Genomic DNA, 144179 nt, shown 5'->3' on the forward strand with positions numbered 1-144179 from the left:
CTGACCTACAAAGCCATCCACAACCTGTCTCCTCCATATATCTCTGAACTAATCTCCCGATATCTTCCCTCACGTGACCTCTGGTCCTCCCAAGACCTCCTTCTCTCCTCCACACTTATCCGCTCCTCATCCAATCGCCTCCAAGACTTCTCCAGAATATCCCCCATCCTCTGGAATTCTTTGCCCCAACATGTCTAGTTATCCACCACTTTCGGATCCTTCAGACAGAACCTGAAAACCCACATCTTCAGGAAAGCCTACAGCCTGCACTGACCCCGCTGCCTCCATCACTACCGGAGCTACTGCAACCCCCGACCTACTGTCTCCTTCCCCACGATCCTTAGGACTGTAAGCCTGCATGGGCCGGCTCCTCTTCCCTCTGTACAAGTCTACCATTGTTAGATTGTACCTTATATCTGTATTTTGTTTGTTTCCCCTTCTCATGTACAGACCATGGAATCAATGGTGCTATATAATAGTAATAGTAATGTGCAATTCTGATCCGTAAACAGATTATCAGACTTTCTGGGTAGTCATATGCCGGATTAATGGACTTTCACTGAATTAGGATACCATGATGGTTTGGGGTCTTTTCTGACCGTTGTTTCCACTGCACAATGTTCCCCAGATCATTGTGTCACTGTGCAGAGCGGGGGGCTCGGGGTATGTCTATGTCGATTGTTGGATCCATAGAACAAGTTTGCAAAATTTGTGCAGATATTGAACTAAACTTTATTTCTTTCCAGGCCAAGAGACATCAGAAGATTCCGGGCAGTTTGTCAGACCTTTAATCTGTGCTGTGATCCCCCTCCGCTATCAGGCGGCGGATTCCGTCTTTGGATAAACCTGAAATGCTGCAATAACTTTACATAAATTCACAGTAACGAAGTCTGTCATCCCCAGCTGGCCCTCGAAATGTTCCCGCCAAAGAGACGTTCCTCGGATTGTCTACTATCGGCACCTTGTGTGCCCTCTACTCTGCGCTGGTGCGGAGCCCGATTCTACCATGTCATTATTATCGTGTGCACGAGGCGAACCATCTGCTGGAACTCGCTCACGATGACTGATTCTATTCCGCCACGTCCTGCACCTTTAATTAGAAGCTTCGCGGGATCTACGGTATTAATTACAAGGCGCTGCCAAGTTTCTGCAAATATTAGGTGAGGAGTGGAAAGTTTATCGTAAAGACGGATTCCTGGAACCTCGGCCGCCTGCACCTCGGAGGCGAAAGGATGAAGAATGGATTTATTATTAATAATTGGGTGTATCGTTGGCTGCCCTATAATAAGACCCTCGTACGTCCTCCTCCCTGCATTGGCTGCACTTCTCAGGACCACCAATGAGCACTAGTCTCCATGGCCATAAATGCAGCGGCGCCCCCTATGTGAGCTGGCAGGTATGACGTTTCAGCTGTTCCTCTGTACGGACGCCTACGACTGAACGTCCGGGGTCTGCCGGCTCCGCCGGGGAATCATCTCCACCGCACTGACTCTTACAAATAACTAACAATCCTAAACTACAGGGCGAGGTCCGGGATATTATCCCCAGTATGCAACCTCCACCCTCAAAACCTGGACGCCCCCCCAGAGTAGCAGCAGGAGAACCCCCATTTACAACCCAGAATACCCCATTAACAGGGTCCGACATAGTGGCCTCACAAGCAGTGCCATAAGTGGCCGGACGGCAGCCTCAAGACCCCCGAGGACGTCAACGGAAAGAACCTCCTAGAAATATGGGACGACGACAGGGGTTTGGGTGTTAACTCTTTCAATACCCTAGACCACCAGGGATGTTCTTGTAATACCCAGACCACCAGGAATGTTCATGTAATACCCCAGACCACCAGGGATGTTCATGTTCATGTTCTGACCTCACCTCCTTGCTTACCAAAATCCCGCACTGTCTGTCTGCCATTTCAGCCTTCTTTTCTGCTCGCTTTCTACAACTGAACATGGACAAAACAGAATTCATCATCTTTCCCCCATCTCACTCTACCCTTCCACCAGACCTATCCATCAATGTCAATGGCTGCTCACTATCCCCAGTCCCACACGCCCGGTGCCTCGGGGTGATCCTCGACTCTGCCCTCTCTTTCAAGCCACATATCCAAGCCCTTGCCTCCTCCTGTCGTCTCAAACTCAAAAATATTTCCCGGATCCGTGCTTTCCTTGACCGCAACACTGCAAAAACGCTAGTGCATACCCTTATCATCTCCCGCCTCGACTACTGCAACCTCCTACTCTCTGGACTCCCCTCTAGCACTCTGGCACCACTCCAATCCATCCTACACTCTGCTGCCCGACTAATCCACCTGTCCCCCCGCTATTCCCCGGCCTCTCCCCTGTGTCAAGCCCTTCACTGGCTTCCTATCGCCCAGAGACTCCAGTTCAAAACCCTCTCACTGACATACAAAGCCATCCACAACCTGTCTCCTCCATACATCTGTGACATGGTCTCCCGGTACCTACCTACACGCGACCTCCGATCCTCCCAAGATCTCCTTCTCTACTCCCCTCTCATCTCTTCTTCCTACAACCGCATCCAAGACTTCTCCCGTGCTTCCCCCATACTCTGGAACTCTCTACCCCAACACATCAGACTTGCGCCTACCATAGAAACCTTCAAAAAGAACCTGAAGACTCATCTCTTCCGACAAGCCTACAACCTGCAGTGATCCTCAACCTACTGAACAGCCGCACAGCCAGCTCTTCCCTCTCCTAGTGTATCCTCACCCACCCCCTGCAGACTGTGAGCCCTCGCGGGCAGGGTCCTCCCTCCTTATGTACTCGTGTGCCTTGTTATCTGCTCATGTTTAATGTATTTGTCTATATTTGCCTCGTATTCACATGTAAAGCGCCATGGAATAAATGGCGCTATAAAAATGTATAATAATAATAATGTAATACCCCAGACCACCAGGGCTGTTCATGTAATACCCCAGACCACCAGGGCTGTTCATGTAATACCCCAGACCACCAGGGCTGTTCATGTAATACCACAGACCCCTACGGCTGTTTTTGTATTACTCTATACTCAATACTACCAGGGCTGTTCTTGTAATACCCTAGACCACCAGGGCTGTTCTTGTAATACCCTAGACCACCAGGGCTGTTCTTGTAATACCCCTAGATCACAAAGGCTGTTCTTGAAATACCTTAGACCACCAGGGCTGTTCTTGTAATACCCTAGACCACCAGGGCTGTTCTTGTAACACCCCTAGATCACAAAGGCTGTTCTTATAGTACTATAGACCACCAGGGCTGTTCTTGTAATACGCTAGACCACCAGGGATGTTCTTATAGTACCCTAGACCACCAGGGCTGTTCTTGTAATACCCCTGACCACCAGGGCTGTTCTTGTAATACACTAGACTATCAGGGATGTTCTTGTAACACCCTAGACCACCAGGGCTGTTCTTATAGTACTATAGACCACCAGGGCTGTTCTTGAAATACCCTAGACAACCAGGGCTGTTCTTGTAATACACTAGACTATCAGGGATGTTCTTGTAACACCCTAGACAACCAGGGCTGTTCTTGTAATACCCTAGACCACCAGGGCTGTTCTTGTAATACCCTAGACCACCAGAACTGTTCTTGTAACGCTCTAGATCACCAGGGATGTTCTTATAGTACTATAGACCACCAGGGCTGTTCTTGAAATACCCTAGACCACCAGGGCTGTTCTTGTAACACCCTAGACAACCAGGGCTGTCCTTATAGTACTATAGACCACCAGGGCTGTTCTTATAGTACTATAGACCACCAGGGCTGTTCTTGTAATACACTAGACTATCAGGGATGTTCTTGTAACACCCTAGACAACCAGGGCTGTTCTTATAGTACTATAGACCACCAGGGCTGTTCTTGTAATACCCTAGACCACCAGGGCTGTTCTTGTAACACCCTAGACCACCAGGGCTGTTCTTGTAATACCCTAGACCACCAGGGCTGTTCTTGTAATACCCTAGACCACCAGGGATGTTCTTATAGTACCCTAGACCACCAGGGCTGTTCTTGTAATACACTAGACTATCAGGGATGTTCTTGTAACACCCTAGACCACCAGGGCTGTTCTTATAGTACTATAGACCATCAGGGCTGTTCTTGAAATACCCTAGACAACCAGGGCTGTCCTTGTAATACCCTAGACCACCAGGGCTGTTCTTGTAATACCCTAGACCACCAGGGCTGTTCTTGTAATACCTCTGACCACCAGAGCTGTCCTTGTAATACGCTAGACCACCAGGTATGTTCTTATAGTACTATAGACCACCAGAGCTGTCCTTGTAATACGCTAGACCACCAGGGCTGTTCTTGTAATACCCCAGACCACCAGGGCTGTTCTTGTAATACCCTAGACCACCAGGGCTGTTCTTGTAATACCCTAGACCACCAGAACTGTTCTTGTAACCCACTAGATCACCAGGGCTGTTCTTGTAATACCCCAGACCACCAGGGGTGTTCCTGTAATACGCTAGACCACCAGGGATGTTCTTATAGTACCCTAGACCACCAGGGCTGTTCTTGTAATACCCCTGACCACCAGAACTGTTCTTGTAACCCACTAGATCACCAGAGCTGTTCTTGTAATACCCCAGACCACCAGGGGTGTTCCTGTAATACGCTAGACCACCAGGGATGTTCTTATAGTACCCTAGACCACCAGGGCTGTTCTTGTAATACCCCTGACCACCAGGGCTGTTCTTGTAATACACTAGACCACCAGGGCTGTTCTTGTAACCCACTAGATCACCAGGGCTGTTCTTGTAATACCCCAGACCACCAGGGGTGTTCCTGTAATACGCTAGACCACCAGGGATGTTCTTATAGTACTATAGACCACCAGGGCTGTTGATGTTAACTCTTTAAAAACCATAGTACAACAAGGATGATGTTCAGGATCCTAGGCCACCAGGGATATTGTTATTCGTTCTTTCAGCCCCCTAGCCCTCCAGTGTTAATGTTGATGCTACTGTACAGCACCAGTGATGAAGGCCATCGGTACCAATCAGAATGCGCTTTTCATTCACCATCAAAAAAATTTTTTAGGCAGCTCGGAGTGACATTCGTGCCCTGCCCTCGCTGTTTGTAGTTACTCTATGGATCCCGCAGAATACAAGGTGGTACATGTGGCTGGGGGCTGTAATAGTGACTGTGCGGCACCTCTGCGCGGGGTCTCAGCGCTTACTAATAAATGCCTCCACACACGCCGTCACGCGCGGAGCCTCGTCTGCCCGGGATTGCTGCCAATATTCATTAAATGCCCCGGAGACCGAGGAATACGTCTCCTGATGCATCGAGAGCGTCCCAGGAATCCGTCCAGGAGGTGTCTACATCCACGGATCGCCATCGGAGCACATGGTGGCGGAGATAAGGAGATAACTAATCCCCGCAAGACGTTGACTTGTCACAGACCTGTTGGCGAACGATATCCGCAGCTGTGAAGCCCGAATGTAGCAACCAAACATCAGCTCCGCACCCTCTGATCTGATGGTGTAATGTACAGAGAGAAATATGCACATGTATATAGCACCATCATATTCCACAGCGCTGTACAGACGTCACTGTCCCCAGCGGGGCTCACAATCTACATTCACTATCACGGGGAGAAGCCACCAACTCCGGGCAGACGGCGTCCTTGGTGGGATCTGAACGCAGGACCCCGCGCTGCCAAGCTTTATATAAAGAAAGATACACAGAATTATGTCCAAGTCCCGGCGACAGATCCAATCTTCCACCACTTCCACCCTCAGCTTATACCTGTCTCTAGCTGAAAGGCACCTGTGATTGTGAGTGCCGTTGGATTGCCATCTGCAGAAGACCCAGTGACTGTCATTAAAGCAGTCCTGTGAACGTCGGCTTGTGGCCGGCGTTCATACATAGTAACATAGTTAGTAAGGCCGAAAAAAGACATTTGTCCATCCAGTTCAGCCTATATTCCATCATAATAAATCCCCAGATCTACGTCCTTCTACAGAACCTAATAATTGTATGATACAATATTGTTCTGCTCCAGGAAGACATCCAGGCCTCTCTTGAACCCCTCGACTGAGTTCGCCATCACCACCTCCTCAGGCAAGCAATTCCAGATTCTCACTGCCCTAACAGTAAAGAATCCTCTTCTATGTTGGTGGAAAAACCTTCTCTCCTCCAGACGCAAAGAATGCCCCCTTGTGCCCGTCACCTTCCTTGGTATAAACAGATCCTCAGCGAGATATTTGTATTGTCCCCTTATATACTTATACATGGTTATTAGATCGCCCCTCAGTCGTCTTTTTTCTAGACTAAATAATCCTAATTTCGCTAATCTATCTGGGTATTGTAGTTCTCCCATCCCCTTTATTAATTTTGTTGCCCTCCTTTGTACTCTCTCTAGTTCCATTATATCCTTCCTGAGCACCGGTGCCCAAAACTGGACACAGTACTCCATGTGCGGTCTAACTAGGGATTTGTACAGAGGCAGTATAATGCTCTCATCATGTGTATCCAGACCTCTTTTAATGCACCCCATGATCCTGTTTGCCTTGGCAGCTGCTGCCTGGCACTGGCTGCTCCAGGTAAGTTTATCATTAACTAGGATCCCCAAGTCCTTCTCCCTGTCAGATTTACCCAGTGGTTTCCCGTTCAGTGTGTAATGGTGATATTGATTCCCTCTTCCCATGTGTATAACCTTACATTTATCATTGTTAAACCTCATCTGCCACCTTTCAGCCCAAGTTTCCAACTTATCCAGATCCATCTGTAGCAGAATACTATCTTCTCTTGTATTAACTGCTTTACATAGTTTTGTATCATCTGCAAATATCGATATTTTACTGTGTAAACCTTCTACCAGATCATTAATGAATATGTTGAAGAGAACAGGTCCCAATACTGACCCCTGCGGTACCCCACTGGTCACAGCGACCCAGTTAGAGACTATACCATTTATAACCACCCTCTGCTTTCTATCACTAAGCCAGTTACTAACCCATTTACACACATTTTCCCCCAGACCAAGCATTCTCATTTTGTGTACCAACCTCTTGTGCGGCACGGTATCAAACGCTTTGGAAAAATCGAGATATACCACGTCCAATGACTCACCGTGGTCCAGTCTATAGCTTACCTCTTCATAAAAACTGATTAGATTGGTTTGACAGGAGCGATTTCTCATAAACCCATGCTGATATGGAGTTAAACAGTTATTCTCATTGAGATAATCCAGAATAACATCCCTCAGAAACCCTTCAAATATTTTACCAACAATAGAGGTTAGACTTACTGGCCTATAATTTCCAGGTTCACTTTTAGAGCCCTTTTTGAATATTGGCACCACATTTGCTATGCGCCAATCCTGCGGAACAGACCCTGTCGCTATAGAGTCCCTAAAAATAAGAAATAATGGTTTATCTATTACATTACTTAGTTCTCTTAGTACTCGTGGGTGTATGCCATCCGGACCCGGAGATTTATCTATTTTAATCTTATTTAGCTAGTTTCGCACCTCTTCTTGGGTTAGATTGGTGACCCTTAATATAGGGTTTTCATTGTTTCTTGGGATTTCACCTAGCATTTCATTTTCCACCGTGAATACCGTGGAGAAGAAGGTGTTTAATATGTTAGCTTTTTCCTTGTCATCTACAACCATTCTTTCCTCACTATTTTTTAAGGGGCCTACATTTTCAGTTTTTATTCTTTTACTATTGATATAGTTGAAGAACAGTTTGGGATTAGTTTTACTCTCCTTAGCAATGTGCTTCTCTGTTTCCTTTTTGGCAGCTTTAATTAGTTTTTTAGATAAAGTATTTTTCTCCCTATAGTTTTTTAGAGCTTCAATGGTGCCATCCTGCTTTAGTAGTGCAAATGCTTTCTTTTTACTGTTAATTGCCTGTCTTACTTCTTTGTTTAGCCACATTGGGTTTTTCCTATTTCTAGTCCTTTTATTCCCACAAGGTATAAACCGCTTACACTGCCTATTTAGGATGTTCTTAAACATTTCCCATTTATTATCTGTATTCTCATTTCTGAGGATATTGTCCCAGTCTACCAGATTAAGGGCATCTCTAAGCTGTTCAAACTTTGCTTTCCTAAAGTTCAGTGTTTTTGTGACTCCCTGACAAGTCCCCCTAGTGAAAGACAGGTGAAACTGCACAATATTGTGGTCGCTATTTCCTAGATGCCCGACCACCTGCAGATTTGTTATTCTGTCAGGTCTATTAGATAGTATTAGGTCTAAAAGTGCTGCTCCTCTGGTTGGATTCTGCACCAATTGTGAAAGATAATTTTTCTTGGTTATTAGCAGAAACCTGTTGCCTTTATGGGTTTCACAGGTTTCTGTTTCCCAGTTAATATCCGGGTAGTTAAAGTCCCCCATAACCAGGACCTCATTATGGGTTGCAGCTTCATCTATCTGCTTTAGAAGTAGACTTTCCATGCTTTCTGTTATATTTGGGGGTTTGTAACAGACCCCAATGAGAATTTTGTTACCATTTTTCCCTCCATGAATTTCGACCCATATGGACTCGACATCCTCATTCCCTTCGCTAATATCCTCCCTTAAAGTGGACTTTAGACAAGACTTTACATAGAGACAAACCCCTCCTCCTCTCCGATTTTTACGATCCTTTCTAAACAGACTGTAACCCTGTAAGTTAACTGCCCAGTCATAGCTTTCATCTAACCATGTCTCGGTTATTCCCACTATGTCAAAGTTACCTGTAGATATTTCTGCTTCTAGTTCTTCCATCTTGTTTGTCAGGCTTCTGGCGTTTGCGAGCATGCAGTTTAGAGGATTTTGTTTTGTTCCAATCTCCTCACTGTGGATTGTTTTAGAAATGTTCTTACCTCCCTTCTGAGTATGTTTTCCTGGGTCGTCTTTGTTCGAGTCTAATGTTTTTCTTCCCGTCCCCTCTTCTTCTAGTTTAACGCCCTCCTGATGAGTGTAGCGAGTCTTCTGGCGAATGTGTGTTTCCCAGGTTTGTTGAGGTGTAGTCCGTCTCTGGCGAGGAGTCCATCATACCAGTAATTCACACCGTGGTCCAGGAATCCGAATCCTTGTTGTCTGCACCATCGTCTTAGCCAGTTGTTTGCATCAAGGATCCTGTTCCATCTCCTGGTGCCATGCCCGTCTACTGGAAGGATAGAAGAAAAAACTACCTGTGCATCCAGTTCCTTTACTTTCTTCCCCAACTCTTCAAAGTCTTTGCAGATTGTCGGTAGGTCCTTCCTTGCCGTGTCATTGGTGCCAACATGTATCAGAAGAAATGGGTGGACGTCCTTGGAGCTGAAGAGCTTTGGTATCCTATCGGTCACATCCTTGATCATCGCACCTGGAAGGCAGCATACTTCTCTTGCAGTTATGTCCGGTCTGCAGATGGCTGCTTCGGTGCCTCTCAGTAGTGAGTCTCCCACCACCACCACTCTTCGTTGCTTCTTGGCTGTACTTTTTGCTGTCACTTGTTGCTGTGTGCCCTTTTCTTTTTTGCTTGCTGGTATTGCTTCATTCTTAGGTGTGCCATCTTCATCCTCTACAAAGATTTGATATCGGTTCTTCAGTTGTGTGGTTGGTGATTTCTCCATGGTCTTCTTGCTTCTTTTGGTCACATGCTTCCACTCATCTGCTTTTGGAGGTTCTCTGACACTTTTTGCACCTTCTGTGACCAGTAGAGATGCTTCTGTTCTGTCTAGAAAGTCTTCATTCTCTTTGATGAGTTTCAAAGTTGCTATTCTTTCTTCCAGACCCCGCACCTTTTCTTCTAAAAGGGCCACTAGTCTACACTTCTGACAGGTGAAATTGGATTCTTCTTCTGGTCGATCTGTGAACATGTAGCACATGCTGCAGCTCACCATGTAGGTTGTCACATCTGCCATGTTGCTCCTAGATCCTGCTGACTTGCTGTGTGTTTTCCTTCTTGTGTAATCTACTCAGCCAAGCTCTCATGCAATAATGTCCTACAGGCAAAAATTCGCGCGCCGTAAGGCGCACGGTTTGGTGATGCTTTCGAAGCAGCTGGTCCCGGCTGTACCCAACGATCTTCTAGCTTAGGGAGACTTCGCTTCTCCCAGAAGGCACCTGGAATATGCAAATTAGCCTCCTGAAGCTTGAATCCCTGGTTTGGTGATGCTTTCGAAGCAGCTGGTCCCGGCTGTACCCAACGATCTTCTAGCTTAGGGAGACTTCGCTTCTCCCAGAAGGCACCTGGAATATGCAAATTAGCCTCCTGAAGCTTGAATCCCTGGTTTGGTGATGCTTTCGAAGCAGCTGGTCCCGGCTGTACCCAACGATCTTCTAGCTTAGGGAGACTTCGCTTCTCCCAGAAGGCACCTGGAATATGCAAATTAGCCTCCTGAAGCTTGAATCCCTGGTTTGGTGATGCTTTCGAAGCAGCTGGTCCCGGCTGTACCCAACGATCTTCTAGCTTAGGGAGACTTCGCTTCTCCCAGAAGGCACCTGGAATATGCAAATTAGCCTCCTGAAGCTTGAATCCCTGGTTTGGTGATGCTTTCGAAGCAGCTGGTCCCGGCTGTACCCAACGATCTTCTAGCTTAGGGAGACTTCGCTTCTCCCAGAAGGCACCTGGAATATGCAAATTAGCCTCCTGAAGCTTGAATCCCTGGTTTGGTGATGCTTTCGAAGCAGCTGGTCCCGGCTGTACCCAACGATCTTCTAGCTTAGGGAGACTTCGCTTCTCCCAGAAGGCACCTGGAATATGCAAATTAGCCTCCTGAAGCTTGAATCCCTGGTTTGGTGATGCTTTCGAAGCAGCTGGTCCCGGCTGTACCCAACGATCTTCTAGCTTAGGGAGACTTCGCTTCTCCCAGAAGGCACCTGGAATATGCAAATTAGCCTCCTGAAGCTTGAATCCCTGGTTTGGTGATGCTTTCGAAGCAGCTGGTCCCGGCTGTACCCAACGATCTTCTAGCTTAGGGAGACTTCGCTTCTCCCAGAAGGCACCTGGAATATGCAAATTAGCCTCCTGAAGCTTGAATCCCTGGTTTGGTGATGCTTTCGAAGCAGCTGGTCCCGGCTGTACCCAACGATCTTCTAGCTTAGGGAGACTTCGCTTCTCCCAGAAGGCACCTGGAATATGCAAATTAGCCTCCTGAAGCTTGAATCCCTGGTTTGGTGATGCTTTCGAAGCAGCTGGTCCCGGCTGTACCCAACGATCTTCTAGCTTAGGGAGACTTCGCTTCTCCCAGAAGGCACCTGGAATATGCAAATTAGCCTCCTGAAGCTTGAATCCCTGGTTTGGTGATGCTTTCGAAGCAGCTGGTCCCGGCTGTACCCAACGATCTTCTAGCTTAGGGAGACTTCGCTTCTCCCAGAAGGCACCTGGAATATGCAAATTAGCCTCCTGAAGCTTGAATCCCTGGTTTGGTGATGCTTTCGAAGCAGCTGGTCCCGGCTGTACCCAACGATCTTCTAGCTTAGGGAGACTTCGCTTCTCCCAGAAGGCACCTGGAATATGCAAATTAGCCTCCTGAAGCTTGAATCCCTGGTTTGGTGATGCTTTCGAAGCAGCTGGTCCCGGCTGTACCCAACGATCTTCTAGCTTAGGGAGACTTCGCTTCTCCCAGAAGGCACCTGGAATATGCAAATTAGCCTCCTGAAGCTTGAATCCCTGGTTTGGTGATGCTTTCGAAGCAGCTGGTCCCGGCTGTACCCAACGATCTTCTAGCTTAGGGAGACTTCGCTTCTCCCAGAAGGCACCTGGAATATGCAAATTAGCCTCCTGAAGCTTGAATCCCTGGTTTGGTGATGCTTTCGAAGCAGCTGGTCCCGGCTGTACCCAACGATCTTCTAGCTTAGGGAGACTTCGCTTCTCCCAGAAGGCACCTGGAATATGCAAATTAGCCTCCTGAAGCTTGAATCCCTGGTTTGGTGATGCTTTCGAAGCAGCTGGTCCCGGCTGTACCCAACGATCTTCTAGCTTAGGGAGACTTCGCTTCTCCCAGAAGGCACCTGGAATATGCAAATTAGCCTCCTGAAGCTTGAATCCCTGGTTTGGTGATGCTTTCGAAGCAGCTGGTCCCGGCTGTACCCAACGATCTTCTAGCTTAGGGAGACTTCGCTTCTCCCAGAAGGCACCTGGAATATGCAAATTAGCCTCCTGAAGCTTGAATCCCTGGTTTGGTGATGCTTTCGAAGCAGCTGGTCCCGGCTGTACCCAACGATCTTCTAGCTTAGGGAGACTTCGCTTCTCCCAGAAGGCACCTGGAATATGCAAATTAGCCTCCTGAAGCTTGAATCCCTGGTTTGGTGATGCTTTCGAAGCAGCTGGTCCCGGCTGTACCCAACGATCTTCTAGCTTAGGGAGACTTCGCTTCTCCCAGAAGGCACCTGGAATATGCAAATTAGCCTCCTGAAGCTTGAATCCCTGGTTTATCATAGATCATGATTTCTGCTACACATAGCAGTGCTGACGCCCTGCTGTATATAGAGCAGGTGGTCAGATGATCGCAGTTTCAAGCCTCCAAGGGGACTATTGAAGTCAGTAAAAAGTGTGAAAAAAAGTTTATAAAAATCTAGAAAACAGAATAAAACACAAGTTCAAATCACCCCCCTTTTGCCTCACTGAAAATAAAACAATAAAACATACACATATTTGGAATCGACCAATCTGTCAAAATATAAAACTAATAAATCCGCTCGATAAACGACGTAACGGGGAAAAAAAAATCAAAACTCCAGAATTAATTTTTTTTTATTGCCGCAACATTGTAATAAAATACAACAAGAGGCGATCAAAACATCATATCTACCCCAAAATGGTATCAGTAAAGACGTCAGGTCAAATAAGTCATCGCCCGGCCCCAGATCCCGAAAAATGGAGACGCTACGGGTCTCGGAAAATGGAGACACAAGTAAAGTTTTTATTTGACAAATTTTGACCTTCACTTACGGTGAATAGAAAAGAAGTTCTACGTGTTTGGTGTCTGCGCATCGGACTCACCTGGAGAATCAATTACCATTTAGTGAAGATGGTTATTAAAAAAAACTCAAAAAAACTATTGTGGAATTGCACTTCTTTTGTAATTTCACTGCATTTGGATTTTTTTCCTCGTTTTCCAGTACACTATGTGGTAAAATCAATGGTGTCGTCCATCTTGTTTCACAAAAAACAAGTCCTGACATGGGCATTGTGGAGACACAGCATTGTGTCTTAATTAACTCTATTTGTAGCAAACCAAGAAGAATAGACTGTTATCTGGATGTTGGCATTTCTTTCTGGCTGCTCTGGAAAACAGACTTTTGATTGTGTAAGCCTGGAATATTGATATCACATAGTGCGCTCTTATCTTTGATGATGCTAATTGTGCATTGCTCCTTACAAACTAATATATGCGCAGGGGTGAAAATATAACAGCTTACCAAAAGAGAAGCCCCTCTTATAAAATATAACCTTTATTATTAAATCTATGATAAAATAGAGAAAATCCCCCTCAGTGAAAAATGCCTATATATACTGGGCTGAGAGATAATAGGGAAGAAAAATCAGCACTTCACTATAAAAAAGAATCCCACCTTCTCAATTTTCAGGGATTAAATAGGTGCTGACACATAATGACTCTAATAGATATTCCAGCAACAATACTGCATGGCACTGATAAACCAAATGAATCCTTAAAGTGTGTGCAGACCAGCTGTGTACTGTCTTTACACGCCTATTTAATGGAAGTCTACAAACACAGAGGGTACCAGTGTTATGGAAAACTTCCTGTCTGGTGCCGGTACCCAAGACTTCTTCTCCTGCAACCCTAAATGACTATCGTCCTGTAGCCTTAACATCTCATGCTATGAAGGCCTTGGAAAGATTAGTGCTTGCTCACTTAAGACTGAGGGTCAATGCTTTTATCGATCCCCTTCAGTTTGCCTACCGACATAGATTGGGGGTGGACGATGCTATCCTTTCTCTGCTACATAGGGTACATTCATTTCTGGAGAATGACGGTACCACGGTGCGAGCGATGTTCTTCGATTTCTCGAGTGCATTTAACTCCCTGCAGCCACTTTTACTACACAAAAAGATGACTGATATGAAGGTTGAGGAGGGGATGAGAAATTGGATAACTGACTACCTATCAGATCGGCCACAGTTTGTACAGATAGGAGCAGTGGTGTCAGGCAGATTATTGAGCAGTGTAGGTGCCCCCCAGGGAACAGTGCTTGCGCCCTTTCTATTCACACTGTATACTTCAGACTTTCAGTATAAATCTGAACTTTGCCACCTTCAGAAATTTTCGGATGACTCTGTGGTTGTGGGATGCATTAGGGGAGATCAGGGGGATGAGGAATATAGAAGGGTGGTGTCGAATTTCGTGGATTGGTGCAATGGTAACTATCTACAACTAAATGTTAAGAAAACTAAGGAGTTGGTGGCCAACTATAGCAGGATAAAGATGGAATGCTTACCGATCACTATTGCTGGTCAGGAGGTCGAGCAGGTGGAGAGTTACAAATATTTGGGGGTCCATTTGGATAGCAAACTGGACTGGAGATGCCACTCAGAGTTTGTCTACAAGAAGGGGATGAGCAGACTGTATTTCCTAAGGAAACTGAGGTCTTTTAATGTGTGCAGCAAAATGTTAGAAATGTTCTACCAATCTGTGGTGACAAGTGCCATCTTTTTTGCAATCACGTGCTGGGGTAGTAGTGTGCGGCCTCTGATGCTAATAAGCTGAATAAGATTATTAAGAAGGCAAGTTCTGCTGGGGGCTGTAATCTGGACTCTTTTGGGGAGGTAGTGGAGAGAAGAACTCTGAAAAAGTGTATGGCGATTATGAACAATAATGCACATCCATTATATGAGCTATTCATGAGACAGAAGAGCACCTTCAGCAACCGGCTAATACTTCTGAGGTGTAAGAAGGAAAAATATAGGAAATCGTTTGTGCCAACTGCCATGGGGATGTACAACAATAACATTAGGGTTAAACCACCAAGGTGAATGTCTACTTATTTCTCTACATTTCAGTTCACTCGTTGTGTATGTCCTATTCTAATGTATAATGTTCTTCTGTCAACAAACTGTCATGTCAACTATGTAATTCCTTTATGATTTTTATGATTTAAGTTGTGCTGCTGTGATACCATAATTTCCCACGGGATCAATAAAGTGTATCGTATCGTATCATAGCCACAAATGGCGTTGCATAACACACAACTGCAATGTGTTAGATAATACACTGAGAGCCGAAAGGGAACAGTTCCCCAAACAAACTGTACTTACCTGCTCCAGTGCGGCATCGCATGCAAACAGCTGGAAACTACAATAATATGGCTCCTCAGATGAAGAAGACACACGCTCGACACGTTTCCCCCAACTGGGTTCATCAGCAGAGATTTGTGATGTCTTGGCAGTAGGGAGTCATGATAAGATTGAGGCTTTTCTTTTGGTAAGTAATTATGCATTGCGTAGCCCAATAGATAGTTTGTTGATTTTTAAAACAGAGGAGGAAAAACTATGCAAATAGATTACATAATCAAACAAGGCGACTTGGTCGTCACCATTCTTCCCCTTATCTGTGATGCTGGACTGAAAAGGACACTGGTTAAACATAAAAAGAGGTTACATGCCTCTGTAGAGACAGAGACAGCCAGAGATTCTGCCAAGACATCAAAACATCCAGAGGACCCTGGCTCCATTACAAGGGACCTGGATCTATCATTCTACAGTTAACAACCTAGGGGTTCTCGGCCCTGATACTGTTCTGCTCCATTGACCATCGCTGAACCATTGTTACATATGGAGAAAGCCAGGATTGGGCTCTGCCTGTCGCCTGGCTCCATGGATATGTTTGGAGAAACCAGGTTGTGACCCTCGGGTCAACAGGCCTGGTACTTGAATGGGTTTGTCATCTTCCTACGCTTATCGTTACCTCCCCGCTGTGTATCATAGGTGGGGTAGCCGACCCTGGGAGCTCTGACTTAACAGCTGCCATTATCTCAGCGAGTCAGAGGAAGGGTGAGACCAATGTGCACCATCTTGGGGTATTTTGCTAGGACTGTTGTATGTGTTATCTGCCTGTTTTATGATTCAATAAAGCATTGCCACACTGTTTTACCCCCACCCTGTGTTGTCTGAGTAGCATTATGCCCTCGTTAGAAGGCGAGCGGGCATTCAGCAGGATAATCTCTGGTCCAAGCGGTTTCGGCTAGTGGAACAGGGCACCCGCCAACCCCCCGTGTCTCCACAGCCATATCTAAGGAACAATAAAAAAGTTATGGCTCTTGGAAGAAGGGGAGGAAAAAAGGAAAGTACAAAAATGGAAAACTGCAAGGTATTGAAGGGGTGGCATTTTACTACAAGCTAATTGTTGGGGCACAACTAATCAACCTCCCCCCAAAAAAGGAGACAGCAGCGTTGTACAGACACAATATAAAGCCTATCCTGTGTGTGCTCACGCAGCAACTGCCTCCTGAGATACGTTCTTTGTGGAGACATTGGGGTTGGAGGCGCCCCGGGTCTGCCAGACAAAACTGCACGGACCAGGGTTCATCCCACCAAGCGCCTGCTGTCCTTTTACTGTGGTCATAATACTACCCAGACAATACAGAGTGAGGGTAAAACAGTGTGGCAATACTTTACTGACTCACAAGACAGGCAGATAACATGAACAGTCCCAGCAAAATACCCCAAGATGGTGCACATTACAGAGTCTCACCCTTCCGCTGACTTGCCAGGATATGACTTGGATGTCCTGTTACAGAGACAAATGCCCTTTTTATTAGTTCACAAATTTTGTCCGTCAAGCCATTATCCACAGGTCAAGGGGTGATGAGGTTAAACCGCATTGTTTGATAATTTATAGTTTATCCTTCAATGTTTGCAAGTCAACAAACTGCATGGCCTGGAATAATGTGTAATCGCGTATCAGCAAACATCATTGTTCAGTGACCCTGCATCCCTGTTTTGCAAAGATAACAGTACAATAAATTGTAATAGCTGATATCAGAGGTAAATAACAACCATTCATCAATTTACAAATATCAATTTAACCAACAAGAAAAGTCAACATAAAGGTAACAGTCTGTGCCTCCTGGCTTACTGAATATAGACTTCCAGTTAAGATAAAATGCTGTGTTGGGGAGGTTTCTGAGCGATCTGTGGGAGTCTCAAAACCTGACTGCCCACCGGTCTGCTTAAAAGGGCAACATAAATATTAAAAAAGGTATTACAGGTTTAACTTTTCCAGCACTATGCCTGCGGTCAATGAGTGACCTTCCAACCTTGACCTGTTCACATAGTTGTTGTTGATGAGCCCAGCAGCCGTGTAAGTAGGACAGGTCGGGTGGGATTTCATCGTCAGATGTCTACAAGAATAGTCCATTCACAGACAACAAGCAGACGTTAGAATGCTGGGAAACGTGAACACAACGTGGCCAATACTCGGAGATTGCCGATCTGTACGTCAGCCTTCATGAAGGAGTAAAATGCGCCAAATTCATTAACAGGCGCACATGGCGTCTCACGTCACTGCAGGAAACGTTCCCTGTCCGCACTGCCTGACATTACACTCATTACTTATTAAGATGAATTTGTCGGGCCACGTCCCTCACACTGAGCTCTGCCTAATATCAAAAGGTTAAATACTTACGGGAAATCCAGTACGAGTTGTACAAGAGTTTTGTGATGTTTCAAATAGTTTTACTCCAGAATTCTGACAAAACTGATTGATGAATGTAAATAGTAAAGGCACTAAAATGTCAGTGTAATAAAATAAGGATTTATTTACTGTGTATTACATGGTAATTAGCAGAAGGTCCTCTGTGTGCCCCTCCACAAATACTGCATCGCCCCTTCATCCAAACATTTGTGGGGTCAAACCCAGATGTTGGGGGGAGGCTGGGCACACAATCTCCATTATAGGATGAAGACCAAGTTCTGTGCTCATGTTCTCCCCCCTCAATGTTTGCATGGAGCTTGTGAACTGGGCAGTCATGGGGGGCAGATAATTGCCTTCCCCACACTGTTTGCAAAAAGCAAAAGCTACGACTGTTCACAAAGTCTTGTGCTGGAGCTGTGAGATAGCTACCAGGACCTGCTCCGGTGACGTCTGCTCCGGTGGCATCTGCTCCGGTGACGTCTGCTCCGGTGGCGTCTGCTCCGGTGACATCTGCTCCGGTGGCATCTGCTCCGGTGGCATCTGCTTCGGTGGCATCTGCTCCGGTGGCGTCTGCTCCGGTGGCATCTGCTCCGGTGGCATCTGCTCCGGTGGCGTCTGCTCCGGTGGCATCTGCTCCGGTGACGTCTGCTGTTATGAACTGGTGATTCAGAAACACAATGGACCTGGTGGTTAAGAGCACACAAAGTGACCTGATAGTTACTAACAACATAGGACGAGCTCTGAGACGTGGGAACTCTGCTGACTGCAATCCCTAATCCTATCACACCACACTAGAGGCAGCCGTGGAGCGCTCCTGACCAGACCTAGGCGCCTCGGGCACAGCCTGAGAAACTAGCTAGCCCTGAAGATAGAAAAATAAGCCTACCTTGCCTCAGAGAAATTCCCCAAAGGAAAAGGCAGCCCCCCACATATAATGACTGTGAGTAAAGATGAAAATACAAACACAGAGATGAAATAGATTTTAGCAAAGTGAGGCCCGACTTACTGAATAGACCGAGGATAGTAAAGATAGCTTTGCGGTCAGCACAAAAACTACAAAAAGACCACGCAGAGGGCGCAAAAAGACCCTCCGCACCGACTAACGGTATGGAGGTGCTTCCTCTGCGTCCCAGAGCTTCCAGCAAGCAAGAAAAACTAATATAGCAAGCTGGACAGAAAAAATAGCAAACAAAAGTAACACAAGCAGAACTTAGCTTATGCAGAGCAGACAGGCCACAAGACGATCCAGGAGAGAGCAAGACCAATACTGGAACATTGACTGGAGGCCAGGAACAAAGAACTAGGTGGAGTTAAATAGAGCAGCACCTAACGACCTCACCTCATCACCTGAGGAAGGAAACTCAGAAGCCGCAGCCCCACTCACATCCACCAGAGGAAGCTCATGGACGGAACCAGCCAAAGTACCACTCATGACCACAGGAGGGAGCTTGACCACAGAATTCACAACAGTCTGCTCCGGTGGCATCTGCTCAGGTGACATCTGCTCTGGTGGCGTCTGCTCCAGTGACATCTGCTCCGGTGGCGTCTGCTCCGGTTGCGTCTGCTCTGGTGACATCTTCTCCGGTGACATCTGCTCCGGTGACGTCTGCTCCGGTGGCGTCTGCTCCGGTGACGTCTGCTCCGGTGGCGTCTGCTCCGGTGGCGTCTGCTCCGGTGACGTCTGCTCCGGTGACGTCTGCTCCGGTGACGTCTGCTCCGGTGGCGTCTGCTCCGGTGGCGTCTGCTCCGGTGGCGTCTGCTCCGGTGACGTCTGCTCCGGTGACGTCTGCTCCGGTGACGTCTGCTCCGGTGACATCTGCTCCGGTGGCATCTGCTTCGGTGGCATCTGCTCCGGTGGCGTCTGCTCCGGTGGCATCTGCTCCAGTGGCATCTGCTCTGGTGGCGTCTGCTGTTATGAACTGGTGATTCAGAAACACAATGGACCTGGTGGTTAAGAGCACACAAAGTGACCTGATAGTTACTAACAACATAGGACGAGCTCTGAGACGTGGGAACTCTGCTGACCGCAATCCCTAATCCTATCACACCACACTAGAGGTAGCCGTGGAGCGCTCCTGACCAGACCTAGGCGCCTCGGGCACAGCCTGAGAAACTAGCTAGACCTGAAGATAGAAAAATAAGCCTACCTTGCCTCAGAGAAATTCCCCAAAGGAAAAGGCAGCCCCCCACATATAATGACTGTGAGTAAAGATGAAAATACAAACACAGAGATGAAATAGATTTTAGCAAAGTGAGGCCCGACTTACTGAATAGACTGAGGATAGTAAAGATAGCTTTGCGGTCAGCACAAAAACTACAAAAAGACCACGCAGAGGGCGCAAAAAGACCCTCCGCACCGACTAACGGTATGGAGGTGCTTCCTCTGCGTCCCAGAGCTTCCAGCAAGCAAGAAAAACCAATATAGCAAGCTGGACAGAAAAAATAGCAAACAAAAGTAACACAAGCAGAACTTAGCTTATGCAGAGCAGACAGGCCACAAGAACGATCCAGGAGAGAGCAAGACCAATACTGGAACATTGACTGGAGGCAAGGAACAAAGAACTAGGTGGAGTTAAATAGAGCAGCACCTAACGACCTCACCTCATCACCTGAGGAAGGAAACTCAGAAGCCGCAGCCCCACTCACATCCACCAGATGAAGCTCATGGACGGAACCAGCCAAAGTACCACTCATGACCACAGGAGGGAGCTTGACCACAGAATTCACAACAGTCTGCTCCAGTGGCATCTGCTCAGGTGACATCTGCTCTGGTGGCGTCTGCTCCAGTGACATCTGCTCCGGTGGCGTCTGCTCCGGTTGCGTCTGCTCTGGTGACATCTTCTCCGGTGACATCTGCTCCGGTGACGTCTGCTCCGGTGGCGTCTGCTCCGGTGGCGTCTGCTCCGGTGGCGTCTGCTCCGGTGGCGTCTGCTCCGGTGACGTATGCTCCAGTGGCATCTGCTCCAGTGACGTCTGCTCTGGTAGTGTCTGCTCTGGTGACATCTGCTCCGGTGGCGTCTGCTCCGGTAGCGTCTGCTCCGGTGGTGTCTGCTCTGGTGGCGTCTGCTCCAGTGGCATCTGCTCCAGTGACGTCTGCTCTGGTAGTGTCTGCTCTGGTGACATCTGCTCCGGTGGCGTCTGCTCCGGTGGTGTCTGCTCTGGTGGCGTCTGCTCCAGTGGCATCTGCTCCGGTGACGTCTGCTCTGGTGGCGTCTGCTCTGGTGACATCTGCTCCGGTGGTGTCTGCTCTGGTGACATCTTCTCCGGTGGCGTCTGCTCCGGTGGCGTCTGCTCTGGTGACATCTGCTCCGGTGACGTATGCTCCAGTGGCATCTGCTCTGGTGACGTTTGCTCCGGTGAAATCTGCTCCGGTGACATCTGCTCCGGTGGCGTCTGCTCCGGTGGCATCTGCTCCGGTGGCATCTGCTCCGGTAGCATCTGCTTCGGTGACATCTGCTCCGGTGGCGTCTGCTCCGGTGACATCTGCTCTGGTGGCATCTGCTCCAATCATCAAGCACCCAGTATCTGCAGGCAGCGCTGGAACAGACATCATAGTGAATAAATCCGGGTGACGCAGGCAATGTGCGGCCAGGGACACTGGAATGGCTTTTTGTGCCACCCTGCCAGACAGCTTGTGTGCGTGCTGTCAGCGGGTGCAGGCAGCTCTCTCGGCAATGTGGCTGCACCACACCCTACACTGCGGGGTGTCGACAGCTATTGTACTCAGCTACTCCCTCTATGTTGCTATTTCCTGGCCTGTGACCCGGACCCATCACCTCCCTGTACTTTGCTATTTTCTGACCTGTGACCCCGGACCCATCACCTCCCTGTACTTTGCTACTTCCTGGCCTGTGACCCGGACCCATCACCTCCATGTACTTCGCTATTTTCTGGCCTGTGACCCGGACCCATCACCTCCCTGTACTTTGCTACTTCCTGGCCTGTGACCCGGACCCATCACCTCCCTGTACTTCGCTATTTTCTGACCTGTGACCCCGGACCCATCACCTCCCTGTACTTTGCTACTTCCTGGCCTGTGACCCGGACCCATCACCTCCCTGTACTTTGCTATTTTCTGACCTGTGACCCCGGACCCATCACCTCCCTGTACTTTGCTACTTCCTGGCCTGTGACCCGGACCCATCACCTCCCTGTACTTCGCTATTTTCTGGCCTGTGACCCGGACCCGTCACCTCCATGTACTTTGCTTATTTTGACCTCCTGGTACACGATCCCGGCCATTGCTCTGATTTTCTCTTATTTTGTGCTTCCATTTTTGGCCTCACTGGTCAAACTCTTGTTTCTTTAGGCCCTTCCATTATAGGTGCAGACCCTGTAGAGAGGTCACAGGGTGAGGGCCAGGGCTGATGTGACCTGCTGGACAGTATGGCTAGTGGCCTTTCTAAGCTGATGGCCTTTTGCAGACTTAACAGATGCAGTAAGATTCCCCATCACTGGAGCTGAGGGTCCGAGGCCGCCCCCTGATAACAGCACATAGCATTATCCTCCTCCATCATCTGTACAGGGGCACAATGGAGTCCGGAGGTAACATCTTCCTGGCGTCACCAAACCCAGCCCCCTCCATCAGCCGCAGATAGAGAAGTGCGATCCGTCACTACACAGAACATGTCTCCTCCAGAGTCCAGCTGTGGCGGCATTACACCACTGCATCCGATGCTCGGGATTGTGCTTGGTGATGTACGGCTGCAGCAGCTGCTCGGCACGTCTCCTCCAGAGGTGGCGGCTTTACACCACTGCATCCGACGCTCGGGATTGTGCTTGGTGATGTACGGCTGCACAAGCTGCTGGGCACGTCTCCTCCAGAGGTGGCGGCTTTACACCACTGCATCCGACGCTCGGCGTTGTGCTTGGTGATGTACAGCTGCAGCAGCCACTCGGCACGTCTCCTCCAGAGGTGGCAGCTTTACACCACTGCATCCGACGCTCGGCGTTGTGCTTGGTGATGTACGGCTACAACAGCTGCTCGGCACGTCTCCTCCAGAGGTGGCGCTTTACACCGCTCCATCCGACGCTCAGCATTGTGCTTGGTGATGTACGGCTGCAGCAGCTGCTCAGCACGTCTCCTCCAGAGGTGGCGGCTTTACACCACTGCATCCGACGCTCGGGATTGTGCTTGGTGATGTACGGCTGCAGCAGCTGCTCGGCACGTCTCCTCCAGAGGTGGTGGCTTTACACCACTGCATCCGACGCTCTGCGTTGTGCTTGGTGATGTACGGCTACAGCAGCTGCTCGGCACGTCTCCTCCAGAGGTGGCGCTTTACACCGCTCCATCCGACGCTCGGCATTGTGCTTGGTGATGTATGGCTGCAGCAGCTGCTTGGCACGTCTCCTCCAGAGGTGGCGCTTTACACCGCTCCATCCAACGCTCGGCATTGTGCTTGGTGATGTTCTGCAGCAGCTGCTCGGCATGTCTCCTCCAGAGGTGGTGGCTTTACACCGCTCCATCCGACGCTCGGGATTGTGCTTGGTGATGTACGGCTGCAGAAGATGCTCGGCACGTCTCCTCCAGAGGTGGCGGCTTTACACCGCTCCATCCGACGCTCGGCATTGTGCTTGGTGATGTACGGCTGCATGCAGCTGCTCGGCACGTCTTCTCTAGAGGTGGCAGCTTTACACCACTGCATCCGAAGCTCGGCCTTGTGCTTGGTGATGTACGGCTGCAGCAACTGCTCGGCACGTCTCCTCCAGAGGTGGCGGCTTTACACAGCTCCATCCGACGCTCGGCATTGTGCTTGGTGATGTACGGCTGCATGCAGCTGCTCGGCACGTCTCCACCAGAGGTGGCGGCTTTACACCACTGCATCCGACACTCGGCGTTGTGCTTGGTGATGTACGGCTGCATGCAGCTGCTCGGCACGTCTCCTCCAGAGGTGGCGGCTTTACACCGCTCCATCCGACGCTCGGTGTTGTGCTTGGTGATGTACGGCTGCAGCAGCCACTCGGCACGTCTCCTCCAGAGGTGGCAGCTTTACACCACTGCATCCAACGCTCGGCATTGTGCTTGGTGATGTACAGCTGCATGCAGCTGCTCGGCACGTCTCCTCCAGAGGTGGCGGCTTTACACCGCTCCATCCGATGCTCGGTGTTGTGCTTGGTGATGTACGGCTGCAGCAGCCACTCGGCACGTCTCCTCCAGAGGTGGCGGCTTTACACCGCTCCATCCGACGCTCGGCGTTGTGCTTGGTGATGTTCTGCAGCAGCTGCTCGGCACGTCTCCTCCCGAGGTGGCGGCTTTACACCGCTCCATCCGACGCTCGGTGTTGTGCTTGGTGATGTACGGCTGCAGCAGCCACTCGGCACGTCTCCTCCAGAGGTGGCGGCTTTACACCACTGCATCCGACGCTCGGCGTTGTGCTTGGTGATGTACGGCTGCAGCAGCTGCTCGGCACGTCTCCTCCAGAGGTGGCGGCTTTACACCGCTCCATCCGACGCTCGGCATTGTGCTTGGTGATGTTCTGCAGCAGCTGCTCGGCACGTCTCCTCCAGAGGTGGCGGCTTTACACCGCTCCATCCGACGCTCGGCATTGTGCTTGGTGATGTACGGCTGCAGCAGCTGCTCGGCACGTCTCCTCCAGAGGTGGCGGCTTTACACCACTGCATCAGACGCTCGGCGTTGTGCTTGGTGATGTACGGCTGCAGCAGCTGCTCGGCACGTCTCCTCCAGAGGTGGCGGCTTTACACCGCTCCATCCGACGCTCGGCATTGTGCTTGGTGATGTTCTGCAGCAGCTGCTCGGCACGTCTCCTCCAGAGGTGGCAGCTTTACACCACTGCATCCAACGCTCGGCATTGTGCTTGGTGATGTACAGCTGCATGCAGCTGCTCGGCACGTCTCCTCCAGAGGTGGCGGCTTTACACCGCTCCATCCGATGCTCGGTGTTGTGCTTGGTGATGTACGGCTGCAGCAGCTACTCGGCACGTCTCCTCCAGAGGTGGCGGCTTTACACCGCTCCATCCGACGCTCGGCGTTGTGCTTGGTGATGTTCTGCAGCAGCTGCTCGGCACGTCTCCTCCCGAGGTGGCGGCTTTACACCGCTCCATCCGACGCTCGGTGTTGTGCTTGGTGATGTACGGCTGCAGCAGCCACTCGGCACGTCTCCTCCAGAGGTGGCGGCTTTACACCACTGCATCCGACGCTCGGCGTTGTGCTTGGTGATGTACGGCTGCAGCAGCTGCTCGGCACGTCTCCTCCAGAGGTGGCGGCTTTACACCGCTCCATCCGACGCTCGGCATTGTGCTTGGTGATGTTCTGCAGCAGCTGCTCGGCACGTCTCCTCCAGAGGTGGCGGCTTTACACCGCTCCATCCGACGCTCGGCATTGTGCTTGGTGATGTACGGCTGCAGCAGCTGCTCGGCACGTCTCCTCCCGAGGTGGTGGCTTTACACCGCTCCATCCGACGCTCGGTGTTGTGCTTGGTGATGTACGGCTGCATGCAGCTGCTCGGCACGTCTCCTCCCGAGGTGGCGGCTTTACACCGCTCCATCCGACGCTCGGTGTTGTGCTTGGTGATGTACGGCTGCATGCAGCTGCTCGGCACGTCTCCTCCAGAGGTGGCGGCTTTACACTGCTCCATCCGACGCTCGGCGTTGTGCTTGGTGATGTACGGCTGCAGCAGCCGCTCGGCACGTCTCCTCCAGAGGTGGCGGCTTTACACCGCTCCATCCGACGCTCGGTGTTGTGCTTGGTGATGTACGGCTGCATGCAGTTGCTCGGCACGTCTCCTCCCGAGGTGGCGGCTTTACACCGCTCCATCCGACGCTCGGTGTTGTGCTTGGTGATGTACGGCTGCATGCAGTTGCTCGGTACGTCTCCTCCCGAGGTGGCGGCTTTACACCGCTCCATCCGACGCTCGGTGTTGTGCTTGGTGATGTACGGCTGCATGCAGTTGCTCGGCACGTCTCCTCCCGAGGTGGCGGCTTTACACCGCTCCATCCGACGCTCGGTGTTGTGCTTGGTGATGTACGGCTGCATGCAGTTGCTCGGCACGTCTCCTCCCGAGGTGGCGGCTTTACACCGCTCCATCCGACGCTCGGTGTTGTGCTTGGTGATGTACGGCTGCAGCAGCTGCTCGGCACGTCTCCTCCCGAGGTGGTGGCTTTACACCGCTCCATCCGACGCTCGGCGTTGTGCTTGGTGATGTACGGCTGCAGCAGCTGCTCGGCACGTCTCCTCCAGAGGTGGCGGCTTTACACCGCTCCATCCGACGCTCGGTGTTGTGCTTGGTGATGTACGGCTGCAGCAGCCACTCGGCACGTCTCCTCAAGAGGTGGTGGCTTTACACAGCTCCATCCGACGCTCGGCATTGTGCTTGGTGATGTACGGCTGCAGCAGCTGCTCGGCACATCTCCTCCAGAGGTGGCGGCTTTACACCGCTCCATTCGACGCTTGGTGTTGTGCTTGGTGATGTACGGCTGCATGCAGCTGCTCGGCACGTCTCCTCCAGAGGTGGCGGCTTTACACTGCTCCATCCGACGCTCGGCGTTGTGCTTGGTGATGTACGGCTGCAGCAGCCACTCGGCACGTCTCCTCCAGAGGTGGCGGCTTTACACCGCTCCATCCGACGCTCGGTGTTGTGCTTGGTGATGTACGGCTGCATGCAGCTGCTCGGCACGTCTCCTCCAGAGGTGGTGGCTTTACACCGCTCCATCCGACGCTCGGTGTTGTGCTTGGTGATGTACGGCTGCAGCAGCTGCTCGGCACGTCTCCTCCAGAGGTGGTGGCTTTACACAGCTCCATCCGACGCTCGGTGTTGTGCTTGGTGATGTACGGCTGCAGCAGCCACTCGGCACGTCTCCTCCAGAGGTGGCGGATTTACACCGCTCCATCCGACGCTCGGCATTGTGCTTGGTGATGTACGGCTGCATGCAGCTGCTCGGCACGTCTCCTCCAGAGGTGGCGGCTTTACACCGCTCCGTCCGACGCTCGGCGTTGTGCTTGGTGATGTACGGCTGCAGCAGCCACTCGGCACGTCTCCTCCAGAGGTGGCGGCTTTACACCGCTCCATCCGACGCTCGGCATTGTGCTTGGTGATGTACGGCTGCAGCAGCCACTCGGCACGTCTCCTCCAGAGGTGGCGGCTTTACACCGCTCCATCCGACGCTCGGCGTTGTGCTTGGTGATGTACGGCTGCAGCAGCCACTCGGCACGTCTCCTCCAGAGGTGGCGGCTTTACACAGCTCCATCCGACGCTCGGCATTGTGCTTGGTGATGTACGGCTGCAGCAGCTGCTCGGCCATGAAGCTCCGGGGGGCGCAGTGTTTATACCGGAGGAGGTCTGGACGTTGCAGTTAGCGGTGGGGAGCTTTCTGCTCTCCTTACCGGGTCTCCACTTCATGGCTGAGCTGCTGCCGTTTCTTCCCGGTCAGTGCCTCCATCACAATGTGCATGGACCGGAGGGAACAGATACAGGACGGGGAACGGACCCGGGGCGGGGAGCAGGAGCCGCTGCTTATCATTGTCTGTGATCAGTGCGGTGATGGCGTCACCGTCCCGCGCTCGGAGCTGACGGACTATACTAGGAATTGCCGCCGCCGCCGCCGCGTTACCGGAGAAAGAGGTCACGTGATACAGGGAGGCCGGAGATCACGTGACAGTGACGTCAGATAACAGTGCAGTGAGCTTCTTCTACCACAAGGTGGCGGCAGCGTCATCAGACACACGTAATGACGTCAATAGAGGAGGCGGGGCTGTCAGACCAGGAGCGCAGGCCTGACGGGAGGAGATCGGAGACATGGAGCGGCCGCGGCCCGGGGGAGACCCGGTATCCTTCATATGGGGGGGAGAAGGGCCTGGAGGGGGGAGCCGCCGTGTGTGAGCTGTGCTGTGTGTACATTGTGTAATGTAATGTGTGCAAAGTATGTGCAGTGTACACTGACTGAGCTGTGCTGTGTGTATATAGTGTGTGATGTAATGTGTACATTGTGTGAAGTCTGTAAAGTATGTACAGTATACACTGAGCTGTGCTGTTGTGTGTACTGTATATAGTGTAAGTGCAACACTGAACTGTGCTGTGTACAGTATAGTGTACTATGTCGTGTATTTACAGCCTGTGCCGTGTGTGTATGTACAGCGCGTAGTGCGTGTGCCGTGTGTGTGTACAGCGCGTAGTGCGTGTGCCGTGTGTGTGTACAGCGCGTAGTGCCGGTGCCGTGTGTGTGTACAGCGCGTAGTGCCGGTGCCGTGTGTGTGTACAGCGCGTAGTGCCGGTGCCGTGTGTGTGTACAGCGCGTAGTGCGTGTGCCGTGTGTGTGTGTACAGCGCGTAGTGCCGGTGCCGTGTGTATGTACAGCGCGTAGTGCCTGTGCCGTGTGTGTGTGTACAGCGCGTAGTGCCTGTGCCGTGTGTGTGTGTACAGCGCGTAGTGCGTGTGCCGTGTGTGTGTACAGCGCGTAGTGCCTGTGCCGTGTGTATGTACAGCGCGTAGTGCCTGTGCCGTGTGTGTGTGTACAGCGCGTAGTGCCTGTGCCGTGTGTGTGTGTACAGCGCGTAGTGCCGGTGCCGTGTGTGTGTACAGCGCGTAGTGCGTGTGCCGTGTGTGTGTACAGCGCGTAGTGCCTGTGCCGTGTGTATGTACAGCGCGTAGTGCCTGTGCCGTGTGTGTGTGTACAGCGCGTAGTGCCGTGTGTGTGTACAGCGCGTAGTGCGTGTGCCGTGTGTGTGTACAGCGCGTAGTGCCTGTGCCGTGTGTATGTACAGCGCGTAGTGCGTGTGCCGTGTGTGTACAGCGCGTAGTGCGTGTGCCGTGTGTGTGTGTACAGCGCGTAGTGCGTGTGCCGTGTGTGTGTACAGCGCGTGGTGCCGTGTGTGTGTACAGCGCGTAGTGCGTGTGCCGTGTGTATGTACAGCGCGTAGTCCCTGTGCCGTGTGTATGTACAGCGCTTGGTGCGTGTGCCGTGTGTGTGTGTACAGCGCTTGGTGCGTGTGCCGTGTGTGTGTACAGCGCGTAGTGCGTGTGCCGTGTATATTTACAGCGCTTGGTGCGTGTGCCGTGTGTGTGTGTACAGCGCGTAGTGCGTGTGCTGTGTGTGTGTACAGCGCGTGGTGCCTGTGCCGTGTGTGTGTACAGCGCGTGGTGCGTGTGCCGTGTGTGTGTACAGCGCGTAGTGCGTGTGCCGTGTGTGTGTACAGCGCGTAGTGCCTGTGCCGTGTGTGTGTACAGCGCGTGGTGCGTGTGCCGTGTGTGTGTACAGCGCGTAGTGCGTGTGCCGTGTGTATGTACAGCGCTTGGTGCGTGTGCCGTGTGTGTGTGTACAGCGCGTAGTGCGTGTGCCGTGTGTGTGTACAGCGCGTGGTGCCGTGTGTATGTACAGCGCGTGGTGCCGTGTGTGTGTACAGCGCGTAGTGCGTGTGCCGTGTGTATGTACAGCGCGTGGTGCGGGTGCCGTGTGTGTGTACAGCGCGTAGTGCGTGTGCCGTGTGTGTACAGCGCGTAGTGCGTGTGCCGTGTGTGTACAGCGCGTAGTGCGTGTGCCGTGTGTGTGTGTACAGCGCGTAGTGCGTGTGCCGTGTGTGTGTACAGCGCGTGGTGCCTGTGCCGTGTGTGTGTACAGCGCGTGGTGCGTGTGCCGTGTGTGTGTGTACAGCGCGTAGTGCGTGTGCCGTGTGTGTGTGTACAGCGCGTGGTGCCTGTGCCGTGTGTGTGTACAGCGCGTGGTGCGTGTGCCGTGTGTGTGTACAGCGCGTAGTGCGTGTGCCGTGTGTGTGTACAGCGCTTGGTGCGTGTGCCGTGTGTGTGTGTACAGCGCTTGGTGCGTGTGCCGTGTGTGTGTGTACAGCGCGTAGTGCGTGTGCCGTGTATATTTACAGCGCGTAGTGCGTGTGCCGTGTGTATGTACAGCGCGTGGTGCGTGTGCCGTGTGTATGTACAGCGCGTGCTGTGTGTGTGTGCACAGCGCGTAGTGCGTGTGCTGTGTGTGTGTACAGCGCGTGCTATTTGTTCTCAGTGTTGCAGCTCTGATCCTATTCACTTCATATGAGCTGAGCTGCAGTACCGGCGGTGGCCACTGCAGTGTGTGGCGCTGTGGTATTCTGGCTTCATCCGGGGGGAGCAGGTAATGGGTCAGTGGGTGACGGGTGTCGGACCTCCAATGATCTCATACTGAAGACCCTTCTAATCTCCATGGATATAGAGACGACCCCTCTGACTATTGGTGGTTAGAGTCATTGAAGGACAGTTATTTACCCCTTTGGTGCTTCCACCGACTGGACCTTGTGACTGATTGCACAGGTGTTTTTCCCTGCGCTGCCCGGGGCGGCCTCTTTCCTGCGCTGCCCGGGGCCATACAGAGCTCAGTAGTTAGCCGTGTGGGCGGGGTCACTCAGCGGTGTGGGTGGGGTCATACAGATCTCAGGAGTTAGCTGTGTGGGCGGAGTCACACACTGCTCCGCAGTCAGCGGTGTGGGCGGAGTTATACAGAGCTCAGCATTCTGAGCTCTGCTAGATCTACAGAAAAGAAAGCAGGGATTTTATCAAACCTGCAGCAAAGTAAGTGACATATTGCTGGAATCAGGGTCTCTGCACTGACATCATGCTGCTCTCACATAGAAGAGCAAAATCCTGCTGACAGATTCCCTTTAATGAGCTGCTGTGATATGTGGAGATTTCCTTGACTCGCTGCACATGTGGTGGAAGGCACTGAGGTCACACAAGGGAGGAAGCTGCCGTGTCTGCTGATCCTGAGCCGGCGCGACGGCCACTACGTGTAAGTGCAAAGTGGGGCCCACGTCACACCGCAAACCAAACTCTGCTACATCTGTAATATAGCAACATGGCTATGGGGTGATAATTCTCCGCTCAGTACTTGTGTCAGTAATTTGTATTTCCTTTTCATTTCTGAGCTTGTGTGTCAGTGACTGCACCAGCAGAATAGTGAGTGCAGCTCTGGGGTATAATACAGGATGTAACTCAGGATCAGTAATGTAATGTATGTACACAGTGACTGCACCAGCAGAATAGTGAGTGCAGCTCTGGAGTATAATACAGGATGTAACTCAGGATCAGTAATGTATGTACACAGTGACTGCACTAGCAGAATAGTGAGTGCAGCTCTGGAGTATAATACAGGATGTAACTCAGGATCAGTAATGTATGTACACAGTGACTGCACCAGCAGAATAGTGAGTGCAGCTCTGGAGTATAATACAGGATGTAACTCAGGATCAGTAATGTAATGTATGTACACAGTGACTGCACCAGCAGAATAGTGAGTGCAGCTCTGGGGTATAATACAGGATGTAACTCAGGATCAGTAATGTAATGTATGTACACAGTGACTGCACCAGCAGAATAGTGAGTGCAGCTCTGGAGTATAATACAGGATGTAACTCAGGATCAGTAATGTATGTACACAGTGACTGCACCAGCAGAATAGTGAGTGCAGCTCTGGAGTATAATACAGGAGGTAACTCAGGATCAGTAATGTAATGTATGTATACAGTGACTGCACCAGCAGAATAGTGAGTGCAGCTCTGGGGTATAATACAGGATGTAACTCAGGATCAGTAATGTAATGTATGTACACAGTGACTGCACCAGCAGAATAGTGAGTGCAGCTCTGGGGTATAATACAGGAGGTAACTCAGGATCAGTAATGTAATGTATGTATACAGTGACTGCACCAGCAGAATAGTGAGTGCAGCTCTGGGGTATAATACAGGATGTAACTCAGGATCAGTAATGTAATGTATGTGCACAGTGACTGCACCAGCAGAATAGTGAGTGCAGCTCTGGGGTATAATACAGGATGTAACTCAGGATCAGTAATGTATGTACACAGTGACTGCACCAGCAGAATAGTGATTGCAGCTCTGGAGTATAATACAGGATGTAACTCAGGATCAGTAATGTAATGTATGTACACAGTGACTGCACCAGCAGAATAGTGAGTGCAGCTCTGGAGTATAATACAGGATGTAACTCAGGATCAGTAATGTAATGTATGTGCACAGTGACTGCACCAGCAGAATAGTGAGTGCAGCTCTGGGGTATAATACAGGAGGTAACTCAGGATCAGTAATGTAATGTATGTGCACAGTGACTGCACCAGCAGAATAGTGAGTGCAGCTCTGGAGTATAATACAGGATGTAACTCAGGATCAGTAATGTATGTGCACAGTGACTGCACCAGCAGAATAGTGAGTGCAGCTCTGGGGTATAATACAGGATGTAACTCGGGATCAGTAATGTAATGTATGTACATAGTGACTGCACCAGCAGAATAGTGAGTGCAGCTCTGGGGTATAATACAGGAGGTAACTCAGGATCAGTAATGTATGTGCACAGTGACTGCACCAGCAGAATAGTGAGTGCAGCTCTGGGGTATAATACAGGATGTAACTCGGGATCAGTAATGTAATGTATGTGCACAGTGACTGCACCAGCAGAATAGTGAGTGCAGCTCTGGGGTATAATACAGGATGTAACTCAGGATCAGTATTGTAATGTATGTATACAGTGACTGCACCAGCAGAATAGTGAGTGCAGCTCTGGGGTATAATACAGGATGTAACTCAGGATCAGTAATGTAATGTATGTACACAGTGACTGCACCAGCAGAATAGTGATTGCAGCTCTGGAGTATAATACAGGATGTAACTCAGGATCAGTAATGTAATGTATGTACACAGTGACTGCACCAGCAGAATAGTGATTGCAGCTCTGGGGTATAATACAGGATGTAACTCAGGATCAGTAATGTAATGTATGTACACAGTGACTGCACCAGCAGAATAGTGATTGCAGCTCTGGAGTATAATACAGGATGTAACTCAGGATCAGTAATGTAATGTATGTACACAGTGACTGCACCAGCAGAATAGTGATTGCAGCTCTGGAGTATAATACAGGATGTAACTCAGGATCAGTAATGTAATGTATGTACACAGTGACTGCACCAGCAGAATAGTGATTGCAGCTCTGGGGTATAATACAGGATGTAACTCAGGATCAGTAATGTAATGTATGTACACAGTGACTGCACCAGCAGAATAGTGAGTGCAGCTCTGGGGTATAATACAGGATGTAACTCAGGATCAGTAATGTAATGTATGTACACAGTGACTGCACCAGCAGAATAGTGAGCGCAGCTCTGGAGTATAATACAGGAGGTAACTCAGGATCAGTAATGTAATGTATGTACACAGTGACTGCACCAGCAGAATAGTGAGTGCAGCTCTGGGGTATAATGGAAGAACTTGGGTGTAGCATATGGTTGCAGGAGCAGACTACAGATGTTTTGGCTGTAGTCTGTATCCATGGAAACACATTGCTCTCTCCAGGAGCTGTAGACACGGACAGTAGGGTTTTTGCTGTACACGCTGGTTATTGGTTGTTGTCGGTGGATCCTTTTATCCTTCGTGTTGTCTCTTCCCCATCGTCGGTGCTGGACTCCGGTCTTTACTCCTTTCTTTTCTCAGGTTGATGATCCGGACGGCCGGTAAAGCTGCAGCTAATGAAGAAATCTTCCCCATAACGAGTGGCTTCAAGTGTGTACAAGGTGAAGGCTCCATGGTCTGTCTGATGATGGGATTGGGGTCCCGGCCGTCATCATTGCGCTCAGATTGTCCCCCCGCCGCCCCACTCTGTGTCTGTGGGAATGATGAGGAGTGCAGCGCTCTGTTCATTTTTCCAAATTAAATCTCCCGTTATTTAATTTGCTTCCCCCAACACCGCGGATGACCGAAATTACCGAGAATCTAGAAATCTGACATCAGGGCTCTGCAGCTTCCTGCCCCCTCCTCCCGCCTGCCCCTTTCCTCCCGCCTGCCCCCCTCCTCCCGCCTGCCCCCCTCCTCCCGCCTGCCCCCCTCCTCCCGCCTGCCCCCCTCCTCCCGCCTGCCCCCTCCTCCCGCCTGCCCCCTCCTCCCGCCTGCCCCCTCCTCCCCCCTGCCCCCCTCCTCCCGCCTGCCCCCCTCCTCCCGCCTGCCCCCCTCCTCCCGCCTGCCCCCCTCCTCCCGCCTGCCCCCTCCTCCCGCCTGCCCCCCTCCTCCCGCCTGCCCCCTCCTCCCGCCTGCCCCCTCCTCCCCCCTGCCCCCCTCCTCCCGCCTGCCCCCCTCCTCCCGCCTGCCCCCCTCCTCCCGCCTGCCCCCCTCCTCCCGCCTGCCCCCTCCTCCCGCCTGCCCCCCTCCTCCCCCCTGCCCCCCTCCTCCCGCCTGCCCCCCTCCTCCCGCCTGCCCCCGTCCTCCCGCCTGCCCCCGTCCTCCCGCCTGCCCCCGTCCTCCCGCCTGCCCCCCTCCTCCCGCCTGCCCCCTCCTCCCCCCTGCCCCCCTCCTCCCGCCTGCCCCCTCCTCCCGCCTGCCCCCTCCTCCCGCCTGCCCCCTCCTCCCGCGTGCCCTCTCCTCCCGCCTGCCCCCTCCTCCCCCCTGCCCCCCTCCTCCCGCCTGCCCCCCTCCTCCCGCCTGCCCCCCTCCTCCCGCCTGCCCCCCTCCTCCCGCCTGCCCCCTCCTCCCCCCTGCCCCCCTCCTCCCGCTTGCTCCCTCCTCCCGCCTGCCCCCTCCTCCCCCCTGCCCCCCTCCTCCCGCCTGCCCCCTCCTCCCCCCTGCCCCCCTCCTCCCGCGTGCCCTCTCCTCCCGCCTGCCCCCTCCTCCCGCGTGCCCTCTCCTCCCGCCTGCCCTCTCCTCCTCGCTCTTCCATTATATTGTAACCTGCTCTTCTTTCTTGTATCTTCCAGAAGCGGAGGAGACTCTTCTCATCGACATTCCTACTAACAGTAGGTATCGGGGCACTACACCTGCTGGAGGGTGGTCCTCAGTAGAACCACGGCGTCTGTGCTCCCCGAAAGTATTGGGGCATATGGGGTGTGTTTGTGTGGTCCCCCGAAGTATTGAGGTGTGTATGTGAGGTCCCGAGAAGTATTGGGGCATGTTTGTGGGGTCCCCAGAAGTTTTGGGGCATGTTTGTGGGGTCCCCAGATGTATTGTGGCTTGTTTGTGGGGTCCCCGGAAGTATTTGCTTGCATGTGTGCGTGCTTTTGCATGTGTGTGTATGTATGGGGTCCCCGGAAGTATTGGGGTGTGTGTGGGGTCTCTGGAAGTATCTGGGCTAATATGGGAGGTCTCCAGGAGTCCATCAGCATATATGTTTGGGGATCCCTTGGGAGTCTGGTGGCTTGTACTTTTGGGGGTCCCCAGGTGTCTGGCAGATTGCTAGTGTATGTGGGGGTCCATGAGAGTCCGGTTTATTGTGTGCATTTGTTGGGGGTCCCTGTGAGTCTGGCAGGTTACGTGTGTGTTTGGGGGTCTCTGGGGCTATTGCTGTGTGTGGGGTGGTTCCTGTGAGCCCGGCAGGTTACATGTGTGTTTGGGGGTCCCTGGGGCTATTGCTGTGTGTGGGGTGGTCCCTGTGAGTCCGGCAGGTTATGTGTGCGTTTGGGGGTCCCTGGGGCTATTGCTGTGTGTGGGGTGGTCCCTGTGAGTCCGGCAGGTTACGTGTGTGTTTGGGGGTCCCTGGGGCTATTGCTGTGTGTGGGGTGGTCCCTGTGAGTCCAGCAGGTTACGTGTGTGTTTGGGGGTCCCTGGGGCTATTGCTGTGTGTGGGGTTGTCCCTGTGAGTCCAGCAGGTTACGTGTGTGTGGGGGTCCCCGGGGCTATGGTTGTGTGTGGGGTTGTCCCTGTGAGTCCAGCAGGTTACGCGTGTGTTTGGGGGTCCCTGGGGCTACTGCTTGTGAGGTGGTCCCTGTGAGTCCGGCAGGTTACGTGTGTGTGTGGGGGGTCCCCGGGGCTATGGCTGTGTGTGAGGTGGTCCCTGTGAGTCCGGCAGGTTACGTGTGTGGGGGGGGTCCCCGGGGCTATGGCTGTGTGGGGTGGTCCCTGTGAGTCCGGCAGGTTACGTGTGTGTAGGGGGGTCCCCGGGGCTATGGTTGTGTGTGAGGTGGTCCCTGTGAGTCCGGGCAGGTTACGTGTGTGTGGGGGTCCCCGGGGCTATGGTTGTGTGTGGGGTGGTCCCTGTGAGTCCGGCAGGTTACGTGAGTGTGTGGGGGTCCCCGGGGCTATTGCTGTGTGGGGTGGTCCCTGTGAGTCCGGCAGGTTACGTGTCTGTGGGGGTCCCCGGGGCTATGGCTGTGTGGGGTGGTCCCTCTGAGTCCGGCAGATTACGTGTGTGTGTTTGGTGGCCCCCGGGGCTATGGCTGTATGTGGGGTGGTCCCTGTGAGTCCGGCAGGTTACGTGTGTGTGGGGGTCCCCGGGGCTATGGCTGTATGTGGGGTTGTCCCTGTGAGTCCGGCAGGTTACGTGTGTGTGGGGGTCCCCGGGGCTATGGCTGTGTGGGGTGGTCCCTGTGAGTCCGGCATGTTATGTGTACGTTTGGGGGTCCCTGGGGCTATTGCTGTGTGTGGGGTTGTCCCTGTGAGTCCAGCAGGTTACGTGTGTGTTTGGGGGTCCCTGGGGCTACTGCTGTGTGAGGTGGTCCCTGTGAGTTCGGCAGGTTACGTGTGTGTGTAGGGGGGTCCCCGGGGCTATGGCTGTGTGTGTGGTGGTCCTTGTGAGTCCGGCAGGTTTTGTATGTTTGGGGGTCCCCGGGGCTATGGCTGTGTGGGGTTGTCCCTGTGAGTCCGGCAGGTTACGTGTGTGTAGGGGGGTCCCCAGGGCTATGGTTGTGTGTGAGGTGGTCCCTGTGAGTCCGGCAGGTTACGTGTGTGTGGGGGTCCCCAGGACTATGGCTGTGTGGGGTGGTCCCTGTGAGTCCGGCAGGTTACGTGTGTGTGGGGGTCCCAGGGGCTATGGTTGTGTGTGAGGTGGTCCCTGTGAGTCCGGCAGGTTACGTGTGTGTGGGGGTCCCCGGGGCTATTGCTGTGTGCGGGGTGGTCCCTCTGAGTCCGGCAGATTACGTGTGTGTGTAGGGGGGTCCCTGGGGCTATGGCTGTGTGGGGTGGTCCCTGTGAGTCCGGCAGGTTACGTGTGTGTGGGGGTCCCTGGGGCTATGGCTGGGTGTGAGGTGGTCCCTGTGAGTCCGGCAGGTTACGTGTGTGTGGGGGTCCCTGGGGCTATGGCTGGGTGTGAGGTGGTCCCTGTGAGTCCGGCAGGTTACGTGCGTGTGTGCGGGGGTCCCTGGGGCTATTGCTGTATGTGGGGTGGTCCCTGTGAGTCCGGCAGGTTACGTGAGTGTGTGTAGGGGGGTCCCCGGGGCTATGGTTGTGTGTGAGGTGGTCCCTGTGAGTCCGGCAGGTTACGTGTGTGTGGGGGTCCCCGGGGCTATTGCTGTGTGCGGGGTGGTCCCTCTGAGTCCGGCAGGTTACGTGAGTGTGTGTAGGGGGGTCCCCGGGGCTATGGCTGTGTGGGGTGGTCCCTGTGAGTCCAGCAGGTTACATGCCTGTGTAGGGGGGTCCCCGGGGCTATGGCTGTGTGTGAGGTGGTCCCGGTGAGCACTGCTAGTGGTGATGAATGGAATTACAGGGCCGCTGTACATCCCGTGTGTGGACGGCACTTGGCGCTGTAGATTTGGCTGCGCTTCTCCGGTTGATCGTTGCTGCTTTCCTCTTTCTCCATGATCCAGTGGATTTTCCGCTCTTTCTTCGCTCCCTCTTCTCCCCCTCGCGGTGCAGGTGACGGATCCTCTTACCTCCCTTCTCTGTTTGCTTTGTTCTCTTCGTTGTTGGGGCTGCGGAGTTCGTAGTAATCTGTAGTAATCCATCCTGCACCTGCGGCCGGATCAGGTATCAGGTTTCGGGAAGGATTTTTTTTTTTCCTCCTGTCGACCTGCGATTCTCATTCCTGCTATTTTGGGCTGCGTCCAACTTCTTGATCTCTTTATTCCCATTTTATGTGAGTCGCGATGCACAGATCCATTGTCGCCTCATATTTACAGGGGTCCGATCACCTGGATCCAGTGCAGGAGGCTCCGCCGTCCGTGTTTACACCGAGAGGAAGTTGTCGCTGTTCAAAGTGATGTCCCCCGTGATCGGTGACGTTGGCGATGACTTGCAGCTGACGACACCTGACCACGGCAGCCACCACAAGTCCCAGCAGGCCTGCTGCTGCTTTACACTCCCTCTTGGTGTAGATGGGGACCACGGAGCGGCTGCGCTGGATCCCGGTGAGTGTCGCTTTGCCTGTCATGTTTATAAGTGACCGAGCATCGGCTAAAATGGTCGTTTTCCCTGACAATCCCTTTAACAGTCGTCCTCTATCTTCAGGCGGCATCGCTCCTCTGCCTCAGGGCCGTGTGCTCTGGTGAATGAACGCGGGGGCCGGCGTCATGGCTGAGCCACAGGCTCGGTTCCTGCTCCGTGGGAGGCACGCAGGGGCCACATCCAGCTGCGCAGCCGTGCTCATTGCCTAGGAAACCGGCCACCTCAGCAATGAGCTGTAAACTATGGAATGAAGCCGTGGGGGGTCCCTGCGGCCATCGGACCACCCATCAGATAACGCCACAATACACCGCCTCCTGTATCTGGAGACATCCCCTCTGATTGCGCTCCTATGGGGCCGCACAGCTCTCAGGCGGTCCCTCACTCGATCGGCCGACAGCCTCCGGACCCCCGAGTCTGCACCTGCTCGCTGTGATGTATGTGTGCTCAGTGGAGGGACGATGAGCAGCTGCCATAAGTGTAGAATGGACGGTGTGTGCCCAGCGTCTACCCCACATTATTATTATTATTTATTGTTATAGCACCATTTATTCCATGGCGCTTTACATGTGAGGAGGGGTGTACATAATAAAAACAAGTACAATAATCTTAAACAATACAAGTCATAACTGGTACAGGAGGAGAGAGGACCCTGCCCGAGGGCTCACAATCTACAAGGGATGGGTGAGGGTACAGGAGGAGAGAGGACCCTGCCCGCGAAGGCTCACAATCTACAAGGGATGGGTGAGAATACAGGAGGAGAGAGGACCCTGCCCGCGAGGGCTCACAATCTACAAGGGATGGGTGAGAATACAGGAGGAGAGAGGACCCTGCCCGCGAGGGCTCACAATCTACAAGGGATGGGTGAGAATACAGGAGGAGAGAGGACCCTGCCCGCGAGGGCTCACAATCTACAAGGGATGGGTGAGAATACAGGAGGAGTGAGGACCCTGCCCGCGAGGGCTCACAATCTACAAGGGATGGGTGAGAATACAGGAGGAGAGAGGACCCTGCCCGCGAGGGCTCACAATCTACAAGGGATGGGTGAGGATACAGGAGGAGAGAGGACACTGCCCGCGAGGGCTCACAATCTACAAGGGATGGGTGAGGGTACAGGAGGAGAGAGGACCCTGCCCGCGAGGGCTCACAATCTACAAGGGATGGGTGAGGATACAGGAGGAGAGAGGACCCTGCCCGCGAGGGCTCACAATCTACAAGGGATGGGTGAGGATACAGGAGGAGAGAGGACCCTGTCCGCAAGGGCTCACAATCTACAAGGGATGGGTGAGGATACAGGAGGAGAGAGGACCCTGCCCGCGAGGGCTCACAATCTACAAGAGATGGGTGAGGATACAGTAGGCGAGGATAGAGCTGGTCGTGCAGTGGTTTGGTTGATCGGTGGTTACTGCAGGTTGTAGGCTTGTTGGAAGAGGTGGGTCTTCAGGTTCTTTTTGAAGGTTTCGATGGTAGGCGAGAGTCTGATGTGTTGTGGTAGAGGGTTCCAGAGTAGGGGGGATACGCGAGAGAAATCTTGTATGCGATTGTGAGAAGAGGAGATGAGAGGGGAGTAGAGAAGGAGATCTTGTGAGGATCGGAGGTTGCGAGCAGGAAAGTACCGGGAGACAAGGTCACAGATGTATGGAGGAGACAGGTTGTGGATGGCTTTGTACGTCATGGTTAGGGTTTTGTAGTGGAGTCTCTGGGTAATGGGGAGCCAGTGAAGGGATTGACAGAGGGGAGAGGCCGGGGAATAGCGGGGGGACAGGTGGATTAATCGGCAGCAGAGTTTAGAATAGATTGGAGGGGTGCGAGAGTGTTAGAGGGGAGGCCACAGAGCAGGAGGTTACAGTAGTCGAGGCGGGAGATGATGAGGGCATGGACTAGGGTCTTTGCAGATTCTTGGTTTAGGAATGTACGGATCCGTGAAATATTTTTGAGTTGAAGGCGGCAGGAAGTGGAAAGGGCTTGGATATGTGGTTTGAAGGAGAGATCAGCGTCAAGGATTACCCCGAGGCAGCGAGCTTGTGGCACTGGGGAGAGTGGGCAGCCGTTTACTGTAATGGATAGGTTCGTTGGGGGATCGTGTGAGATGGGGGAAAGATGATGAATTCTGTTTTGTCCATGTTAAGTTTTAGAAATCTAACGGAGAAGAAGGATGAAATAGTGGACAGACATTGAGGGATTCTGGTTAGTAGGGAGGTGATATCTGGTCCACAGATGTAGATCTGTGTGTCATCAGCATAGAGGTGAGACTGAAAACCATGAGATTCTATGAGCTGTCCCAGGCCAAAGGTGTAAATGGAGAAGAGCAGGGGCCCAAGGACTGAACCTTGTGGGACTCCGACAGATAGGGGGCGAGGTGAGGAGGTGGTGTGTGAGTGGGAGACGCTGAATGTCCGGTCTGTTAGGTATGATGAGATCCAGGATAGGGCCAAGTCTGCGATGCCAAGAGATGAAAGGGTCTGTAGTAATAGGGAATGGTCCACTGTGTCAAAGGCAGAGGACAGGTCCAGGAGAAGGAGGACAGAGTAATATAGAAGGCAGAGGACAGGTCCAGGAGGAGGAGGACAGAGTAATATAGAAGGCAGAGGACAGGTCCAGGAGGAGGAGGACAGAGTAATATAGAAGGCAGAGGATAGGTCCAGGAGGAGGAGGACAGAGTAATATAGAAGGCAGAGGACAGGTCCAGGAGGAGGAGGACAGAGTAGTGTTTCTTGCTCTTGGCGGTTAATAGGTCATTGGTGACTTTAGTTAGTGCAGTAGGGCACATCTGCTGTTGTCTCGGGGAGCAGTGTCAGAGACCACCCGACGCTCTCCGCATTATTGCAGGACCCATCGGAGGATCTGTAGTGAAATATGAGAGGAAGTGGCCGGTGATGCGTGGTTTCCAGTTTTATCGGCTCCTATCACAGTTTCCATCTATAGCTTGTGCAATCTGAAGTGACGGTTTAACCCCTGACATGCTGCACAGACAGCGGTGGGATTTATGTCTTGGGTGGTCCCGGATCGGGTTCTGGAGCGCGCACAGCCATATGACATGTATAGGGGGCAGTGTTGTGCTCAGGGGCGAGGTGGTGGAGCTCTGCCGCCCCAAACTCGTGCTTCTCTTCATTATGGGATGTGGGCGGGAGGTGTGCTGTATCCGGTTATATGTGGTTGTGCTGTATCCGGTTATATGGGGGTGTGCTGTATCCGGTTATATGGGGGTGTGCTGTATCCGGTTATACGGGGGTGTGCTGTATCCGGTTATATGTGGTTGTGCTGTATCCGGTTATATGGGGGTGTGCTGTATCCGGTTATATGGGGGTGTGCTGTATCCGGTTATATGGGGGTGTGCTGTATCCGCGTATATGGGGGTGTGCTGTATCCGGTTATATGTGGTTGTGCTGTATCCGGTTATATGGGGGTGTGCTGTATCCGGTTATACGGGGGTGTGCTGTATCCGATTTATAATGGGGTGTGCTGTATCCGATTTATAATGGGGTGTGCTGTATCCAGTTATATGGGGGTGTGCTGTATCCGGTTATACGGGGGTGTGCTGTATCCGATTTATATGGGGGTGTGCTGTATCCAGTTATATGGGGGTGTGCTGTATTCGATTTATAATGGGGTGTGCTGTATCCAGTTATATGGGGGGTGCTGTATCCGATTTATAATGGGGTGTGCTATATCCTGTTATATGGGGGGTGCTGTATCCTGTTATATGGGGGGTGCTGTATCCGGTTATATGGGGGTGTGCTGTATCCGGTTATATGGGGGTGTGCTGTATCCGGTTATATGGGAGTGTGCTGTATCCGGTTATATGGGGGTGTGCTGTATCCGGTTATATGGGGGTGTGCTGTATCCGGTTATATGGGGGTGTGCTGTATCCGCGTATATGGGGGTGTGCTGTATCCGGTTATATGTGGTTGTGCTGTATCCGGTTATATGGGGGTGTGCTGTATCCGGTTATACGGGGGTGTGCTGTATCCGATTTATAATGGGGTGTGCTGTATCCGATTTATAATGGGGTGTGCTGTATCCAGTTATATGGGGGTGTGCTGTATCCGGTTATACGGGGGTGTGCTGTATCCGATTTATATGGGGGTGTGCTGTATCCAGTTATATGGGGGTGTGCTGTATTCGATTTATAATGGGGTGTGCTGTATCCAGTTATATGGGGGGTGCTGTATCCGATTTATAATGGGGTGTGCTATATCCTGTTATATGGGGGGTGCTGTATCCTGTTATATGGGGGGTGCTGTATCCGGTTATATGGGGGTGTGCTGTATCCGGTTATATGGGGGTGTGCTATATCCGGTTATATGGGGGTGTGCTGTATCCGGTTATATGGGGGTGTGCTGTATCCGGTTATATGGGGGTGTGCTGTATCCGGTTATATGGGAGTGTGCTGTATCCGGTTATATGGGGGTGTGCTGTATCCGGTTATACGGGGGTGTGCTGTATCCGGTTATACGGGGGTGTGCTGTATCCGATTTATAATGGGGTGTGCTGTATCCAGTTATATGGGGGTGTGCTGTATCCAGTTATATGGGGGGTGCTGTATCCGGTTATATGGGGGTGTGCTGTATCCGGTTATATTGGGGTGTGCTGTATCCGGTTATATGTGGGTGTGCTGTATCCAGTTATATGGGGGGTGCTGTATCCGGTTATATGGGGGTGTGCTGTATCCAGTTATATTGGGTTGTGCTGTATCCGGTTATATGGGGGTGTGCTGTGTCCGGTTATATGGGGGTGTGCTGTATCCGGTTATATGGGGGTGTGCTGTATCCGGGTATATGTGGGTGTGCTGTATCCGGTTATATGGGGGTGTGCTGTATCCGGTTATATGGGGGTGTGCTGTATCCGGTTATATGGGAGTGTGCTGTATCCGGTTATATGGGGGTGTGCTGTATCCGGTTATACGGGGGTGTGCTGTATCCGGTTATACGGGGGTGTGCTGTATCCGATTTATAATGGGGTGTGCTGTATCCAGTTATATGGGGGTGTGCTGTATCCAGTTATATGGGGGGTGCTGTATCCTGTTATATGGGGGGTGCTGTATCCGGTTATATGGGGGTGTGCTGTATCCGGTTATATTGGGGTGTGCTGTATCCGGTTATATGGGGGGTGCTGTATCCGGTTATATGGGGGTGTGCTGTATCCGGTTATATGGGGGTGTGCTGTATCCGGTTATATGGGGGTGTGCTGTATCCGGTTATATGGGGGTGTGCTGTATCCGGTTATATGGGGGTGTGCTGTATCCGGTTATATGGGGGTGTGCTGTATCCGGTTATATGGGGGTGTGCTGTATCCGGTTATATGGGGGGTGCTGTATCCAGTTATATGGGGGTGTGCTGTATCCAGTTATATGGGGGTGTGCTGTATCCGGTTATATAGGGGTGTGCTGTATCCGATTTATAATGGGGTGTGCTGTATCCAGTTATATGGGGGTGTGCTGTATCCTGTTATATGGGGGTGTGCTGTATCCGGTTATATGGGGGTGTGCTGTATCCGGTTATATGGGGGTGTGCTGTATCCGGTTATACGGGGGTGTGCTACATCCGGTTATACGGGGGTGTGCTGTATCCGGTTATATGGGGGTGTGCTGTATCCGATTTATAATGGGGTGTGCTGTATCCAGTTATATGGGGGGTGCTGTATCCGGTTATATGGGGGTGTGCTGTATCCTGTTATATGGGGGTGTGCTGTATCCGGTTATATGGGGGTGTGCTGTATCCTGTTATATGGGGGTGTGCTGTATCCGGTTATATGGGGGTGTGCTGTATCCGGTTATATGGGGGTGTGCTGTATCCGGTTATATGGGGGGTGCTGTATCCGGTTATATTGGGGTGTGCTGTATCCTGTTATATGGGGGGTGCTGTATCCTGTTATATGGGGGTGTGCTGTATCCGGTTATATGGGGGTGTGCTGTATCCGGTTATATGGGGGTGTGCTGTATCCGGTTATATTGGGGTGTGCTGTATCCGGTTATATGGGGGGTGCTGTATCCGGTTATATGGGGGTGTGCTATATCCGGTTATATGGGGGTGTGCTGTGTCCGGTAATATGGGGGTGTGCTGTATCCGGTTATATGGGGGTGTGCTGTATCCGGTTATATGGGGGTGTGCTGTATCTGAATATATGTGGGATACCATATTTTCATGGTCTTTTCCACGTGTCCGGTCCATGGTTGCTCCGCCCCCTTGGACATTAGTGCTGGATGAATGGCCTCTTATCTCTGGGACTGTATGTTGGATTTAAAAAAAAAAGAAGCAGCCACACGTTGAGGAGAGCAGCGGGAATACTGCGAGCAGACGCCGCCTCTTCTGCCCTGGTGACAGCTGCCATAACAGCGATGCTATCTATACTGTGTATGTGCTCCCCACCGCCGCATCGCTCCCCCGCCGGCTCCTGCCCGTCGAATCACAGCTTTCACTGCCCTTCTTGTCCCCACCATGCTGTCACTTTCCTACCCACTGCCTCCGATCTTGTTGCTGCCATCCCTCCCCTGCCTTATCCCGCTGATCCTGTTGTTTCCTTCCCTGCCCGCGCCATCTCTCTCCTGCTTGGCCCTGCCGTCGCTCCTGTGCCCTCGCCGTCGCTCCTGTGCCCTCGCCGTCGCTCCTGTGCCCTCGCCGTCGCTCCTGTGCCCTCGCCGTCGCTCCTGTGCCCTCGCCGTCGCTCCTGTGCCCTCGCCGTCGCTCCTGTGCCCTCGCCGTCGCTCCTGTGCCCTCGCCGTCGCTCCTGTGCCCTCGCCGTCGCTCCTGTGCCCTCGCCGTCGCTCCTGTGCCCCCGCCGTCGCTTCTGTGCCCCCGCCGTCGCTCCTGTGCCCGCGCCGTCGCTCCTCCGCCTGCGCAGTCTCTCACCTGCCCATTTCTGCTGACCCCCGTCACTTCCTTCTCTGCTCCCGCAGTTCTCCCCACTCCTACCATTGTCGTCGCTCCCGTCCCTTCGGAGAGCTTTGTTATCGCTGCGGGGCGTGGAGCGGATTGTTTAAGCAGTTGGTGATCAGGTTACTGAAGGTAAAGTGCTCCGTGTGATGAACCTGCCCGATCACTGCCCGCTCCTGTAATCTCACACCTGTAACGCAGAACCTGGATTTTATGAGATTTCCTGGTTCAATGGGAGGAAAAATCCCTGCAGGAAAAATACAATGTAAACTCTGCAGCTCGGCACAGAGCTCAGCCATGTGTGCAGCTGATCTTGGGAGGGACCCCTGCCGGGACCCCCACCCTGGGGTCGGCCTCTCTGCACCCACCTCCCTCTAGCACCATCTCCTGAGCGCTGAGCTAACCTCCCTGCAGCCCCTCATGTTCTGTCCGTCTAGTAGCATGCTGTGCTGGCCTGGGGATTGTGTAATGCAGTGTCGTCCCAGAGGCGCCGTGTCGTCCCAGAGGCGCCGTGTCGTCCCAGAGGCGCCGTGTCGTCCCAGAGGCGCCGTGTCGTCCCAGAGGCGCCGTGTCGTCCCAGAGGCGCCGTGTCGCCCCAGAGGCGCCGTGTCGCCCCAGAGGCGCCGTGTCGCCCCAGAGGCGCCGTGTCGCCCCAGAGGCGCCGTGTCGCCCCAGAGGCGCCGTGTCGCCCCAGAGGCGCCGTGTCGCCCCAGAGGCGCCGTGTCGCCCCATATCCGCAGCGTCGCCCCAGAGCCACAGTGTCGCCCCGGAGATTTGTGAATAATAGCGCTGGCTGTGCCCTAGAGTAAATGATGGTGAAGCTCAGGGGCAGCATGCATGTGGCCATGTTGTGTTGCGTCTTTGCTGCGTTAAGATGACCGAGGCGTGCACGCGCCTCCGTCTGATCTGTGGACACTAGACCCCTTTGTCTGGTTGCAGACCCCACTGTGGACACTAATCCCCCCCATGTTGTCCCCCAGGTGGCTGTAAGGTGCGGATCCAGGCCGATCCTTGGTCCCCGGAGCGGTTATTTGAGGTCCCGGATGAGGAGCGGTGTATAGAGCTCCTGAGGGAGATGCGCGTGATACAGGAAGGTAAGGCATCCTCGCCCGGTGGGTCAGCGCCGCTGCTTCTCCTGGCCTCCTTTACCCGCAAAGGGGGGAATCTTTATACCGCTACAGCCAGTCAGCAGCCCGTGATTGGCTGCAGAGGTCACATTCTGTCTGAGGCAGTAGAAAGATCTATGAGGCTCTTCTGGCTCAGACGGGATGTGACTGCTGCTGCCGATCATGAGGAGACGTGGGAGTCTAGCAGGTGGAAGGGTTTTTTTTTTTAAAAGGAGCACTTTAACATCCGGCTGGTTTACTGTCTTTAGGTAGTATGGGCTGCTTCTGAGATGATGGGAGTTCTTCTATCACTTTTTCACCTAAATGAAGCTGAGCTGCAGTACCAGACTTGGCCACACGGCTATGGTTGGCGCCGTGACTGCAGTGACGCGATTTGTTGCATTTGGCTCCATATTCTTTCCCAGAATCCCCCTTTAACCTCCCCTTTAATAATCTCTACCAGGTGAACTTCGTAATAAACCCAATCGACCAGATAGGAAAGAGTCTTCGAACTGGTACCAGCCAGCGGAGAGGATACAGATCGCCCCCCGGCCGCTGCCCCCGCCCGCCGGGCCTGGTACGCTGCACATCGAGACCACCACTCTCATCGTTTGTATAATACTTAGTAGTTAATCGATTTTCTCGGCTGTGACTATTTTGTAGGCTGCAGTGTAAAGAATGGAGGTTTCCTCTGTAAATACGCTGCAGTCCGCACCGATGATCAGCAGAACGAGGGTCCTCCTGTCTTCACTGCAGTTCTTGGCACAGCGCCGCCCTCCTGTGTGTGGTGACGTCTGTTACTACAACCACCTGAGCACAAGGATGGTTCCACACACCCCTCGCTCTGCTTATTACTTGGGGTCCTGAGTCGTGCCCACCCAAATCCCTAGTTAGACCCCTAAGGATAAGTAATCTGTATAAGATCCTGAAAGTCGCCCGTCATCGTTACTAGACCGGCTCTCCTTGTCTGTTGCAGGTAACATGGGGTTCGAGGATGATTTTAGTAACGCTAATCACGTCAATAGGAGGAATGTGCAGAACCAGCAGCAGGGGTCCCGGAGAGAACCGCCACCGGGGTCCCGGAGAGAACCGCCACCGCCGCCCCCACCTCCTCCGGACAGACCGTAAGTCGCCTCTCGGGAGCCATCTCCGGACTTTGCAGATGATTTTCCTTCCTGATCCTGTGCTGTTATGTCTGGTCACCTCCGGAGCTGCGCTCTCTGCTGTCTCCCTCCCTACTGCCCCCTAGCTGTGGACATCCTCACAGCACATTCCACGTGGTAGCTGGAGGAATGTTCCTTGCAGCTCTGGATGTGACTACAGTATAAGTCACTGGTATCTTTACAGGATCAATAAAGTATTTACAGTGTTTCTCATCGGCGTGCAAAATTTTATTGACCTCTTCAAAGGAAGTGTAAAGATGGCGGGGGGCCGGGTACATGGATGAAAGGAGAGTTTACAGGCGATGAACATGACCGGAACAGAACTCTGAAATATGCTAATCAGCGGAAAATAAAACTAGGAAACAAACAGGAAATGGTGAATACGGGGAGATCTGCTGCGTGATCCGCTATCTCCTGTGATGGGCGCCCCCTGCTGGAGCAGGAGTGTCTCTATAGACAGGGGTGTCTAACACTGCTACATTGTATCAGCCTCGTGACCTCGGAATGTAAACGTTCGCAGAATTCCGGCCAATGCTGAGGAATAGAAGCACAAGAGCTGTTAGAAAGTAGCAGAACTTTTCTTTGTGCAGCGTCGCTCTCGTCCTGATGCAGACGTGAGCGGCCCCCGACAATCCCTTTAAGGTGCTTTCCGATAAAAGGTGTTTATCGCCCGGCCACATGAAAGCAGCGATTCCCACCGCTGAGATCCCTACGATGTGGGTCTTATGTCCTCAGTTTTCTGTACTGGCATGGTGGCACGGGATCGCTGCCGCTCCATTCACGTCTGTGGGGCGACGGCTGCGTGTATTACTTTCCTGTAGATGTGAATGGAGCGTCGGCGATCACGTGCCGCCACGCGGCTCCACTCCGTACTCCTACACCCGAGCAGTCACCATGGTGTTCTGTTCTGCAGGTCACCTCGGGACAGGGACCCCAACTCATGGGGCCAGCCGAAAATGAGCAACAGTATGAAGAAACTGCTGGTGCCGTCCAGCCAGACCGGGCAGAGGGAAGGGTTAATAAAGCACATCCTGGCGAAGAGGGAGACCGACTACGTCAACATAGAAAACTACAGGTAAGTGCGGGGCCGGAGGTGGTGGGCACTGGAAGATTTCAGCTCCGGAAGTGTAAAACAGTGAATGCAGCACCAAGAATAATGCAGGTCGTAGTCAGCTACAGAGACAATGATGCCGGTCACGTGAGTCTACGGGAAACCTGAGGGCCAGCAAAATGGCTCCTTAATGGCATTTACTGGGGTGCTTCTAGAGGGTGCTACTGGAGCTAATGACAACCACAGTGTTAACGCTGCCTAATACCTCAACTGTGAATCCGCACCTCGACCCCCAAAAGGGATCTAAAGGATATTTCCTCTTATTTTACAGATTCTTCATAGGAACTTGGAATGTAAATGGCCAATCCCCCGATGGCGGCTTAGAGCCGTGGCTGCACGCCGACCCCGACCCTCCGGATGTGTATGTGATCGGGTAAGAACCGACATCCGCTCTGGATTTATGTAAGGTCAAGTGCAGCAAATTAGGAATGTAAGTGACTTTGTATGGACACGTTGTGCATTCCTGACCGTAACCCCTGGGGAACCGAATAGACTGCGCCTGCACAAGAATATGCCTACCATAATACTGCCCCATACACAAGAATATAACTACTATAATACTGCCCCATGTACAAGAATATAACTACTATAATACTGCCCCCTATGTACAAGAATATAACTACTATAATACTGCCCCCTATACAAGAATATAACTACTATAATACTGCCCCTATGTACAAGAATATAACTACTATAATACTGCCCCATATACAAGAATATAACTACTATAGTACTGCTCCTATGTACAAGAATATAACTACTATAATACTGCTCCTATGTACAAGAATATAACTACTATAATACTGCCCCATATACAAGAATATAACTACTATAATACTGCCCCCTATGTACAAGAATATAACTACTATAATACTGCCCCATATACAAGAATATAACTACTATAATACTGCCCCTATGTACAAGAATATAACTACTATAATACTGCCCCATACACAAGAATATAACTACTATAACACTGCTCCTATGTACAAGAATATAACTACTATAATACTTCCCCTATGTACAAGAATATAACTACTATAATACTTCCCCTATGTACAAGAATATAACTACTATACTACTGCCCCTATGTACAAGAATATACCTACTATAATACTGCCCCATACACAAGAATATAACTACTATAATACTGCTCCCTATGTACAAGAATATAACTACTATAATACTGCTCCTATGTACAAGAATATAACTACTATAATACTGCCCCTATGTACAAGAATATAACTACTATAATACTGCCCCTATGTACAAGAATATAACTACTATAATACTGCCCCTATGTACAAGAATATAACTACTATAATACTGCTCCTATGTACAAGAATATAACTACTATAATACTGCCCTCTATGTACAAGAATATAACTACTATAATACTGCTCCTATGTACAAGAATATAACTACTATAATACTGCTCCTATGTACAAGAATATAACTACTATAATACTGCCCTCTATGTACAAGAATATAACTACTATAATACTGCTCCTATGTACAAGAATATAACTACTATAATACTGCCCTCTATGTACAAGAATATAACTACTATAATACTGCCCCATATACAAGAATATAACTACTATAATACTGCTCCTATGTACAAGAATATAACTACTATAATACTGCCCTCTATGTACAAGAATATAACTACTATAATACTGCTCCTATGTACAGGAATATAACTACTATAATACTGCTCCTATGTACAAGAATATAACTACTATAATACTGCTCCCTATGTACAAGAATATAACTACTATAATACTGCTCCCTATGTACAAGAATATAACTACTATAATACTGCTCCTATGTACAAGAATATAACTACTATAATACTGCTCCTATGTACAAGAATATAACTACTATAATACTGCTCCTATGTACAAGAATATAACTACTATAATACTGCCCTCTATGTACAAGAATATAACTACTATAATACTGCCCCATATACAAGAATATAACTACTATAATACTGCTCCTATGTACAAGAGTATAAGTCATACAATACATTGGTGTGTTGGGGTGTGTAGAGTCGGGGGCTCGGTGGTCATTATTACAGCAGTCTTCTGCTCCTCCTGGTTCTGTGCTTGTTACATAGGTTTGGTAACAGGATGTGTAATGTTTTCTCTTCTCCTCCGGTTCCGTATTCTCTGGTTACGTCGGCTGATGTTCTGTAGCGGTGATGTGTCGGACACCGTGGTGTTGTAATGATGGTTGTAAACTATAAGTGTCATCAATTCCCAGGATCCTCTGATTATAGTGTGCTAGGGCTGTATTATGGTGGGTCTGGGTTATGGGGAGGAGCGCCTGTGGCTGCCGGCGGTGTTATGGGGGCGTAAGGCTGTTATGGGGAACACAGTATCACAGAGGAAATTTTATGCACCAATACCGGTGTCACTGGCCACATACAAAGGGAATATAGTTTGAATATGTTAATATTATTCTTCCCCAAGCCATAGCGGAGGGTTGTGGTCCCTGCACCTCCCGTGTGTCCTCCCCCTTGGTAATTTCGGGTGGTCGCTGAATTGGTGTTAATCATAGTTTATTGTTCCAGAGTTATAAGGAATGATCTTGGGTCTATGTTCTGTGTCTATTTGCCTCTTCACCACGGTGGGTGTCTGGTGGGCTGTGGTGGGCCGGTGGGTGTCTGGTGGGCCGTTGGGTGTGTGTGGTGGGTGTCTGTGGTGGGCCGGTGGGTGTCTGTGGTGGGCCGGAGGGGGTGAGGACACTTCTCAGCAGATGTTTTCCTCCAGTTTCCAGGAGCTGGACCTCAGCACTGAGGCCTTCTTCTACTTTGACTCCGGGAAGGAGCAGGAGTGGCTGGAGGCCGTGGAGCGGAGTCTACACCCCAAAGGAAAGTACAAGAAAGTGAGTGATGAAATGGTTAATAACACTTGTTCTGCTGCATATTGGGCTGGAGCAGACCCTCAAGTTCATGGCATGATTTGTGGATGAGCAGTAATGTTCCTGATGATCCAGAAATTCTGATACTCCAGCGTCTGCCCCAGCGCTGCCTTAAGAATTTGTTGTACAAAAAGTGGACAATCCCTTTAAGTAAAACAGGGCCTCATGTAAAACAAAAACACAATATTCTCGCAACCCGAACTGGTGTAATTCCAGCAAGATCGGCGCTCCGTCTGCTGGCGCTGATGGTCTGCAGTGCTCACACTTTCCTCAAACAGGACAGTTCCATATAAAGGAATTGTGAGCGCTGCAGCCGATCAACAGCTGCTGATCGGCTGCAGCGCTCACAAGACATGACAAATTGATGCGAGAATTGTCAGAAATCGCACAGATATCACGGGGATGGCATCAGTCCAGGAAGGGAGGGTGTGAGGGGTTTTACATTAGATCTTGTTGAATTTCAGTTGTTGTTCAAGTAGAGGAATATGTCACAAGAGAAAATGCTGTGAATTCAGGTTTCACACGGGAGCAGAACTATTCATGCAGCTCTGGATGTCATTAAATGGGTATTCCCATCTTAAGATCCTATCCCAATATGTAGTAAGTGTAATAATAATATTAGCAAATGCCTCCAATTAGAAACATAGTATAGTTCTTCTGATTCGTTGTGTCTTTCATCATGTGCAGACATTGTGGGACCTTGGGTATCCATGGTTATGACCACTGACAGTTAGCTAGTTGCTAGTGGTCGTATCCATGGACATATGGTGTAAAGGAAATTAGTGGAAGCTAAGGAGAGACAAAACTGATTAAAACTCCCTTTGAAGCCCAGACTCCCGAGCCATTGACTGAATTAAAGCAGGATATCTATTGTGGGAATAAGTCCTAAATACTAAGATTTGTAAATTCTTAGAGGAAGTGAAGCGAAATTCTAACACCTTTTTAGATGTAACTATTTTCTTCAGAGGAAACAGGACATCTGCTTGAGATATTAGGACACCGGTGGAAAGTTATAAATATTGGGGTTTGTATAGATCTGATAGTGAATGGAACATACATTTTCAACTTCAGGACTAATAGGGGAAGAATATGCATATTTTTTCATAACTGTGACACCTACCTATAAGCTCCAAATCAATAGTGGCCAGATTGCTGTCAACTTCCATGCCATGTTTACCATATATGAAAAGGAAAAATCCCGCTAAAAAAATATGACGTTGAAATCGAACGGCTGAGAATGTTGGGAATATAATAATTTTCTGAAACTGAAGCCACATCCCATGACAAGCCCTGTTATAAATCATCGTGGGGGGCTTCCATCCACTTAGCTCTTAAGCCATTGCAGTGCCGTGAGCTTTAGTTTCTTTTATTTTGTTTATCCTTTTATTTTCTGTAATTGTGTATGCTGTCTTGTTTTGTTCAGTTTGTAAAATCTTTTGTGTACTTTAATATACGTTGCCTATCTTTCTGTATTAAATATAAAATTTAATAGTTGTGTTCCTTTTGTTCTGTAAACCGCACCATGAAGCCATACGCTACCTGTCAGGTGTCCAATCAGCCTGTATAGACCACAGGTTAGTTCCCCAATAACGGGCCTATTACTGGTAACAGCCACGGCCTCCTCCGTTAATCGTCGGTCAATTACGTAATTGTCCTAACGATAGGGGGCAGCGGAGGGCAGTTCTTGACAAAACGGTAACAGGATGGTGGGTTCAGCGTGACTTCCCTGGCTGCGATCTATGACACTGTACTTCATTTATAATTTATGGTATTTGCAAGTATTATTATTACACCTACTACATATTGGGATAAGATCTTGGAGATGGGAATACCCCTTTAAGGACTCTGCCACAGTCTCAGCTTTTTCAGTCATTTTCACATATTAGCGGCCACCGTCGTGCTATCACCTGAATATGGGGTCATCATTGTCCCATCCTTTTCTTGCAGATCCGCCTGATGCGGCTCGTCGGGATGATGTTGTTGGTGTTTGCCAAGAAGGAGCATTATCGGCACATTCAGGAGGTGGCGGCTGAGTCTGTGGGAACTGGAATTATGGGGAAGATGGTAAAAGCCTCATTCATGTTGGTTGTAGATGGAAGCTGGAAGTCTCGGGGTCACTTGTGGGGTGGGGGCGCTTTTCCATGATCTTGTTCCACACTCCTGTGTTCCACACTCTGTGGCTGTGTAGCTGCAGTATCTGACCGCTGCGGTGAGGCGGGCCCCTTTCCCCCGCGCTGAGGCGGGCCCCTTTCCCCCGCGCTGAGGCGGGCCCCTTTCCCCCGCGCTGAGGCGGGCCCCTTTCCCCCGCGCTGAGGCGGGCCCCTTTCCCCCGCGCTGAGGCGGGCCCCTTTCCCCCGCGCTGAGGCGGGCCCCTTTCCCCCGCGCTGAGGCGGGCCCCTTTCCCCCGCGCTGAGGCTGAGGCGGGCCCCTTTCCCCCGCGCTGAGGCTGAGGCGGGCCCCTTTCCCCCGCGCTGAGGCTGAGGCGGGCCCCTTTCCCCCGCGCTGAGGCTGAGGCGGGCCCCTTTCCCCCCGCGCTGAGGCTGAGGCGGGCCCCTTTCCCCCCGCGCTGAGGCTGAGGCGGGCCCCTTTCCCCCGCGCTGAGGCTGAGGCGGGCCCCTTTCCCCCGCGCTGAGGCTGAGGCGGGCCCCTTTCCCCCGCGCTGAGGCTGAGGCGGGCCCCTTTCCCCCGCGCTGAGGCTGAGGCGGGCCCCTTTCCCCCCGATTCCCCCCCCCGCTGAGGCCGGCCACTTTCTCCCCGATTAACCCCCCCCCCCCCCCCCCCACGGGCTGAGGCCGGCCACTTTCTCCCCGATTAACCCCCCCCCCCCCCCCCCCACGGGCTGAGGCCGGCCACTTTCTCCCCGATTAACCCCCCCCCCCCCCCCCCCCACGGGCTGAGGCCGGCCCCTTCCCCCGTCCCCCCCCGCGCCGAGGCCGGCCCCTTTCCCCCGCGCCGAGGCCGGCCCCTTTCCCCCGCGCCGAGGCCGGCCCCTTTCCCCCGCGCCGAGGCCGGCCCCTTTCCCCCGCGCCGAGGCCGGCCCCTTTCCCCCCGCGCCGAGGCCGGCCCCTTTCCCCCCGCGCTGAGGCCGAGGCCGGCCCCTTTCCCCCGCGCGGAGGCTTCACTCGTACCATGAAAGGGTTTGAATCTTTGTCATAAAACGTTTTAATTCTCCATCACTTTTCCAGCGCTTGCTGTAAGCGGGTGGATGAAACCTTACATCCATAGGCTTAACGCTAGAAGAGACGTAATGTTTCTCTCAGCTGAGGGTTTGTGACAATTGTATCCAGACAATCCTTTATATCATCAGCAGCGGAAACCTTCCTCCGTCCTGTCTGTTGCAGCCTATGAGTGATCTGCTGTCCAGACTATGTAGTTCATAGAGGATTGTGTAGCCTGAACAGCATTGTAGCAAACCCTCAGCTGTGAGAATAGTAAGTCCATGCTGACCTTCATTGTTCGGATTTAAAAATGTATCTCATTCACCGACAGCAAGCATAGATCTAAGAAATATTGAGAACTTTAAGCCTCGACTATTAAAAATGCTGCAGAGAATAGTAGCAAACCCTCAGCTGTGAGAAGTGTTCATTCCTCCTTTGGGTATAGAGGAGGTTTCCATCCACTTGCAGCAATCAGAGATGGGGTGAATGTAAAACACAAGCTGCCCGATGTTTTGTAATGTGATTAACCCTTTGTATGTCCTGATGGGAGGAGCAGACCCAGCGCCTGCACTACCTGCACTATGAGCTTGTACCTCTCCTCTCGCCCCTTTAGGGTAACAAGGGCGGCGTGGCCGTGCGATTCGTCTTCCACAACACGTCCTTCTGCTTTGTGAACTCTCACTTGGCCGCTCACGTGGAGGATTTCGAGAGGAGGAACCAGGACTATAAGGACATCTGCGCCCGTCTGAACTTCTGCCTCCCGGAGCAGAACATCCCCTCATTAAACATCATGAAGCACGAGTGCGTCCCTATGACAACTCTTCTCTACTGTCTCCCTGTACTCCCGCTCTAATCTCTTCATACAACCCGTAATCCTGCTCCCTGCATGAACACAGTAGTTTTCGGAGGTGGGGTCTTACAAGGGGGCTCCCAGCACCATCTCCTTCCATTAATCCACATGGTCTTATCGTTTGGCGCAGATTACAGATTATTGGAATTTCCATGTATTTTCTCTGCAGTGCTGTCATTTGGTTGGGAGACCTGAACTACCGACTGTGCAAGTACGACGCCACCGAGGTGAAAGGCATGATCACGAAGAACGACATTAGCGCACTGCTGAAGTTTGACCAGGTGATTATGGGATGTCTATGGCTACCTGTCAGCCGCCATCATTATGGGGCCGTGCTGCTGCCGGCCGTCATAGTTATTCTCACGGCTAATGGTCTCCATTGTTCCTGCAGCTGAACATCCAGAGGGGCCTGAAAAACGTTTTCTCAGACTTCACGGAAGGCCCCATCGCATTTATCCCAACGTATAAATTCGACCCGAAAACAGATCGATGGGACTCAAGGTAACCAGCGGCGGTCTGTGGTGTCCGAGCCGAAAATATCACCGGAGTCCGAGTCCCATCAGACTCCTGAAAGCCCCAATGGTTTATGGCGAAGCTGGAGCTGCTGGGGGGGCCGCAGGTTACGACTTAAAAAAAACACTAGATGGGGGGATTCTTGTTTATACATCAGAGAAATGCAAAGATTGAGAGTTTGTTACATTGTATCCAGACTGGCAAGTCTTCAGATATGGACCACCCGCACTGATACATTGCAGCAAACTATCAGGAAGGGGAGCGATGTGGTCTGCAGCTGTTGTAAAACTACTACTCCCATCATGCCCTGACAACCGTTGACTTGCATGCTGGGTGTTGTAGTTATGTAGCAGGTGGAAAGCTGCAATCTGTCACCCCTAAATAGAATAATAGTAAAATCTCAGCTGTGAGGAGGACAAGGTCCTACAGCAAGAAGAAGACGTGAAATCCGAAGGCCCCGATTCATCGTTTGCGTTCTCGAAGTCTCTTTCCTTTTTTTGTCTTGTGCTTTTAGTTGACAATTTTTGTGCCAGATGCAAGTAGTCCATGAATCTGAAATTCTCGCTCTTTGTCTCTTCTGCTGTTTCTGTGACTTCATGTTTTGCAAATATTGCGACAAAATACTGACCTACTAAACAATACCCCATGGCAGGGGGACTGGAGTGCAGACGCGCTACGTTCTGCTTCTCTTTAAAGCCAACAATGAATCGGGGCCTAAATCGGTTTAAAAAGTCGAAGAACTTTTTCCATTCTAGAATTATTCTGATTTAAAAACATTAAAACCGGGCGCCCCGATCACTGTCCTGCAGGCTGGGGCTCCTCTAGTCACCCGCAGCCATCTCCAGGGGAAAAGTCAGATTTCGAGAAAAACTGTTTGCCGTGGCGATGCCGGTTTTTAGCTGGACCCCCGCCTTGTGGATGCATTCTCCTCGGCGCCTCTTCTCACCGGGTACAGGCGATGTCATGCATGATGTGGAATCGGGCACACAAATCCGTCCAGCGTTCCCGTGTGTGTGACGTCATTCAGGAGGCGCCGTGTCCTCATCATTAATGTCTCCACATTTCCTCGCTCGTGTGTCCACCACTGGTCACAGCAAGGCGTTCATTCCCAGCCGCCGGCACTCTCCTGCCCAGGTCCGGACGCGACCCGGCTTGTCCCGCACTGCCGCGACGACTAGGTTCTGTCTCGCTGGAGAGGCTTCGGCTGAATTTATGGCTTTGGTTCAGCTTTGTTCTGCTCGCACTGCTCTAAGGATGTAGCAGAGCTGAATGTGTTGTTGCATTTTTTTTCATCTGTATAATGTGATCCTGCTTCACCGAATAACGTTTTTTTAAAAACAGCGCCACTCTTGTGTACAGGTGTTGTCTGGTATTGCAGCTCGGCCTCATTCAAGGGCGCACCAGAGACAACCCCTGGACAGAGCGGTGCTGGCTACAGATAACGCTGGTGTCCGGACCCTCCTTATCATGTCTGTCCTGTTTCCGCCCAGTGGGAAGTGTCGGGTGCCCGCCTGGTGCGACCGTGTCCTGTGGAGGGGAAGCAGCATCAAGCAGCTCAAGTACCGCAGCCACATGGAGCTGAAGGCCAGCGACCACAAGCCCGTCAGCTCGCTGTTCAGCATCGGGGTGAGAACATTGAGGAGATCTGACAGGAGATACAGCTTTACCTGCACTGATACATTGTAACAAAGCGTCAGCAGAGGAGAGAGGCTAGTGCTGCTCTTGTGTCTGGGAGGATTGTCTGGATGGGATGCAACTGTTACAAACACTCAACTGTGAGAAGGATAAAACAGGAGGTTTCTATTCACTGTCAGAAAGTAGAGAGTTTATATGGTGAAGTCATAAAACTCTTATGTAACGTTATGGGGGTCCTCTCCGACAGGTAAGGCTGTAGGTGGGGGTGCCCTTGTCTGGACAAGGCTGTAGGTGGGTGGTCCCCTCCTTTTGGAGGAGGCTTAAGGTGGGGGGTCCTCTCCTTTGGACACGGCTGTGGGTGAGGGTCCCCTCCTTTCCACGAGGCTGTTGGTGGGGGTCTCCTCCTTTGGACGCGGCTGTGGGTGGCGGTCCCCTCCTTTGGACGAGGCTGTGGGTGGGGGGTCTCCTCCTTTGGACGAGGCTGTGGGTGGGGGGTCTCCTCCTTTGGACGAGGCTGTGGGTGAGGGTCCCCTCCTTTGGACGAGGCTGTGGGTGGGGGTCCCCTCCTTTGGATGCGGCTGTGGGGGGTCCCCTCCTTTTGTACGAGGCTGTAGGTTGGGGGTCCCCTCCTTTGGACGAAGCTGTGGGTGAGGGTCCCCTCCTTTGGACGAGGCTGTGGGTGGGGGGTCTCCTCCTTTGGACGAGGCTGAGGGTGGGGGGTCTCCTCCTTTGGACGAGGCTGTGGGTGGGGGGTCTCCTCCTTTGGACGCGGCTGTGGGTGGCGGTCCCCTCCTTTGGACGCGGCTGTGGGTGGGGGGTCCCCTCCTTTTGTACGAGGCTGTAGGTTGGGGGTCCCCTCCTTTGGACGAAGCTGTGGGTGGGGGTCCCCTCCTTTGGACGAGGCTGTGGGTGGGGGTCTTCTCCTTTGGACGAGGCTGTGGGTGGGGGTCTTCTCCTTTTGGGCGAGGCTGCGGTAAACCATCCTCTTTCCTGTTCCAGGTTAAGGTCGTGGATGAGCGGAAATACAGGAAAGCGTTTGAGGACATTGTGCGGATGATGGATCGGATGGAGAACGATTTCCTGCCGTCCCTGAAGCTCAGCAGAACAGAAGTGAGCGACCCGCCATGTTCTCTCTCTGTACATGTGGCGCCCTCTGTGGAGAGAGGCGGGAATGACCCCGTGTTGTACATTGAGCTTTCAGCTCCTCCGTCCTGTTTGTTTATTTTCCTGCTTTCTGTCTCGCAGTTTAAGTTCGATCTCGTGCGATTCCGGCAGCTCCAGAAAGAGAAGTTTGTCATCCAGAACGACGGTCAGGTCCCGTGCCACTTCTCCTTCATTCCCAAACTGAACGACTCCCAGTACTGCAAGCCCTGGCTGCGAGCCGAGCCCTGCGAGGGCTACCTGGAGCCAAGTGAGTGTCTGTGCACTGCGCTGACATCCCCGGGGTTACATCTGCGGACCCCCATTACTGGTGGTGTAGATACCAATACTGGTGTCGCAGATAGACGGACCCCCCATTACTGGTGTCGCAGATAGACGGACCCCCCATTACTGGTGTCGCAGATAGACGGACCCCCCATTACTGGTGTCGCAGATAGACGGACCCCCCATTACTGGTGTCGCAGATAGACGGACCCCCCATTACTGGTGTCGCAGATAGACGGACCCCCCATTACTGGTGTCGCAGATAGACGGACCCCCACCCCCATTACTGGTGTCGCAGATAGACGGACCCCCCATTACTGGTGGTGTAGATACTGATCCCCCCCCCCATTAATGATGGTGTAGATCGATGGACTCCCCCAATACTGGTGATGTGAATAGACGGACCCCACCTGTCATTACTGGTGTCGCAGATAGACGGACCCCCCCATTACTGGTGTCGCAGATAGACGGACCCCCCATTACTGGTGTCGCAGATAGACGGACCCCCCACCCCCATTACTGGTGTCGCAGATAGACGGACCCCCCATTACTGGTGTCGCAGATAGACGGACCCCCCATTACTGGTGTCGCAGATAGACGGACCCCCCATTACTGGTGTCGCAGATAGACGGACCCCCCCCACCCCCATTACTGGTGTCGCAGATAGACGGACCCCCCATTACTGGTGTCGCAGATAGACGGACCCCCCATTACTGGTGTTGCAGATAGACGGACCCCCCACCCCCATTACTGGTGTCGCAGATAGACGGACCCCCCATTACTGGTGTCGCAGATAGACGGACCCCCCATTACTGGTGTCGCAGATAGACGGACCCCCCACCCCCATTACTGGTGTCGCAGATAGACGAACCCCCCACCCCCATTACTGGTGTCGCAGATAGACGGACCCCCCATTACTGGTGTCGCAGATAGACGGACCCCCCCACCCCCATTACTGGTGTCGCAGATAGACGGACCCCCCATTACTGGTGTCGCAGATAGACGGACCCCCCACCCCCGGTGTCGCAGATAGACGGACCCCCCACCCCCATTACTGGTGTCGCAGATAGACGGACCCCCCATTACTGGTGTCGCAGATAGACGGACCCCCCCACCCCCATTACTGGTGTCGCAGGTAGACGGACCCCCCATTACTGGTGTCGCAGATAGACGGACCCCCCCATTACTGGTGTCGCAGATAGACGGACCCCCCCATTACTGGTGTCGCAGATAGACGGACCCCCCCATTACTGGTGTCGCAGATAGATGGACCCCCCATTACTGGTGTCGCAGATAGACGGACCCCCCATTACTGGTGTCGCAGATAGACGGACCCCCCCATTACTGGTGTCGCAGATAGACGGACCCCCCATTACTGGTGTCTCAGATAGACGGAACCCCCCATTACTGGTGGTGTAGTGGTGTAGATCGATGGACCCCCCCATTACTGGTGGTGTAGATCGATGGACCCCCCATTACTGGTGTCGCAGGTAGACGGACCCCCCATTACTGGTGGTGTAGTTACTGATCCCCCCCACATTACTGATGGTGTAGTGGTGTAGATCGATGGACCCCCCCATTACTGGTGTCGCAGATAGACGGACCCCCCCGCCCCCCCCCCCATTACTGGTGTCGCAGATAGACGGACCCCCCATTACTGGTGTCGTAGGTACACTGGTACTGTATCTCTAATGTTGGGGTCTTCTGTTACAGATGAGTCGGTGGAGATCAGTCTGGACATTTATGTCAGTAAGGATTCGGTGACGTTGCTGAACTCGGGCCAAGACCTGATCGAGGACATCCTGGTCCTGCACCTGGACCGGGGCAAGGACTACTTCCTCACCATCAGCGGCAGTTACCTCGTCAGCGCCTTCGGGACGTCCCTGGAAGCCCTGTGCCGAATGAAGCGGCCGATCCGTGAGATCCCGGTCACCAATCTCATCGACCTGGTGAGACTCGCTGTCTGTTATGGGGCGGTGGGGCTTCTTCTAAGGGGACTCCTTAAGGCAAATCGGCACCACGTACATTTGCTGTGATGTCACCGATTCCCCCATAGAGCGCTGTGATGTCACCAACTCCCCCCATAGAGCGCTGTGGTGTCACCGATTCCCCCATAGTGCCCTGTGATGTCACTGATTTCCCCCCATAGTGCGCTGTGATGTCACCAACTCCCCCCATAGAGCGCTGTGATGTCACTGATTCCCCCATAGAGCGCTGTGATGTCACTGATTCCCCCATAGAGCGCTGTGATGTCACCAATTCCCCCCATAGAGCGCTGTGATGTCATTGAGTCCCCATAAAGCGCTGTGATGTCACCAATTCCACCCATAGAGCGCTGTGATGTCACCAACTCCCCCCATAGAGCGCTGTGATGTCACTGATTCCCCCATAGAGCGCTGTGATGTCACCGATTCCCCCCATAGAGCGCTGTGATGTCACCGATTCCCCCCATAGAGCGCTGTGATGTCACCGATTCCCCCCATAGAGCGCTGTGATGTCACCGATTTCCCCCATAGAGCGCTGTGATGTCACCGATTTCCCCCATAGAGCGCTGTGATGTCACCGATTCCCCCCATAGAGCGCTGTGATGTCACCGATTTCCCCCATAGAGCGCTGTGATGTCACCGATTCCCCCCATAGAGCGCTGTGATGTCACCGATTTCCCCCATAGAGCGCTGTGATGTCACCGATTTCCCCCATAGAGCGCTGTGATGTCACCGATTTCCCCCATAGTGCCCTGTGATGTCACTGATTTCCCCCCATAGTGCGCTGCGATGTCACCAACTCCCCCCATAGAGCGCAGTGATGTCACCAACTCCCCCCATAGAGCGCTGTGATGTCACCGATTTCCCCCATAGAGCGCTGTGATGTCACCGATTTCCCCCATAGAGCGCTGTGATGTCACCGATCCCCCCCCCCCATAGAGCGCTGTGATGTCACTGATCTCAAACCCCCCACCCAAAGAGCGCCGTGATTTTTTAATTTATTTATATAGCACTATTAATTTCAAGGTGCTGTACATGAGGAGGGGTTACATCAAAATACAAATATCACTTACAGTAAACTAACAATGACAGACCGGTACAGAGGGGCGAGGACCCTGCCCCCACGGGCTTACATTCTACAGGATGGTGGAGGAGACAATAGGTTGAGGGTTGCAGGAGCTCCGGTGTTGTGGTGGCCGTGTGGTCTTTACAGGCTATAAGCTTCCTTGAAGAGGTGGGTTTTCAGGTTTCTTTTGAAGGATCCAAATGTGATGGATAACCGGATGTGTTGGGGCACAGAATTCCAGAGGATGGGGGAAATTCGGGAGAAGTTTTGGAGGCGATTGGGTGAGGAGCGAATAAGTGTGGAGGAGAGAAGGAGGTCTTGGGAGGATCGGAGATTACGTGAGGGAAGATATCGGGAGATTAGTTCAGAGATATATGGCGGAGACAGGTTGTGGATGGCTTTGTAGATCAGTGTTAGTAATTTGAACTGGATACGCTGAGGGAATGGGAGCCAGTGAAGAGATTTGCAGAGGGGGAAGCGGGGGAGTAGTGAGGAGAGAGACGAATTAGTCGGGCAGCAGAGTTAAGGATGGACTGGAGGGGTGCGAGAGTGTTAGCAGGGAGGCCACAGAGGAGGATGTTGCAGTAGTCGAGGCGGGAGATGATGAGGGCGTGCACGAGCATTTTAGTACAATGAGGGTTGAGGAAAGGACGGATACTGGAGATATTTTTGAGCTGGAGGCAACAGGAGGTGGAAAGAGCTTGGATGTGCGGTTAGGACAGAGTCGAGGATTACTCCAAGGCAGCGGATTTTGGGGACAGGGGAAAGTATAAATTCATTTATTGTGATAGATAGATCAGGTAGGGAAGATATGTGAGATGGAGGAAAGAAGATGAGTTCGGTTTTGTCCACATTGAGCTTGAGGAAGCGAGAGGAGAAGAAGGAGGATATGGCCGATAGACACTCTGGGATTCTGGAGAGCAGAGAGGTGACGTCTGGGCCAGAGAGGTAGATCTGAGTGTCATCGGCATATAGATGGTACCGGAAGCCATAGGACCTTATGAATTGTCCCAGGCCGAGTGTATAGATTGAGAAGAATAAGGGTCCTAGGGACAGAGCCTTGGGGGACTCCAACAGAGAGGGGGCGAGATGAGGAGGTAGTGTGGGAGTAGGAAACGCTAAATGTGCGGTTGGTAAGGTATGAGGAGATCCAGGATAGGGCGAGGTCTTGACACCAGAGAAGGAGACAATCTGAAGTAGGAGACAGTGGTCAACTGTGTGGAAGGCAGAGGACAGGTCTAGGAGGAGGAGTATAGAGAACTGTCTGTTAACTTTAGTTGTAAGTATGTCATTAGTAATTTTGGTCAGAGCAGTTTCGGTGGAGTGATGGGTGCAGAAGCCAGATTATAGGTCGTCAGAGAGAGTTAGATGAGAGGTGGGAGGAAAGTTCAGCGTGGACATGCTGCTCCAGGAGTTTGGAAACAAAGATATGGGGCAATAGCTGGACATAGTAGTTGGGTCAAGGGATGGCTTTTTGAGGACAGGTGTGATTCTGGCATGTTTGAAAGCAGAGAGGAAAGTGCCAGAAGTTAGTGATAGGTTGAAGAGATGGGTTAGGGATGGGATTAGTGTGGTGGTGAGGTTGGGGAGGAGGTGGGATGGGATTAGTGTGGTGGTGAGGTTGGGGAGGAGGTGGGATGGGATTAGTGTGGTGGTGAGGTTGGGGAGGAGGTGGGATGGGATTAGTGTGGTGGTGAGGTTGGGGAGGAGGTGGGATGGGATTAGTGTGCTGGTGAGGTTGGGGAGGAGGTGGGATGGGATTAGTGTGGTCGTGAGGTTGGGGAGGAGGTGGGATGGGATTAGTGTGGTGGTGAGGTTGGGGAGGAGGTGGGATGGGATAAGTGTGGTGGTGAAGTTGGGGAGGAGGTGGGATGGGATAAGTGTGGTGGTGAGGTTGGGGAGGAGGTGAGATGGGATAAGTGCTGGTGAGGTTGGGGAGGAGGTGGGATGGGATTAGTGTGGTGGTGAGGTTGGGGAGGAGGTGGGATGGGATTAGTGTGGTGGTGAGGTTGGGGAGGAGGTGGGATGGGATAAGTGTGGTGGTGAAGTTGGGGAGGAGGTGGGATGGGATAAGTGTGGTGGTGAGGTTGGGGAGGAGGTGAGATGGGATAAGTGCTGGTGAGGTTGGGGAGGAGGTGGGATGGGATTAGTGTGGTGGTGAGGTTGGGGAGGAGGTGGGATGGGATTAGTGTGGTGGTGAGGTTGGGGAGGAGGTGAGATGGGATAAGTGCTGGTGAGGTTGGGGAGGAGGTGGGATGGGATTAGTGTGGTGGTGAGGTTGGGGAGGAGGTGGGATGGGATTAGTGTGGTGGTGAGGTTGGGGAGGAGGTGAGATGGGATAAGTGCTGGTGAGGTTGGGGAGGAGATGGGATGGGATTAGTGTGGTGGTGAGGTTGGGGAGGAGGTGGGATGGGATTAGTGTGGTGGTGAGGTTGGGGAGGAGGTGGGATGGGATAAGTGTGGTGGTGAGGTTGGGGAGGAGGTGGGATGGGATTAGTGTGGTGGTGAGGTTGGGGAGGAGGTGAGATGGGATAAGTGCTGGTGAGGTTGGGGAGGAGATGGGATGGGATTAGTGTGGTGGTGAGGTTGGGGAGGAGGTGGGATGGGATTAGTGTGGTGGTGAGGTTGGGGAGGAGATGGGATGGGATTAGTGTGGTGGTGAGGTTGGGGAGGAGATGGGATGGGATTAGTGTGGTGGTGAGGTTGGGGAGGAGGTGGGATGGGATTAGTGTGGTGGTGAGGTTGGGGAGGAGGTGGGATGGGATTAGTGTGGTGGTGAGGTTGGGGAGGAGGTGGGATGGGGTCAAGCACACAAGTGGTGAGGTGCGATTTGGAGAGAAGATGAATAAGCTGTCCTTCAGTGATTTTGGAGAGGGAAGTTATGGGGTTAGGGCATTGGTCTGGCGGTGATGTCACCGATTCCCCCATAGAGCAGTGTGATGTCACAGATTCCCCCTATAGAGCGCTGTAATGTCACTGATGGCGCCGTCTCCTCGTGCTGCTTCCTGTGTTCCTCCGGCGGTGCCGTCTCATTGATGTTTTTCCTCTTTTCCTCCTTACCGCTTTGCTCGTAGGGAGAAGACAACTTCTCAGAGAAGGTAACCTCCCCGCTATTCCGCCCGCACCCCTGTGTGTCCGTCACTGGTGAATTGTGATCTGTGCTTTGTGGATCCTCGTTTTCTTGTCGCTTCATTAATCTTGTAGAAAACCGCTTTTGACCGGAGCGATTTATGTGAAACAGTTACACCTCTGATTTCCCGGAGGAGTTGTGGGAGGACCCTGTAAAGTCTCCTGTACGTGTAATGTTCTGGAGGCCACCAAAGATATGCGTCACAACTCGTGCCGCTGATCACCAGGGGTCACAAACCTCAGCCGCATTATTCATTCCCACATAGCCGGTAACACCGGAGCCAAACAATGCCCCGCGCCTCCTGGTGGTGGTGGAGCCTAACAATGCCCCACACCTCCGGGTGGTGGTGGAGCCAAACAATGCCTCGCACCTCCGGGTGGTGGTGGAGCCTAACAACGACTCGCGCCTCCGGGTGGTGGTGGAGCCTAACAATGCCCCGCGCCTCCGGGTGGTGGTGGAGCCAAACAATGCCTCGCACCTCCGGGTGGTGGTGGAGCCTAACAACGACCCGCGCCTCCGGGTGGTGGTGGAGCCTAACTGTGCCCCGCGCTTCCGGGTGGTGGTGGAGCCTAACAATGCCCTGCGCCTCTGGGTGGTGGTGGAGCCTAACAATGCCCTGCACCTCCGGGTGGTGGTGGTGGAGCCTAACAATGCCCCGCACCTCCGGGTGGTGGTGGTGGAGCCTAACAATGCCCCGCCCCTCCGGGTGGTGGTGGAGCCTAACAATGCCCTGCGCCTCTGGGTGGTGGTGGAGCCTAACAATGCCCTGCACCTCCGGGTGGTGGTGGAGCCTAACAATGCCCCGCGCCTCCGGGTGGTGGTGGTGGAGCCTAACAATGCCCCGCCCCTCCGGGTGGTGGTGGAGCCTAACAATGCCCGGCGCCTCTGGGTGGTGGTGGTGGAGCCTAACAATGCCCCGCCCATCCGGGTGGTGGTGGAGCCTAGCAATGCCCGGCGCCTCTGGGTGGTGGTAGTGGAGCCTAACAATGCCCCGCCCCTCCGGGTGGTGGTGGAGCCTAACAATGCCCGGCGCCTCTGGGTGGTGGTGGTGGAGCCTAACAATGCCCCGCCCCTCCGGGTGGTGGTGGAGCCTAACAATGCCCGGCGCCTCTGGGTGGTGGTGAGGCCTAACAATGCCCCGCGCCTCTGGGTGGTGGTGGAGCCTAACAATGCCCCGCCCCTCCGGGTTGTGGTGGAGCCTAACATTGCCCCGCCCCTCCGGGTTGTGGTGGAGCCTAACATTGCCCCGCCCCTCCGGGTTGTGGTGGTGAGGCCTAACAATGCCCGGCGCCTCTGGGTGGTGGTGGTGGAGCCTAACAATGCCCCGCGCCTCCCAGCATCTTTATTGTTACGTTGTTTCTATGCTCCGAGGCTTTTTAAATCCTTCAGTCAAAAGCTTTTATGTCTGGTGTAGAGAAAATGAAAACGTCATTGTGCTGCCACAAATCATACGGGTGGGCGATGGTGGGGAGGACGCTGCGGTACACATGGACCATAGCGATATGTGCACCATAGGAGACCGTGTGAACCGGAAGTTTCCGACCACTATATAAAGACACATCTGCAGGTTCTTCTCAATATCTGACGTGAGATCAGAATAAACCTTTCCTGTTTTAGGACAATCAGGATTACCATCATTATTAATATTTGTCAAATGCCAGAATAATGAGATAGAATGTGTTAAGGCGTTTTTATTATTTACTGCAAAGTCAGAAGTTTCCACATATTTCATTCTGGTCCTCCATGTTCGGTATGTGGTGGTCGTCCTCGCCATTGTTTCCATCCATTTCATTCTGGTCCTCCATGTTCGGTATGTGGTGGTCGTCCTCGCCATTGTTTCCATCCATTTCATTCTGGTCCTCCATGTTCGGTATGTGGTGGTCGTCCTCGCCATTGTTTCCATCCATTTCATTCTGGTCCTCCATGTTCGGTATGTGGTGGTCGTCCTCGCCATTGTTTCCATCCATTTCATTCTGGTCCTCCATGTTCGGTATGTGGTGGTCGTCCTCGCCATTGTTTCCATCCATTTCATTCTGGTCCTCCATGTTCGGTATGTGGTGGTCGTCCTCGCCATTGTTTCCATCCATTTCATTCTGGTCCTCCATGTTCGGTATGTGGTGGTCGTCCTCGCCATTGTTTCCATCCATTTCATTCTGGTCCTCCATGTTCGGTATGTGGTGGTCGTCCTCGCCATTGTCTCCCGTAGGAGAACACTTGGTGAGAACGTTCCTTCTAGCAAGCTGTATACATGCACATATATAAAGGGCACCAGAGCATGTTGTGTTGTGGATGCCTTCCGTTGTCCTACCCATGGTCTGCTGTAATCTGAGCATTACATCCCTTGGATTGTGTTTGTGTATCCTCCGGTTGGATGTCTAGGAGCATGGTCACCAATGACTTATGTTCATGCTTAGACTAGTGACCGCGCTGTCCTATTCCTACATTGAATCTGTGCATTAGAGAACTATTGGGCGTCCGCTGCACCCACAGTCGGGCGCCACTGGACCCAATGGGGCGATGCTAGGAAGCCTTGCTGCATCTTATAGGCCATGAGACCTCTGATTATTGGGGATTATATAGGCCCACACACTGTCTATCATTCACTGGCACACGGCGCGTTCTGATAAGTCATAAGGGGACTTTGTATCGTTTACTGAATTAAAAGTTAATTTTTACCCTATTTGCTGTGCCTCTTATCTCTGGGTCATATTGCACAGCTGAATACGTTTATTAAGTGCAGATTGGATTTATTGTCGATGTCATTGATTAGTGCAGATAACCTTCCTGCCACCCGGATGATCTCCGCTGCCGCGTCTTTGCCCATCATGGTTGTCACGGCTTTATTTTGTGAAGAATTTCTCAATCACACAGCTTCACAATATCACAGGCCGGGAGGGTCGCAGGTGCCACTCGCTGTGATCTGTAGAGCCCCCAGCTCTCTGCTCCAGCTCTCTGCTGCCCCCTATCGTCCGGACAATTACACTGTTGGCCGACTATCACCGGAGAAGGCTACAGGCTGCTCGCACCGCTATCAGAAAATAAACCGTGAGCGTACGGCGTATACACCTCCGGATTCCAACACAGGGAATATATGTATACACCTCCGCATTCCAACACAGGGAATATATGTATACACCTCCGGATTCCAACACAGGGAATATATGTATACACCTCCGGATTCCAACACAGGGAATATATGTATACACCTCCGGATTCCAACACAGGGAATATATGTATACACCTCCGCATTCCAACACAGGGAATATATGTATACACCTCCGGATTCCAACACAGGGAATATATGTATACACCTCCGGATTCCAACACAGGGAATATATGTATACACCTCCGCATTCCAACACAGGGAATATATGTATACACCTCCGGATTCCAACACAGGGAATATATGTATACACCTCCGGATTCCAACACAGGGAATATATGTATACACCTCCGGATTCCAACACAGGGAATATATGTATACACCTCCGGATTCCAACACAGGGAATATATGTATACACCTCCGGATTCCAACACAGGGAATATATGTATACACCTCCGGATTCCAACACAGGGAATATATGTATACACCTCCGCATTCCAACACAGGGAATATATGTATACACCTCCGCATTCCAACACAGGGAATATATGTATACACCTCCGCATTCCAACACAGGGAATATATGTATACACCTCCGGATTCCAACACAGGGAATATATGTATACACCTCGGTACAGTCACGATAACCCCAGACTACTCACCACCACCACCAATCTGTTTCAGCTGATTGGACACAGATAGCTTATACCTTCGAGGTGTAGTTTATGGAACAGAACTATTACATTTTATATTTAATCCAAAGAGAGGCATTGTTTATGAAAAATATACAAAAAGGGGACAAAACAATAATTATAAACAGCTACATAAAATAAAAGGGATCAACAGGAGAACTTACTGCACCGATTACAGGCACGATTCAGTTTAGCCGAAGGAGAGCGCTTCTTGGTGCCGTGAATAATCTGGATTCCTTCTTACACGGGTGTATATCTCTCTACAGGAGCACAGATCATAATTGAGCTTGATCTTTTATCAGACCCCGAGTCTCGCCCACGCCCCCCGCTGATGACCTCTTATGGGCCCAGTAGTGGGCTGGTCTCAGCCCTTCATGATTTTAGGAAATCCCAGTTTATGCGATAACTCCTGTCCGGACGACCTCAGAAGGTCGAGGTTGATGCCGTCTTATGCATCGGGATTGTATCTACGCTTAGAGACCAAACACGGCCTGGCTGCTGCCGGTTATGTGACCCCTGTGGATTTGGGGCCATTTGTCAGGGTTAATATTTGAGAAAATCTATATCTGTTTACCTGGTTCCGACCATGTATGTTTCATTATTATCTGATGTATAGAAAGTCCAATATTCTATCTTTCCTTTCGGAGTCCTTTTTCTGTCGCAGACACAACACTTCCCTGGGGGGCAGAGTTCTCTAGTGTAGGTGTAAAATGTTTACCTTGGGTGAACAATGTATTTCCTATGGACAAAAGACTTCCTCCAAGTTGTTGTCTCCTGCCTCAATGACGGGTCTATTGTACAGGTCTATCCATGGAGGATACTCGCCCTCTTCAGTTACCTGGGCGTAAAGAGGACTCCTTCCATGGTCCTTAAGCTCTTTGTGCTTCCATCTTACATAAAGGCAGCTTTCAGTGCCAGCTCCTGTCTCCTTATGACAAAAGGTACCGGAATGAAAAAAGAGGGAGGGGGGATTGAGGGACTTCGAGGATTTTTAATGTTTTCTATGATAATGGTGCATCACCATCTGGCGGCATTGCGGTCGCTGGTCTTTCAGCCGCCTGCAGACACGTTGTGTACCGTCATTTCTGGCCGAGTCAGAGACTATAAAATTTTAGCCAAAACCCCATCTTTCTTTCCTTGCACCTCATTTATTGGACACCTTTTTTCATCGTGCCTGACAAGGGGCGGCCAGGAAAGGCCACGGCCCAGTGCCCACTCCTGAGCATTATACTTCCACCACAGTTGGCCGGAGTGAAGCTGCTCCCCGTCTATCGGGCCGTGAGCGATGCGGGGATAAACGTGCCACTTTTAGGATGGTCTCGCCAGTGCTCCTGTACGGTGGCCTCGTGCACTCGTTGTGGAGGCTGAAGTGCAGCAGAGACCCCCATTCATGTGCACAGTCCTCCCCTCCACCCCCATGCTCCTACACACTATACCGTACATTTATCATGGCCGTCTGTCTTCCCCAGGAGAAAGCCGTCCTGCAGATGTCGGAGGATGTGGACGGCACCGCCGAGAGGCCCCTGAAGATCCCCAAGGAGATGTGGCTCCTGGTGGACCACTTGTACAAGAACGCCTGCCGCCAGGTTGGTTCTGGGATTAGACTGCACCTCATCTGACAAGTTACGGGCCGGACCCCTGCACATGTCAGTGGGAGGCAAAGTGCCGGCCTAAAAGGGCCAATAAGAAGGCTCAAAAATGACCTGTCAGCAGAGTCAGAGGTGTCATGTGACATAAGCTCCGCCCCCTCTGATCACGAGTCACCTGACTAATAAGACGCGAGCGGTAACAAGAGGCGGGGCTTACCTCCAGCCTTCTGATTGGTTACTTTGTGGGCTGTTTTTATTTTGATCCACTTTTATCTTGCAGGAAGATTTATTCCAGACTCCGGGAAAACAGGAGGAATTGCAGCAGATCATCGACTGTCTGGACACGAGCATCCCAGACAACATCCGTATCCTTCTGAGCAGTCCGCAAAATACTGAGCGTTTCACATAGCGTTGCCTATTATGTGAGGAGCAAAATGGTCGTAAGCCGACATCTACTCCACAGCCACAAATATGCGTGCATCCATTACTAATGTGCAGGTGTGGTGTTTTTAGGGTGATATGCGGTGCCTTTTGGCCTCTAAGTGTGGTGTGTTATGGCATCCAGAGATAAACTGTGGTCTTATCGGACCAGACTATACTCTCCCAGTATCTCACAGGCTTGTCTAAATGTTGTGGCGCAAATTGTAAACATTCTGGAACATGGTTTTTGTTCAGCAATGGAGTCTTGCGTGGTGAGCGTGCATACAGTCAATGAAGGTTGCGTGAGGAGTGTGCATACATCCCATGGAGGGTGTGTGCCGAGCGTGCATACAGGCCATGGAGGGTGCGTGGTGAGCGTGCATACAGGCCATGGAGGGTGCGTGCCGAGCGTGCATACAGGCCATGTAGGGTGCGTGCCGAGCGTGCATACAGGCCATGGAGGGTGCGTGGTGAGCGTGCATACAGGCCATGGAGGGTGCGTGCCGAGCGTGCATACAGGCCATGGAGGGTGCGTGCCGAGCGTGCATACAGGCCATGGAGGGTGCGTGCCGAGCGTGCATACAGGCCATGGAGGGTGCGTGGTGAGCGTGCATACAGGCCATGGAGGGTGCGTGCCGAGCGTGCATACAGGTCATGGAGGTTGCGTGCCGATCGTGCATACAGGCCATGGCAGTTGTGTGGTGAGTGTGCATACATCCCATGGAGATTGTGTGGTGAGGGTGCATGCAGGCCATGGCGGTTGTGTGGTGAGCGTGCATACATCCCATGGAGATTGTGTGGTGAGGGTGCATACAGGCCATGGAGATTGTGGGGTGAGCGTGCATACAGGCCATGGAGGATGACAAAACTGATAGTTATCAGAGAAACAATTGTCCCTTCTGATTCTAGGCCTTTCTGTATCTCTCCACTGGTGTCCTTGGCTCTTGGACAACTCCTCCTCTTTTCACTCTTCTGTCGGAAATCTTGCGGGGAGCACCTAACCATGGCCAGTTTATGGTGAAATCTTGCGGGAAGCACCCGGTTGTGGCCAGTTTATGGAGAAATCTTGCAGAGAGCCCCTGGTCTTGGTCAGTGTATGGTTACATCTTGCGTGGAGCACCTGGTTGGTCGGTTCATAATGATATCTTGAGGGGAGCACCAGACAGTGGCTGGTTTATGGTGAAATCTTGCGGGGAGCACCTGGTCTTGGTCAGTGTTATGGTGAAATCTTGCAGGCAGCACCTGGTCTTGGTCAGTTTATGGTGAAATCTTTCGGGGAGCACCTGGCCGTGGCCGGTTTATAGTGAAATCTTGCCGGGAGCCCCTGGTCTTGGTCAGTTTATGGTGACATCTTGCGTGGAGCACCTGGTTGGTCGGTTCATAGTGATATATTGAGGGGAGCACCTGGTTGGTCGGTTCATAGTGATCTTTTGAGGGAAGGACCTGGTTGGTTGGTTCATAAGTGATATCTTGAGGGGAGCACCTGTTCGGTCGGTTCATAATGATATATTGAGGGGAGCACCTGGTCGGTCAGTTTATAGTGAAATCTTTCGGGGAGCACCTGGTCTTGGTCAGTTTATGGTGAAATCTTGCGGGGAGCACCTGGTCTTGGTCAGTTTATGGTGAAATCTTGCGTGGAGCACCTGGTTGGTCGGTTCATAGTGATATATTGAGGGGAGCACCTGGTTGGTCGGTTCATAGTGATATATTGAGGGGAGCACCTGGTCTTGGTCATTTTATGGTGAAATCTTGCTTGGAGCACCTGGTTGGTCGGTTCATAGTGAAATCTTTCGTGGAGCACCTGGTCTTGGTCAGTTTATGGTGAAATCTTTCGTGGAGCACCTGGTCTTGGTCAGTTTATGGTGAAATCTTGCGGGGAGCACTTGGTCGTTCGGTTCATAGTGATATATTGAGGGGAGCACCTGGTATTGGTCAGTTTATGGTGAAATCTTGCGGGGAGCACCTGGTTGGTCGGTTCATAGTGATATATTGAGGGGAGCACCTGGTTGGTCGGTTCATAGTGATATTTTGAGGGGAGGACCTGGTTGGTCGGTTCATAGTGATCTCTTCAGGGGAGCACCTGTTCCGTCGGTTCATAGTGATATATTGAGGGGAGCACCTGGTCGGTCAGTTTATGGTGAAATCTTGCGGGGAGCACCTGATTGGTCGGTTCATAGTAATATCTTGTTGGGAGCACCTGGTCGGTTCATAGTGATATCTTGAGGGGAGCACCAGACAGTGGCTGGTTTATGGTGAAATCTTGTGGGGAGCACCTAGTTGTGGCCGGGTCATGGTGGTATTTTGCGGGGAGCACCTGGTCGTTGGTGGTTTATGGTGAAATTAAGTTCTGGATTATGGTCCGAACAGCGCTCACTGTAACTTTGTAACTTTCAGTATTGTATTTTTCAGACTAAGACGCACCAGACCATAAGACGCACCCCAAATTTTCAGAAGGAAAATAGGGGGAAAAAAATTGTCAAATGTGGGTCCGTCTTACAGTCCAAATTCAGCTTACCGAGGGAAGGGGGAGGGGTGAATCGGCAGCGCCGGTGGAGTGTGGTCACAGCCTGGGGGTGTTCAGTGGTCCGGCAATGATATGACTCTCATCGCAGACTGGTGCGGCAGGTTCGGCGGTGCTCGTGGCGCGGGGCCTCTGCCTACATTTTCTGAAAGCCCGGAGCCCCTGCACATCCATTGCTGTGATGCAGTGGCCTACGGGAAATCCCATCCCAGGCTGGCGCGGCAAGTTCGCCGGTGCTTGGGCTCCGCCGACATTTTGTGAAAGCCTGGAACCCCCATGCATCCATATATACACAGATGTTAAATATACCCTGCACGTGATGTTATAGTATATACCGTACCTCCTTAGTGTTGCGGCATATTGCGATGATGACTATTCATGCAGTGCTCCCTGGGACCTCGTCGCTGTCGGCTCATCGCTCGGATTTGGTACATTGTTACCGTTTCCTTATCGTCGCTCCCAGCCGGCAGCAATCATTCTGTAGCGGAGGCGCTGCTCATCTTCCTGGAGGCGTTACCGGAGCCGGTGATCTGCTACGAGCTCTACCAGAGATGCATCGACTGTTCGCATGACACGCGGCTGTGCCGGCAGGTGCGCGACCGCGATCAATCAGTCACAGCGCCTGCAGTCCATGGCTTCCTAACGCTGCTCCCCTCCCCCTCCGCAGGTGATCTCCCAGCTGCCGCGCTGTCACCGCAACGTATTCCGATACTTGATGTCATTTCTGCGAGAGCTGCTGAAGTTCACCAGCGACAACAACCTGAACGCCAGTCTGATCGGTAAGGACGGCACGGAGACCGGATGGCTGTTCACAGCGGCGGGTTGTTACAATGTATCAGTGCTGCTACAAGCTGTCAACAATTTGTGCTGCCGCCATGTTTGTAACTCAGAGGTTTGTGTACAGTGATACATTGTAACAAGATGCAAGCAAGAACTATTCTATTCACTACCAGCTATGTGTGAGCAGATTGTAGCTGCAATTTTTGGTGTTTTTTTTTTTTCGTTGTTGTTTTTTGTTTGCTGTTTGACTAATTCCACATCATTTCCTCCCCATGCAGCTACTGTATTCACAAGTCTCCTCCTCCGGCCTCCGCCAAACCTCGCGGGGAAGCAGACGGCAAGCGAACGTCAGCGGGGCAGCACTTTTATCCTGGGGTTCCTGCTGGCAGGTGACGAGGAGTGAGCCATTGTAATCTTCCCCCGGACTTCTGATAACACATGGCACAAGGCTGCGGCTCTGTGCGGGGAGGTGACGCGGCAGAGACAGGAAAGTCCGGAGCCGCCGGAGCACGGTGTACAAGACGGGGGAGGGAGGGCGGCTGCCTCTTGGGACCTCTCCATGGACATTTATGTATCGTCACTGGTGCCATCGTCCGTGTCATTGTGTCCCTTATTTAATTGCCCTTGCTCCATGCTACTTATGAAGTGACGTCCGCTCCCGTTTCATCCCTCTGTATAGCGCCCGCGCTTACGGCGAGTCTGCTCCGCTCCACGACCATTGCGGACCCTTGAAAATTACCAAAAATCCCCAATAAAGTCCCTTTCTCAATAGTGCTGTTCCTGAGAAACCTGGGTGACAAATGACGGTGCGTCCTGAATGGCCCGTGTGCGCGATGCCTGGCTCCTATCTCCGAATGTGGGCCGGGATCGGGGGTCTCCATGTTTCCCAGGAACAGACAGACCACACCGACTCTAGGACGTGACAGAATATGGAATTGTATTTTCTGAGGATTTTTCTTGTCCTCCCTCTTCAATGGGATTTTTCACATTTTTTTTTTCTGTCGCCATTATGCGTTCACACATTCAGTTAAAACACTACCCTGTTCCTCTGAGCCCCAGACTCGGATCTCGCCTTGTGCGGCGAGGGTTAAAATCCCCTGGAGACTGAAGCAGAAAGCTGCGTACGAAAGAAAAAAATGGCGAAAATGCATAAAACTTTGTTTCCAGCGGTTGCAGGGACGAGCACAAGTACAGAGTAGGAAACGGTTTAGAAATGTGGCGTAAATCGCCATTATTGGTACATGCCCGCCATGGTCGGGTCTGGAGAACAACATGGTACGACCTGGGGCTTTTATATCACTGTCCCCGGAATGTTCCGCTATAACACTACGTGACACGACGACATCTGGGAGATTTATTGCCTTTTATGTTAATGTAAATATAGTAAAAATTTCTGTTACCAAATTCCTTTCCCCCTCATCACACACCTGTGGGCTGGACGGACGTGCGTGGCTCCAGCTTCACGTGGAACCGGCAACGCGGCCAAATTACCAAAATGATCATGTCTGGCCGTGGCGGGTTTCTGTCTGTTTGGAAGTATTTTGCTTTATATTCTCTAGTCACATCCAAAGCTGCTTTCACAATTCTGGATTCTTTTTTTTTTTTTCTTCGTTCTGACCTTCTCATCCCTTCTCCACCCCTGCTGTATCACGTTCTGAGTGCATTGTGATATATACGGGGTTCTCCAGTGTCGCTGCCATCATCAGAGCCTGGAGCACTACAAAGTCCACCATGCCATACAGCAGTGCCGAGCCTAGCTGACGCTTCCCTTCCCTGCAGCTTTAAGTGTGACTGGAGCACAGGATGGTTAAAGCAAAGTATTTCCAAAAGTACTGAACATTATATGCGGCTTCTGCCCTGATGACACTTTACGATAGAATTTCAGATTTCTTTGGCGATTTCAGACGCAGAACTCCAGATTGTATGTTTGTGGGTTTTTTTGTTTTGTCTTTAAACTTTTAAAACTTTTTATTTGCATTTTTTATTTATTTTTCTAGGTTTAAGAATTAAATATGGTGGAAATTTGGTGAATTGTTTTGTTTTATACGAAATGCAGAAAGTAGAAACCTGTAATGTGTCTGAGTGGAGGTAGAGTAAGGTCCAAAATAAATCAAATTCTACAGGAAGCTCCAATTTTTTGAGGATTTTACAGGTCGAGACGGGGTTAAATAAATATGTACGGTCATCTGCCCTTTCCATACCTGCGCTGCTGTTCTTTATTCTGATCACCTCTACCTTCTGCCTCCCAGAATTCCTGACCCTCTATGGTCACACGGGCCGTCAAGTCTTTCACACTTACTACAAGGACATGGCCATCCAGCCCATTTTCTGATACATATTGAATTTTCCCCCTGAATTGAATAAATTTCCCCCAATCAAAGTTCTCTCAATTCTTTAACGTTTAATTTACTGATGAGACCACCTCTGGACGCCAGAATGTGGGGCACTCGTACTCCCCCTTCACTAGTTTCAGAACTGTAGCCAAGAAAGAGTTGAATAGGGCGACTAGTGTCACAGGAACCCTGGAGGACGCATTCATCACCAGTGGCTCCACTCAACTCCTGACTAAGCCTGGAGGACTCCTGTATGACCAGTGGCTCCTCTCAACTCCTGACTAAGCCTGGAGGACTCATGTATGACCAGTCAACTCCTGACTAAGCCTGAAGGACGCATGCATCACTAGTGGCTCCTCTCAACTCCTGACTAAGCCTGGAGGACTCATGTATGACCAGTCAACTCCTGACTAAGCCTGGAGGACTCATGTATGACCAGTCAACTCCTGACTAAGCCTGGAGGACTCATGTATGACCAGTCAACTCCTGACTAAGCCTGGAGGACTCATGTATGACCAGTCAACTCCTGACTAAGCCTGGAGGACGCATGCATCACCAGTGACTCCAGTCAACTCCTGACTAAGCCTGGAGGACTCATGTATGACCAGTCAACTCCTGACTAAGCCTGAAGGACGCATGCATCACTAGTGGCTCCTCTCAACTCCTGACTAAGCCTGGAGGACTCATGTATGACCAGTCAACTCCTGACTAAGCCTGGAGGACTCATGTATGACCAGTCAACTCCTGACTAAGCCTGGAGGACTCATGTATGACCAGTCAACTCCTGACTAAGCCTGGAGGACTCATGTATGACCAGTGGGTCCTTTCAACTCCTGACTAAGCCTGGAGGACAAATGCATCACCAGTGGCTCCACTCAACTCCTGACTAAGCCTGGAGGACACATGCATCACCAGTGGCTCCACTCAACTCCTGACTAAGCCTGTAGGACTCGTGTATGACCAGTGGCTCCACTCAACTCCTGACTAAGCCTGAAGGACGCATTCATCACCAGTGGCTCCACTGAACTCCTAACTAAGCCTGGAGGACTCGTGTATGACCAGTGGCTCCACTCAACTCCTGACTAAGCCTGGAGGACGCATGCATCACCAGTGGCTTCACTCAACTCCTGGCTAAGCCTGGAGGACTCATGTATGACCAGTGGCTACACTCAACTCCTGACTAAGCCTGAAGGACGCATTCATCACCAGTGGCTCCACTGAACTCCTAACTAAGCCTGGAGGACTCGTGTATGACCAGTGGCTCCACTCAACTCCTGACTAAGCCTGGAGGACACATGCATCACCAGTGGCTCCACTGAACTCCTAACTAAGCCTGGAGGACTCGTGTATGACCAGTGGCTCCACTCAACTCCTGACTAAGCCTGGAGGACGCATGCATCACCAGTGGCTTCACTCAACTCCTGGCTAAGCCTGGAGGACACATGCATCACCAGTGGCTCTACTGAACTCCTGACTAAGCCTGGAGGAGTGGAGACACTATTGTCTAATTAGTTTTGTCTCCCATCATCTACGATCAAAAGAAACTCTACTTCTGAACCAAGATAAAAAACTTGATAGGAACTTTTTGACCAATTTTATAAATACTATGATTGTTTTCTTGCATTGATCTTGGTTATGTTTCCTTCTCCAGTAAACTCCGAAGCTGCATTCTGAAAATAGTTTTATCACACAGCTCAGCTATAAGGTTACATGTTTGACATAAGGGTGGATCGCCACTGCTGACCCTTTCCAAAGGCAACTAGTAGAGATTTTGCACTGGCTCTGCCTGTGCATGGAGTGAGCAAGGTAAAATAAGAAAGTTAGAAATTCTAAGTCAAAACTGTGCCAAAATGTTATAGGTTTTTTTTCCTCACTTAGGAGAAGTTAAGACAGTCGCTTAAAACTTCATCCCATATAATTGTGAAAACTTTGACTTTTAAACAACCAAAGAATTGATGTTCATGCTGTATGCTAATTTGTTTTTTCAGTTTTTTATTTTTCTGAAATGAAACAACCGTTCTGAGCAGGAAATAATCCAGCTACTAACGTAACTGCCATTAAGGCTATGTGCACATCTTGCGGATTAGGCTTAGGAATTTCTGGTGCGGATTCTGCCTCTCGGCAGAAAACGCATCTGCGGATTTGTTGCGTTTTTTTGTGCAGTTCCGCAGCGTGTTTTGTGTGTTTTCTTGCGGATTTGCTGCGTTTTTTACCCCTGCGGTTTTCTATAATGGAATGGGTACAAAAACGCTGCAGATTTGCAAAAAAGAAGTGACATGCTACTTTTAAACCGCAGCGTTTCCGCAGCGGATTTTCCTCAAAGTGTGCACAGCATTTATTTTTCTCATTGATTTGCATTGTACTGTAAATCAATTGCGGATCTGCAGCGTTTCTGCACCTCAAAAAATGCTGCGGATCCGCAGAGAATCCACAACATGTGCACATACCCTAAGTCCAGTTTTGCGCCAGCATAATATGAGAGCAGTTCTGCCCCCACATTATAGCTGTAAATCCAGACGTGGACTGATTGTGCCGCACGTCACGATGCTGTTCATATTAGACCAGGACATGCGACCATCAGGTGGGCGCAGAAATTCCCCTGTATTACACTGGTGTGAAAAAGGGCTGGCACACAGGTGCTGATGTTGAATGCCGCAGTTGCACCTTGTCTGCAGAAGAGCTGATTTAATATCTTTTGATACATCCCATCCCTGACTCTAGAATCTTCTGCCCTTAAACTCCATACATCCAGTCCCTGCTATAATCACTGTGCAGTTACTAGGTGTCTCCTCTAGAAATACTATGGCTTCCCATCATCTGCTCCTCACATAGGACAAGCGGCTTCTGCATTAGACCAACGTCCACTTCTGTGCTCGATGCCCTGTCCGGCGTTCTGTCTCTGTACGTGAACGTTCTCTGTACAACTAGTGACCCCGTTATGTAACGTCTATTGTCACTGATTATTTTTTATATGTAAGTAATTTATTTGGTACAAAACGTAAATACTGTGCAATGAATAAATTATATCATTATAGGACGTCTGGTCTATGAATTCTCACCACAAGAAGCAGCATCATGGCAGTTATATTCCTGTGCATAGAAGGCAGTATTATAATAGGTATATTCTTGTATATAGAAGCAGTATTATAGTAGTTATATTATTGTATATAGGGGGCAGTATTATAGTAGTTATATTCTTGTATATAGGGGGCAGTATTATAGTAGTTATATTCTTGTACATAGAGGCAGTATTATAGTAGTTATATTCTTGTACATAGGAGCAGTATTATAGTAGTTATATTCTTGTACATAGAGGCAGTATTATAGTAGTTATATTCTTGTACATAGAGGCAGTATTATAGTATTTATATTCTTGTATATAGGAGCAGTATTATAGTAGTTATATTCTTGTACATAGAGGCAGTATTATAGTAGTTATATTCTTGTATATAGGGGCAGTATTATAGTAGTTATATTCTTTTACATAGGAGCAGTATTATAGTAGTTATATTCTTGTACATAGGAGCAGTATTATAGTAGTTATATTCTTGTATATAGGGGCAGTATTATAGTAGTTATATTCTTGTATATAGGAGCAGTATTATAGTAGTTATATTATTGTATATAGGAGCAGTATTATAGTAGTTATATTCTTGTACATAGGAGCAGTATTATAGTAGTTATATTCTTGTATATAGGAGCAGTATTATAGTAGTTATATTCTTGTACATAGGAGCAGTATTATAGCAGTTATATTCTTGTACATAGGGAGCAGTATTATAGCAGTTATATTCTTGTACGTAGGAGCAGTATTATAGCAGTTATAATAATCTTTTACATAGGGGCAGTATTATAGGCGTTATGTTTTGTGTATATGAGAGGGTAGACCTGTTTTGTGTGCTCCCAGTTGAGCAGAGGTTTTGCCTTGTGGCCCAGGGGTAGGGGAGGATCTGGGCTGATGATCCAGGGAGCGCGCCGCTCAGCTTCTGGAGTGTTTCTTGCAGCATGGACATGATGGTAATGAACTGCTGGAAATGATGACTTCAGTTTTGATCCTCCAGCACTGATCCACCAGCGTCTGGGGAAATTTCGAGCATTAATCTGTGTAGTTGTAGAGCTCAGCCTTACAGACTTCTTCAATGTCACAAGACTGGTGACCCCTCCACCTCAGAGCAGGAACGCAGTGAGGATAAAGTACACAGGACCAGAGGGGAACATTGGGAAAGTTCTGAAAGAGTTTATGAAGTTTAAGGCGTCTGAGGTCTTCGCTCTGATCCATGTCCCATCCTGCAGGATCTATGACATCAGCTTTAAGCTCCAGTGTGATCTGGATCTGTTCTGGAACATCTAGAATGACACCAGATGAGATCTGGGATCTTCTCCATTGTATCCAGCTGTCTAAGCCGCAGGAAATTACGGCCACTGTTCTGTTCCAGTCTGAGGTGGTGGCCGAGCCGGCAGTGCATGGTGAGAGGTCATCCCGAGACGATCTATGATGAGAAGTAGATATAGAGCGGAGGATATTCTGTGAAAATCCAGTTTATACAAGACAGTGGTACGAGCAGACACCGGCCGCACTCCTACCTGTGCGGCTCAAAAGGGTTTATGCTACGACCCCGATCCGCCAGGTCTGTGCCATAATATTGCCATATACAGCCCTTTATATTCACATTATGGTAATAGTATAATGCTCCATACAGTCCATATTCCACCTTATAGTGCTGAGATAATGTTGCCAAATACAGCCCATTTAATACCACTGTCTCATAATATAATAATATTAATAATTTTTATTTATATAGCGCCAATATATTCCGCAGCGCTTTACAAATTATAGAGGGGACTTGTACAGACAATAGACATTACAGCATAACAGAAATACAGTTCAAAACAGATACCAGGAGGAATGAGGGCCCTGCTGCTCGCAAGCTACAGACTATGAGGAAAAGGGGAGACACGAGAGGTGGATACCGCCATATGCAGCCTATACAACAAAACTTTATAATAGTACTGCCATATACAGCCCATATAATACCACCATATAGTGATATATTGCTATCATATACAGCCTATTTAACACATTATTGTACTTGGATAATGCTTTCATGTAGAGCCGATACATTAATGTATCATGTTACAATAATACTTCCACATAAAGCCCATAAAATAGCGCCTTATAGTGCTAGATCAGTACTCCTATATATTTTGGGGATAATACTGCTACATACAACCCATATAATACGTCTTCGGCCTCCTTCATACTTCTGTGCTTCTGGTATGTGTGGTGACAGTTTTCACACGTACTGGACGCATGCACACCTATTATAATCTATGAGGCTGCGCACAGGGACTTGGCGTTTTGGTTTTTTTTCCGCAGCACGGATAACAATAAGTACTGGACACACGCATGACCTAAAGTGTGACATCCGCGTGCCGCCCGTGTGATATAGAAATTACATATCTGTGTTAGATAGATAGCTCTTAAAAGAAAAAAAAATGGGTTTGGTACCGTGTTAGCCAGCTGAAAATATAATGCTCTTAGTGTGAAAAACAAGATAATATTGTAGTTATAAGACCTTTTAATGGCTAACAAAAGTAAAATAATGATGTTACAAGGCAAGCTATCGAGACTTCTTATGTCCCTTCCTCAGCATGGTATAACAAAGTTTCTGAAAAACCACAAATATATGCACAAACAGCAAAAGAAAAAGGGGACATGATATAATAAATGAACCTTGGAATAAACAAACTGAGCTCAGAGACTGAATCCTTAATTGCATTAGATTAGTGGTATGAAAGTTTGATAGTCCCAACATCCAAGTATGATCAGAGGCCTGGTTCCATCACTGTCTCCGGAGCAGGTTCCTGGTACCCTCACAGTCTCTGGAGCAGGTTCCTGGTGCCCTCACAGTCTCTGGAGCAGGTTCCTGGTGCCCTCACAGTCTCTGGAGCAGGTTCCTGGTGCCCTCACAGTCTCTGGAGCAGGTTCCTGGTGCCCTCACTGTCTCTGGAGCAGGTTCCTGGTGCCCTCACTGTCTCTGGAGCAGGTTCCTGGTGCCCTCACTGTCTCAAGCATATTCCTGGAGCCCTCACTGTCTCTGGAGCAGGTTCCTGGTGCCCTCACTGTCTCTGGAGCAGGTTCCTGGTGCCCTCACAGTCTCTGGAGCAGGTTCCTGGTGCCCTCACTGTCTCTGGAGCAGGTTCCTGGTGCCCTCACTGTCTCTGGAGCAGGTTCCTGGAGCCCTCACTGTCTCTGGAGCAGGTTCCTGGTGCCCTCGTCTCTGGAGCAGGTTCCTAGTGCCTTCACTGTTTCTGGAGCAGGTTCCTGGTGCCCTCACTGTCTGTGGAGCACTTTCCTTGTGCCCTCTCTGTCTCTGGAGCAGGTTCCTGGTGCCCTCACTGTCTCTGGAGCAGGTTCCTGGTGCCCTCTCTGTCTCTGGAGCAGGTTCCTTGTGCCCTCCCTGTCTCTGGAGCAGGTTCCTAGGGCCCTCGCTGTCTCTGGAGCAGGTTCCTGGTGCCCTCACTGTCTCTGGAGCAGGTTCCTGGTGCCCTCTCTGTCTCTGGAGCAGGTTCCTTGTGCCCTCCCTGTCTCTGGAGCAGGTTCCTAGGGCCCTCGCTGTCTCTGGAGCAGATTCCTAGTGCCCTCACTGTTTCTGGAGCAGGTTCCTGGTGCCTTCACTGTTTCTGGAGCAGGTTCCTGGTGCCCTCACTGTCTGTGGAGCACTTTCCTTGCGCCCTCGCTGTCTCTTGAGCACGTTCCTTGTGCCCTCGCTGTCTCTGGAGCAGGTTCCTGGTGCCCTCACTGTCTGTGGAGCACCTTCCTTGCACCCTCGCTGTCTTTTGAGCATGTTCCTTGCGCCCTCACTGCCCCTGGAGCAGGTTCCTAGGGCCCTCGCTGTCTGTGGAGCAGGTTCCTTGTGCCCTCACTGTCTCTGGAGCAGGTTCCTGGCGCCCTCACTGTTTCTGGAGCAGGTACCTGGTGCCCTCACTGTTTCTGGAGCACTTTCCTTGCGCCCTCGCTGTCTCTTGAGCACGTTGCTTGCGCCCTCGCTGTCTCTGGAGCAGGTTCCTAGGGCCCTCGCTGTCTGTGGAGCAGGTTCCTGGTACCCTCACTGTCTCTGGAGCAGGTTCCTGGTGCCCTCACTGTCTGTGGAGCAGGTTCCTAGGGCCCTCGCTGTCTCTGGAGCAGATTCCTGGTGCCCTCACTGCCTCTTGAGCAGATTCCTCAGATTCTGTAGTGAGAACAAAATCTGTCAGAAGGATTAAAACTATGTGGATGGAATCAAAGACTTTAATAAATTTATATTCCCAAACCCTGCAATGTTTTTGTGATTTAAATAGGTCCTCTCCTTAAGAATGCCAACGTAGCCACCATGGCTGTGGAATCCCTATATTCAACCATCCCACATGAAGATGGACTATCCGCCTGTCAAATGTTGCTTGAAGCTTAAGGGGATCCCCTCTGAATCTGTATGAAGACTCACTAGATTTATCCTCACACAACTTTTTTTTCTTTCAGATAGGAGCTATATCTACAACTCACTGGAACTACTATGGGCAGCAAAATGGCACCTGTCACGATATTGTATGAAATATAATATGATTTTGTAGCTGCGGGCTAAACTTCCCCCCCTTTCTCTCTCTGGCTCCCTTTGTTTCTGAATGTATGTGTAGAAAAGCTTTTACATAACATAGTAACATAGTTAGTAAGGCCGAAAAAAGACATTTGTCCATCCAGTTCAGCCTATATTCCATCATAATAAATCCCCAGATCTACGTCCTTCTACAGAACCTAATAATTGTATGATACAATATTGTTCTGCTCCAGGAAGACATCCAGGCCTCTCTTGAACCCCTCGACTGAGTTCGCCATCACCACCTCCTCAGGCAAGCAATTCCAGATTCTCACTGCCCTAACAGTAAAGAATCCTCTTCTATGTTGGTGGAAAAACCTTCTCTCCTCCAGACGCAAAGAATGCCCCCTTGTGCCCGTCACCTTCCTTGGTATAAACAGATCCTCAGCGAGATATTTGTATTGTCCCCTTATATACTTATACATGGTTATTAGATCGCCCCTCAGTCGTCTTTTTTCTAGACTAAATAATCCTAATTTCGCTAATCTATCTGGGTATTGTAGTTCTCCCATCCCCTTTATTAATTTTGTTGCCCTCCTTTGTACTCTCTCTAGTTCCATTATATCCTTCCTGAGCACCGGTGCCCAAAACTGGACACAGTACTCCATGTGCGGTCTAACTAGGGATTTGTACAGAGGCAGTATAATGCTCTCATCATGTGTATCCAGACCTCTTTTAATGCACCCCATGATCCTGTTTGCCTTGGCAGCTGCTGCCTGGCACTGGCTGCTCCAGGTAAGTTTATCATTAACTAGAATCCCCAAGTCCTTCTCCCTGTCAGATTTACCCAGTGGTTTCCCGTTCAGTGTGTAATGGTGATATTGATTCCCTCTTCCCATGTGTATAACCTTACATTTATCATTGTTAAACCTCATCTGCCACCTTTCAGCCCAAGTTTCCAACTTATCCAGATCCATCTGTAGCAGAATACTATCTTCTCTTGTATTAACTGCTTTACATAGTTTTGTATCATCTGCAAATATCGATATTTTACTGTGTAAACCTTCTACCAGATCATTAATGAATATGTTGAAGAGAACAGGTCCCAATACTGACCCCTGCGGTACCCCACTGGTCACAGCGACCCAGTTAGAGACTATACCATTTATAACCACCCTCTGCTTTCTATCACTAAGCCAGTTACTAACCCATTTACACACAATTTCCCCCAGACCAAGCATTCTCATTTTGTGTACCAACCTCTTGTGCGGCACGGTATCAAACGCTTTGGAAAAATCGAGATATACCACGTCCAATGACTCACCGTGGTCCAGCCTATAGCTTACCTCTTCATAAAAACTGATTAGATTGGTTTGACAGGAGCGATTTCTCATAAACCCATGCTGATATGGAGTTAAACAGTTATTCTCATTGAGATAATCCAGAATAACATCCCTCAGAAACCCTCCAAATATTTTACCAACAATAGAGGTTAGACTTACTGGCCTATAATTTCCAGGTTCACTTTTAGAGCCCTTTTTGAATATTGGCACCACATTTGCTATGCGCCAGTCCTGCGGAACAGACCCTGTCGCTATAGAGTCACTAAAAATAAGAAATAATGGTTTATCTATTACATTACTTAGTTCTCTTAGTACTCGTGGGTGTATGCCATCTGGACCCGGGGATTTATCTATTTTAATCTTATTTAGCCGGTTTCGCACCTCTTCTTGGGTTAGATTGGTGACCCTTAATATAGGGTTTTCATTGTTTCTTGGGATTTCACCTAGCATTTCATTTTCCACCGTGAATACCGTGGAGAAGAAGGTGTTTAATATGTTAGCTTTTTCCTCGTCATCTACAACCATTCTTTCCTCACTATTTTTTAAGGGGCCTACATTTTCAGTTTTTATTCTTTTACTATTGATATAGTTGAAGAACAGTTTGGGATTAGTTTTACTCTCCTTAGCAATGTGCTTCTCTGTTTCCTTTTTGGCAGCTTTAATTAGTTTTTTAGATAAAGTATTTTTCTCCCTATAGTTTTTTAGAGCTTCAATGGTGCCATCCTGCTTTAGTAGTGCAAATGCTTTCTTTTTACTGTTAATTGCCTGTCTTACTTCTTTGTTTAGCCACATTGGGTTTTTCCTATTTCTAGTCCTTTTATTCCCACAAGGTATAAACTGCTTACACTGCCTATTTAGGATGTTCTTAAACATTTCCCATTTATTATCTGTATTCTTATTTCTGAGGATATTGTCCCAGTCTACCAGATTAAGGGCATCTCTAAGCTGTTCAAACTTTGCCTTCCTAAAGTTCAATGTTTTTGTGACTCCCTGACAAGTCCCCCTAGTGAAAGACAGGTGAAACTGTACAATATTGTGGTCGCTATTTCCTAGATGCCCGACCACCTGCAGATTTGTTATTCTGTCAGGTCTATTAGATAGTATTAGGTCTAAAAGTGCTGCTCCTCTGGTTGGATTCTGCACCAATTGTGAAAGATAATTTTTCTTGGTTATTAGCAGAAACCTGTTGCCTTTATGGGTTTCACAGGTTTCTGTTTCCCAGTTAATATCCGGGTAGTTAAAGTCCCCCATAACCAGGACCTCATTATGGGTTGCAGCTTCATCTATCTGCTTTAGAAGTAGACTTTCCATGCTTTCTGTTATATTTGGGGGTTTGTAACAGACCCCAATGAGAATTTTGTTACCATTTTTCCCTCCATGAATTTCAACCCATATGGACTCGACATCCTCATTCCCTTCGCTAATATCCTCCCTTAAAGTGGACTTTAGACAAGACTTTACATAGAGACAAACCCCTCCTCCTCTCCGATTTTTACGATCCTTTCTAAACAGACTGTAACCCTGTAAGTTAACTGCCCAGTCATAGCTTTCATCTAACCATGTCTCGGTTATTCCCACTATGTCAAAGTTACCTGTAGATATTTCTGCTTCTAGTTCTTCCATCTTGTTTGTCAGGCTTCTGGCGTTTGCGAGCATGCAGTTTAGAGGATTTTGTTTTGTTCCAATCTCCTCACTGTGAATTGTTTTAGAAATGTTCTTACCTCCCTTCTGAGTATGTTTTCCTGGGTCGTCTTTGTTCAAGTCTAATGTTTTTCTTCCCGTCCCCTCTTCTTCTAGTTTAACGCCCTCCTGATGAGTGTAGCGAGTCTTCTGGCGAATGTGTGTTTCCCAGGTTTGTTGAGGTGTAGTCCGTCTCTGGCGAGGAGTCCATCGTACAAGTAATTCACACCGTGGTCCAGGAATCCAAATCCTTGTTGTCTGCACCATCGTCTTAGCCAGTTGTTTGCATCAAGGATCCTGTTCCATCTCCTGGTGCCATGCCCGTCTACTGGAAGGATAGAAGAAAAAACTACCTGTGCATCCAGTTCCTTTACTTTCTTCCCCAACTCTTCAAAGTCCTTGCAGATTGTCGGTAGGTCCTTCCTTGCCGTGTCATTGGCTTCTTGCTGCATTCCTGACTTTCAGCTCCTAAATCCCTCATGCCCCTCCTATAGGAATTTTTACGATCGGTATAGATGCATAGACAGTTGTACCAGCTTATACTGGTTGGATCTCCCTTGTAAAACATGAAGTCCTTTGTCCTAATATTGCAAGATATTGGGCCAACGATTTAGGCTAGGAAAATAATGAGTACATATTGCTAAAGTCCATTGGCACATCTATCCATCACTGTAAGCAGGAGCCTCCAAGTCCAACAGGGACAGAGTACTGATTTCTCTGGAACTGAGTGTCCCTACTAGCCTGAATTTAGTATCTATGGAGAGCAAATCTTAATACAAGATGAATGCTGGGTGTGTTATGATCCTGACATATTCTGTAGCGGAGATACAGGCATTAGACAAACTTGTGTTAAATCTAGTAAGACTGAAGAGATAGGAGGGTCTGGTTAAGCCAGCCCTGTTGGTGATGTCACGGACTGTGGTTTATAAGTTTCTGCCAGACCCCCAGCAGTTAGTTTTGACTTGAGGAGCCTGACTGCCAGTCCTAATGCATTGGGACATATGGGAACTAGCCTGGTTGCCTGCAATGTCCTGAACACATGTAAGTGTTAATTTCTCATTTAACCCCTGTTAGTTTTATAATTACCTTGTACATATTTTCAGTTGTCTCATATTGTAACATCTTTTATACCTTTTCATAAACACTGCTTAATTTTAATGGAGTATAATATTTAAAATACTAGATTCGTTCTTCCTGTTCTAAAACGTACCCTAAGTCTTCTGAAGGGAATTACGCTACTGTTTTGGGTTAGCTTCGGACCCATTTAATCGAAGCTGGTGGCAGCATACATTTGTACTGGGTAGTTGGGAGTCATTGTAACGACTGCAGCGTTGATAATTATTGTTCCTGCCTGAGTGGGAGTAGTTTATCGCGTCGCTGCAGCGTGCCCAATAGCCAGTACATAGCAGTCAACCTTTCTGGCGACTAATTACCCAGGGTGCAGTACCTAATCTCACCTGAGAGTAAGGGGGCGCCAGAGAGCTGCAAGTTTTAAGTGGAACTGTAATCGGGATATACATAAATCCCTGCAGTTCGTGGTATATAGAAAAGCAGTGGGATACCTAGAATAAGCCCCTGCTGTAAACTAAGAGGTCAATAGCCTTGTGTGTTTTTCCATCACATTGTTAGCAGTGGAGGGATAACTAAGATAAGCCCCCTGCACATGTGATAGTTGTCTGTTGGCCTAAAGTCACCCCGATCTGTGACGTGGGGGTGATGGTCACGGTATGAATCGTGACAAATTGGTAGCAGCGGTGTAGATTCGTGACAGCACCCCAGAATGCCAACCTTTTCATGGCTAAACTGGAAAATGACTTTTTAGCATCCTGCTCCATCAAACCCTTGGCTTATTTCCGTTATATCGATGACATTTTAATAATCTGGACAGTTTGAACAAGAACCTGTAAAGTTCCATGATAAATTCAATACATTTCACCCCACAATAAACCTGACGCTGGGCCACTCGAAAATGGAAATCAACTTTCTGGATACCACCATGAAAACTCAAAATGGTTCAATCCAAACATCGGTGTATCGGAAACCAATTGATCGTCCTACGCACCTCAGATGAGACAGTTTCCACCCAAAACACAATAAAAAGTCCATCGTCTACAGCCAGGTCTTTAGATATAATCTTATCTGTTCCATCCCAATGGATCGCAATGAAGACATAACAGATCTTAACTCCTTTACCCCCAAGGGTGGTTTGCACGTTAATGACCGGGCCAATTTTTACAATTCTGACCGCTGTCCTTTTATGAGGTTATAACTCTGGAACGCTTCAACGGATCCCGGTGATTCTGACATTGTTTTCTCGTGACATATTGTACTTCATGATAGTGGAAAAATTTCTTTGATATTACCTGCGTTTATTTGTGAAAAAAATGGAAATTTGGCAAAAATTTAGAAAATTTCGCAATTTTCCAAATTTAAATTTTTATGCAATTAAATCACAGAGATATGTCACTCAAAATACTTAATAAGTAACATTTCCCACATGTCTACTTTACATCATCATAATTTTGGAACCAACTTTTTTTTTGTTAGAGAGTTATAAGGGTTAAAAGTTGACCAGCAATTTCTCATTTTTACAACACCATTTTATTTTTAGGGACCACATCTCATTTGAAGTCATTTTGAGGGGTCTATATGATAGAAAATACCCAAGTGTGACACCATTCTAAAAACTACACCCCTCAAGGTGCTCAAAACCACATTCAAGAAGTTTATTAACCCTTCAGGATAGGCAGCTGACACTCGGCCGCGCTCCCCCCGTGAGCGTGGCCGATTGCTATGACGTACTATCCCGTCGGTGGTCATACGGGCCCACCCCACCTCGACGGGATAGTACGTCAGATGTCAGAAAGGGGTTAAAAAGACATTTTTAAATCAAGGCTACCACCCCACCTCCATTGATGATCAGATCATTAGAGCCACAAGGATCCTAGAAGTCAATTACTTCAATATGGAGAAAAAGAGGAAGATAATCGTGGACCTCTGGTGGTGACCAACAACCCACAGCGAAAAAACTTCACCACATCTTACATGGATGACAACAATATTCAAGCAGAAATTTTCCTGACAAAAACCGGATATTTCTGCCAGAAATCCGCATGCGTTTTTTGCGCGTTTTTGATGCTTTTTTTCCCGTTTTTTCCAAATGCATAGAATAGCGGGAAAAACGCAAAAAACCCCAAAAATAATGAACATGCTGCTTTTTTTTACCGCGATGCGTTTTTTTTTTCGCGGAAAAAAAGCATCATGTGCACAAAAATTATAGAATGCATTCTAAATGATAGGATGCATAATGCATGCCTTTTTAATTAATTTTTAAAGCGTTTTTATCGTGAAAAAAACGCGAAAAAACCTGAACGTGTGCACATACACTTACAGGTAAAAGAACCATTTAGCAGTGACCAAACATTTCTGTAGTCCGGAACACAACATAAATAATATGAAAGTTGTCAAATTAAAAGGCAATTTTTAATCGCAAAAACATTGCAGGGTATGGGAATACAAATTTATTAAAGTCTTAGATTCCATCCACACAGGAATACATCTGTCAGAAGGATTTATTGCTCACTACAGAAATCTGAAGCATTTGCTCCAGAGACAGTGAGGGCACCAAGAACCTGCTCCAGAGACAGTGAGGACACCAGGAACCTGCTCCAGATACAGTGAGGACACCAGGAACCTGCTCCAGAGACAGTGATGGCACCAGGAACCTGCTCCAGAGACAGTGATGGCACCAGGAACCTGCTCCAGAGACAGTGAGGACACCAGGAACCTGCTCCAGAGACATTGAGGACACCAGGAACCTGCTCCAGAAACAGTGAGGACACCAGGAACCTGCTCCAGAGACAGTGAGGGCACCAGGAACCTGCTCCAGAGACAGTGATGGCACCAGGAACCTGCTCCAGAGACAGTGAGGACACCAGGAACCTGCTCCAGAGACAGTGAGGACACCAGGAACCTGCTCCAGATACAGTGAGGACACCAGGAACCTGCTCCAGAGACAGTGAGGGCACCAGGAACCTGCTCCAGAGACAGTGATGGCACCAGGAACCTGCTCCAGAGACAGTGAGGACACCAGGAACCTGCTCCAGAGACATTGAGGACACCAGGAACCTGCTCCAGAAACAGTGAGGACACCAGGAACCTGCTCCAGAGACAGTGAGGGCACCAGGAACCTGCTCCAGAGACAGTGAGGGCACCAGGAACCTGCTCCAGAGACAGTGATGGCACCAGGAACCTGCTCCAGAGACAGTGAGGACACCAGGAACCTGCTCCAGAGACATTGAGGACACCAGGAACCTGCTCCAGAGACAGTGATGGCACCAGGAACCTGCTCCAGAGACAGTGAGGGCACAAGGAACCTGCTCCAGAGACGGTGAGGGCACCGGGAACCTGCTCCAGAGATGGTGAGGGCACCGGGAACCTGCTCCAGAGACGGTGAGGGCACCGGGAACCTGCTCCAGAGACGGTGAGGGCACCGGGAACCTGCTCCAGAGACAGTGAGGACACCAGGAACCTGCTCCAGAGACAGAGAGGGCACCAGGAACCTGCTCCAGAAACAGTGAGGACACCAGGAACCTGCTCCAGAGACAGTGAGGGCGCCAAGAACCTGCTCCAGAGACAGTGATGGCACCAGGAACCTGCTCCAGAGACAGTGAGGACACCAGGAACCTGCTCCAGAGACAGTGAGGACACCAGGAACCTGCTCCAGAAACAGTGAGGACACCAGGAACCTGCTCCAGAGACAGTGAGGACACCAGTAACCTGCTCCAGAGACAGTGAGGGCACCAGGAACCTGCTCCAGAGACAGTGATGGCACCAGGAACCTGCTCAAGAAACAGCGAGGACACCAGGAACCTGCTCCAGAGACAGCGAGGGCACCAGGAACCTGCTCCAGAGACAGTGATGGCACCATGGCACCAGGAACCTGCTCCGGAGACAGTGAGGGCACCAGGAACCTGATCCAGAGACAGTGAGGGCACCAGGAACCTGCTCCAGAGACAGTGATGGCACCAGGAACCTGCTCCAGAGACAGTGAGGACACCAGGAACCTGCTCCAGAGACATTGAGGACTCCAGGAACCTGCTCCAGAAACAGTGAGGACACCAGGAACCTGCTCCAGAGACAGTGAGGGCACCAGGAACCTGCTCCAGAGACAGTGAGGACACCAGGAACCTGCTCCAGAGACATTGAGGACACCAGGAACCTGCTCCAGAAACAGTGAGGACACCAGGAACCTGCTCCAGAGACAGTGAGGGCACCAGGAACCTGCTCCAGAGACAGTGATGGCACCAGGAACCTGCTCCAGAGACAGTGAGGACACCAGGAACCTGCTCCAGAGACATTGAGGACACCAGGAACCTGCTCCAGAAACAGTGAGGACACCAGGAACCTGCTCCAGAGACAGTGAGGGCACCAGGAACCTGCTCCAGAGACAGTGATGGCACCAGGAACCTGCTCCAGAGACAGTGAGGACACCAGGAACCTGCTCCAGAGACAGTGAGGACACCAGGAACCTGCTCCAGATACAGTGAGGACACCAGGAACCTGCTCCAGAGACAGTGAGGGCACCAGGAACCTGCTCCAGAGACAGTGATGGCACCAGGAACCTGCTCCAGAGACAGTGAGGACACCAGGAACCTGCTCCAGAGACATTGAGGACACCAGGAACCTGCTCTAGAAACAGTGAGGACACCAGGAACCTGCTCCAGAGACAGTGAGGGCACCAGGAACCTGCTCCAGAGACAGTGAGGGCACCAGGAACCTGCTCCAGAGACAGTGATGGCACCAGGAACCTGCTCCAGAGACAGTGAGGACACCAGGAACCTGCTCCAGAGACATTGAGGACACCAGGAACCTGCTCCAGAGACAGTGATGGCACCAGGAACCTGCTCCAGAGACAGTGAGGGCACAAGGAACCTGCTCCAGAGACAGTGAGGGCACCAGGAACCTGCTCCAGAGACGGTGAGGGCACCGAGAACCTGCTCCAGAGACGGTGAGGGCACCGGGAACCTGCTCCAGAGACGGTGAGGGCACCGGGAACCTGCTCCAGAGACAGTGATGGCACCAGGAACCTGCTCCAGAGACAGTGAGGACACCAGGAACCTGCTCCAGAGACAGTGAGGACACCAGGAACCTGCTCCAGAAACAGTGAGGACACCAGGAACCTGCTCCAGAGACAGTGAGGACACCAGTAACCTGCTCCAGAGACAGTGAGGGCACCAGGAACCTGCTCCAGAGACAGTGATGGCACCAGGAACCTGCTCCAGAGACAGCGAGGACACCAGGAACCTGCTCCAGAGACAGTGATGGCACCAGGAACCTGCTCAAGAAACAGCGAGGACACCAGGAACCTGCTCCAGAGACAGCGAGGGCACCAGGAACCTGCTCCAGAGACAGTGATGGCACCATGGCACCAGGAACCTGCTCCGGAGACAGTGAGGGCACCAGGAACCTGCTCAGGAGACAGTGATGGCACCAGGAACCTGCTCCGGAGACAGTGATGGCACCAGGAACCTGCTCCAGAGACAGGGAACCAGGCACTTGCTCCAGAGACAGTGCTGTCACCAGGAACCTGCTCCAGAGACAGTGATGGCACCAGGAACCTGCTCCGGAGACAGTGCTGTCACCAGGAACCTGCTCCAGAGACAGTGATGGCACCAGGAACCTGCTCCAGAGACAGTGATGGCACCAGGAACCTGCTCCGGAGACAGTGAGGGCACCAGGAACCTGCTCCAGAGACAGTGAGGGCACAGGAACCTGCTCCAGAGACAGTGAGGGCACCAGGAACCTGCTCCAGAGACAGTGAGGGCACCAGGCCTCTGCTCCAGAGACAGTGAGGGCCCCAGGAACCTGCTTCAGAGACAGTGAGGGCACCAGGAACCTGCTCCAGAGACAGTGAGGGCGCCAGGAACCTGCTCCAGAGACAGTGAGGGCACCAGGAACCTGCTCCAGAGACAGTGAGGACACCAGGAACCTGCTCCAGAGACAGTGAGGGTACCAAGAACCTGCTCCAGAGACAGTGAGGACACCAGGAACCTGCTCCAGAGACAGTGAGGGTACCAGGAACCTGCTCCAGAGACAGTGAGGACACCAGGAACCTGCTCCAGAGACAGTGAGGGCACCAGGAACCTGCTCCAGAGACAGTGAGGACACCAGGAACCTGCTCCAGAGACAGTGAGGGCACCAGGAACCTGCTCCAGAGACAGTGAGGGCACCAGGAACCTGCTCCAGAGACAGTGAGGACACCAGGAACCTGCTCCAGAGACAGTGAGGGCACCAGGAACCTGCTCCAGAGACAGTGAGGGCACCAGGAACCTGCTCCAGAGACAGTGAGGACACCAGGAACCTGCTCCAGAGACAGAGAGGGCACCAGGAACCTGCTCCAGAAACAGTGAGGGCACCAGGAACCTGCTCCAGAGACAGTGAGGGCACCAGGAACCTGCTCAAGAGACAGTGATGGCACCAGGAACCTGCTCCAGAGACAGTGAGGGCACCAGGAACCTGCTCCAGAAACAGTGAGGACACCAGGAACCTGCTCCAGAGACAGTGAGGACACCAGGAACCTGCTCCAGAGACAGTGAGGGCACCAGGAACCTGCTCCAGAAACAGTGAGGACACCAGGAACCTGCTCCAGAGACAGTGAGGGCACCAGGAACCTGCTCCAGAGACAGTGATGGCACCAGGAACCTGCTCCGGAGACAGTGAGGGCACCAGGAACCTGCTCCAGAGACAGGGAACCAGGCACTTGCTCCAGAGACAGTGCTGTCACCAGGAACCTGCTCCAGAGACAGTGATGGCACCAGGAACCTGCTCCGGAGACAGTGCTGTCACCAGGAACCTGCTCCAGAGACAGTGATGGCACCAGGAACCTGCTCCAGAGACAGTGATGGCACCAGGAACCTGCTCCGGAGACAGTGAGGGCACCAGGAACCTGCTCCAGAGACAGTGAGGGCACAGGAACCTGCTCCAGAGACAGTGAGGGCACCAGGAACCTGCTCCAGAGACAGTGAGGGCACCAGGCCTCTGCTCCAGTGACAGTGAGGGCCCCAGGAACCTGCTTCAGAGACAGTGAGGGCACCAGGAACCTGCTCCAGAGACAGTGAAGGCGCCAGGAACCTGCTCCAGAGACAGTGAGGGCACCAGGAACCTGCTCCAGAGACAGTGAGGGCACCAGGAACCTGCTCAAGAGACAGTGAGGGCACCAGGCACTTGCTCCAGAGACAGTGCTGTCACCAGGAACCTGCTCCAGAGACATTGAGGGCACCAGGAACCTGCTCCAGAGACAGTGATGGCGCCAGGAACCTGCTCCAAAGACAGTGAGGGCACCAGGAACCTGCTCCAGAGACAGTGAGGGCACCAGGTACCTGCTCCAGAGACAGTGAGGGCACCAGGGACCTGCTCCAGAGACAGTGAGGGCGCCAGGAACCTGCTCCAGAGACAGTGAGGGCGCCAGGGACCTGCTCCAGAGACAGCGAGGGCACCAGGGACCTGCTCCAGAGACAGTGAGGGCACCAGGGACCTGCTCCAGAGACAGTGAGGGCGCCAGGAACCTGCTCCAGAGACAGTGAGGGCGCCAGGGACCTGCTCCAGAGACAGCGAGGGCACCAGGAACCTGCTCCAGAGACAGCGAGGGCGCCAGAGACCTGCTCCAGAGACAGCGAGGGCACCAGGGACCTGCTCCAGAGACAGCGAGGGCGCCAGGAACCTGCTCCAGAGACAGTGATGGCACCAGGAAAATGCTCCAGAGACAGTGATGGCACCAGGAACCTGCTCCGGAGACAGTGCTGTCACCAGGAACCTGCTCCAGAGACAGTGAGGACACCAGGAACCTGCTCCAGAGACAGTGAGGGCACCAGGATCCTGCTCCAGAGACAGTGAGGGCACCAGGCCTCTGCTCCAGAGACAGTGAGGGCCCCAGGAACCTGCTTCAGAGACAGTGAGGGCACCAGGAACCTGCTCCAGAGACAGTGAGGGCGCCAGGAACCTGCTCCAGAGACAGTGAGGGCACCAGGAACCTGCTCCAGAGACAGTGAGGACACCAGGAACCTGCTCCAGAGACAGTGAGGGTACCAGGAACCTGCTCCAGAGACAGTGAGGACACCAGGAACTTGCTCCAGAGACAGTGAGGGCACCAGGAACCTGCTCCAGAGACAGTGAGGGCACCAGGAACCTGCTCCAGAGACAGTGATGGCACCAGGAAAATGCTCCAGAGACAGTGAGGGCACCAGGAACCTGCTCCAGAGACAGTGATGGCACCAGGAACCTGCTCCGGAGACAGTGCTGTCACCAGGAACCTGCTCCAGAGACAGTGATGGCACCAGGAACCTGCTCCAGAGACAGTGATGGCTCCAGGAACCTGCTCCGGAGACAGTGAGGCCACCAGGAACCTGCTCCAGAGACAGTGAGGGCACAGGAACCTGCTCCAGAGACAGTGAGGGCACCAGGAACCTGCTCCAGAGACAGTGAGGGTGCCAGGAACCTGCTCCAGAGACAGTGAGGGCACCAGGAACCTGCTCCAGAGACAGTGAGGGCACCAGGAACCTGCTCAAGAGACAGTGAGGGCACCAGGAACCTGCTCCAGAGACAGTGCTGTCACCAGGAACCTGCTCCAGAGACAGTGAGGGCACCAGGAACCTGCTCCAGAGACAGTGAGGGCACCAGGAACCTGCTCAAGAGACAGTGAGGGCACCAGGAACCTGCTCCAGAGACAGTGATGGCGCCAGGAACCTGCTCCAGAGACAGTGAGGGCGCCAGGAACCTGCTCCAGAGACAGTGAGGACTCCAGGAACCTGCTCCAGAGACAGTGAGGGCACCAGGAATCTGCTCCAGAGACAGTGAGGGCACCAGGAACCTGCTCCAGAGACAGTGATGGCGCCAGGAACCTGCTCCAGAGACAGTGAGGGCACCAGGAACCTGCTCCAGAGACAGTGAGGGCACCAGACACTTGCTCCAGAGACAGTGCTGTCACCAGGAACCTGCTCCAGAGACAGTGAGGGCACCAGGAACCTGCTCCAGAGACAGTGAGGGCACCAGGAACCTGCTCCAGAGACAGTGAGGGCACCAGACACTTGCTCCAGAGACAGTGCTGTCACCAGGAACCTGCTCCAGAGACAGTGATGGCGCCAGGAACCTGCTCCAGAGACAGTGAGGGCACCAGGAACCTGCTCAAGAGACAGTGAGGGCACCAGACACTTGCTCCAGAGACAGTGCTGTCACCAGGAACCTGCTCCAGAGACAGTGAGGGCACCAGGAACCTGCTCCAGAGACAGTGATGGCGCCAGGAACCTGCTCCAGAGACAGTGAGGGCACCAGGAACCTGCTCCAGAGACAGTGAGGGCACCAGGAACCTGCTCCAGAGACAGTGAGGGCACCAGGGACCTGCTCCAGAGACAGTGAGGGCGCCAGGAACCTGCTCCAGAGACAGCGAGGGCACCAGGGACCTGCTCCAGAGACAGTGAGGGCGCCAGGAACCTGCTCCAGAGACAGTGATGGCGCTAGGAAAATGCTCCAGAGACAGTGAGGACACCAGGAACCTGCTCCAGAGTCAGTGAGGGCACCAGGTACCTGCTCCAGAGACACTGAGGGCCCCAGGTACCTGCTCAAGAGACAGTGAGGGCACCAGGAACCTGCTCCAGAGTCAGTCATGGCACCAGGAACCTGCTCCAGAGACAGTGAGGGCACCAGGAACCTGCTCCAGAGTCAGTCATGGCACCAGGAACCTGCTCCAGAGACAGTGAGGGCCCCAGGTACCTGCTCAAGAGACAGTGAGGGTGCCAGGCCTCTGATCTTACTTAGATATAGGGACTGTAAAACTTTCACACCGCTAATCTAATCTAATGAAGGATTCGTTTTCTGATCTCAGTTTGTTTGTTTATTCAAAGATTCATTTATTATGCCATGCCTTTTTTTTTATTGCTGTTTGTGTATATATTTGTGTTTCTTTGGAAACTTTTTAATGCTCTGTGTGAAAATCAAGATAATCTTGTAGTTTTAAGACTTTTTAATGGTTAACAAAAGTAAAATTATGTTATAATAATATAAAATAAATGATGTTCCACAGCAACATTCGGGACTTCCTAGGTCTCTTCCTCAGGCATTGTATAACAAAGTACCTTAACCCCTTAGCGACGGCCGATACGCCTTTTAACGGCGGCCGCTAAGGGTACTTAAACCACAGCGCCGTTAATTAACGGCGCTGTGGAAAAAGTGTATAGCGCCCCCCACAGGCCGATTTTCTCCGGGGTCTCGGCTGCCGAGGGTAGCCGAGACCCCAGAGAACATGATTCGGGGGGGTTTTTAACCCTCCCCGCATTTGCGATCGCCGGTAATTAACCGTTTACCGGCGATCGCAAAAAAAAAAAAAAAAAAAAAAAAAAAAAAGCGATCTCTTTTTAATTTCTCTGTCCTCCGATGTGATCGCACATCGGAGGACAGAGAAAAGGGGTCCCAGGTGGCCCCCCAATACTCACCTAGCTTCCCCGATGCTCCTCGTGTCTCCCGGTGGGCGCCGCCATCTTCAAAATGGCGGCGCATGCGCAGTGCGCCCGCCGGCCGGCACCGGGAGAATCTTTGGGGTCTCGGCTGCCTGGGGTAGCCGAGACCCCAAAGAGCATGATCGGGGGTCGGTTTTAGCGACCCCTGTTTTGCGATCGCCGGTAATTAACTGTTTACCGGCGACCGCAAAAAAAAAAAAAAAAAAAAAAGTAAAGTGTAATTCTCTGTCCTCTGATGTGATCGCACATCAGAGGACAGAGAAATAGGGGGATTCGGGGACCCTAGCATACTCACCTAGGTCCCTGGATCCTCTTGCTGCTCCTCCTGGCCGCCGGCAGAAGAACATGGCGGACGCATGCCCAGTGCGCCCGCCATCTGTCTCCATCTGCCGGCCGGCAGGAGAACAGCGGTTAGGGCTAAAATTAGGGTTAGGGTTAGGGGTAGGGTTAGGGTTAGGGTTAGGGTTAGGGGTAGGGGTAGGGTAGGGTTAGGGTTAGGGTTAGGGTTAGGGTTAGGGGTAGGGTAGGGTTAGGGTTAGGGGTAGGGGTAGGGGTAGGGTTAGGGGTAGGGGTAGGGGTAGGGGTAGGGTAGGGTTAGGGGTAGGGGTAGGGTAGGGTTAGGGTTAGGGGTAGGGGTGGGGGTAGGGTTAGGGGTTAGGGTAGGGGTAGGGTTAGGGCTAGGGTTAGGTTAGGGGTAGGGTTACGGCTAGGGTTAGGTTAGGGGTAGGGTTAGGTTAGGGGTAGGGTTACGGCTAGGGTTAGGTTAGGGGTAGGGTTAGGTTAGGGGTAGGGTTAGGTTAGGGGTAGGGTTGGGGCTAAATTTAGGGTTAGGGTTGGGGCTAAATTAAGGGTTAGGTTTGGGGCTAAATTTAGGGTTAGGCTTCTTTCACACTTACGTCGGTACGGGGCCGTCGCAATGCGTCGGCCCGACATACCGACGCACGTTGTGAAAATTGTGCACAACGTGGGCAGCAGCTGTAGTTTTTCAACGCATCCGCTGCCCAATCTATGTCCTGGGGAGGAGGGGGCGGAGTTACGGCCACGCATGCGCGGTCAGAAATGGCGGATGCGACGTACAAAAAAACGTTTCATTGAACGTTTTTTTGTGCCGACGCTCCGCCAAAACACAACTGATCCAGTGCACGACGGACGCGACGTGTGGCCATCCGTCACGATCCGTCGGCAATACTATGGGCAAAAAACGCATCCTGCGGGCACATTTGCAGGATCCGTTTCTTGTCCAAAACGACGGATTGCGACGGAATGCCAAACAACGCAAGTGTGAAAGTAGCCCTAGGGCTAGGGTTAGGGTTGGGGCTAAAGTTAGGGCTAGGGTTGGGGCTAAAGTTAGGGTTAGAGCTGGGATTAGGTTTAGGGTTTGGATTAGGGTTGGTATTAGGGTTAGGGTTGGCATTAGGGTTACGCTTGGGATTAGGGTTAGGTTTGGGATTAGGGTTAAGGTTAGGGTTGTGATTAGGGGTGTATTGGGATTAGGGTTAGGTTTGAGGTTAGGGTTGAGATTAGGATTAGGGGTGTGTTGGATTTAGGGTTTTGATTAGGGTTATGGTTAGGGTTGACATTAGGGTTGTTTTGGGGTAAGGGTTGTGATTATGGTTAGGGTTAGTGATTAGGATTATGGATCAGGTTGGGATTAGGGTTAGGGGTTGGAGCTAGAATTGGGGGGTTTCCACTGTTTAGGTACATCAGGGGGTCTCCAAACACGACAGCCAATTTTGCGCTCAAAAAGTCAAATGGTGCTCCCTCCCTTCTGAGCTCTGCCGTGCGCCCAAACAGTGGGTTACCCCCACATATGGGGCATCAGCGTACTCGGGATAAATTGGACAACAACTTCTGGGGTCCAATTTCTCTTGTTACCCTTGTGAAAATAAAAACTTGGGGGCTACAAAATCTTTTTTGTGAAAAAAAAAAATATTTTTTATTTTCACGACTCTGCATTCTAAACTTCTGTGAAGCACTTGGGCATTCAAAGTTCTCACCACACATCTAGATAAGTTCCTTGGGGGGTCTAGTTTCCAAAATGGGGTCACTTGTGGGGGGTTACTACAGTTTAGGTATATCAGGGGCTCTGCAATCGCAACATAATGCCCACAGACCATTCTATCAAAGTCTGCATTCCAAAAAGGCGCTCCTTCCCTTCCGAGCTCTGCCGTGCGCCCAAACAGTGGTTTACCCCCACATATGGCACATCAGCGTACTCGGGATAAATTGGACAACAACTATTGCAGTCCAATTTCTCCTGTTACCCTTGTGAAAATAAAAACTTGGGGGCTACAAAATCTTTTTTGTGAAAAAAAAAATATTTTTTATTTTCACGACTCTGCATTCTAAACTTCTGTGAAGCACTTGGGCATTCAAAGTTCTCACCAAACATCTAGATAAGTTCCTTGGGGGGTCTAGTTTCCAAAATGGGGTCACTTGTGGAGGGTTTCTACTGGTTAGGTACATCAGGGGCTCTGCAAATGCAACATAATACCCGCAGACCATTCTATCAAAGTCTGCATTCCAAAACGGCGCTCCTTCCTTCCGAGCTCTGCCGTGCGCCCAAACAGTGGTTTACCCCCACATATGGGGTACCAGCATACTCAAGACAAATTGGACAACAACTTTTGGGGTCCAATTTCTCTTGTTACCCTTGTAAAAATAAAAACTTGGGGGCTACAATATCTTTTTTGTGGAAAAAAAAAATATTTTTTATTTTCACGGCTCTGCATTATAAACTTCTGTGAAGCACTTGGGCATTCAAGGTTCTCACCACACATCTAGATAAGTTCCATGGGGGGTCTAGTTTCCAAAATGGGGTCACTTGTGGGGGATTTCTACTGTTTAGGCACATCAGGGGCTCTCCAAACGCGACATGGCGTCCGATCTCAATTCCAGCCAATTCTACATTGAAAAAGTAAAACGGCACTCCTTCTCTTCCAAGCTCTGCGGTGCGCCCTAACAGTGGTTTACCCCCACATATTGGGTATCAGCGTACTCAGGAGAAATTGCACAACAACTTTTGTGGTCTAATTTCTCCTGTTACCCTTGTGAAAATAAAAATTTGTGGGCAAAAAGATCATTTTTGTAGAAAAAATGCGATTTTTTTTTTTTTCACGGCTCTACGTTATAAACTTCTGTGAAGCACTTGGGGGTTCAAAGTGCTCGCCACACATCTAGATAAGTTCCTTAAGGGGTCTAGTTTCCAAAATGGTGTCACTTGTGGGGGGTTTCCACTGTTTAGGCACATCAGGGGCTCTCTAAACGTGACATGGCGTCCGATCTCAATTCCAGCCAATTCTGCATTGAAAAAGTCAAACGGCGCTCCTTCACTTCTAAGTTCTGCGGTGCGCCCAAAAAGTGGTTTACCCCCACATATGGGGTATTGGCGTATTCAGGAGAAATTGCATAACAAAATTTATGGTTACATTTCTGTTTTTACACTTGTGAAAATAAAAAAAATGGTTCTGAATTAAGATGTTTGCAAAAAAAAGTTAAATGTTCATTTTTTCCTTCCACATTGTTTCAGTTCCTGTGAAGCACGTAAAGGGTTAATAAACTTCTTGAATGTGGTTTTGAGAACCTTGAGGGGTGTAGTTTTTAGAATGGTGTCACACTTCATTATTTTCTATCATATAGACCCCTCAAAATGACTTCAAATGTGATGTGGTCCCTAAAAAAAAATGGTGTTGTAAAAATGAGAAATTGCTGGTCAACTTTTAACCCTTATAACTCCCTAACAAAAAAAAATTTTGTTTCCAAAATTGTGCTGATGTAAAGTAGACATGTGGGAAATGTTATTTATTAACTATTTTTCGTGACATATCTCTCTGATTTAAGGGCATAAAAATACAAAGTTTGAAAATTGCAAAATTTTAAAAATTTTCGCCATATTTCCGTTTTTTTCATAAATAATCGCAAGTAATATCGAAGAAATGTTACCACTAACATGAAGTACAATATGTCACGAAAAAACAATCTCAGAATCAGCGGGATCCGTTGAAGAGTTCCAGAGTTATAACCTCATAAAGTGACAGTGGTCAGAATTGCAAAAATTGGCTCGGTCATTAAGTACCAAATTGGCTCTGTCACTAAGGGGTTAAGAAACACAAATATATGATTGTGAGCCCCTTCGAGAACAGTGACAATGTCTGTAAAGGTCTGTGGAATTACTGGCATTATAAATATATGAAAAAAATAAATAAAAAATAAATATATGCACAAACAAAAAAGGAAAATAATAAAAGGGGCATGATATAATAAATGAACCTTTGAATTTACAAACTGAGCTCAGAGCTGAATCCTTAATTGGATTAGATTAGTGGTGTGAAAGTTTTATAGTCCCAATATCTGTTTTTCAGAAACTTTAAGCCATGCCTGAGGATGGGACACAAGAAGTCCCGAAAGCTTGCCTTGTAACATCATTTATTTTATCTTTGTTAGACATTAAAAGGTATCATAACTACAAGATTATCTTGTTTTTCACACTGAGAGCATTAAAGATATATGTGAGATATATTATTAGTGCCGTGTGTTGGTTACTGTACATGTATTAAGCTACTGTCATGGGGGTTGCTGTGCAAAAGAAGAATCGGAGGACTGCACTGTCTGATTTCTCCTACTCCTGCACTGATTAGAAGCACTTCACCTTCATACTAAATGATTCCGATTTCTTCTAGTATTGCAGGGGTTAATCTGCACAGTTGAAAGCTCCTGAAAGCTTTCCTGCATTAAGGCTCTCAGCTGTGCACTGTAAGCCACTCCCATCTGCTATATAATCTGGGCCCTGGCTAGCACTCATTGTCAGAGTTAGCTTATGCTTCATGGTTAGGAGTTGGTGGTTATGGGAAAGGGTATTTTGTGGATTTATCTGTTACTGTTGCTAGGTTTTTGGGTGTGTGATAATTCCCTTTCTTCTCCAACTTTGCTTTAACCCCATCATCCACTTCACTGTGCATTCCTCTGTTGTATGTGTGAGTATATTTGTATGATTGGTAATTTTCTTTATCCCTGTTCGTATTACCTTGTTAGTCTTATGTATTATGGTACAGGGTTCAGACTGAGGGTGGATTCAGGACCTAAGGCAAGGCATGTGGCCCCAGCGTCTTCACCATCAGAAGTAATCCGGGGAATAGGGTGAGCTGTGGTGCCCTATAGTGGTAGGGACATGGAAGGAGCCTGACAAGTGTTGTGACATTAGTTCTGAATGAAACCGTTTTTTTGTTCCATTATGGATCCTATCAGTGCTCTGAGTTTTCTCTCCCGTCTGACTCCCTGTTGCTTCAGATGGTGGAGGGATTTTTTCTGGCACTGTCTTATATATGGTGACCCCCGACTGCATCTTCTTAGCTGAGTCCACACCGCGCCAACTTCGGCAAAGAGACCAGCCGGGGGAAGAATATGCCCTGAGTTCCAAAGGTGGGCCATGGATACCAAGTGGAAGGACCCTGCACTCCGCAGTCAGTCCTGTGAGGGGCTTACAGTAATTATGAAGGATGCCTTAGCTCTGTATGAGACTCCTGACTATCGAGGAGGCTTTGTCTCTGGCTAGCCGAGGTAGATCGCCGTTTTCGCCAGGAGCATAGGGAAACACCCCTGTATGTTGGAGGTCCGGGGCCAAGAGAGATCAGGACAAAGTCATCTGAGGAACCCATGGGTGCGGCTTCTCTTCCTAGAGAACAGTCTGTTTGGTGCAAAGAGGGGGGAATCTGTTCTTACTGTGGTAGAAAGGGCTATTTTGTGGTCACACGTCATTCCCGATCTTACTGTAAACAGGCCCAGAAAACTAAGAGGCCCGGGTTGCGGGAGGTTAATAACCTCCGTGGGTAGGACACAAGTTTTCTTACCAGCCGTAATCCAACTGGGTGGGTTTAAGGTGGACGTGTCGGCATTTCTGGACAGTGGGGTGCGGTTCAATTTGATCCAGGTCCAAGTTCTCATCCCACATACTCTGTCCAGACCCATAATCGCCATCAACTCCGCCCCCCTAAGACGTGCACTTTACACAGGTGGTCCGTGACTTGCGGCTGTACATGGGGGCCATGCACTCTGAGGTGATAGACTTATGTGCTGGAGGGTCTGCCCTCACCTGTGGTATTGGCACTTCCTTGGCTCGCTCTGCCCTCACCTGTGGTACTGGGACTTCCTTGGCTCACTCGGCCCTCACCTGTGGTACTGGGACTTCCTTGGCTCGCTCTGCCCTCTCCTGTGGTACTGGGACTTCCTTGGCTCGCTCTGCCCTCACCTTTGGTACTGGCGCTTCCTTGGCTCGCTCTGCCCTCACCTGTGGTACTGGGACTTCCTTGGCTCACTCGGCCCTCACCTGTGGTACTGGGACTTCCTTGGCTCGCTCTGCCCTCTCCTGTGGTACTGGGACTTCCTTGGCTCGCTCTGCCCTCACCTGTGGTACTGGGACTTCCTTGGCTCGCTGTGCCCTCTCCTGTGGTACTGGGACTTCCTTGGCTCGCTCTGCCCTCTCCTGTGGTACTGGGACTTCCTTGGCTCGCTCTGCCCTCACCTGTGGTACTGGGACTTCCTTGGCTCGCTCTGCCCTCACCTGTGGTACTGGGACTTCCTTGGCTCGCTCTGCCCTCTCCTGTGGTACTGGGACTTCCTTGGCTCGCTCTGCCCTCTCCTGTGGTACTGGCACTTCCTTGGCTCGCTCTGCCCTCACCTGTGGTACTGGGACTTCCTTGGCTCGCTCTGCCCTCTCCTGTGGTACTGGCTCTTCCTTGGCTCGCTCTGCCCTCACCTGTGGTACTGGGACTTCCTTGGCTCACTGTGCCCTCTCCTGTGGTACTGGGACTTCCTTCGCTCGCTCTGCCCTCACCTGTGGTACTGGGACTTCCTTCGCTCGCTCTGCCCTCTCCTGTGGTACTGGGACTTCCTTCGCTCGCTCTGCCCTCACCTGTGGTACTGGGACTTCCTTGGCTCGCTCTGTCCTCATCTGTGGTACTGGGACTTCCTGGGCTCACTCTGCCCTCACCTGTGGTACTGGGACTTCCTTGGCTCGCTCTGCCCTCACCTGTGGTACTGGGACTTCCTTGGCTCGCTCTGCCCTCACCTGTGGTACTGGGACTTCCTTGGCTCACTGTGCCCTCTCCTGTGGTACTAGGACTTCCTTCGCTCGCTCTGCCCTCACCTGTGGTACTGGGACTTCCTTCGCTCGCTCTGCACAATCCTGTGGTACTGGCACTTCCTTTGCTCACTCTGCCCTCACCTGTGGTACTGGGACTTCCTTTGCTCACTCTGCCCTCACCTGTGGTACTGGGACTTCCTTGGCTCACTGTGCCCTCTCCTGTGGTACTAGGACTTCCTTCGCTCGCTCTGCCCTCTCCTGTGGTACTGGCACTTCCTTGGCTCGCTCTGCCCTCACCTGTGGTACTGGGACTTCCTTGGCTCGCTCTGCCCTCTCCTGTGGTACTGGCACTTCCTTGGCTCACTCTGCCCTCACCTGTGGTACTGGCACTTCCTTGGCTCGCTCTGCCCTCACCTGTGGTACTGGCACTTCCTTGGCTCGCTCTGCCCTCACCTGTGGTACTGGGACTTCCTTCGCTCGCTCTGCACAATCCTGTGGTACTGGGACTTCCTTGGCTCGCTCTGCCCTCACCTGTGGTACTGGGACTTCCTTCGCTCGCTCTGCCCTCACCTGTGGTACTGGGACTTCCTTTGCTCACTCTGCCCTCACCTGTGGTACTGGGACTTCCTTGGCTCACTCTGCCCTCACCTGTGGTACTGGCACTTCCTTGGCTCGCTCTGCCCTGACCTGTGGTACTGGGACTTCCTTGGCTCACTGTGCCCTCACCTGTGGTACTGGGACTTCCTTGGCTCGCTCTGCCCTCTCCTGTGGTACTGGCACTTCCTTGGCTCACTCTGCCCTCACCTGTGGTACTGGCACTTCCTTGGCTCGCTCTGCCCTCTCCTGTGGTACTGGGACTTCCTTGGCTCGCTCTGCCCTCACCTGTGGTACTGGGACTTCCTTGGCTCACTGTGCCCTCACCTGTGGTACTGGGACTTCCTTGGGTCGCTCTGCCCTCTCCTGTGGTACTGGCACTTCCTTGGCTCGCTCTGCCCTCACCTGTGGTACTGGCACTTCCTTGGCTCGCTCTGCCCTCACCTGTGGTACTGGGACTTCCTTTGCTCACTCTGCCCTCACCTGTGGTACTGGGACTTCCTTGGCTCGCTCTGCCCTCACCTGTGGTACTGGGACTTCCTTGGCTCGCTCTGCCCTCTCCTGTGGTACTGGCACTTCCTTGGCTCACTCTGCCCTCACCTGTGGTACTGGGACTTCCTTTGCTCACTCTGCCCTCACCTGTGGTACTGGGACTTCCTTGGCTCACTCTGCCCTCACCTGTGGTACTGGAACTTCCTTGGCTCGCTCTGCCCTCTCCTGTGGTACTAGGACTTCCTTGGCTCGCTCTGCCCTCTCCTGTGGTACTGGCACTTCCTTGGCTCACTCTGCCCTCACCTGTGGTACTGGGACTTCCTTGGCTCACTGTGCCCTCACCTGTGGTACTGGGACTTCCTTGGCTCGCTCTGTCCTCATCTGTGGTACTGGGACTTCCTGGGCTCACTCTGCCCTCACCTGTGGTACTGGGACTTCCTTGGCTCACTCTGCCCTCACCTGTGGTACTGGGACTTCCTTGGCTCACTCTGCCCTCACCTGTGGTACTGGGACTTCCTTGGCTCACTCTGCCCTCTCCTGTGGTACTGGCACTTCCTTTGCTCACTCTGCCCTCATCTGTGGTACTGGGACTTCCTTGGCTCGCTCTGCCCTCACCTGTGGTACTGGCACTTCCTTGGCTCGCTCTGTCCTCACCTGTGGTACTGGGACTTCCTTTGCTCACTCTGCCCTCTCCTGTGGTACTGGGACTTCCTTGGCTCACTCTGCCCTCACCTGTGGTACTGGGACTTCCTTTGCTCACTGTGCCCTCACCTGTGGTACTGGGACTTCCTTGGCTCACTCTGCCCTCACCTGTGGTACTGGGACTTCCTTTGCTCACTCTGCCCTCACCTGTGGTACTGGCTCTTCCTTGGCTCACTCTGCCCTCACCTGTGGTACTGGCACTTCCTTGGCTCGCTCTGTCCTCACCTGTGGTACTGGGACTTCCTTGGCTCACTCTGTCCTCATCTGTGGTACTGGGACTTCCTTGGCTCACTCTGCCCTCACCTGTGGTACTGGCACTTCCTTGGCTCGCTCTGCCCTCACCTGTGGTACTGGGACTTCCTTGGCTCGCTCTGCCCTCACCTGTGGTACTGGCACTTCCTTGGCTCGCTCTGCCCTCACCTGTGGTACTGGGACTTCCTTGGCTCACTGTGCCCTCACCTGTGGTACTGGCACTTCCTTGGCTCACTGTGCCCTCATCTGTGGTACTGGGACTTCCTTGGCTCACTCTGCCCTCACCTGTGGTACTGGGACTTCCTTGGCTCACTCTGCACAATCCTGTAATAGACTGGCAGATTCGGGAGGTGGTAAAGTGGAGTGTATATTGTCAAGGACACTGCTTGGATACCTGGTTTGCTAGGGTGGATACCCAGTCTGTGCCGAGTTACCTGTCTGACTTGGAGCCAAGCTGATAAAGAGCAGATGATATATCTCTATCTGAAAAAGGCAAATCCAGCATCAATAATCCAATGTATATAAAAGTAAAAATTTATTAGGTAAATTAAAAATAAAAGAACAGTATCGTGGTCACAGCACTGGCTTGGGGAGATGATGGGCAGCATGGTAATCACAGTCCCGGCTTGGAGAGATGATGGGCAGCATGGTAATCACAGTCCCGGCTTGGAGAGATGATGGGCAGCATGGTGATCACAGCCCTGGCTTGGGGAAATGATGGGCAGCATGGTGGTCACAGCACCGGCTTGGGAAGATGGTGGGCAGATGCATTTCAGACCCTCAGGTCTTTAACCATTGCAATCTAAAAGTGGCCAGTTAGTATATAGTGCTTGCTGCCGGGAGCACATGACGGATCTATGCCAATCAGAAGAAAGATGTGATGTACAAATAATAAAACTCATTTAACATGCAAGTTAAAACACTAAGCAGACTGTCTCACGCATATGTTTTTTTAAATGGACATGTGAAGGGGGCTTTACAGCACTGGTTTTCGGATGTTACACACCGGGGGTGACGGGGCAGGATGTGATATACCGGTGCCTCCGATTACAGGACCGTGCAAGTATCAATCAGCCCTTTACCTTCGGCAGTTACTTTTTTTCATGTCTCAGCTGTAATGTTTCTTGCCCGACACTAGGTGGTGATATTATCCCATCTACCAGAGATGGTGCTATATCACAGGCTGACACCAGGGGGCAGCACTTCTCTACAATCTCCTTTGTCAGTTTATTGTTTTTTCAAAATTGGAAACAAAAGAGATAAAAACGTATCGCTAGAATATTGTTTATTACATTATTTTCCTGCACTTTTCCATACATCAGACTAGAGGTTTGCCCCTAATCCTAGTTATCGAGGAGGAGGGGGACAGACCAGTGACTTAGCCCGAATATCCCATGTAACCCAGGGGCCTTACTGGACGGTAACTTGCTGCCGAGTCCTCGCTGTGCGCATTTATCTGATGTACTGTGTCAGGGGTCCTGAGCGCCTCAGGATTACAACACCCAAGTAACCGATCCTGGATACAACGGAATCAACTTTGTATAAGTTTCTTCTTCCGTGCGGTTTGGAGACTGAAATAATAAGTTTCTCTTGTTTCCATATACTGCGGAGCTTGTGGTCTGGGGTCTGTCATATGGGGTCTGTCTGTGACTTCAGACAGACTGGGGAACATGAATGATCATTCTTTGGTGTTATTGAGCCTGAAGAGACGGGGAGAACATAAAAACTCGCTGCACATCTTCTCCTGTGTCTGAACCAAGAACATGGGAGGAGGGAGACGCAGCTGCAGCTTCTCTATCCCTGTGTTCCATCTTTGCTCCCACATCTTACTTTCATCTAATGGCCTCAACTCCAGCATCGCACCAGGGAGAAACCACCCGCATAAACAAAGAAATGTGCATTTACCCAAGGTAGAAAAAGATGGAAGCTACATCCGCCTCTGGTGACACATGTGAAATACAGGTTACAGTGCGTCAGAGCCTCCACTGTAACGATCCTGCAGCTGTGGATCATCAGCTCCTCCTCACTATGCTCCGCTCCATCGGCCTCAAGGACACCGTTCTCTCCTGGTTCTCCTCCTATCTCTCTGACCGATCCTTCACTGTATGTTTCGCTGGTTCCTCCTCCTCTCACCTTCCCCTTACTGTTGGGGTTCCTCAAGGATCAGTCCTAGGCCCCCTACTCTTCTCGTTGTATACTGCCCCTATTGGACAAACAATCAGTAGATTTGGTTTCCAGTACCATCTCTATGCTGACGACACCCAATTATACACTTCTCCTGATATCCCACCGACCTTTTTAGAAAACACCAGTGATTGTCTTACCGCTGTCTCTAACATCATGTCCTCCCTCTATCTGAAACTAAACCTGTCAAAACCTGAACTCCTCGTGTTCTCTCCCTCTACTAACCTACCTTTGCCTGACATTGCCATCTCCGTGTGCGGTTCCACCATTACTCCAAAGCAACATGCCCGCTGCCTTGAGGTCATACTTGATTCCGAGCTTTCATTCACCCCCCACATCCGATCACTGGCTCGCTCTTCTTACCTGCATCTCAAAAACATTTCTAGAATTCGCCCTTTTCTTAATTTCGACTCTGCAAAAACTCTGACTGTTTCACTTATTCATTCTCGTCTGGACTATTGTAACTCTCTACTAATCGGTCTCCCTCTTGCAAAACTCTCCCCGCTCCAATCTGTCCTGAATGCTGCAGCCAGGATCATATTCCTCACCAACCGTTACACCGATGCCTCTACCCTGTGCCAGTCATTACACTGGTTACCCATCCACTCCAGAATCCAGTACAAAACTACTACCCTCATCCACAAAGCACTCCATGGCTCAGCACCACCCTACATCTCCTCCCTGGTCTCAGTCTACCACCCTACCCGTGCCCTCCGCTCCGCTAATGACCTCAGGTTAGCATCCTCAATAATCAGAACCTCCCACTCCCGTCTCCAAGACTTTACAAGTGCTGCGCCGATTCTTTGGAATGCACTACCTAGGATAATACGATTAATCCCCAATCCCCACAGTTTTAAGCGTGCCCTAAAAACTCATTTGTTCAGACTGGCCTACCGCCTCAATGCATTAACCTAGCGATCCCTGTGTGGCCTATTTATAATAAAAAAAAAAATTAAAAAAAAAAGGTTCCTCGCATCATGTTCTCATACACTTTATGCAGTATTAGCCCTCTGTGTCTGTACTGCTACATACTTAGGCAGTGAACTGGTTCATGCAGCTTTACATGAACACCTGAGCCTTACACTATAGCCGGTCCGAATAACTAAAGCAATTGTTACCATCCACCTCTCGTGTCTCCCCTTTTCCCCATAGTTTGTAAGCTTGCGAGCAGCAGGGCCCTCACTCCTCCTGGTATCTGTTTTGAACTGTGATTTCTGTTATGCTGTGATGTCTATTGTCTGTACAAGTCCCCTCTATAATTTGTAAAGCGCTGCGGAATATGTTGGCGCTATATAAATAAAATTATTATTATTATTATTATTATCCTGCAGCTGTGCTAACTGGCTGAAAACAAGAATGCTCAATAGCAAGCAGAGATCTTGAAAATGGGAACACAAATTGCACTATATGCTCAGAAGTATGTTCACCCCGAGTTATGGAGCTTGGGTGTTTCAGCTGTGCCCATCGTAAACTGGTGCAAAACGTCAAACTGGAGGCCAAGAGACCCTCCTAGATAGATGCCGATGATAGCACACGCTGCCATACGAAGCCCTGGGGCCCGGAGACGTCAATATAAGGCTCCATCTATCCATACAAATGACATCGTCTGAAGAGCAGCATGCCGGGGATTCAGGGGGAGCGGCGGCACACAAGTGCTCAATGCCAGGCAGCAGCCCTAAAGCCTAGGACACTTGTGTGTGGAGTGCTGGATATCTCACCATCTTTGGTCTCATGATGGGTGAATCTGGGATTAGTTGAGAATGCTACCTGCTAATTTGGACAATCCCTACTGTGAAATGTGGGGGACAGGTAATGAGGCGGGGAGGTTTCTACAGCTCAGCCCCTGTTTTTCTGGTGAAGGGTGAATGTTGCCGCATAGAAAAATATTTAGAATTGAGAGTCCTCAGTGGTTGATACCTTTTAATGGCTAACTGAAAAGATGGTAACAAATTGCAAGCTTTCGAGACTACACAGGTCTCTTCATCAGGCAAAGACTGATGTTACCATCTTTTCAGTTAGCCATTAAAAGGTAACATCAGTCTTTGCCTGATGAAGAGACCTGAGTAGTCTCGAAAGCTGCAATTTGTTACCATCTTTTCAGTTAGCCATTAAAAGGTATCAACCACTGAGGACTCTCAATTCTAAATATTTTTCTATCTACTGGCTAACACGGTACCAAGATATATATTTTTCCTCCCGCATAGAAAGACATTTTACACAATTGTTGCTTTTTAGTAACAGTTTGGGGGCTCTTTCCTATTTCAGTATAACTTGGTGGGATGATACACATGATTGGAATACAAGGCTAGAAGGATACAACTTATTTGCAAGAAACAGACTTGATAAACGAGGAGGAGGAGGTGTCGCATTGCATGTTAGAAAAGCGTATATCTGCACAGAGATCCAAGCTTCAGAGACTGGGAGTTCTGTGGAAACTGGGTAAGAATACAAGGAGAGAACAACGGAAAGGACACCATTGTAGGAATTTACTACAGGCCGCCTGTGCAAGCTGAAGATATGGATGAACTTTTAATGCATCAAATGACCAAGTTCTCCAAAAAATATGACATACTAGTCATGGGAGATTTCAACTATCCAGACATTTGTTGGGAATCTCTCTCAGGCAAAACTATCAGGTCAAGCAAATTCTTATCCTCTCTTGCAGACAATTTTATCTTCCAAAAGTAGGGGAGAAAACAAGGGGTTCTGCTGCCTTGGATCTAATCCTCATAAACAGGGAGGAAATGGTTGAGGAGGTGAGAGTGGCTGGGACCCTAGGAGGTAGTGACCATGCTATTTTAGAATTTTGGATAACTAGAGGTGGAAGACTCAGATGTCAAGGTTAGATTTCAGAAAGGCAAATTTTAAGGGACTCAGAAAGAGAATCGGAGGGACCCAAAGGCTGGATTTCCTTAAGGACAAAAATGTCCAGGAAGGATGGGAAATCTTGAAAAATTAGATTCTCAAAGCACAATGGTTAACAATTCCGAAAAGAGGGAAGAATACGAAGCATTTAAAGAAACCAGGATGGATGAACACAGAACTTATACACATGCTAAAATGGAAGAAAGAAATGTTTATTAAATGGAAGGAAGGAGGCATATCTAAAGAAGAATATAATGCTGTCTGCAGAACCTGCAGGGCACGAATCAGATTTGCTAAAGCCGACAATGAATTAAGGTTTGCAAGAGACATCAAAAGCAATAAAAAAGGATTTGGGGGATATGTCAAAAGTAAAAGAAAAGTCAAAGGTGCTATAGGATTTTTACAAGATGAAAATGAAATGATAAGAAAGGATGTCGAGAAAGCTGAACTTTTAAATTCCTATTTTGCGTCTGTTTTCTCTCAGAAAGGAAATGTAATATCAACTGATGTTCACTGTCCTATTAAAGGAGTAGAAGAATCCAGGATATCTAAAAACAGAAAGATAGTAAGGAAACACTTAGCTAACAAATGAAATCAAGTCTCCAGGTCCAGATGAATTACACCGCAGAGTACTGAAGGAGATAGCAGAAGACATTTTTGAACCACTCTCCATAATCTTTGAAAATTCTTGGAGATCAGGAGAAGTCCCAGAAGACTATAGAAGAGCAAATGTTGTTCCTATCTTCAAAAAGGGGAAGAAGGTGAACCCAAGGAACTATAGGCCAGTGAGTGACTTGCATACCAGGAAAGATATTTGAACAAATTATTAAATAACATGTATGCAAGTACCTGGATAAGAATAAAGTGATTAAACAGAGTCCGCATGGGTTTGTAGCTAATAAGTCATGTCAGACTAACTTAATTTCCTTCTATGACAGAATCACTGACTGGGTGGATCAGGGAAATGCTGTAGATATAGTATATCTTGACTTCAGCAAAGCATTTGACAAAGTTTCTCACACCATCCTTATTGAAAAAATGACTGGAATGGACAAGGCAACTGTTAGGTGGATTCATAACTGGCTTAGTGATCGGACCCAAAGAGTGGTCGTAAATGGCTGCAGATCCAGTTGGAAGAATGTCTCAAATGGGGTACCACAGGGCTCTGTCCTAGGCCCTGTATTGTTCAACATCTTTATCAATGATTTAGATGAAGGAATTGAGGGTACACTGATTAAATTTGCTGACGACACAAAGCTAGGAGGAATAGCTAATACTAGAGAAGAGAGAAGATTCAAAAATATATAAATAAACTGGAGCAGTAGGCAGCAACTAGCTGCATTTTTCCTTGTTACAAACCATTCAAAGTACTACATCTGGGCAATAAAAATGAAAAAAAGCATATGCAGAATGGTAAGAATAGGGCTAAGCAACAGCACATGTGAAAAAGACTTGTATACTAATAGATCACAGACTGAACATGAGTCAACAGTGTGGTGCAGCAGCAAAAAGGGCAAATACAATTCTGGGATGTATTAACAGAAGCATACAGTCTAGATCACGTGAAGTCATTATTGCCCTCCACTCCTCTTTGGTCAGACCTCATCTGGAATACTGTGTCCAGTTCTGGGCACCACATTTTAAAAAAGACGTTGAAAAACTGGAGCAAGTTCAGAGAAGAGCGAACAGAATGGTGATTTGGTCTGCAAACCATGTCCTATGAGGAATGGTTACATGATTTGGGAATGTTTAGCTTGCAAAAAAAAAAAAAAAGACAGAGGAGACTTAATCGCTGTCTACAAATATCTCAATGGCTGTCACATTGTAGAAGGATCATCTTTATTCTCATTTGCACAAGGAAAGACTAGAAGCAACGGGATGAAAATGAATAGGAGGAGACACAGATTAGATATTAGAAAAAACTTTTTGACAGTGACGGTGATCAATGAGTGGAACAGGCGGCCACGAGAGGTGGAGAGTTCTCCTTCAATGGAAGTCTTCACACAGAGGCTGGACAGACACCTGTGTGGAATGATTTAGTGAATCCTGCTTTGAGCAGGGGGGTGGACCAGATGATCCAGGAGGTCCCTTCCAATTCTACCATTCTATGATTCTATGAATGTCTATGGATGTAGATGAGGACAGAGAAACCCCCGGAGGTGGATGTGGGGGCACATACTGTCTCCATATTAATGTCTATGGATGTAGATGAGGACAGAGAAGCCCCCGGAGGAGGATGTGGGGGGCACATACTTTCTCCATATTAATGTCTATGGATGTAGATGAGGACAGTGAAGTCCCCGGAGGTGGGTCTGGGGGGCACATACTTTCTCCATATTAATGTCTATGGATGTAGATGAGGACAGTGAAGCCCCCGGAGGTGGATGTGGGGGGCACATACTGTCTCCATATTAATGTCTATGGATGTAGATGAGGACAGTGAAGCCCCCAGGGGAGGATGTGGGGGGCACATACTTTCTCCATATTAATGTCTATGGATGTAGATGAGGACAGAGAAGCCCCCGGAGGTGGATGTGGGGGGCACATACTTTCTCCATATTAATGTCTATGGATGTAGATGAGGACAGAGAAGCCCCCGGAGGAGGATGTGGGGGGCACATACTGTCTCCATATTAATGTCTATGGATGTAGATGAGGACAGAGAAGCCCCCGGAGGAGGATGTGGGGGGCACATACTTTCTCCATATTAATGTCTATGGATGTAGATGAGGACAGTGAAGCCCCCGGAGGTGGATGTGGGGGGCACATACTGTCTCCATATTAATGTCTATGGATGTAGATGAGGACAGTGAAGCCCCCGGAGGTGGATGTGGGGGGCACATACTGTCTCCATATTAATGTCTATGGATGTAGATGAGGACAGAGAAGCCCCCGGAGGTTGATGTGGGGGGCACATACTTTCTCCATATTAATGTCTATGGATGTAGATAAGGACAGTGAAGCCCCCGGAGGAGGATGTGGGGGGGCACATACTTTCTCCATATTAATGTCTATGGGTGTAGATGAGGACAGTGAAGCCCCCGGAGGAGGATGTGGGGGGGGCACATACTTTCTCCATATTAATGTCTATGGGTGTAGATGAGGACAGTGAAGCCCCCGGAGGAGGATGTGGGGGGGGCACATACTTTCTCCATATTAATGTCTATGGGTGTAGATGAGGACAGAGTTCCCATATTTGGGGGTCACACAGGGCGCAGGTCGCCCCTCACTCACAGATTCAGATTTGCACCTCTATAGCGGCTGCGGTTATTCATTGTACAAATGGAAAATATTTGCCTTTCTCGTCTCCTGCCCTGGACGGCCATGGTGCCACGCGCCGGGTGTTTGCTAACTATTAACTCCTTCTCACCAGACGGAACAGGGCAGTGAGCTGCAGGGCTTCCTGGGATCTGTAGTGCAGCATCTACACCTGTGTTGAGTAATAATCCCACAGCTTATACCACCCTGAGCATCTGCAGCGGGCAGTTAGGGTGGGCTGCTTGTAGAGCTTTGGGGTGGGCTGCTTGTAGAGCTGTGGGGTGGGCTGCTTGTAGAGCTGAAGGGTGGGCTGCTTGTAGAGCTGTGGGGTGGGCTGCTTGTAGAGCTGGAGGGTGGGCTGCTTGTAGAGCTGTAGGGTGGGCTGCTTGTAGAGCTGGAGGGTGGGCTGCTTGTAGAGCTGTGGGGTGGGCTGCTTGTAGAGCTGTAAGGTGGGCTGCTTGTAGAGCTGTGGGGTGGGCTGCTTGTAGAGCTGTAGGGTGGGCTGCTTGTAGAGCTGTGGGGTGGGCTGCTTGTAGAGCTGTGGGGTGGGCTGCTTGTAGAGCTGTAGGGTGGGCTGCTTGTAGAGCTTTGGGGTGGGCTGCTTGTAGAGCTGTGGGGTGGGCTGCTTGTAGAGCTGAAGGGTGGGCTGCTTGTAGAGCTGTGGGGTGGGCTGCTTGTAGAGCTGTGGGGTGGGCTGCTTGTAGAGCTGTAGGGTGGGCTGCTTGTAGAGCTGTGGGGTGGGCTGCTTGTAGAGCTGTGGGGTGGGGTGGGCTGCTTGTAGAGCTGTGGGGTGGGCTGCTTGTAGAGCTGGAGGGTGGGCTGCTTGTAGAGCTGTGGGGTGGGCTGCTTGTAGAGCTGTGGGGTGGGCTGCTTGTAGAGCTGTAGGGTGGGCTGTTTGTAGAGCTGTAGGGTGGGCTGCTTGTAGAGCTGTAGGGTGGGCTGCTTGTAGAGCTGAAGGGTGGGCTGCTTGTAGAGCTGTAAGGTGGGCTGCTTGTAGAGCTGTGGGGTGGGCTGCTTGTAGAGCTGTAGGGTGGGCTGCTTGTAGAGCTGTGGGGTGGGCTGCTTGTAGAGCTGTAGGGTGGGCTGCTTGTAGAGCTGTGGGGTGGGCTGCTTGTAGAGCTGTGGGGTGGGCTGCTTGTAGAGCTGTGGGGTGGGCTGCTTGTAGAGCTGTAGGGTGGGCTGCTTGTAGAGCTGTGGGGTGGGCTGCTTGTAGAGCTGTGGGGTGGGGTGGGCTGCTTGTAGAGCTGTGGGGTGGGCTGCTTGTAGAGCTGGAGGGTGGGCTGCTTGTAGAGCTGTGGGGTGGGCTGCTTGTAGAGCTGTGGGGTGGGCTGCTTGTAGAGCTGTAGGGTGGGCTGCTTGTAGAGCTTTGGGGTGGGCTGCTTGTAGAGCTGTGGGGTGGGCTGTTTGTAGAGCTGTGGGGTGGGCTGCTTGTAGAGCTGTAAGGTGGGCTGCTTGTAGAGCTGAAAAGTGGGCTGCTTGTAGAGCTGTGGGGTGGGCTGCTTGTAGAGCTGTGGGGTGGGCTGCTTGTAGAGCTGAAGGGTGGGCTGCTTGTAGAGCTGTGGGGTGGGCTGCTTGTAGAGCTGAAGGGTGGGCTGCTTGTAGAGCTGTGGGGTGGGCTGCTTGTAGAGCTGAAGGGTGGGCTGCTTGTAGAGCTGTGGGGTGGGCTGCTTGTAGAGCTGTGGGGTGGGCTGCTTGTAGAGCTGTGGGGTGGGCTGCTTGTAGAGCTGTAGGGTGGGCTGCTTGTAGAGCTTTGGGGTGGGCTGCTTGTAGAGCTGTGGGGTGGGCTGCTTGTAGAGCTGTAGGGTGGGCTGCTTGTAGAGCTTTGGGGTGGGCTGCTTGTAGAGCTGTGGGGTGGGCTGTTTGTAGAGCTGTAGGGTGGGCTGCTTGTAGAGCTGAAGGGTGGGCTGCTTGTAGAGCTGTGGGGTGGGCTGCTTGTAGAGCTTTGGGGTGGGCTGCTTGTAGAGCTGTGGGGTGGGCTGCTTGTAGAGCTGTAGGGTGGGCTGCTTGTAGAGCTGTGGGGTGGGCTGCTTGTAGAGCTGTGTAGTGGGCTGCTTGTAGAGCTGTAGGGTGGGCTGCTTGTAGAGCTTTGGGGTGGGCTGCTTGTAGAGCTGTGGGGTGGGCTGCTTGTAGAGCTGTGGGGTGGGCTGCTTGTAGAGCTGTAGGGTGGGCTGCTTGTAGAGCTGTGGGGTGGGCTGCTTGTAGAGCTGTAGGGTGGGCTGCTTGTAGAGCTGTGGGGTGGGCTGCTTGTAGAGCTGTGGGGTGGGCTGCTTGTAGAGCTGTGGGTTGGGCTGCTTGTAGAGCTGTGGGGTGGGCTGCTTGTAGAGCTGTGGGGTGGGCTGCTTGTAGAGCTGTGGGGTGGGCTGTTTGTAGAGCTGTAAGGTGGGCTGCTTGTAGAGCTGTGGGGTGGGCTGCTTGTAGAGCTGTGGGGTGGGCTGCTTGTAGAGCTGTGGGGTGGGCTGTTTGTAGAGCTGTAAGGTGGGCTGCTTGTAGAGCTGTGGGGTGGGCTGCTTGTAGAGCTGTGGGGTGGGCTGCTTGTAGAGCTGTGGGTTGGGCTGCTTGTAGAGCTGTAGGGTGGGCTGCTTGTAGAGCTTTAGGGTGGGCTGCTTGTAGAGCTGTAGGGTGGGCTGCTTGTAGAGCTGTGGGGTGGGTTGCTTGTAGAGCTGTAGGGTGGGCTGCTTGTAGAGCTGTAGGGTGGGCTGCTTGTAGAGCTGTAGGGTGGGCTGTTTGTAGAGCTGTAGGGTGGGCTGCTTGTAGAGCTGTAGGGTGGGCTGCTTGTAGAGCTGAAGGGTGGGCTGCTTGTAGAGCTGTAGGGTGAGCTGCTTGTAGAGCTGTAGGGTGGGCTGTTTGTAGAGCTGTAGGGTGGGCTGCTTGTAGAGCTGTAGGGTGGGCTGCTTGTAGAGCTGAAGGGTGGGCTGCTTGTAGAGCTGTATGGTGGGCTGCTTGTAGAGCTGTAGGGTGGGCTGCTTGTAGAGCTGTGGGGTGGGCTGCTTGTAGAGCTGTAGGGTGGGCTGCTTGTAGAGCTGTATGGTGGGCTGCTTGTAGAGCTGTAGGGTGGGCTGCTTGTAGAGCTGTGGGGTGGGCTGCTTGTAGAGCTGTGGGGTGGGCTGCTTGTAGAGCTGTATGGTGGGCTGCTTGTAGAGCTTTGGGGTGGGCTGCTTGTAGAGCTGTAGGGTGGGCTGCTTGTAGAGCTGAAGGGCGGGCTGCTTGTAGAGCTGTAGGGTGGGCTGCTTGTAGAGCTGTGGGGTGGGCTGCTTGTAGAGCTTTGGGGTGGGCTGCTTGTAGAGCTGTAGGGTGGGCTGCTTGTAGAGCTGAAGGGTGGGCTGCTTGTAGAGCTGTAGGGTGGGCTGCTTGTAGAGCTGTGGGGTGGGCTGCTTGTAGAGCTGTAGGGTGGGCTGCTTGTAGAGCTGTATGGTGGGCTGCTTGTAGAGCTTTGGGGTGGGCTGCTTGTAGAGCTGTGGGGTGGGCTGCTTGTAGAGCTGTGGGGAGGGCTGCTTGTAGAGCTTTGGGGTGGGCTGCTTGTAGAGCTGTAGGGTGGGCTGCTTGTAGAGCTGAAGGGTGGGCTGCTTGTAGAGCTGTAGGGTGGGCTGTTTGTAGAGCTGTAGGGTGGGCTGCTTGTAGAGCTTTGGGGTGGGCTGCTTGTAGAGCTGTAGGGTGGGCTGTTTGTAGAGCTGTAGGGTGGGCTGCTTGTAGAGCTGTAGGGTGGGCTGTTTGTAGAGCTGTAGGGTGGGCTGCTTGGAGAGCTGTAGGGTGGGCTGCTTGTAGAGCTTTGGGGTGGGCTGCTTGTAGAGCTGTAGGGTGGGCTGTTTGTAGAGCTGTAGGGTGGGCTGCTTGTAGAGCTTTGGGGTGGGCTGCTTGTAGAGCTGTAGGGTGGGCTGTTTGTAGAGCTGTAGGGTGGGCTGCTTGGAGAGCTGGAAGGTGGGCAGTTTGTAGAGCTGTAGGGTGGGCTGCTTGGAGAGCTGGAAGGTGGGCTGTTTGTAGAGCTGTGGGGTGGGCCGCTTGTAGAGCTGTGGGGTGGGCCGCTTGTAGAGCTGTAGGGTGGGCTGCTTGTAGAGCTTTGGGGTGGGCTGCTTGTAGAGCTGTAGGGTGGGCTGTTTGTAGAGCTGTAGGGTGGGCTGCTTGTAGAGCTGTAGGGTGGGCTGTTTGTAGAGCTGTAGGGTGGGCTGCTTGGAGAGCTGTAGGGTGGGCTGCTTGTAGAGCTTTGGGGTGGGCTGCTTGTAGAGCTGTAGGGTGGGCTGTTTGTAGAGCTGTAGGGTGGGCTGCTTGTAGAGCTTTGGGGTGGGCTGCTTGTAGAGCTGTAGGGTGGGCTGTTTGTAGAGCTGTAGGGTGGGCTGCTTGGAGAGCTGGAAGGTGGGCAGTTTGTAGAGCTGTAGGGTGGGCTGCTTGGAGAGCTGGAAGGTGGGCTGTTTGTAGAGCTGTGGGGTGGGCTGCTTGTAGAGCTGTGGGGTGGGCTGCTTGTAGAGCTGAAGGGTGGGCTGCTTGTAGAGCTGTGGGGTGGGCTGCTTGTAGAGCTGAAGGGTGGGCTGCTTGTAGAGCTGTGGGGTGGGCTGCTTGTAGAGCTGAAGGGTGGGCTGCTTGTAGAGCTGTGGGGTGGGCTGCTTGTAGAGCTGTGGGGTGGGCTGCTTGTAGAGCTGTGGGGTGGGCTGCTTGTAGAGCTGTAGGGTGGGCTGCTTGTAGAGCTTTGGGGTGGGCTGCTTGTAGAGCTGTGGGGTGGGCTGCTTGTAGAGCTGTAGGGTGGGCTGCTTGTAGAGCTTTGGGGTGGGCTGCTTGTAGAGCTGTGGGGTGGGCTGTTTGTAGAGCTGTAGGGTGGGCTGCTTGTAGAGCTGAAGGGTGGGCTGCTTGTAGAGCTGTGGGGTGGGCTGCTTGTAGAGCTTTGGGGTGGGCTGCTTGTAGAGCTGTGGGGTGGGCTGCTTGTAGAGCTGTAGGGTGGGCTGCTTGTAGAGCTGTGGGGTGGGCTGCTTGTAGAGCTGTGTAGTGGGCTGCTTGTAGAGCTGTAGGGTGGGCTGCTTGTAGAGCTTTGGGGTGGGCTGCTTGTAGAGCTGTGGGGTGGGCTGCTTGTAGAGCTGTGGGGTGGGCTGCTTGTAGAGCTGTAGGGTGGGCTGCTTGTAGAGCTGTGGGGTGGGCTGCTTGTAGAGCTGTAGGGTGGGCTGCTTGTAGAGCTGTGGGGTGGGCTGCTTGTAGAGCTGTGGGGTGGGCTGCTTGTAGAGCTGTGGGTTGGGCTGCTTGTAGAGCTGTGGGGTGGGCTGCTTGTAGAGCTGTGGGGTGGGCTGCTTGTAGAGCTGTGGGGTGGGCTGTTTGTAGAGCTGTAAGGTGGGCTGCTTGTAGAGCTGTGGGGTGGGCTGCTTGTAGAGCTGTGGGGTGGGCTGCTTGTAGAGCTGTGGGGTGGGCTGTTTGTAGAGCTGTAAGGTGGGCTGCTTGTAGAGCTGTGGGGTGGGCTGCTTGTAGAGCTGTGGGGTGGGCTGCTTGTAGAGCTGTGGGTTGGGCTGCTTGTAGAGCTGTAGGGTGGGCTGCTTGTAGAGCTTTAGGGTGGGCTGCTTGTAGAGCTGTAGGGTGGGCTGCTTGTAGAGCTGTGGGGTGGGTTGCTTGTAGAGCTGTAGGGTGGGCTGCTTGTAGAGCTGTAGGGTGGGCTGCTTGTAGAGCTGTAGGGTGGGCTGTTTGTAGAGCTGTAGGGTGGGCTGCTTGTAGAGCTGTAGGGTGGGCTGCTTGTAGAGCTGAAGGGTGGGCTGCTTGTAGAGCTGTAGGGTGAGCTGCTTGTAGAGCTGTAGGGTGGGCTGTTTGTAGAGCTGTAGGGTGGGCTGCTTGTAGAGCTGTAGGGTGGGCTGCTTGTAGAGCTGAAGGGTGGGCTGCTTGTAGAGCTGTATGGTGGGCTGCTTGTAGAGCTGTAGGGTGGGCTGCTTGTAGAGCTGTGGGGTGGGCTGCTTGTAGAGCTGTAGGGTGGGCTGCTTGTAGAGCTGTATGGTGGGCTGCTTGTAGAGCTGTAGGGTGGGCTGCTTGTAGAGCTGTGGGGTGGGCTGCTTGTAGAGCTGTGGGGTGGGCTGCTTGTAGAGCTGTATGGTGGGCTGCTTGTAGAGCTTTGGGGTGGGCTGCTTGTAGAGCTGTAGGGTGGGCTGCTTGTAGAGCTGAAGGGCGGGCTGCTTGTAGAGCTGTAGGGTGGGCTGCTTGTAGAGCTGTGGGGTGGGCTGCTTGTAGAGCTTTGGGGTGGGCTGCTTGTAGAGCTGTAGGGTGGGCTGCTTGTAGAGCTGAAGGGTGGGCTGCTTGTAGAGCTGTAGGGTGGGCTGCTTGTAGAGCTGTGGGGTGGGCTGCTTGTAGAGCTGTAGGGTGGGCTGCTTGTAGAGCTGTATGGTGGGCTGCTTGTAGAGCTTTGGGGTGGGCTGCTTGTAGAGCTGTGGGGTGGGCTGCTTGTAGAGCTGTGGGGAGGGCTGCTTGTAGAGCTTTGGGGTGGGCTGCTTGTAGAGCTGTAGGGTGGGCTGCTTGTAGAGCTGAAGGGTGGGCTGCTTGTAGAGCTGTAGGGTGGGCTGCTTGTAGAGCTGTAGGGTGGGCTGCTTGTAGAGCTTTGGGGTGGGCTGCTTGTAGAGCTGTAGGGTGGGCTGTTTGTAGAGCTGTAGGGTGGGCTGCTTGTAGAGCTGTAGGGTGGGCTGTTTGTAGAGCTGTAGGGTGGGCTGCTTGGAGAGCTGTAGGGTGGGCTGCTTGTAGAGCTTTGGGGTGGGCTGCTTGTAGAGCTGTAGGGTGGGCTGTTTGTAGAGCTGTAGGGTGGGCTGCTTGTAGAGCTTTGGGGTGGGCTGCTTGTAGAGCTGTAGGGTGGGCTGTTTGTAGAGCTGTAGGGTGGGCTGCTTGGAGAGCTGGAAGGTGGGCAGTTTGTAGAGCTGTAGGGTGGGCTGCTTGGAGAGCTGGAAGGTGGGCTGTTTGTAGAGCTGTGGGGTGGGCCGCTTGTAGAGCTGTGGGGTGGGCCGCTTGTAGAGCTGTAGGGTGGGCTGCTTGTGGAGCTGGGGGGGCAGGGCCGGGAGTAATTGCCCCATTAGCCCCAGTAGGGTACGCTGCTGTCAGGCGGTTTCCTTCTCATTTCTTGGTGCACGTCACATTTCTCTACATTTCCGGCGCCCCAAGATTTGACTCGCAGGGATGTGGAGCAATGGGCGCGGCTCTGGGATTTGTCGCCATTTCATATCTCACAATTTAATTTTGTTTCAACAAGTGAAGCCATGAACGCAGAGCTAATGATGAGCCATGTCTGCGGGTCCCATGATGTGTGCAGGGTACGTGCAGAGCATGTGCAGACGGCATCATGGAAGTGCAAATTGGCATGATGCAAGTGCCAACACCCGGTCCGTGTCCCATGCCCATCACCCGGTCCGTGTCCCATGAGTGCAGACCTACACATGGCATCTGCTTCATTTTCTTAATCATTGCAGAATTAATCATTTTACTGCGCGGGACTCTCGGAAAGCTCAGTGACAATCCTTATTATCAGCAGAGCCAGTCGTGTTCGTTATCATCTAAGTTTTCTAGAGGACAACCATGATGGGTCTTCATTCCACATAATATCCCCATAGAGTGCTAAGATACTACCGCCATATACATTGCATATTATACTATACTAGATTGTGGCCCGATTCTAACGCATCGGGTATTCTAGAATATGCATGTCCCTGTAGTATATGGACAATGATGATTCCAGAATTCGCGGCAGACTGTGCCCGTCGCTGATTGGTCGAGGCAACCTTTATGACATCATTGTCGCCATGCTGTGCCCATCGTCAATCAGACGTGGGATTTCCAGGACAGACAAACAGACAGACAGAAAAATTCTAATGCATCGGGTATTCTAAAATATGCATGTCCACGTAGTATATAGCACAGACACGTAGTATATTGCCCAGCCATGTAGTATATTGCCCAGTCACGTAGTATATTGCCCAGCGACGTAGTATATTGCCCAGCCACGTAGTATATTGCTCAGCCACGTAGTATATTGCCCAGTCACGTAGTATATTGCCCAGCCACGTAGTATATTGCCCAGCCACGTAGTATATTGCCCAGCCACGTAGTATATTGCCCAGTCACGTAGTATATTGCCCAGTCACGTAGTATATTGCCCAGCCACGTAGTATATTGCACAGTGACGTAGTATATTGCCCAGCCACGTAGTATATTGCACAGTGACGTAGTATATTGCCCAGCCACGTAGTATATTGCCCAGCCACGTAGTATATTGCCCAGCCACGTAGTATATTGCCCAGCCACGTAGTATATTGCCCAGTCACGTAGTATATTGCCCAGCCACGTAGTATATTGCCCAGTCACGTAGTATATTGCCCAGCCACGTAGTATATTGCCCAGTTACGTAGTATATTGCCTAGTGACATAGTATATTGCGCAGCCAGGTTTGTCACAGGTGAAAAAATAAACATATACTCACCTTTCCGAGGGAGCCCTTGTAGTCCACGGCAGCTTCCGGTCCCAGGGTTAGTATTAGCGCAGGACCTGTGATGACGTCGCGGTCACATGACCATGACAGGTCTACGGGTATTCTAGAATATGCATGTCCCCGTAGTATATGGACAATGATGATTCCAGAATTCGCGGCAGACTGTGCCCGTCGCTGATTGTTCGAGGCAACCTTTATGACATCATCGTCGCCATGGCAACCATTATGACATCTACGTCGATACTGTGCACGTCGCTGATTGGTCGAGGCAACCTTTATGACATCATCGTCGCCATGGCAACCATTATGACATCTACGTGCCCGTCGCTGATTGGTCGAGGCAAATTCACGGCAGACTGTGCCCGTCGCTGATTGGTCGAGGCAACCTTTATGACATCATCGTCGCCATGCTGGCGGCCTCAACCAATCAGAGACGCGGGATTTCCAGGACCGACAGACAGACAGAAAAACCCTTAGACAATATATATAATATATAAGACAATATATTAGACAATATATATAATTGTCTAAGGGTTTTTCTGTCTGTCTGTCTGTCTGTCCTGGAAATCCCGCGTCTCTGATTGGTCGAGGCCGCCGGGCCTCGACCAATCAGCGACGGGCACAGCGACGATGATGTCATAAAGGACGTAGAAATCCCACGTTTCTGATTCAGCGACTGGCACAGTCTGCTGCGAATTCTGGAATCATCATTGTCCTCCACTGCTGTCAAGTGCTGCCATTGTGTAGGGTGCGTGCCTGCGTCTCCCTGTATGTAGAATGGGTCGTAAACAAAAATACGCCAATGAGGATGACAGAAAAGCAGCAGCAGCAGCAAGAAAACGACAACATCGGGAACAGGAGACATCATAACAAACTGACGCCAGACAAGCCCAGGATGTGGAATCTCACAGACAACGTCGCCAACAGGAGACACCACAAGAAACTGACGCCAGACAAGCCCAGGATGTGGAATCTCACAGACAACGTCGCCAACAGGAGACACCACAAGAAACTGATGCCAGACAAGCCCAGGATGTGGAATCTCACAGACAACGTCGCCAACAGGAGACACCACAAGAAACTGACGCCAGACAAGCCCAGGATGTGGAATCTCACAGACAACGTCGCCAACAGGAGACACCACAAGAAACTGACGCCAGACAAGCCCAGGATGTGGAATCTCACAGACAACGTCGCCAACAGGAGACACCACAAGAAACTGACGCCAGACAAGCCCAGGATGCGGAATCTCACAGACAACATCACCAACAGGAGACACCACAAGAAACTGACGCAAGACAAGCCCAGGATGCGGAATCTCACAGACAACGTCGCCAACAGGAGACACCACAAGAAACTGATGCCAGACAAGCCCAGGATGCGGAATCTCACAGACAACGTCGCCAACAGGAGACACCACAAGAAACTGACGCCAGACAAGCCCAGGATGCGGAATCTCACAGACAACGTCACCAACAGGAGACACCACAACAAACTGCCGCCAGACAAGCCCAGGATGCGGAATCTCACAGACAACGTCGCCAACAGGAGACACCACAAGAAACTTATGCCAGACAAGCCCAGGATGCGGAATCTCACAGACAACGTCGCCAACAGGAGACACCACAAGAAACTGACGCAAGACAAGCCCAGGATGCGGAATCTCACAGACAACGTCGCCAACAGGAGACACCACAAGAAACTGACGCAAGACAAGCCCAGGATGCGGAATCTCACAGACAACGTCGCCAACAGGAGACACCACAAGAAACTGACGCCAGACAAGCCCAGGATGCGGAATCTCACAGACAACGTCGCCAACAGGAGACACCACAAGAAACTGATGCCAGACAAGCCCAGGATGCGGAATCTCACAGACAACGTCGCCAACAGGAGACACCACAAGAAACTGACACCAGACAAGCCCAGGATGTGGAATCTCACAGACAACGTCGCCAACAGGAGACACCACAATAAACTGATGCCAGACAAGCCCAGGATGCGGAATCTCACAGACAACGTCGCCAACAGGAGACACCACAAGAAACTGACGCCAGACAAACCCAGGATGTGGAATCTCACAGACAACGTCACCAACAGGAGACACCACAAGAAACTGACGCCAGACAAGCCCAGGATGTGGAATCTCACAGACAACGTCGCCAACAGGAGACACCACAAGAAACTGACGCAAGACAAGCCCAGGATGCGGAATCTCACAGACAACGTCGCCAACAGGAGACACCACAAGAAACTGACGCCAGACAAGCCCAGGATGTGGAATCTCACAGACAACGTCGCCAACAGGAGACACCACAAGAAACTGACGCCAGAAAAGCCCAGGAAGCGGAATCTCACAGACAACGTCGCCAACAGGAGACACCACAAGAAACTGCCGCCAGAGAAGCCCAGGATGCGGAATCTCACAGACAACGTCGCCAACAGGAGACACCACAAGAAACTGCCGCCAGACAAGCCCAGGATGCGGAATCTCACAGACACCGTCGTCAATCGGAGACACCACAAGAAACTGACGCCAGACAAGCCCAGGATGCGGAATCTCACAGACAACGTCGCCAACAGGAGACACCACAAGAAACTGACGCCAGACAAGCCCAGGATGCGGAATCTCACAGACAACGTCGCCAACAGGAGACACCACAAGAAACTGACGCCAGACAAGCCCAGGATGTGGAATCTCACAGACAACGTCGCCAACAGGAGACACCACAAGAAACTGACGCCAGACAAGCCCAGGATGCCGTATCTCACAGACACCGTCGTCAACCGGAGACACCACAACAAACTGTTTTGCGACAGGAACAACATGATCACCAAAATTCATAAAAAACAAATGCTCTACCAACTAAGGCACGACCAGGACAATATTCAACAACTTGCACATTATGTAACAGACAATGAAAGTACAATTCATGAACACTACTGTGGGAATATGAATGCAGTTTGCTCTAATTGCGACTCTCTGAATTTCATTGATGAAAAACCATCTGACAATCAGTTTACTCAATGCTGCCAAAAAGGAAAAGTTATGCTACCGAGACCTCACTACTCAGATCTGTTTGAGCAGTTAATGAAAGGATTGCATCAACATAGTAGAAATTTTATGGAAAATATCAGAAGCATCAACAGTTCTCATGCGTTTGCTTCATTCGGTGCCAACATTGCACCGCCCCCTGGATTCGGACCTTATTGTTTTAAAATTCATGGCCAGATCTACCATCGCACTGGAACACTTGACCCAGAAATAGGACAATCACCAAAATTTGCACAATTATACATCATTGATACAAATGAGGCTACAGAACAAAGAATGAGCCTAAAAGAAAACGAAAAGTGTGATGCTGAACTGATGAACCAAATTGCTGTACATTTACAAAAAATAAGCCCATTTGCTGCCGCATATCGCATGCTAAAAGACGTTCAAGCCGAGGAGGAACAGACAACAAAATGGTACTGAAATGCCTTCTATTGTCATGGCCATTAAACAAGAACGTAAACAGGGTCCCCGACTTTACAACAAACCACGTGTAAGTGAGGTCGCAGTTGTTTTTCAAAACGATGATGGAGAACCTCCTTTTCAAAGGGATATATTAGTCCATCTTAAGCCAGACCAAAACAACCCTTTGGTTGCTAAGACACAACGAATTAGCATTTTGCACAGCAACCTTGATGCTCTTCTGTATCCGCTATTCTTTCCAAGAGGTGAACAAGGGTGGCATGAAAACCTAAACCAACAAGGAACTTCAAGAAGAATTACACAGCTGCAATACTACAGTTTTCGTCTGTCTGTCCGAAATTACTTCAATCCTATTTTAAACGGTGGGAAACTGACACAACAGTACTTAGTTGACACATATGTTAAAATTGAAGCTAATCGTCTAAATTTCATAAGAATGAACCAAAAACAACTTAAAGTTGAAGACCACTGCGCGTTCTTCAAGAACATTTGCAAAAACAATCAATTGAAAAGGGAATTCCAATTGGAAAAACAGTAATCCTCCCGTCGTCGTTTGAAGGTAGCCCCCGCAACATGCAACAGCGTTATCAAGATGCAATGGCAATAGTAACAAAGTAAGTTTGGAAGACCTGACATTTTTGTGACAATGACCTGTAATCCTAAATGGCCAGAAATTACCCAAAATCTAGAACCCTGGAAAAAAGTTGAACACAGGCCGGACTTAGTCGCACGCGTATTTCGACTGAAACTCATCAGCCTTTTGAAAGACATCAAAAATGGACTTTTTGGAACAGTCGTAGCAATGGTACACGTCATAGAGTTTCAGAAACGAGGTCTCCCACATGCGCATATACTAATTATCTTAGACACGGATTCCAAGATTCGTACGGAGGAAGAAATCGACAATATAGTGTGGGCTGAAATTCCTAACCAAGAAAAGTATCCTGAACTGTATAATATTGTAGTCTCTCATAGGGTTCATGGCCCATGCGGTGTAGCAAATCCAAAAAGTCCATGCATGGAAAACGGAAAGTGTACAAAAGGGTTTCCAAAGGAGTTGAAACAGCACACTGTTAAAGACTTGGATGGCTACCCATCCTACCGGCGACAACACATTGATAACATTGCTTGCAACAATAAAATTATAAATAACTCATGGATAGTCCCATACAACCCCTACTTATCAAAATGCTACAACTGTCACATCAACATAGAAGTCTGTGCTTCAATAAAAAGTGTAAAATATCTCTTCAAGTACATCTACAAGGGGCATGACAAAGCTAACATCGAAATACAACAGAAAACAGTCAATCACGATGAATCATCAACTTTTGTTGACTCAAGATATGTCAGTGCTCCAGAAGCAGCTTGGAGGATATTTGCGTTTCCAATGCATTCACAGTCCCATGCCATTATACGTTTAGCTATTCATTTACCAAATCAACAGCAGCTTTATTTCTTTGAAGATGCTGAAGTCAAAGATGTCTCAAAAACTTTAAGCACGACATCAACATTAATGGAATGGTGTTTGCTGAACCAACGTGACGAAAACGCAAGGCAGTATTTGTACCGAGAGATTCCAGAGCATTACGTTTGGAATAAAATTTGGAATCCAAGACGAGGAGTTAGCAGAATAATTGGACGCATGTATACTGTTAGTGTCAAGGATCAAGAAAGATATTGCCTTCGGCTGGTACTACTACATATCAAAGGAGCTAAAACGTATGACGATTTGAAAACAGTTAACGGAGTATTGCACGATACATTTAAAGCTGCAGCTTTGGCCTTAGGACTTCTATTGGATGATACTGTGTGGAAACTTACTTTAGAAGACGCAGTTACTCTACATATGCCTAAGCAACTTCGTGAATTGTTTGCCTACATCTGTGTATTTGGACCGCCTACAAATCCAGCTCAACTTTGGAGAAATTTTAAAGAACATCTAATCGAGGACTACTGCCTACGTCTTCACAGCAGAAGTGGAAGTTGTCAAAATTGCGAATCTTATGCCATGCAAGATGTCCAAAATATCTTACTACTACATGGAAAAACGTTTTCAGACTTTAATTTGCCCCAGCCTGCCATTCAAGTTCCACAAGTTCCAGAGTAAGACGAAGCTTACGAATTATTGCTGGCAACAGAGAAGTCAAACAACGGATTGCATATGACACTATTGTGACTGCTGTAGAAAACCAAGCAGATGCAAGGCCAAAATGTTTCTTTATTGACGGTCCAGGAGGGAGCGGTAAAACATACCTCTATGAAGTTTTAATGCATCACGTTAGAGGGTTGGGAAAAGTCGTATTGCCATCGGCTACAACAGGGATTGCAGCAAACCTTTTACGAGGAGGTCGCACTATCCATTCACTCTTTGGGATACCAGTTCCAGTCAATGAAATCTCTATTTCCAGAATAAAACAAGACACATTTGCAGGAAGACTGTTAAAAAATGCACATGTTTTCATACTTGACGAGTGCACCATGGCACCCAAATATGCTTTGAGCTTAATTGACAGACTTCTGCGTGAAGTAATGACTACAAATGTTGCTGAAAAAAATAAAAATCCGTTTGGAGGTAAAGTTTTTGTCATTGGTGGAGATTTTAGGCAATGCCTTCCAGTGATACCAAATGGAACAAGAACAGATGTTATCGAGTCCAGCTTAAAAATGGCTGACCTTTGGAAACAGTTCAATAAACTCCAACTAATTAACAATATGCGATCTTCGGACCCAGAGTATAGCAACTGGCTTCTTAAACTTGGCAACGGTGAACTTAGCAACCAATACAACCTTGGAGAAGATATTATTGAAATACCAGAAGACATGTTGTGCACTGACTGCATCGTAACTGATGTTTTTGGACAATGCATTGAAATTGATGTGAACGACCAAAGCAGTGTTGAGAGGGCCTCTTCTCATGCAATTCTCTGTCCCAAGAATGATGCCGTGGCTCTGCTAAATTCCCAGGTGATGGATAGAATGCCTGGAGAGTATAAGTTGTATAAAAGTGATGATTCAGTGGATGTAGACAATGAAGATGAACGAGAGCATTATCCAGTTGAATTTTTAAATAGTCTTACGCCATCAGGAATGCCATCCCACAGACTTCAACTGAAAGTTGGAACAATCATAATGTTGCTGCGGAATCTAAATACGAAAAATGGTCTATGTAATGGAACTCGCCTTATTGCTACTGGACTCCATTCTCACGTCATTCAAGCAAGAGTGATCACTGGATCAGCAAAAGGAGATGAAGTGTTCATTCCACGCATTGATTTATGTCCTTCAGACACGGGTCTTCCATTTAGGCTTCGGCGTCGACAGTTTCCAATAAAACCAGCTTTTGCCATGACAATAAACAAGTCACAAGGTCAAACTCTACACCGTGTTGGCATATATCTACCGCAGCCCGTTTTTGGTCATGGACAACTCTACGTTGCATTTTCAAGAGTTAAAATGAGATCCAACGTCAAGGTGCAAGTTCTTCCTACCCCTTTACAAGGAAAGTTGCTTTTAGGCAGTCAAAAGGTATTCACAAGAAATGTGGTGTACAAAAATATTTTGGCTTGATATTGTTAATAAATATATTATAGTGTCAATGTCCTTCTTTTGTCCGATTTATTTAAATACAGTTACAGTTCATGTAATGTGGTTTATATATTTTGATGATCTGTTTCATAATTTCATTCAATTGTGTTAAGTTCTTTGACGTAGATGTCATAATGGTTGCCATGGCGACGATGATGTCATAAAGGTTGCCTCAACCAATCAGCGACAACAATCTGCCGCGAATTCTGTAATCATCATTGTCCATATACTACGGGGACATGCATATTCTAGAATACCCGATGCGTTAGAATCGGGCCACAATGTAGTTATATACAGTATATATATAGATACACTGCTAAAAAAAAATTAAGGAAACGCTAAAATCCCACATCCTAGATATCACTGACTGAAATATTCCAGTTGTAAATATTTATTCATTACAGAGTGGAATGTGTTGAGAGCAATAAAACCTAAAAATGATCAACATAAATCACAACTAATATCCCACAGAGGTCTGGAGTTGGAATGATGCTCAAAATCAAAGTGGAAAATGAAGTTACAGGCTGGTCCAACATCAGTGGAAATGCCTCAAGACAAGGAAATGATGCTCAGTAGTGTGTGTGGCCTTCACGTGCCTGTATGACCTCCCTACAATACCTGGGCATGCTTCTGATGAGGTGGCGGATGGTCTCCTGAGGGATCTCCTCCCAGACCTGGACTAAAGCATCCGCCAACTCCTGGACAGTCTCTGGTGCAATGTTACATAGTTACATAGTTAGTAAGGCCGAAAAAAGACATTTGTCCATCCAGTTCAGCCTATATTCCATCATAATAAATCCCCAGATCTACGTCCTTCTACAGAACCTAATAATTGTATGATACAATATTGTTCTGCTCCAGGAAGACATCCAGGCCTCTCTTGAACCCCTCGACTGAGTTCGCCATCACCACCTCCTCAGGCAAGCAATTCCAGATTCTCACTGCCCTAACAGTAAAGAATCCTCTTCTATGTTGGTGGAAAAACCTTCTCTCCTCCAGACGCAAAGAATGCCCCCTTGTGCCCGTCACCTTCCTTGGTATAAACAGATCCTCAGCGAGATATTTGTATTGTCCCCTTATATACTTATACATGGTTATTAGATCGCCCCTCAGTCGTCTTTTTTCTAGACTAAATAATCCTAATTTCGCTAATCTATCTGGGTATTGTAGTTCTCCCATCCCCTTTATTAATTTTGTTGCCCTCCTTTGTACTCTCTCTAGTTCCATTATATCCTTCCTGAGCACCGGTGCCCAAAACTGGACACAGTACTCCATGTGCGGTCTAACTAGGGATTTGTACAGAGGCAGTATAATGCTCTCATCATGTGTATCCAGACCTCTTTTAATGCACCCCATGATCCTGTTTGCCTTGGCAGCTGCTGCCTGGCACTGGCTGCTCCAGGTAAGTTTATCATTAACTAGGATCCCCAAGTCCTTCTCCCTGTCAGATTTACCCAGTGGTTTCCCGTTCAGTGTGTAATGGTGATATTGATTCCTTCTTCTCATGTGTATAACCTTACATTTATCATTGTTAAACCTCATCTGCCACCTTTCAGCCCAAGTTTCCAACTTATCCAGATCCATCTGTAGCAGAATACTATCTTCTCTTGTATTAACTGCTTTACATAGTTTTGTATCATCTGCAAATATCGATATTTTACTGTGTAAACCTTCTACCAGATCATTAATGAATATGTTGAAGAGAACAGGTCCCAATACTGACCCCTGCGGTACCCCACTGGTCACAGCGACCCAGTTAGAGACTATACCATTTATAACCAGCCTCTGCTTTCTATCACTAAGCCAGTTACTAACCCATTAACACACATTTTCCCCCAGACCAAGCATTCTCATTTTGTGTACCAACCTCTTGTGCGGCACGGTATCAAACGCTTTGGAAAAATCGTGACATTGGTGGATGGTGCGAGACATGATGTCCCAGATGTGTTCAATTGGATTCAGGTCTGGGGAATGGGCGGCCAGTCCATAGCTTCAATGCCTTCATCTTGCAGGAACTGCTGACACACTCCAGCCACATGAGGTCTGAAATTGTCCTGCATTAGGAGGAACCCAGGACCAACCCCACCAGCATATGGTCTCACAAGGGGTCTGAGGATCTCATCTCGTTACCTAATGGCAGTCAGACTACCTCTGGTGAGGACATGGGGGGCTGTGCGGCCCTCCAAAGAAATGCCACCCCACACCATTACTGACCCACTGCCAAACCGGTCATGATGAAGGATGTTGCAGGCAGCAGATCGCTCTCCATGGCGTCTCCAGACTCTGTCACATGTGCTCAGTGTGAACCTGCTTTCATCTGTGAAGAGCACAGGGCGCCAGTGGTGAATTTGCCAATCCTGGTGTTCTGTGGCAAATGCCAAGCGTCCTGCACGGTGTTGGGCTGTGAGCACAACCCCCATCTGTGGACGTCGGGCACTCAGACCATCTTCTTGGAGACGGTTTCTAACCGTTTGTGCAGACACATGCACATTTGTGGAGGTCATTTTGCAGGGATCTAGCAATGCTCCTCCTGTTCCTCCTTGCACAAAGGCAGAGGTAGCGGCCCTGCTGCTGGGCTGTTGCCCTCCCACGGCCTCCTCCACGTCTCCTGGTGTACTGGCCTGTCTTCTGGTAGCACCTCCAGCCTCTGGACACTACGCTGACAGACACAGCAAATCTTCTTGCCACAGCTCGCATTGATGTGCCATCCTGGATGAGCTGCACTACCTGATCCACTTGTGTGGGTTGTAGAGTCCGTCTCATGCTACCACGAGGGTGAAAGCACAACCAACATTCAAAAGTGACCAAAACATCAGCCAGAAAGCACTGGTACTGAGATGTGACCTATGGTCCCCACCTGCAGAACCACTCCTTTATTGAGGGTGTCTTGATAATTGCCAATAATTTCCACCTGTTGTCCATTCCATTTGCACAGCAGCATGTGAAATTGATTGTCAATCAGTGTTGTTTCCTAAGTGGACAGTTTGATTTCACATAAGTTTGATTTACTTGGAGTTATATTCTGTTTAAAGGCAACCTGTCACCCCCAAAATCGCGGGTGAGGTAAGCCCACCTGCATCAGGGGCTTATCTACAGCATTCTGGAATGCTGTAGATAAGCCCCCGATGTATCCTAAAAGATGAGAAAAAGACGTTAGATTACAGGTCCTTCTCAAAAAATTAGCATATAGTGTTAAATTTCATTATTTACCATAATGTAATGATTACAATTAAACTTTCATATATTATAGATTCATTATCCACCAACTGAAATTTGTCAGGTCTTTTATTGTTTTAATACTGATGATTTTGGCATACAACTCCTGATAACCCAAAGAACCTGTCTCAATAAATTAGCATATCAAGAAAAGGTTCTCTAAACGACCTATTACCCTAATCTTCTGAATCAACTAATTAACTCTAAACACATGCAAAAGATACCTGAGGCTTTTATAAACTCCCTGCCTGGTTCATTACTCAAAACCCCCATCATGGGTAAGACTAGCGACCTGACAGATGTCAAGAAGGCCATCATTGACACCCTCAAGCAAGAGGGTAAGACCCAGAAAGAAATTTCTCAACAAATAGGCTGTTCCCAGAGTGCTGTATCAAGGCACCTCAATGGTAAGTCTGTTGGAAGGAAACAATGTGGCAGAAAACGCTGTACAACGAGAAGAGGAGACCGGACCCTGAGGAAGATTGTGGAGAAGGACCGATTCCAGACCTTGGGGAACCTGAGGAAGCAGTGGACTGAGTCTGGTGTGGAAACATCCAGAGCCACCGTGCACAGGCGTGTGCAGGAAATGGGCTACAGGTGCCGCATTCCCCAGGTAAAGCCACTTTTGAACCATAAACAGCGGCAGAGGCGCCTGACCTGGGCTACAGAGAAGCAGCACTGGACTGTTGCTAAGTGGTCCCAAGTACTTTTTTCTGATGAAAGCAAATTTTGCATGTCATTCGGAAATCAAGGTGCCAGAGTCTGGAGGAAGACTGGGGAGAAGGAAATGCCAAAATGCCTGAAGTCCAGTGTCAAGTACCCACAGTCAGTGATGGTGTGGGGTGCCATGTCAGCTGCTGGTGTTGGTCCACTGTGTTTCATCAAGGGCAGGGTCAATGCAGCTAGCTATCAGGAGATTTTGGAGCACTTCATGCTTCCATCGGCTGAAATGCTTTATGGAGATGAAGATTTCATTTTTCAGCACGACCTGGCACCTGCTCACAGTGCCAAAACCACTGGTAAATGGTTTACTGACCATGGTATTACTGTGCTCAATTGGCCTGCCAACTCTCCTGACCTGAACCCCATAGAGAATCTGTGGGATATTGTGAAGAGAAAGTCGAGAGACGCAAGACCCAACACTCTGGATGAGCTTAAGGCCGCTATTGAAGCATCCTGGGCCTCCATAACATCTCAGCAGTGTCACAGGCTGATTGCCTCCATGCCACGCCGCATTGAAGCAGTCATTTCTGCCAAAGGATTCCCGACCAAGTATTGAGTGCATAACTGAACATTATTATTTGATGGTTTTTTTGTTTGTTATTAAAAAACACTTTTATTTGATTGGATGGGTGAAATATGCTAATTTATTGAGACAGGTTTTTTGGGTTATCAGGAGTTGTATGCCAAAATCATCAGTATTAAAACAATAAAAGACCTGACAAATTTCAGTTGGTGGATAATGAATCTATAATATATGAAAGTTTAATTGTAATCATTACATTATGGTAAATAATGAAATTTAACACTATATGCTAATTTTTTGAGAAGGACCTGTATACTCACCCAGGGGCGTTCCCGCTGTTGGTCCGGGTCCGGCGCTTCCCATCTTCATCAGATGACGTCCTCTTCTGGTCTTCATGCTGCAGCTCCGGTGTACTTTGTCTGTCCTGTTGAGGGCAGAGCAAAGTACTGCAGTGCGCAGGCACCGGGAAAGGTCAAAGTTGCCCACGCCTGCGCACTGCAGTACTTTGCTCTGCTCTCAACAAGGAGATAAAGTACGCCTGCGCTGGAGCCGCAGCGTGAAGACCAGAAGAAGACTTCATGTGATGAAGATGGGAGGCCCGGATCCAGACCAACAGCGGGGACCGCCCCTGGGTGAGTATAATCTAACCTCTTTTTCTCATCTTTCAGGATACATCGGGGGCTTATCTACAGCATTACAGAATGCATTACAGAATGCTGTAGATAAGCCCCTGATGCAGGTGGGCTTACCTCACCCGCGATTTTGGGGGCGACAGGTTCCCTTTAAGTGTTCCTTTTATTTTTTTGAGCAGTGTACTAAGTGGTGTGCTCCGATACCGCACCATATGCAGTCCATGTAATACCGCTGTATAGTGCCAATTTACTACTGCTGTATACAGCCCATATAATGCTGCCATATAGTGCGAGGATAATACTAACATATAAGGCTCATAATACCACACTATAGTGATGAGATACTACTGCCGTATACAGCCCATATAATGCTGCCATATAGTGCCGAGAAAAAAAAAAAACACAAAAATTGAGGTTGATTGAAGTTGGTATACATACAGCACATAAACGCATGTTCACTTTGGCCATAAAGCATACAAAACCTACAAGATGCAAAATAAGCTTAAACCCTGCTGTAACTAAATACATGGATCGCCCCCGTTAGGGCAGTGGGGTACTCGATACCGAGCCCTTCGGTTCTCAAGGGGGATGTCACGGTGGCTGACCCGGTCCGTGGCCCTAGGGACGTCCGTTGTAAATGGGGGAAAGGTCTTTAAAGGGAAAATGTTCGTAACGCCACCTGTGGTATTCGGTCAGGGTGACCGATGCTGCTTAGGGGTCCGCTGGGGTGATGTTATAGCAGCTAGATGGTATACCTTCCCACAGGTGAAGTATATCTCCAGGGCTTCCCAGAGTGTAGATGGTGGATGGTGAGAGGCGCAGTGAAGAACGAGGACGCAATGGGTGCAGTCTCTTTACCTTTACTGAAGGCTTCAGCATCCACAGTCCAGGGTGCCGGATCACAGGGCAGGCAGAGTCCGGCCGGTCTGAAGGCACATCCAGAGTCCCCTTATCCAGGTGGAAATCAGTAGCCTTCCTCTAGCGCCTGGATGTTGTAGTACCTTACTGCCGAGCTTCTCATAAGGTCCTCACAACTGTTGTTTGTGTTCTAGATGTTATGTCTCTCTCTCTCTGTCCCCCAGATGGATAGGAAGAACCAGTATGACTGGTGGCTTGAGGCTTTTTACAGGAGCTCTAGGATACCCCGGCCTCCCATCGTTGCCACCGTGCCTCCTGGGTAAAGGTCGGGCAACTAATATGGAATTAGCTGTCCTGCCGGTCTCTGGAGCCAGGCTTGGAGACGATGACTCCCTCGGTGTTCCGGCCACCGGATTCTGCGCCTCAGAAAGGAGGCAGCCTTTTACAGGACAGAACTCCTTCTGGTTTCCTCTCCTTTTGCTATGACTTTGTTTCTCACTCTCTACAATACAATTAGCTGTTCTTGTCTCTTTCTTAGGATGCTGCCGCACTTCGGGCTGACGCAGCTCCGTGGCCTTCTGTCTAGGCCTCTGACAGGATCCCACCCCTGTCAGGGACCCACTACCTGAGTGAAGCCCAGATAGCAGCTCACTGGGTGAAGCCCAGCTCGCTTCTGCCTCTTCTGCCTAACTTCCTGTCCAGGCCACCAGTTGTGAAGAGTGCCCTAATAAATAGGAGCATAGCTCCCCCTGGTGGACTGGAGTGTGAAGTGTGTTGTGTGGTTTGTGATACCTGGTAAAGTGATCTCCTTTATTGCAGGACCCTGGGGCGCTGCATACACACGTGGTCAAAATTGATGGTCCCCCTCGTTTAATAACAGAAAACCCACAATGGTCACAGAAATTACTTGAATCTGACAAAAGTAATAATAATTAAAAGATCTATGAAAATGAACAAATGAAAGTCAGACATTGCTTTTCAGTCATGCTTCCACAGAATATAAAAAAAAAAAAAAAAACTCATGAAATCGGCCTGGACAGAAATGATGGAATCCTTAACTTAACATTTTGTTGCACAACCTTTTGAGGCAATCACTGCAATCAGACGATTCCTGTAACTGTCAATGAGACTTCTGCGCCTCTCGACAGGTATTTTGGCCGCTCCTCAAGAGCAAACTGCTCCAGTTGTCTCATGTCTGAAGGTTGCCTTCTCCAGATGTCATGTTTCAGCTCTTTCCAAAGATGCTCAGTAGGATTTAGGTCAGGGCTCATAGAAGGCCACTTTAGAATAGTCCAATGTTTTCCTCTTAGCCATTCTTGGGTGTTTTCAGCTTTGTGTTTTGGGTCATTATCCTGTTGCAAGACCCATGGCCTGTGACTGAGACCAAGTTTTCTGACACTGGGCAGCACATTTCTCTCTAGAATCCCTTGATAGTCTTGAGATTTCATTGTACCCTGCACCGATTCTAGACACCCTGTGCCAGATGCATCAAAACAGCCCCAGAACAGAACAGAGCCTCCTCCATGTTTCACAGTAGGGATAGTGTTCTTTTCTTGATTTCTTCATTTTTCCATCTGTGAACATAGAACTGATGTGCCTTGTTAAAAAGTTCCATTTTTGTCTCATCTGTCAATCAGACATTCTCTCTGAAGCTTTGTGGCTTGTCAACATGGAGTTTGGCAAATTCCAGTCTGGCTTTTTTAAAAAATTTTTCTCAACAATTGTGTCCTCCTTGGTCGTCTTCCATGAAGTCATCAGGGCTGTGCCTTGGTACTTGGTCTGTTAATGATTTTTGCTCCAGAGCCAGGCATTAACATGCAGTCTGATGATGATTTTTTCTCCAGGGCCGGGCCTTGGTACCTGGTCCGTTAATGATTTTTGCTCCGGGGCCGGTCATTAACATGCAACCTGAAGATGATTTTTGTTCCAGGGCCGGGCATTAACATGCAATCTGAAGATGATTTTTGCTCCAGGGCTAGGCCTTGGTACCTGGTCCGTTAATGATTTTTGCTCCGGGGCCGGTCATTAACATGCAGTCTGATTGTGATTTTTGCTCCAGGGCTAGGCCTTGGTACCTGGTCCGTTAATGATTTTTGCTCCGGGGCCGGTCATTAACATGCAGCCTGATTGTGATTTTTGCTCCGGAGCTGGGCATTAACATGCAATCTGAAGATGATTTTTGCTCCAGGGCCGGGACTTGGTACCTGGTCCATTAATGATTTTCGCTCTGGGGCCGGTCATTAACATGCAGTCTGATTGTGATTTTTGCTCCGGAGCTGGGCATTAACATGCAATCTGAAGATGATTTTTGTTCCAGGGCCGGGACTTGGTACCTGGTCCATTAATGATTTTTGCTCTGGGGCCGGTCATTAACATGCAGTCTGATTGTGATTTTTGCTCCAGGGCCGGGCCTTGGTACCTGGTCCGTTAATGATTTTTGCTCCGGGGCCGGTCATTAACATGCAGTCTGATTGTGATTTTTGCTCTGGAGCTGGGCCTTTGTACCTTTCTTGCATTCTTGTTCCCATTAGTGTGAAGAGAAGAAATTAGGATTCATGTTCATTTGCCTAACGACTTTTTAATGAGACGGCTGCAAATGTGTCCAGAGAGATTTGGATGTGTCCGGAGAGGAGAAATATTCTGTTCTTATGATACAAACACAAACAGCACTGAGCATTTTACAGGGCAGTAGAGCGGAGCGTCCCCCAAATCCTCCTGGTTTTCAGATGAATTGTGGGTAATTCTTCTTTATAACATAACATCTCATTAGTTTGGTCGCACTGATTGCCAGGGGGAACTAACAGAGGGAAATGGGGCAAAACGAAGAAAGACTATGTAGTGAGTAGTGCACAATGGGTGAAAGACTTCTGCCCCATGGAATCCAACATGGACGACAAGAAGTAGCTTCTCCTAATGTCAGTCCGAGGACGGGAGAAGTCGGGAGCTGCAGCGAGCGCACATAGGAGTTCAGAGCAAAGGAGAAATGTCATTGTCATTTTTGAGTGTATTCCCCTTTAATTAGCTCTTCTGTTACGTTCCTAATTGTTGATGAACAAGTCGATTTCTTAGTTTCTGTTCAGGCCACTGGATCACTACCCCCATCCTCCTCACTCTCCAGGTTAGGAGTTCAGCATATAGACACGTGTCGTCACCTTTGACCTCGCACCTCTTGGTTATGGATAATGGACCTTAGCTGCATACAGTAAATCCTCACTTTAAGGCTCAGGTGGACGCGGCTCAATCCTCAGGAGACGTCAGATGAACCGCTCCTAAAGGGAAACCCACATGTACGGAGCGGCTATAAGCAACTCTTCATGCCTTGTACTTTTCTCACACCCAGAGCTGCATTCACAATTCTGCTGGTTTCCCATTTCCAGAGCCCAGTGCATTCTGGGAGCTATGAAGCATTTAGTGATAACAAGTTGCTGTGTTTTAATGATTATTTTTAACTTATCAGTTTAGGGGTCCAGAGAAGAGAAGTGACCCCTACAATGATCTCACAGCACAAGTTACAGCCCTTTGTATCGCCTGCAGTTTTCTGAGCCATCAAACATTGCAGAAATTACAGACTTAGGGTGGTTTCACACTTGCGTTTTTGTCTGCAGCGTTTTTTGCACAAAAAAACGCATGCGTTTTTTCCCTATATTTAACATTGAAAACGCATGCGTTTTTTTTGTGTACGCGTTTGGTCGCGTTTTCAATCGCATGCGTTTTTTTACTGCATGCGTTCATTTTCAAAAATGCAACTTGTAGTTTTTTTGAGAGGCGTTTTTTGGACACAAAAAAAGCATGCGTTTTCATGCGGTTTTTTGGGGGGTTAAAAAACACATTGGAGTCAATGGGAACGTATGCGTTTTTTTGTGCATGCGTTTGCATGCGTTAAAAACGCATGCGTTTTTATTAAAAAAAACATAAAAACACACTGATAAACCACCCCACACCATAAAATTGATAAAGGGATCCTACCGCTAACCTTACCCCTAACCCTAATCCCTTTAAGGGTAGGGTTAGGGTTAGGATCCCTTTAGGGTTAGGTTAAATAAATAAGGCAGCACACTGCAGCGCTAGAACATACAAACTTGAAATACGAAATTTGAACTGCATTACTGCACTAGAAATATGAAAAATGAGAGCGTTTAGCGCATAAAAATGGCCAATTTTATGTGTACCTGGTAGCCCCTTTACGGCATCTCTCTTATACCAGGTCCTACGCTTGCCTTACCTCGCTGAGAATAAACGTCTCCATCTGAATGGGTGCATGTGAAACCTCTTCTTAGACTAAAATTCTCTCTCTCTATGGAGGGGTATTGGACCTGCTGTAATTAAAACACCCGTGGCTAGGAGGCGGAGAGTGCACGATCAGAAGGCTAAAGAATACATTTCAAAAACCTGACCTGCACATCCAAACATAGACTAAGTGTGAACAGGTGCTGAACCTAGAGTCGCCAACTCGTATATAGTTAAGTAAATAAGGCAGCACACTGCAGCGCCAAAACATGCAAACTTGAAACCCTTTAGGGTTAGGGTTAGGATCCCTTTAGGGTTAGGGTTAGGATCCCTACCCCTAACCCTACCCGTAACCCTAGCTCTTTCTGTTTATAGTGGGTTTTTTACTTTATTTTGATGATTGGCAGCTGTCACAAATTTATCTGCATGCGTTTAAAAAACGCAAACGCATGAAAAAACGCATGTAAACGCGTCAAAACGCCACGTTTTTTTCACCACATGCAAAAACGCATGCGTCAAAAAAACGCAGCGTTTGCACGCGTTTACATGCGTTTTTTCACCATGCGTTTTTTTTTTAAAACGCATGCGTTTTGAAACGCAAGTGTGAAACCAGCCTTAGAGGGGTGAAGTCTATAGTCAGTGATTTCTCCATTATTGAGAGACGAGACGGCAGTTAGTGCATTTAAAATTCTATGGAGAAGGGAGGAGCTAGAGGAAGACATACAGGGGAGGAGCTATAGGCAGACAGAGGGGAGGAGCTATAGGCATAAACAGAGGAGGAGCTAGAGGCAGACATGGAGGGGGAGGAGCTAGAGGAAGACAGAGGGGAGGAGGAGCTAGAGGCAGACAGACAGAGGAGGCACTAGAGGAAGACACATACAAGAGAACTAGAGGCAGACACAGAGGGGAGGAGCTAGAGGCAGACAGAGACAGAGGGGAGGAGCTAGAGGAAGACACATACAGGAGAACTATAGGCAGAGGGGAGGAGCTATAGGCAGACATGGAAGGGAGGAGCTAGAGGAAAACACATACAGGGGAGGAGCTATAGGCAGACAGAGAGGGGAGGAGGAGCTATAGGCATAAACAGAGGAGGAGCTAGAGGCAGACATGGAGGGGGAGGAGCTAGAGGAAGACAGAGGGAAGGAGGAGCTAGAGGCAGACAGACAGAGGAGGAGCTAGAGGAAGACATGCAGGAGAAGAGCTATAGGCAGACAGAGGGGAGGAGCTATAGGCAGACACGGAGGGGGAGGAGCTAGAGGCGGAGCTAGAGGAAGACAGAGGGGAGGAGGAGCTATAGGCAGACAGACAGAGGAGGAGCTAGAGGCATACAGAGACAGAGGGGAGGAGCTAATGGAAGACACACAGGGGAGCAGCTATAGGCAGACAGAGGGGAGGAGTTATAGGCATAAACAGAGGAGGAGCTAGGGGAAGACAGACATAGAGGAGGCGCTAGAGGCATACAGACAGAGGGGAGGAGCTAGAGGAAGACATACAGGAGAAGAGCTATAGGCAGACAGAGATGGGAGGAGGAGCTATAGGCAGACAGACAGAGGAGCTAGAGGCAGACACAGAGGGGAGGAGCTAGAGACAGACAGAGGGGGAGGAGCTAGCTAGAGGCAGACAGAGGGGGAGGAGCTAGCTAGAGGCAGACAAAGACAGAGGAGGAGCTAGAAGAAGATACAGACAGAGGGGGAGCTAAAGGAAGAGGCAGAGAGGGGAGTAAGAACTAGAGGCAGAAACAGACAGAGTAGGATCTAGAAGCAGACACAAAGAGCAGGAGCTAAAGGCAGGCACAGAGGGGGAGGAGCTAGAGGCACACATAGAGGAGGAGCTAGAGGCAGCCCCATGTAATGCAGGTGACTGGATGCACAGAGATCACGAGGCAGGAAACAGCCAGGGGTTGATACAATTCTAGTTATATACAGTATTAACTTTAAACAATTAGTGTTAGTAATTATGCAAATCAACGGTAAAACGAATAACAATGAGTTTGTTATAACCAAGGATGTCTTTCACTATTTAACATTTGTGTCCTTTTCACAAAGGTGGCGTGCCCAGTCATCTTAGTAACATGTATGTTCTCTCTGAAGCTCTGGCCCTAGCGGGGGTCACCTGGTTTTCCCCCTAGGCTGCACGTGTCCCATGCACCCGCCGGCCACCTCCCAACCTGTAATCCTAGTCCCAGCCGACCACGGTACCTTAGGTGATAGTTGGCATTGACAGCCCTGGTCACTCGCTCTGTTTCTCCGCAATCACCGCTGGTCCTCACCTGTCGCAGCTCTTCTTGGCTTGACCGTCGGCGTAAGTCTCTCAGGCTTGGTGTGGAGAGCACCGGGCCTCAGCTCTTGACAGGTCTTGTCCTGAAGGCTTGACCAGTGCAGGGTGCAGACCCTGGCTCTGACCTGTGTAGGCGCTATCTGGAGTAATTTGGGGTAATCTTGACCTTGCCAGGTGGTGACCGGCACCTGGGTGACGCAAACTCCCCACTGAGGCCGGTCACCCTGGTCTCAGCAGTGTCTCTGGAGCACATCCAGCGTCGGACTGGAGCACCTTGGGCCCACCAGAGAAAATCATTCTTGGGGCCCACTATGTAGCTACATAGAAATAGATACAAGACCACCAATTGTGCAGTAAAAAGCGCTAATATCAGGGTATGATATAAGGTAGTTCACGTCTTAATAATGTAGCAAGGGTTGGGGTAGCCCCCTCACAGAATATAATGTAGCCCCCTCATAAAATATAATGCAGTCCCCTCTCATAGAATATAATGCAGCACCCCACAAAATATAATGCAACCCTCTCAGGTATGACGCAGTCCCCACCATAGAATATAATGTAGCACCCCATAGGGTATAATGCAGCCCCCCCATATAGTATAATGCCACCCACCACATAATATAATGTAGTCCCCTGAGAGAATGCAGTGC

At 50.3% G+C, this 144179-nt stretch overlaps 2 protein-coding genes across 3 annotated transcripts; one reads left to right on the forward strand and one right to left on the reverse strand.

The window, feature by feature from the left end:
• Positions 1-20343: 20343 nt before the first annotated feature.
• Positions 20344-21141, reverse strand: LOC138661407 (uncharacterized protein slr1851-like). The gene has a single exon (XM_069746068.1). The coding sequence runs from the start codon at positions 21139-21141 to the stop codon at positions 20344-20346; it is 798 nt and encodes a 265-aa protein (XP_069602169.1).
• A 6168-nt stretch (positions 21142-27309) lies between these two features.
• On the forward strand, positions 27310-79087 carry OCRL (OCRL inositol polyphosphate-5-phosphatase). Of its 2 annotated transcripts, XM_069746089.1 has the most exons (24): positions 27310-27372; positions 30244-30313; positions 33027-33106; positions 34280-34318; positions 45526-45639; positions 46115-46228; positions 46628-46775; positions 47728-47889; positions 48197-48298; positions 50703-50817; positions 52801-52917; positions 54625-54812; positions 55031-55142; positions 55253-55362; positions 56865-57000; positions 58009-58119; positions 58255-58420; positions 60148-60383; positions 64560-64583; positions 69880-69996; positions 70280-70364; positions 73404-73531; positions 73608-73719; positions 73999-79087. In XM_069746089.1, the coding sequence occupies exons 3-24, from the start codon at positions 33031-33033 to the stop codon at positions 74121-74123; spliced, it is 2637 nt and encodes an 878-aa protein (XP_069602190.1). In that variant the 5' UTR covers positions 27310-27372; positions 30244-30313; positions 33027-33030; the 3' UTR covers positions 74124-79087. The 2 variants fall into 2 exon arrangements, with proteins under 2 accessions (XP_069602190.1, XP_069602191.1); XM_069746090.1 differs by lacking the exons at positions 27310-27372; positions 64560-64583 and having other exon boundaries at positions 30240-30313; positions 73999-75746.
• The last annotated feature ends 65092 nt before the right edge of the window (positions 79088-144179 follow it).

This window comes from Ranitomeya imitator, chromosome 2 (genome assembly GCF_032444005.1).
Source record: "Ranitomeya imitator isolate aRanImi1 chromosome 2, aRanImi1.pri, whole genome shotgun sequence".
Lineage (NCBI taxonomy): Eukaryota > Metazoa > Chordata > Amphibia > Anura > Dendrobatidae > Ranitomeya > Ranitomeya imitator.

Bases quoted from the DNA above. Each gene is read 5' to 3' on its own strand.
- OCRL (XM_069746089.1), top strand. From the start codon at position 33,031: ATGATCCGGACGGCCGGTAAAGCTGCAGCTAATGAAGAAATCTTCCCC. The intron at 46,229-46,627 runs GTACGCTGCACA...TGTCTGTTGCAG, and splicing joins GCCCCCGCCCGCCGGGCCTG to GTAACATGGGGTTCGAGGAT. The intron at 69,997-70,279 runs GTTGGTTCTGGG...TTTATCTTGCAG, and splicing joins ACAAGAACGCCTGCCGCCAG to GAAGATTTATTCCAGACTCC.
- LOC138661407 (XM_069746068.1), bottom strand. From the start codon at position 21,141: ATGTCTGTTCCAGCGCTGCCTGCAGATACTGGGTGCTTGATGATTGGA.